The 144,179-nt window shown below is 41.6% G+C and overlaps 2 protein-coding genes and 1 long non-coding RNA gene across 16 annotated transcripts; 2 read left to right on the top strand and 1 right to left on the bottom strand.

Annotated features, from left to right (window-relative positions):
* Window positions 1-49,795: 49,795 nt before the first annotated feature.
* LOC127938213 (A-kinase anchor protein 7) lies at window positions 49,796-78,181 on the bottom strand. Of its 5 annotated transcripts, XM_052534676.1 has the most exons (9): window positions 77,573-78,076; window positions 76,548-76,685; window positions 75,993-76,138; window positions 75,437-75,573; window positions 74,471-74,631; window positions 74,081-74,193; window positions 73,710-73,857; window positions 52,043-52,078; window positions 49,796-51,038 (listed from the first exon to the last, which is right to left on the bottom strand). In XM_052534676.1, exons 1-9 carry the CDS (start codon window positions 77,805-77,807, stop codon window positions 50,866-50,868), a joined length of 1,287 nt encoding a protein of 428 aa, XP_052390636.1. In that variant the 5' UTR covers window positions 77,808-78,076; the 3' UTR covers window positions 49,796-50,865. The 5 variants fall into 5 exon arrangements, with proteins under 5 accessions (XP_052390636.1, XP_052390637.1, XP_052390638.1 ...); XM_052534677.1 differs by lacking the exon at window positions 52,043-52,078 and having other exon boundaries at window positions 77,573-78,181; XM_052534678.1 differs by lacking the exon at window positions 52,043-52,078 and having other exon boundaries at window positions 49,796-50,383; window positions 77,573-78,092.
* Window positions 78,182-78,614: 433 nt separating this feature from the next.
* LOC127938217 (uncharacterized) lies at window positions 78,615-80,316 on the top strand. The gene is made up of 3 exons (XR_008148647.1): window positions 78,615-78,784; window positions 78,926-79,025; window positions 80,095-80,316. It is a non-coding gene; the product is annotated as an uncharacterized LOC127938217 (long non-coding RNA).
* A 3,440-nt stretch (window positions 80,317-83,756) lies between these two features.
* On the top strand, window positions 83,757-143,675 carry LOC127938207 (band 4.1-like protein 2). Of its 10 annotated transcripts, XM_052534657.1 has the most exons (24): window positions 83,757-83,925; window positions 99,115-99,226; window positions 99,761-100,045; window positions 100,803-100,967; window positions 110,031-110,135; window positions 110,671-110,713; window positions 115,442-115,517; window positions 115,622-115,840; window positions 116,738-116,825; window positions 118,319-118,471; window positions 118,555-118,652; window positions 118,818-118,990; window positions 122,561-122,646; window positions 125,307-125,381; window positions 125,494-125,523; window positions 126,167-126,226; window positions 128,122-128,280; window positions 130,642-130,695; window positions 131,601-132,152; window positions 132,983-133,111; window positions 133,409-133,507; window positions 135,128-135,208; window positions 140,910-141,021; window positions 142,751-143,675. In XM_052534657.1, exons 2-23 carry the CDS (start codon window positions 99,128-99,130, stop codon window positions 141,012-141,014), a joined length of 2,934 nt encoding a protein of 977 aa, XP_052390617.1. In that variant the 5' UTR covers window positions 83,757-83,925; window positions 99,115-99,127; the 3' UTR covers window positions 141,015-141,021; window positions 142,751-143,675. The 10 variants fall into 10 exon arrangements, with proteins under 10 accessions (XP_052390617.1, XP_052390620.1, XP_052390618.1 ...); XM_052534660.1 differs by lacking the exon at window positions 126,167-126,226; XM_052534658.1 differs by lacking the exon at window positions 130,642-130,695.
* Window positions 143,676-144,179: the final 504 nt, after the last annotated feature.

The following is a 144,179-nucleotide window of genomic DNA, read 5'->3' as shown; positions in this document are numbered from 1 at the left end:
TTGTCGTCCGCCTGTACTCTGTGTGTTTGTCATCTGCCTGTACTCTGTGTGTTTGTGATCTACCTGTACTCTGTGTGTTTGTCGTCTGTCTGTACTCTGTGTGTTTGTCGTCCGCCTGTACTCTGTGTATTTGTCGTCTGTCTGTACTCTGTGTGTTTGTCGTCCGCCTGTACTCTGTGTGTTTGTCATCCGCCTGTACTCTGTGTTTGTCGTCCGCCTGTACTCTGTGTGCTTGTCGTCCGCCTGTACTCTGTTTGTTTGTCGTCCACCTGTACTCTGTGTGTTTGTTGTCTGTCTGTACTCTGTCTGTGTGTCGTCCGCCTGTACTCTGTGTGTTTGGCGTCCGCCTGTACTCTGTGTGTTTGTCATCTGTCTGTACTCTGTGTGTCGTCTGTCTGTACTCTGTGTGTTTGTCTGTCTGTACTCTGTGTGTCGTCCGCCTGTACTCTGTGTGTTTGTCGTCCGCCTGTACTCGGTGTATTTGTCGTCTGTCTGTACTCTGTGTGTCGTCTGCCTGTACTCTGTGTGTTTGTGATCTACCTGTACTCTGTGTGTTTGTCGTCTGTCTGTACTCTGTGTGTTTGTCGTCCGCCTGTACTCTGTGTATTTGTCGTCTGTCTGTACTCTGTGTGTCGTCTACCTGTACTCTGTGTGTTTGTCATCTACCTGTACTCTGTGTATTTGTCGTCTGTCTGTACTCTGTGTGTTTGTCGTCCGCCTGTACTCTGTGTTTGTCGTCCGCCTGTACTCTGTGTGTTTGTCATCTGCCTGTACTCTGTGTGTTTGTGATCTACCTGTACTCTGTGTGTTTGTCGTCTGTCTGTACTCTGTGTGTTTGTCGTCCGCCTGTACTCTGTGTATTTGTCGTCTGTCTGTACTCTGTGTGTTTGTCGTCCGCCTGTACTCTGTGTGTTTGGCGTCCGCCTGTACTCTGTGTGTTTGTCATCTGTCTGTACTCTGTGTGTCGTCTGTCTGTACTCTGTGTGTTTGTCTGTCTGTACTCTGTGTGTCGTCCGCCTGTACTCTGTGGGCCCTATCTTGCACCCAGCGCAATTGACTTTGTACACCGACGCATGTGTCATTCCTATTTTGCACCTGCGCAAAGCGCGCTTTTCCCTCCACAGAAGCACGTCGCTAAACTAGTGAATGAACTTGCGCTCCCTGGGCGGTTCAGCGCAAAAAAGGAGGCGTGTTCCGGCGCAAACAATCCCTGGTGCTATTTTGCTGTTCCATTAAACAATTGCGCCACTGACCAGAAAAAACCTAGTCTAAAGTCAGTGGCGCGTTGCGCGTTGTTCATTATGCTATTTTAAGGGCGCATGCTTGACCATAATGTATAGCGTGCACAACGCGCATACACTTTGCTCATGTAATCTACACAGATGCAACAGTTATTTTTGCAAATCATAAATTGTTACACTAAAAAAATATTAACACATGAGATGACGGAAATCATTGTGTAGGCAAAATAGGCATAAATCTAGCTTACAAATTATTCAGGCTAATTATTCTCCCATCCCCATACAACACAACTTCTCTGTCTTTCACTGCTCTTACAAGAACATCAGTCTCCTCGGCTGTGAACCGCTCCTGGCGTGCGCCTGGTAAATACGCCATAATAATAGCAATCCATAATGGAGCTTGCGCACCTGCTTTTAAAGGGAATGTTGGATGACGCTCTGATTGGTTTATTTCACGATACGCCCAAACCACACCTATGAATAATGAAACTACTTCAGACCAACCCACTTTAGATTTGCGCCGGGCGCAAGAGCCATTTATCCCGCCGGGAAAATAGCAACAGCGCCGAGACCCGCCCACAAACTTACTTGCGTTTCGCGCTTTGACACTTGCGTTTCAGATCGTTAAAATAGGGCCCTGTGTGTTTGTCGTCCGCCTGTACTCGGTGTATTTGTCGTCTGTCTGTACTCTGTGTGTCGTCTGCCTGTACTCTGTGTGTTTGTGATCTACCTGTACTCTGTGTGTTTGTCGTCTGTCTGTACTCTGTGTGTTTGTCGTCCGCCTGTACTCTGTGTGTTTGTGATCTACCTGTACTCTGTGTGTTTGTCGTCTGTCTGTACTCTGTGTGTTTGTCGTCCGCCTGTACTCTGTGTATTTGTCGTCTGTCTGTACTCTGTGTGTCGTCTACCTGTACTCTGTGTGTTTGTCATCTACCTGTACTCTGTGTATTTGTCGTCTGTCTGTACTCTGTGTGTTTGTCGTCCGCCTGTACTCTGTGTTTGTCGTCCGCCTGTACTCTGTGTGTTTGTCATCTGCCTGTACTCTGTGTGTTTGTGATCTACCTGTACTCTGTGTGTTTGTCATCTGCCTGTACTCTGTGTGTTTGTCGTCTGTCTGTACTCTGTGTGTTTGTCGTCTGTCTGTACTCTGTGTGTCGTCTACCTGTACTCTGTGTGTTTGTCATCTACCTGTACTCTGTGTATTTGTCGTCTGTCTGTACTCTGTGTGTTTGTCGTCCGCCTGTACTCTGTGTATTTATCGTCTGTCTGTACTCTGTGTGTTTGTCGTCTGTCTCTACTCTGTGTGTTTGTTGTCCGCCTGTACTCTGTGTTTGTCGTCCGCCTGTACTCTGTGTGTTTGTCATCTGCCTGTACTCTGTGTGTTTGTTGTCTGTCTGTACTCTGTGTGTTTGTGTGGACAGTGTTGAGAGTACTTCTCTGAGGTTGATCACGGCTCTGGGGAGTTCAGAGGTTAATCCGCAGTTCACACGCTTCCTCAATGACCCTAAAACAGTGCTGTCTGCCGAGTCAGAGGAGCTGAACCGAGCGCTGATCCTCACGCTGGCTCGAGCTACACACATCATGGGTATTTCACACCATTAACACATTACACATTACACAACTGATCCGAAGTTTAGCTTGCTCACATAGCACAAATTTTTACATAAAGTGCTGGCATTCATTTATTTCCATTGTGCAGGCAGCGTGCTTAAAATAGCTTCTGATAATATAACTGTTCAAAATCTATCCTAACTAATGTGCCAAATCCGCCCATCTGTGTGTGTGGTGCAGATTTCTTCACTGGCTCGGACTCTGTTCAGGGCACCTGGTGTAAGGACATCCTGCAGACCATCATGAACTTCACACCTCATAACTGGGCTTTTCACACTCTCAGCTGTTTCCTGCTCCGCTGCAGGTACTCTCTCTCTCTCTCTCTCTCTCTCTCTCTATCACACACACACACTCATAACAGTACAGTGTTTCTCACACCTATGGGTAAAAACATGAGACTTTATCTGGCTTGAGATCTTGCAGTCTCAATGTAATTTCATGAAGGACATGCAACTGCTATTAATAAACAATGAGTAGACAACAGCACTTTGACTGCAATTGTACAGTGGGTAACCTGCTAATGACAAAATTTAAGCCTATGCATTAAACCCTTTATTAGTATCAGAGCTGTCAGTAGATTATAATAATAATTCATTATAATAAAAATTCCTTACATTTATAAAGCGCTTTTCTAGGCACTCTAAGCACTTATTATATTGTGGTGATGATTATTCTAGCACAATAATTGCAATTGAATTAATGTCACACACCATGTATCCTGTCTTAGTAATTATTATAGATTGCAAAGTAAACCATCAAATTGGAACTGTAATAATAATATTAAAAATATTTCAATACTTTTTTTTTGCCAAAACTGACAGAGCACAATTAATTTTGATGCATGTAAACTCTCATTAGTTGGCAATTAATTTCACGCTGGATGGATGGATGATTTTGAATGACTTGCATGCATTAATTCAGACAGCCCTATTTAGTATATTTATTTATAGTATATTTTGGGCTTTAGAGGCACTGTGGTTAGGAAATTCAACTCTGAAACTGGCTCTATTTTCTTTATACCCAATCTCATTTCTCACGATTTTTGGATCTGTAACATGGTTCAGAAATGGAGTGCTTCTGGAATCTTCTGCTGTTTAAAAGCTTTCTGAATAGGGCACATGAGGACTTGGTTTATGTTGGGATTATGTTATCACTGCTTTATAGTTCTTACTTCTGCTGCATTCCATTGACTTTGCAGATATCATATGCTCCCAGAGACAAATGTATAAACAACACAGTAAAGGATCCTCTGTTAAACAGATGTTTGTTAGCACTGAATAGCCTCATTTATCCTCTCCAATTTGTTTGCAAAGAGTCTGTTTGCGATTGAAGACTTGAAGAGCTAATAAATGTGCTGTCACTTTGTTTCCCTATGAGTTTCCATCTGAACACTTTTTTGGTTGGAACTTGGAAGTCAGAGATACCAAGAATAAAGGAATGTGCCACATCCTTATCAATGATGCTTAACACCAAGAACGTTCCACAGCAAAACTATAACGACACAGAGGAACAATATCTTCGGAATCACTTTCAGCATGATGAGCAATAAAAACATTAACAGCCAACTTTAAAGAGCTGGAGCATTTAAAGCTGCAGAGCAAACTTATAATAACACAATGTTATGTCTGTGATGTGGACGCTTATATAGTTAGTGTTATATACATGTCTATTCAGTTCTTGGTGTGCCTTTAATCAGATTCATAACTTCACGTCTCTCTTGTTTTAATTTCCCAGGCGTTCTTCAAGCAGAGTAACGTTCCACAGGAGAGCCGTTTTAACCTTTAGAAGAACGTGGAGGAGGAGTACAGGAAGTGGAAGTTTTGGAATTTTTTTGAATATTTTGGAATTTGGAAGCAGTCTAAAATTGTACCTTTAGTGAAAGATGATAGATTAGGTCTCACTAAATCAAATTGTAGACCAATTAACATTCTACCTATATTGAGGAAAATATTTGAAAAGTTACTTTTTAATCAAATGATTAAGCCAGGACACTCCACTAACACTGCATTGGTACAAATGGTAGACCAGTGGCTAACTTTTATGGATCACAAAAAGCTTGTGGGTGCTGTTCTGCTGGATTTCACAGCAGCTTTTGATGTTACTGACCATGACATTTTACTGTCTAAGCTTAAGTGCTATGGGTTTTCACATCAGTCTGTGTCCTTGATATGCAGTTATCTCTCTGGTAGAAGTCAGCGGGTATTTTTCAACGGGAGCTTTTCTGATTGTAAGCAGTTGTCATGTGGTATTCCTCAGGGCAGCTGTTTGGGTCCATTGTTGTTTTCTGTGTTTGTCAATGATTTGTCACATGCTGTTTCAAGAGCAGATGTTGTACTGTATGCAGATGATGCTACAATGTTTTATGCATCACCTACAATAACTGATATAAGTTGTACCTTGCAGAATGAACTTAATGCCATTACAAATTGGGTGAAACTTAATAAACTAGCTCTCAATATATCTAAAACTAAATGTATAGTCTTTGGTACTAAACGTATGCTTGGCAAGCCTTGCAACTTAAATCTAATTATTTATACATCTGTGGTAGAGCAGGTGAGTCAGACTAAACTCTTGGGTGTGAAGCTGGATAGTCAGCTCTCTTGGGCTGATCAGATTGACCACATTGTGTCTAAAATGGCCAAAGGCATTGCTTTTTCCTGGAGATGTTCAGTATATTGTCCACCATTAGTTAGGAAAACAGTTGTCTAACCTTTAGTTCTGTCATCTGGGGTACTGCCCAGTAATTTGGTCCAGTGCTGCACAGGGACATCTGAAAAAATTACAAATCATGTTTGTAGTGGTTCCATCTGCAAGGTCCAATTGTATGACAAGAACAGTTTTAGTTAGATCGTCATCTGCTTGGAATAAACTGGACTTAAGAACAAGGCATATATCCAGAATATGTAATTTTAAGAAGACTTTAAAACAGATGATTATTAATAGTATTACACTAGTTAATTTGTGACTGTTATAGGTACTGACATTCTCAAATGTTGTATGTGTGTGAATGTGGATATGTGGATAAATGTATACATGTGGTTATGTTATATGTAAGTTTTTTTCTGTATGTTATATTTGTGTATTTTAACTGTACATACGTTTCAGCACTTTTATGTGCCCCAGGAAGACTAGCAACCACATTGTGGAAGCTAATGGGGATCCAAATAAATAAACTAAATAAATAAATCAACTAAACAAGATGCATGGCTTACACACTCCTCTCACACAGAAACAGAGACAGCGAGAGCGTATAGCTCTGTTGGTTGTGTTTCAATGGCCTAAAATCAGTTGTGTTAAACTGCAGTGCTTGAAAACATGTGCAAACATGAAGTTTTTATGACCACATGCACAGCAACACGATGCTGTTATTCATGTTTCTGCCTGCATCCTCGTGTAACGCATGTAAGACTGCTCTCATTCAAATGATGAAGCTATCGCCTTAAACAACGTATTTTGCGTCCCCACAAAATAAACTATAGAGTATAGTATGAAACAATAGGCTTTTAATTTTTTTTTTTATTCGTCCATCTGGTACATATCGTCATATCGCTGAGCCCTAACAAGTATCCTCATTCCAACTTAGTGAACCATCAAAATCCGTCAAAAGTGAAATAATGCTCAAGCTGTAGTTTGGCTGTCTTTCCCAAATTTCTCTGTAAAGATCGATTTGTGTTTTATATAGTGAACCCAAATGTAAATGCAATTATGAACAGCTCATTATTAAATGGGGGAGTTCCAGCACACTTAAAATATGCAGTTGTGAAAACTTTACCTAAAAAAGCACATCTTGACCTTGCTGTATTGGCCTATTTTAGACACTCAAAGTTGTATTGTCAGTTACAGCAGTTATCCGTATTGATTACTTTCGTCTGGCTTTAGACTAAAGTATAGTGCAGAATCAACTCTGTTAAAGGTTTACTGGTGTTACAAATGTCCTTTCTCTGGACCCAGGTCTGTGCCATTTTTGTATTATTGGATCAGAGTGCAACATTTGACACCATTGGTCATACAGTTGTTCTAGATCAATAACAGAACTGTGTTGGTATTCAGGGCATAGCTATACTATGGTTCGCTGCCTCCTTCAGTGGTAGGATTTTATTATTTATTTTTTTACTTCAGCCCTCCTAGACTGCGGGGTTCCTCAGGGCTCTGTTTTAGTACCTCTGCTGTTTGCACTCTGTGTGATACCCCTGAGCTCAGTTTCTCAGAAATGTATTTTCACCTGTTATTGCTATGCTGATGATACTCAGTTACTCTCCAATAAACCCTGTCAGTAATGGCACTGTTGCTAGTATGGTTTGAGTCTTTGGAGAGCATTGAAGTCTGTATAGCAAGCATATTCAAGCTAAGTGAATTTAAACTGAAGTGCTGATCCTAGGCTCTGTTTTGTTTCTTCTCAAATAAAAACATTAAGCAGTGTAGGGCCTTTATCCATTAACTTTTTTTCCCCCAATTTATTTTTTTTCAGGTTTAATTTATCGGGACTTAGTTTTAATGGTTTGATTAGTAATTATAATTAAGTTTATAATTAAATTATAAACACGTCCAATTTAAGAACAATTTATTAAAGTTAAATACATTTTAAGACACATTTTCCTAAATTCTATGTTTTCCATTAGAATTTTTAATGGATCCATTTTAATGAATTATTTCAATTGTAATATAATTAAAAGGCATATCTAATTAGTTGAAATCATAAAACAATATCAGCTTAATTGATGCAATTATTTAGAATAATAGGCCCCTAAGAAAATTTTTATTTCTTCAGAAATTATTTGTTGTGTGTTTTAATTATTCTGGTTAGTGATTTATAAAAAATGGTGCTAATCAAATAAAGGCATAAAAAATAATGAATCTTTAAAACAATCAAATGAATATTCCATAGTTGTTTCAGAGGTTTGTGTGTGTTCCCAGCAGAGTCTGCAGCACTCATCTGTCTCTCTCTGAAGGCTGGTCTTGTGTGGTCTGATGTCATCACTCACTCTCGGCTGTATAAAGGCTGCTTGTGCTGGGCTGAATGCAGCGGTCCTGTGTGATCCACTTTATTCTCCAGTCACGAGCTCTGCCTCGTCACATAGATGTGTTTAAGGGCTTTCTGACATGTCTGTCTCTTACTCAGAGGAATCAGAGGCTGAAGGATTCACATGCTGTGTGGTATTAAATCACTGAATGTTCAGACTGTCAGATTACAGTAAACACATGCTTGTCATCCCAGACTGAGTGCTTATGTAATCTGATGTTCTCTCTTCATTCTTACTCTGCATCTCTTCTACGTTCCTGTTTGTTCTGTCCCATGAAGCAGATGCTGTTCAAGGTTTCCTTTTTCATGATCATTTTTCATCATCTTCCTGACTCTACAATTAAGCTGATCACTTTTAAGAGTGTTATTTGTAAATAACATAGTAACAATATTAACAGACACATTTTTACTGCTATATACATATATTTGTTACAAAAGATTTTGTTTCCACAGAAATATTGAGCAGCACAACTGTGTTCAACATTGATAATAATCAGAAATGTTTCTTGAGCAGTAAATCATCATATTATTCTGATTTCTGAAGATCATGTGACACTGAAGACTGGAGGAATGATGCTGAAAATACAGCGGAGCATCACAGAAATACATTACACTTTAACACAGATTCACACAGAAAACAGATGATTTAGATTACAATAATCTTTCACAATTCTACAGTTTTTGCTGTATTTTCTTTTAAATAAATGCAGTCTTTGAGCAGAAGAGACTTTTGAGAAGTAGTGTGTGAGTGATGAGGCTGAATCTGAATTCAAAAGAGCAAGACAGGCCTGTTCTCCATCATCTCTGTTGCTTTTCTGTGTTGGGTTTGGACTTGGGTTGGTCAGGTTTAGTCCAGTTCATAAGGTCTTCCAGTGGTTCTGGTGTATTTTCAGTTATCATGGTCTCTGAATCTCTCTCACTCTGCTGAAGACATCTGCAGTGTGATCACTGGCTCTCTTCTGACACCTTTCTTCCTCTCAGTCTTTATCTCTGTCTGAGTCCAGCACAGTGTCTGTCACTCTGATGGGATACTGTAACATTGCCTAAACTCTTTAATACATTGATGGAAAGATGGAAGTGTTTATTAGCATATTTGATGCTTCAAGTTTTTTTTTTTTTGGCTCATAAAGTCTGCTATAGTGTGAAATATGGAGGGAAAAATAGCTCAGTTTTATTCAGAGACTCAAATTGGTGCATATGCTGATATTAAAATGATAAAAGGATCCAAACAAAGCAAACTCTGATGTCAGATGAATGATAATGCCGTCCTCTCCTCAGGGTGCTGGAGCACATCGGGGTGCAGGCGCTCGTGACCCACGCTGGACAGACTCGGCCTGTGCCTGGTGAGGCCTGACCTCTGACCTCTCGCTGGCCACAGCACCTCTCACCTCGTTCTTACTTCACCTCATAAACAGTGCCTCTCAAATAACACACAATAATCTGTGACTCGAGCCTGTTTCACAGGTCAGGAGGTTAAATCATTCCACAGTGACAGCTGGATCTGCACATGGTTATGTTTCAGCATAATCTCAATAAACACAAGCAATGATATTTTTGGTAACTCTCTAATTTGACACTTTTAAATGTTCTATAAGTAGCTCTGCAGCAAGCAGTTATTAGTCAAGTATTAGGCAACTGTCTGCTTTATTTTGATGCTCCCCCAATTGACATTATATTGACTATCAGTGACTTTCAGCTCAAGTGATCTAAATACAATGTAACCATTTTTTTTATTTTTATCTGCATCAACATAATGGCAACATCCGCCTACATCAAGTGAGATCTGAGGAGAGAATGCACTGAATATTTGGGTTCAAAATGTAATTGTTGCTGTTTCGGCACTATTTCTAGATGTCTAATCAAATGAGTGTCACTGATCATGATCTCATTGTCCAGGGAAGCTTATGGATGATCTCAGATCAGAACATCAGGCTTAGTTCATGTATCTCCAGCGCTGACCCAGCTAATGTTTTCAGCGGTAAGTTTTATTTTAGTTACCAGAATGTTCTTTTAAAAGTTAGGATAACATTCTCTAAAAACATTTTAAAAAATGTCTATTGATAACATGTTAGAACATTATCCTCTAACATTCTTATAAAGCTTCCTAACACACTAGATGAGGCTCAGAAGTCAAATGTTGGTTGAAAATGAAAACCCAACCTTTGTTTGATGTCAAACTCCAGCGTAAATAACTCCAAAAACAGTATTACCAATTTCAATTATTATAAACAAGATTGACTTTTCTTCTGTCATAAATATAAAAAAGTATATAAAATATTAAAAAGAGATTAACAGAGGTGTTGACAGTTTATTGAAAATACGTTTATTTTGACGTCACCATTATGGTGATCAGTACTTAGGCAGTATGACTCTTTTCAATGTTACTTTTTTTTAACTGCTGTAACAATATTTGTTACAGTGAAAACAGTGAGCATTAAAAAAATAAGTTAGGTGACGTGGGCAACTTATGTAAAACATTTCATCATATAAATATCTGATCAACTGGTTTTATATGGAGACAAATGTGTTGCAACACATAGGATCCTGCAGATTTATATCATATATGTTTTTGTCTATTCTTTTTAAATTACTTTGTTCATGAACCTCTTTGTAACACAGAATGCTTAGACACACAGAGAGCTCAAGAATTAGTGTATGAATCTCAACAATGGTGACATGCTTCATGCTGCAGTTCATTCTGGGTGCCATGGATGAGTTTTGTATGACGTACCAAAAATACATTGCTGCATATAGCATGTCACCATTGTTGAGAGTCATATACTGAATCTTGATGTTTGTGTGACAAAGAACAGGTTTTTTTTTTTTCAGAATTCTTGAAATTATATGATCTATATTCAGCTGGGTCTCAGGCTGTTGACCCATTGAGTCACTTTAATAAATAATACGCAACTAACACCATACATTAGATTGGGTGAAACCATGTAACCAGACCACATATGCGGTGATGTCTTATTCATCAGCAAGCAATCAGCATCATGCACATGCCCTCTTGCTGTTTTTGCCATAATAAAGATTACAGCAGCTAAAGAACAACACTGGCAAGTCAAGTGTCAAATTTCACAACTAAAGCCAACACTTACCACCATTATGGTGACTTCAAAGCAAACTATTACTTTGAAACAGACATCAACATCTAAAACTCTGCTTAAATCTTAATTAGAATGTTAGGGGATAATGTTCTAATAATGTTATTAATAAACATTTTTCAAATGTTTTTAGAGAACATTATCCTATATTTTGAGAGAACATTCTGGGAACAAAAATAAAACTACCTGCTAAAACATTGTTAGAACAATTTGTTCTTAGAACATTTTTAGAACAAAAAAATTCTAGCTGGGGATGTCTTTAAAGTACAACAGATGCACCAAATACTGAGACTCTGGGACTCCAGTGACTGATTATACAAAGCAGTCGTTAAATCATTTGCTAAAGACCTAATCAATGGAAAGTAAACTGCGTTTGTGCCACTGAGGTTTAAATCAGAGGCAATATTAAAATCTATTCTAAAATCCACTTTAATTGGATGTAATTGTTTTCAAACAGCAGTATGTTTGTATTTCCAGTGATTCATTTTGGTGTTTGACTCAGGGATTTATTGGCTTGTTAGCGCAGCATGTGAGTAAAGCTTCATGTGAAACATTATCTGTGTGTCAGAAGCTAACAGAAGGCCAGCTCGACTGCTGATCAATCAGCTTCCTGCTGTACTGTACATGCTCCATTTATCAGTCCGATCGAGCGCTCACATCAGTGACACTGACCCTTCCTGCAGTGCACAGCGACCTGCTGCGCTTTTGTGCTGCTTCCATGCACTGATGAAAACCACACCTGAGAGCTCTTCTGTCACTGAACTAACGTTTCCAAACAAATGCACTGAAGGTTGTATGTTTTCATGCAGGCGATGAGGAGCCCTGAGGGGAAAGAGGCTCAGGTCTATTACTTCATCATCCAGCTCCTCCTCCTCAAACCCAACGACTTCCGCAACCGCGTCAGTGATTTCGTGAAGGAGAACGCTCCTGAACACTGGCTGCAGAGCGAACCAAACACATGACCTACCACTAGGTAACACACACACAGCCTGCTACACGCTAACAACACGCAATTCTTCCCCAAATCAGTTCAGCTGTCAAGAAAAGTTCAGATCTCATGGAATCATTTCAGAGTAATATCATGGAGCAATCCAATTGCATACTGTAAATAATTATCTTGATTTTAATGGTAAAAGATTGTAAAATACTATGGTAAAAAAAACTGTTCAAATGTGTAATAGTCAGTTCCCTTACTTTAGTGAAAAACAGCAATAGCTCTTATCTGACATTATTAGTCACCTTTATTTATATAGCGCTTTAAAAAATACATAGCATCAAAGCAACTGAACAACATTCATTAGGAAAACAGTGTGTCAATAATGCAAAATGATAGTTAAAGGCAGTTCATCATTGAATTCAGTGATGTCATCTCTGTTCAGTTTAAATAGTGTCTGTGCATTTATTTGCAATCAAGTCAATGATATCGCTGTAGATGAAGTGACCCCAACTAAGCAAGCCAGAGGCGACAGCGGCAAGGAACCGAAACTCCATCGGTGACAGAATGGAGAAAAAAACCTTGGGAGAAACCAGGCTCAGTTGGGGTCAGTTCTCCTCTGACCAGACGAAACCAGTAGTTCAATTCCAGACTGCAGCAAAGTCAGATTGTGCAGAAGAATCATCTGTTTCCTGTGGTCTTGTCCTGGTGCTCCTCTGAGACAAGGTTGTTACGACCCTATTTAGGGACCAACATAAGAAAGCCATTCTAAAGGCAACAAACACCAGAGTGGCCAGGGCAAAAGTTTAAGTTTTAATCCACAGGTAAAATTAATATCCAAAAATAGGAAAACAGTAAAAGTGTATAACAAACGAATCCTAAATAAGGACTGGTGAGCTAACTAATCTAAACTACCACTAGCTCAAAAGTCAAGGAAACTTCCTATCTCCCGAGGAAGAAATCAAACAGCAAAAGTCTTCCGGGTCAGCTCACTTAGCCATGCTTTCTATGTACACTGTGGTAACTAAAAAGTCAGTCTCTCACCAGCCTTAAACAAAAAAGAATGCGAAACAAGACTAAACACAAAACAGAGTTCCCAGGGCAAGTCTCCATTGAAGTGCCAGCAGCTCTTAAATAGGTAGAGGCTTCAGGTGTTTGTAATGGTCTCCTTCCACATCCAATTAGCAGCATCACTCAGGAAAGGAAAGAGAGAAAGAGCAGGGGCTCGTAACAACCCCACCCTTAAAACATTAAATATAATTTAAACAAATTATTTTTAATGAATTGAATACTCCAACTATAAATGGAAAACTCAAATGTCCCAATACACAACTTAAATTTTATTTGACTAAAGTGTTGGTCGACTCAACTTTATTAAAGTCTTCGAAGTCATACTCACTTGGCAGTTGCTTGGACAGAGCTCAGATAATGGTGCAGGCAGGAAATGTCTCCCGCTAAAAAGAAGACACGCTCTCAACAAGTTGTTCAGGCCTGACCCAGCAACTCCAGACCCCAAAAAGGACTTAATCTCATTATAAAATCTTAACAGGGACTTTGAGTGTCAAAGCCCTTTTTACTTTGACTCAAAAAAATTGAGGTCTAGGTAAGAAGCTACTCACTAGATTTAAGGTTTAGAATTGTGCTTCCTAAACTTTCTGTTCACTCAAGAACATTGCCATAGTCTCAGGAAAGCATTTCTTAAATTCCTCAAGAATTACCTTCTCTCCAGGATGAGCAAGATCTGTAGGATTTCATGGTATCTTAGAATTACAGTTTTAACAGCCTCAATCTAAAATCTGGTCAGAAGGGAAAGAAAAACTTGAGCCACCGGTTAAAATGCATTGAAGCAGTAAGGTCCATACACACTTAGCTCAACAAAGTTACAACTACACGTTCAAAATGAGTAAAGTTTTTCCTATATCCTTCTATGAAGGGAAGGACCAAACAAATGTTTACAAACAGCGAAGTCCTCACTAGCTCAGTTGTTACAAGCTGTTTGACTCTTACTGCTCAGTTCAAATTTTTCAAACGCAGGAGTTCTCCCTCTCTCCCGCTCCAATTTTCCAGACTCCAGTTCTAACCTTCTCAGCTTGGTCAATTTCAATTCGTTTTTCGTTTAACCTGCAGTTCATGGAGTTAAAATTCCTTCACATTGAGACTTCAACAAAGGAGTCTTTATGCAAGTCAAACTGACTATTCAGCAAAACGTTTTTTGAAGCAGCATCACCTGAAGATTAATTTTGATCCAATATAGATCAACTTTGTCTCATGGTAGCCTTAACACTACCACGAATACGGTTTTATCAGAATCAGCAATTTGCTTAAGTTCTGCTTTCCAACAACTATTACCGTACTAATGAAGGAGACTGCAAAAAAATAAAAATAAATAAACTTCTCCAAAATCAAAATCCTCCATCATAAAACTTGTCACTACAAAAAAGGTAGTAAGAACCTACTGTAAAAATACAGATAAGCAAATACACAAACTTTACCCCATGAAACACCTACAACCCATGGCCACTCAAAAGTGGGTTCCACAAAAAGAATGGCTAAAATTGGTCAAAACCCACCTTTCAAACTACTAAATGCAACCAAAGGACATGCACAAAGTACTGTAGCCATGCATCAAATACAAAAGCATGCAACAGTACTAAAACGAAAGTAGAAATGCAATACACAAAAGCATGCTACAAACAAGCAAAAGTAGCAATGCATCAACTTACAAAGCAAGCTACACGACACAAGTAGAATTGCCTCAATCTCTTAAAGCAAACTACAAAACACAAAAGTAGCATTGCATAAATATAAATCTCACAAAGCATTCTACAAAACTATAGCAGTCCACACAAAAGCATTAAGTAACAAAAGATACTACAAAAAAGTAGCTCTTCAAACAAAAGGCGATTCATATCCTGGACAAGCCTCCAATTTATGTTACGACCCTATTTAGGGACCAACATAAGAAAGCCATTCTAAAGGCAACAAACACCACAGTGGCCAGGGCAAAAGTTTAAGTTTTAATCCACAGGTAAAATTAATATCCAAAAATAGGAAAACAGTAAAAGTGTATAACAAACGAATCCTAAATAAGGACTGGTGAGCTAACTAATCTAAACTACCACTAGCTCAAGAGTCAAGGAAACTTCCTATCTCCCGAGGAAGAAATCAAACGGCAAAAGTCTTCCGGGTCAGCTCACTTAGCCATGCTTTCTATGTACACTGTGGTAACTAAAAAGTCAGTCTCTCACCAGCCTTAAACAAAAAAGAATGCGAAACAAGACTAAACACAAAACAGAGTTCCCAGGGCAAGTCTCCATTGAAGTGCCAGCAGCTCTTAAATAGGTAGAGGCTTCAGGTGTTTGTAATGGTCTCCTTCCACATCCAATTAGCAGCATCACTCAGGAAAGGAAAGAGAGAAAGAGCAGGGGCTCGTAACAAGGTCTTTACAGGGGATCTGTATCTGGGGCTCTAGTTGTCCTGGTCTCCGCTGTCTTTCAGGGCTGTAGAGGTCCTTTCTAGGTGCTGATCCACCATCTGGTCATTTTTCTAATGATGTAGCAAGTACATCGGGTGTTATGTGAAGTGTTTACCTAATTAATGCAGCCTAAAAATCCTTTATTAGAAGCATATTAGTATGTTATTTGTAAGCCAGGTATAAAGAGATGAGTCTTTAATCTAGATTTAAACTGCAAGAGTGTGTCTGGTGCAGAACAACCACCCAATAAAGCATTACAATAATCTAACCTTGAGGTTATGAATGCATGGACTAACATTTCTGCATTTGACATTGAGAGCATAGGCCGTAATTTAGATATATTTTGGAGATGGAAAAATGCAGTTTTACAAATGCTAGAAACGTGGCTTTCTAAGGAAAGATTGCGATCAAATAGCACACCTAGGTTCCTAACTGACGACGGAGAATTGACAGAGCAACCATCAAGACAGTGTTCTAGGTTATTACATGCAGAGTTTATAGGTCCTATAATTTACACCTCTGTTTTTTCTGAATTTAGCAGTAAGAAATTACTCTTCATCCAGTTTTTATATCGACTATGCATTCCATTAGTTTTTCAAATTGGTGTGTTTCACCGGGCTGCGAGGAAATATAGAGCTGAGTATCATCAGCATAACAGTGAAAGCTAACACCATGTTTCCTGATGATATCTCCCAAGTGTAACATATAAAGCGTGAAGAGTAGCGGCCCTAGTACTGAGCCTTGAGGTACTCCATACTGCATTTGTGATCGATAGGATACCTCTTCATTCACTGCTACGAACTGATGGTGGTCATATAAGTATGATATAAACCATGCTAATGCACTTCCATTAATGCCAACAAAGTGTTCAAGTCTATGCAAAAGAACTAAGACTAATAGAGAGATACACCCACGATCAGATGATAAGAGCAGATCATTTGTAACTTTAAGGAGAGCAGTCTCAGTACTATGATACTGTCATGATTCTGCCTTCGTGTCCTGGATTTTTCTCTAGTCTTGAGGCAGGATCATGACAGGCCAGTGTTTTGCGTCCAAGCACATGGCCTTGTCTTTGGGCCATGTGCTTGTCTTGTCTCGTTTCCTTGCCCCACCCCCTTGTTATCCTTGTTCTGTCTTTATTGCTTTACCTGTGTCACCTGTTATGTTACCATTAGTCTCCCTATTTCAATCCCCTTGATGTTTGCTGTCTAGTGCGGTTCATTGTTACACTTTGACTAAACGTTGTGAGACCTGTGAATTGTTTTTCTGTAGTGTGAGCACCAGAGTGAAGAGTCTTTTGTTTTATTGTTTGTTTCTAGTCTATGTCTTGTTAAGTTATTTGTCTATTCCCTAGTCATTGTTTTCCCCATCCTGGGTTTTGTTTTCCCCTTTTGTCATTAATAAACCCTGTGTGTAGTGCATTCTGTCTGCGCCTGAGTTCATCCCCGCACCCCCACATGACAGATACGGTCTAAATCCTGACTGGAAATCCTCACATATACCATTTTTCTCTAAGAAGGAATATAATTGTGAGGATACCACCTTTTCTATTATCTTGGACAGAAAAGCGAGATAAGAGATCGGTATATAATTAACTAGTTAACTATTAGTGTAAAAACAGATTTTAGTACTGCAGTAAGTTGGTAAATTAACATATCAATAAATGTAAATTTACAATATGTGACCCTGGAGCACAAAACCAGTCGTAAGAATCAATCTCCCCATTGATATGTGGTTTGTTAGGAGGGCAATATTTGTCTGAGATACAACTATTTGAAAATCTGGAATCTGAGGGAGCAAAAAAATCTAAATATTGATAAAATCATCTTTAAAGTTGTTCAGATGACATTCTTAGCAATGCATATTACTAATCAAAAATGTACAAAATATCTTCATGGAACATGATCTTTACTTTATATCCTAATGATTTTTGGCATAAAAGACAAGTCTATAATTTTGACCCATACAATGTATTGTTGTCTTTTGCTACAAATATACCTGTGCTACTGATGACTGCTTCTGTGCTGCAGGGACACATATTGTAAATTTAAGCTCAAGCTGTTTGTTACAGTGCAACAAACAGTAATGCTCAGTCTATCAGGATGTGCTGCCAGCGCTAGTCTAAGGTTAAGGTTAGGTTATAGTTAGCTGGGTTAGTATCTGTTTCAGCATTTGTATTCATTCAGCACTGTGATTGACTGACAAGACCAATAAAATCTCTAGATTCGTCAGGGAAAAACAAGAAAATATGCATTAAACACAAAACCAAGCACACAATGACACATTAGATAGCAGCAGTGACCATAAAGCTTGTGTGTCTCAGATTTCCAATCCATCCACTGCTGATTAAACAAACTTGCACTAATCCAGTGATTATTCCTCCTCAGAAACACTCTGTGACAGGCCTCTCTGTTCTTCTGACTGTACTGGGCTTGATTTACTGAACGTAATGCCCTTCACTCTTGCCAAGCTTTCCAAACTTTGCAAATACACATTTGTTCTTCAGTGTCCTGTCAAGGGAAATAAGGAATGAAATGACCTGAGTGGACACAGCAAACACTGGCCACCCCAGACACTGTACGGCTCAGCAGTGTCTTCTCACAGATGTACATTAGTTATGGATTGGTGTTTACTACTATTCTTGACCTTTAGAGATGAAACTGAAAACCATCTCAGTTCCAGATATGCGGTTTAATATCAAGCTTGATGGCTGTCTGAAATGTCATGAGCACACAGTTATTGCCCCCCTCCCATCTTCACTTCTCTGGCATTTTAAGGAGAGATTGACCTCAGATTGCCTTGATATTTCATCTCTTGTGTTTTTATGCTGAATGGCAAACAACGTAATTCAGCACACAGATTGACCTGATCTGACCTGACCATGATGTTCAACAGCACGTGAGCTCTCTGAGTCTAGAAGAGCTCTTGATGTTTATCAGTGCACTTGGTAAAGTCCTCGACAGCTGTTCTCTCACATGCAGTACAGCTGTTATCTACTGGGAGAACTGTGCAGGTCTTAAAAGAATAGTACACCCAGAAATGAAAAATCTGTCCATATTTACTCACCCTCGTGTCATGCTGTCTCGTGTCGTCATGACCTAATGGTTGAGGGTCGGACTTGTAACCCAATGGTTCCAGGTTCGAGTCTTGTACCTGCAGGAGTTGTAGGTGTGGGGAGTGAATGTACAGCACTCTCGCCACCCTCAATACCACGAGTTTAATCAAGTGAAAGAAACTGAGATACATGATTTGATACATGATGGGTTTGTACTGAATGGACAAACAGTGCAGATCTTAAAAAGCCTCAATTTAGATGTCCTGATAAATGGATAAATGCTGTGGCTGAGTTGCAGGAGTAGTGTGTGTGTGTGTGTGTGTGTGTGTGTGTGTGTGTGTGTGAGGATGAGTCAGTGATCCATTCACCTGCTGCCTCCACACACTCTTCATCACATCACATCCACAGAGACGCTCAGATTGAGCATGAACACACTTCTGTGCTCGAGTCTGTTGTTCATCTATGTGTCAGCTATGTCAGAATGCTTTCTGTGCACAAACTGACTCCTCGGTCCTTGTTCATAATGCATTTTACTTCAGTACTATGGATGGTTTTGTAACATCATCTGAAAAGTTGTTTCAGAAGCAGAGCAGGTATTGATAAAAGATGATGTAATAACATGTTCTGTAGTTGATCACCGTAGTTGCTGTGCAGTATTAAAGTAAATAAGGTCAATTCTGATTTTCTGTTGGGTTTAAAGATAGTTCATGTAATTTACATCATTTGGGATCCCTTCTGCTCACCAAGGATGCATTTATTTAAAAGAAAATACAGCAAAAACAGTAGAAGCGCCCAAAGGTCTGAGTGGAGTGTGTGTGTGTGTGTGTGTGTGTTTGATGTGACAGCACTGTGAGGTCTGGGACCGTGGCCATTCATTCAGTGACAGCAGCTGTGATAGGACACGGTTAACAGCCTGCTCTCACAGCGTCTGACACACTCCGTCTGCAGCGATGGGAATATATATCAGCACACTCCCCGTCTGCTGAAGGGTGGTGTGTGTGTGTGTGTGTGTGTGCATACACAGCCTCTCCACTCAAGTGAATGTGACTGCTCTTGAACACTGTCATTTATCTGCACCCACAGAGACTCGTCCGAGTTCCAGTGTTGAACATTCAACAGGGAGAAAGCGTTTGAGAGTGACACACACTTCTGCTGTGAGCAGATTCATGACGCTCCAGTCCTGACATGATCTATAACAGAAGATCATTGGGTTTCAACCCGATGAGCCAAAAATGTCATGAAAATGGTTTAATGTTCTGTTTGGAAGAGCTCAGGGCAGATCAATCATGATGATGATGATCTGATCTTCATTACACACACTCATTGTGACTCAGATGTGTTCAGGGCTGTAGTAAAACTCTCACACACTGACACCACTGCAGATTCATTCTCTATTCATGCAGAAATCACTAAATCTCTACCTCCAGAAACAGCCTACAGCTAGTATTGTGTAGACTTAATTCAGTGAGTCAATGTGTGTGATTATTGATTGATCAGTGGTGTCTTCATCTTGGTGCTGCAGTGATTTAACCATGGTTTTCACGTGATGTGTGTGTGTGTGTGTGTGTGTGTGAGGTTCCTCTCGGAGGTGCTGAAGCCCATCATGAAGACAGAGTTCCAGCTGCTGTATGTGTATCACCTGGGGCCGTTTCTGCAGCGCTTCCAGCAGGAGAGGACCAGATGCATGCTGGAGGTAGAGATGCTCACACACACACACACACACACACACACACACACACACACACACACACACACACCTGCCCATTTCACAGTCAAACTCACCTTGACTTTTTAAAGCAAAGTCTCACAGGAGAAAGAGTTGACTTAGACTTAGATTAGACACAAGCCTCTGATTCTGAACATGCTGCACATATGCAGTGGATGGACTGCTCTCTCACACACACACACACACACACACACATAGCGAGGCGATTAGTTCATGCTGAGCTCCTCTGGGGCTGTTTGGAGCGGTCCAGCTAATGAAAGTGCTCTCTACACACTGAACACACTGCACTTTTACCCACAATCCCTCAAGCTTCTTATGCTCTCTCTCCTTTACTGAACTCTCCCATCTCACCCAGTTGAGCTGCCAGCACTTACACCATCCTGATCAAACACGCCAGTATCAAAAATGAACCAATACCAGTTTTCAATGGGAGCAGTAAAAGGGTTTCTGTACTGAAGACCTAAACTCATGGATATCACTCCAGTCAAGCTCACACACACGCTATAACCAGTTACCAGATGTGATTAACATCAGAGACTGTATCTAGCTGAGATAGACCACTAGTATTATAACTGTGCTCGGCCTTCACTCTGTGCTGCACGTGCATTGACTGGACCAACACCAAATATATAGTCTTTTAGCATTGCTTGACGGTAAGAAATAAGAGTGTGCAGTATTGACAAAGATGTTTTTACATTTATGACGTTGACTAGTCACCTGTCCTATAGAGGGCGTAACAGGATAACACATCTTTGAACAACTTCCACATTTACGCACCGTTTCCAAACAGTTAAAAAGACAAGTGAATGTATACTCCAAAAGGTCAAAATAATTACAGTATAATTACTCTTTCACAGAGTCACCTTAAAATAGTGTCACCTGTGATTTATTTTGAAGGAATTAAAGAAATACAGGATTTAAAAAGGGAAGAAAGAAAGAAAAAGAAATAAAGATTAAATAACTAGAAACTTTTGTAAAGAAATATATTAGAACTGTTACGACTAACTCAGAGCCATAACAAGCGATAGGAGACCATGCCACAAACAAATGGTACAAGACATAAACTTATTGTGTATCCGACACAGTTTAAACAACAAATCCAAATATGGGGTGTGTGAATGTCAATATCAGTAGTGTAAGGCAAATGCATGGATGTATGATGTGTATGAGTGCAAGTGTTGAGTGTAACAAAAGGCAAAAACTTAAACTCAAATGTGCATCAGTAAAGAATGCTGGCGTCCCGAGCGAGGCATGGACCTGAACAGGTCAGCCTAGCAGCGTTCAAACTTTGAGCCACCGGAACGGAGCAGGAAGGGAGCCCAGAATCCAGCAGTAAATCTCCTATTTAAACACCATTCTCAGGTGACAGCAATCAAGTCTGAAATAGAGGAGGAGCAAGAGAACAAGCAAAAACAGGCCAAGGGCCTTGACACCACTGGAGATGAAGAGCCCAGCGCATCAACCGTTTGTTAGGAGTCTGTAAAGTGCTAAGAAAACTTAGTGGATTATGGTCAGAGAAAACTACCACTGGACCAGAGCCCAGATACACACTAAAATGTTGCAACACCCAAATAAACGCAAGCGTTTCTTTTTCTATGACAGAGTAGTTTAACTGATGACAATTCAATTTCTTCGAAAAGAAACATACAGGTTTGTTAATCCCCCCATCATCCTTCTGCAGTAACACTGCACCAGCCCCCACCATGCTGGCATCCACCTCCAGGTGAAATTCGTGATCCCATCGAGGAGCCACTAGAACCGGAGCATTTGAGATTAGAGCTTTAACCCTCTCAAAAGACTGCTGGCATACCAGAGACCACACATACTTGGCTTTTCCTCTCAGAAGATCTGTTAAAATTGTGACCACTGTAGAGAAATTCCTACAGAAACACCTATAGTGGCCCACCATACCGAAAAATCTCATAAGCTCCTTTGTCATTGGTAATGGAAAGTCATCAATTGCACACACAATCTCCCTTGCCCTTTCTGTCAGTGGCACCTGCCAGTAACCTTTAAGTAAATCCAGCTTCGTCACGAACTTTGCCACCCCCCCACTTGATCAACACAATCCCCCATATGAGGAAGGAGTCCGGCTTAGTGACCGCATTCACTTTACGAAAATCTGTACAAAACCGAGATGTATTGTCTGACTTTGGGACCAAGAGACAGGGTGACGCCCAACTAGAGTCAGAGGGAGCTGCTATTCTAGTTCGAATCATGTACTTAATCTCAGCCTCCAAGTTTTTACGCTTCTCTGGGTGAACACAATAAAATCTTTGCCTAATTGGCTTTGCCTCCCCCACATCTAGATCATGCTTTAATAGCGTTGTACATGATGGCGTATCCCCAAATAGGCAAGGAAAACTTCTTATCAGCCTAACCAACGGTGTCTGCTGACATGACTCTAGATGACCCAAAACGCTTTCCAATTTATCGAAAGCTTTCTTATTTTTCAGCCGACCAGACATCATGTCCTCATCAGGCTCTGCTAAATCCTCCACCTCCCCTACAACTGAAGAAGAGGACTTAGCCAAACAAACAGGATGAGTTTTGGACAACTTTACCTCCCCCTGATTCACAAACGAATCACGTGAAACATAAGGCTTCAAAAGATTAACATGACAGAGCCGAGCTGTGCTCAGTATGACCATCATAACGTTTCTTCATCTTAGTTTGTGTCCAAGCCAAGTTTTTTCTAGCCACCTCATGGGACATATAGAGCCTATACCTGAACCCATTCACAAAGTCCAGTAGGTTAGTTGGTGGCTGAGCTTCCTTCCAGTTCCAGTCCTGAAAAAGAGCCAGGGGACCCGGCACTTTATGACTAAAAATCAAATCATTAGGGCTAAAACCTGTACTTTCTTGGATTACCTCTCTAGCAGCCAGAAACATCCACCGTAAAGCTTCTTCCCAATCACCCTGCATCTGAACATACAATGAACGCAACATGGACTTAAGCGTTTGGTGAAACCTCTCCAAAACACCTTGGCTTTGAGCATGATTGGCCAATGAAAAGTTATGAACTATGTTCAACTGTTTCAGCACTTGAGCAAATAATTTTGAACAAAAATTCGACCCTTGATCTGACTGAATGATCCGTGGAACCCCAAAAATAGAAATAAATTGGGCCAATACACGGACCACCGACTTAGCCGTTATACTGCGCAATGGGTAGGCTGCAGGATATCTAATGCTTTGACACACTGTCAATAAATACATGGCACCTGATTTTGATGGAGGTAAAGGCCAAGAAGATGTTCAAATGGTTGATTTATAGCTGGTATTGGACAAAGTGGCACAGGCTTCAAAACCTGGTTAGGCTCACTAGTCAACTGACAGGTGTGACATGACTTAATATATGCAGACACATCCTTTTTCAAGCAAGGTCAAAAAAAATACTGCAAAACCCAGTCATGCGTCTTCCGGACACCCATGTGTCCAGATTGATCATGAGAAAGCTGCAAAACAATATCCTGATATATTAAAGGAACAACCACTTGATAAATCGGATCACCAACAAAACCCTCAAACTGCGGCGTCCATTATTCTCATCAAGATATTATCATGCAAAAAATAACGAGAAAGATTTCTGACCTCGACAGTAGAAAAACCCCCATCCATACAAGGCTTCAAAGTGTTGTCAGCTCTCTGCTCCTGCATCAGCTCATCATGGGAAACCGACCAGGGAACAACGGGTAACAGTAGAGGAGGACTAGAGGCCACACCCTCAGAGTAATCATTATCCAAACGCTTTGAACGAGTTACTGCACAGGCACTGAACACATCAGGGAATTGTACCTCACTCTCATCAGGCGTACTACACACCTGAGGAGTCAACGTCACTTTGGCAGGTGGAGATACATCAGCCCAAACTTTATCCCCGGCTATGTCATTACCCAGGATCATAGCAACGCCATCCACAGGCAATGCTGGTTGCACACCAAAAGACACCACCCCCTGGAAGAGATCACAAAGCAGCATCATTTTGTGTTGTGGTACTTTCAAAACACTTAAACCCATTCCCACTACGGGAATGTCATAGCCCATAAAGGTGTCATTTGAAAATGGCAATGTGGCAGCTATAATAAACGAGTCAAACGCACCAGTGTCACACAAAATTTGTATGCACGCTTGCTCTTTGCTTCCCATTAATGAAACAAATCCCTCTGTAATAAAAGTCAAATAAGATTTCAACTCCAGATCGCCTTCTCCACTGATTCCAGTTAACTCATTGTCAGTGATAGATGCAGAACACACAGGATTAGTCCTAGGAAACTCTTGCTTCGGAAGAGACTTAAGAGCATAACAATTTTTCCAATGTCCTCGCTTATGACAGTAATTAAAACATTTTTCCCCTGGAACACAACTTCTCTTATCTTTGAACAGCCTATTTGCCCTTGTTTCATAAGGGCCAACACCACCTCTTGAAGTATGAATCAAGAAATAATCGTCAGCCAGTGCAGCAGCTTCCCCAACAAACATAACTCCACACTCACCAATATAAGTGGAAATGCACTCCGGTACAGAGTTTTTAAACTGCTCCAAAATAATTAACTCATGCAGGCTTTCAAAAGAGTCAACCCCGGCCGCAGAGCACCTATAGTCAAAATGCATAGCCAAATCACGCATAAACTCTAGATGTGACTTGTTCCCACGTCTCCAACCTTGAAAACCCAGTCGGTATGCTTCTGGGACAAGTTCATAAGCTTTTAGAACAGTAATTATGACCACAGAGTACGTACCACAATCAGTGCTGCTTAAAGCTGTTGTGCTTTTTCTGTTAATACACACTGTAACATTAACATACACGTGGAGTCAGACCAACCTCGAGCCTCTGCTAAACACTCAAACAAGCAAAAGAATGTCTCTGGGTCCTCCTCATTAAACCTGGGAACTAACCTCAAATCACTCAAGTCATCTTGCTTCATGCGGCTTACCTGCGCCCCCATGGGTCGGTCCGCCCAGAGTGCCTCGCCCTCCAACTTATCATCTCTAATCAGGGCCAATTTTTGTCTCTCCAAATCTAACTTCTCTCGCTCCATGTCCTGTCTCATTCGTTCCATCGCCTGCTCCTTCTCCTGCTCAGCTTTAACACGTAACAAAAGCAATTCTTTTTGCTGTTCAAATGATAAGCCAACTGGACTTACACTTTCCAACAGAGAAGATTCAACCAAATTGTCAACTTTAACTGGCATTAAAACACCAATTTCCAACAATTTCACTTTCAAATTACTTTCAACACAATCTTTTGTTTTCCGGGCCCTATATCAACCTTATAATATTCTGCAATCCTGATCAATTGTTTCTTAGTGCAAATATCTAAACCACATTCGACTGGTGATTCAATAAAATCTTCCACTACTTCATCCATGGTTAACAAATTCACAATTTATCAGTGTACAAAGTTTTTAAACTACAAACCAAGGATGGCGTTTCCCCGCTAACTACCTAGCCAAAAAAAGCTAACTTACTGAACCCTAGTCTTTGTGAGGCATAGCATCTTTAACCCGATAGTCCGGTAAAGGCGACCAGCAAGCTGGCAACCCTTCTAAAACCACAGAAATGCTCCCGAGCCGACGTAAGGAATAGGGAAATGGGAAGCTATAACCGCCGTACCCCCACATTAAAACAATAATGCAGCGAACCCCCTATTGGGAAACGCTGCAACACCTACAAGGAAAAAACGCCAGTCCAAAACTTACAAGTGCACTTTGACAAATTGTCAAATTCATAATTCATAAGCCTCTAAAACAGCCACACATGCCCAAATACTCCCGCTCGAGTACGCCAACAAACAAATAAATCCAAACTAATCAAACAGGCACGTCTCCCAGAGCGTAACCATATAAGCACATTGACATCAAGGGAATTCCTCCATAACCGGCAATCATCAAGATGCACAGAAAACGAGCTACACTCACTTTCATGTGCCCCACAAGCGCTCATAAACAAATTACTAAATCAATTCACAACGCGCACTAAACCAAATCAAATAACTGACAACAAAACGCGCAAATCCAAATGAACGAGCCCCCACTTTGTTACAACTAACTCAGAGCCATAACAAGCGATAGGAGACCATGCCACAAACAAATGGTACAAGACATAAATTTATTGTGTATCCAACACAGTTTAAACAACAAAATCCAAACATGGGGTGTGTGAATGTCAATATCAGTAGTGTAAGGCAAATGCATGGATGTATGATGTGTATGAGTGCAAGTGTTGAGTGTAACAAAAGGCAAAAACTTAAACTCAAATGTGCATTAGTGAGGAATGCTGGCGTCCCGAGTGAGGCATGGACCTGAACAGGTCAGCCGAACAGCGTTCAAACTTTGAGCCACCGGAACAGAGCAGGAAGGGAGCCCAGAATCCAGCAGTAAATCTCCTATTTAAACACCATTCTCAGGTGACAGCAATCAAGTCTGAAATAGAGGAGGAGCAAGAGAACAAGCAAAAACAGGCCAAGGGCCGTAACAGAACTATATGCAAATTATATTTATTTTGCAATATGCACACTCTAATATGCCTAAAATATCTGTTAATGTTTCTTGCCTCATCACATTTTATTACAAATTACATCAATTATGTAAATGATAAAGGCTCTTCTCAAAATAGTGAAATTTGACAAGCTGGAACAGTTTTGATCATTGCAGATCTCTCTGCTGAAACATCGCTCTCTTTACTGTTAAAACTGCACTCACGTTCAGGTTCTTCTTTGTTTTGATCGGCCATCTCGATCATTTAGACATTGATGAGCTCTGACAGACTGTCTTTTAAAACTTATGTCATCTTAAAAGCAGAAAGTGCAGCGGAGCAGCTTCAAGATAATGAAATATTCGGCCCTTTCCCCCGGCCTGCGTTCAGAGGCTGTGTGTTATTCACATGAGTGTGTGTGTGTGTGTGTGTGTGTGTGAGAGAGAGAGTCTGCAGTGGCACGAGCTCCAGTCTCTTCTGAAGCCCCTCAGGGAGGAACAGGAAAGGTCACACATATATCAGCTCAGTATCAGCAGTCACAGGAAATAAAGCTCATTCTCCGCTGTGCTTTCGTCTGATTATCTGAGCTACAACTTCCTCTGCATTACTCAGCGTTCAGCGTCCAGCAAATAATGTGTGTTCACCACTGAAGAGGACAGTCACACACTTCTCTAGTGGAGTCTAGTTTCCAGTGGAGTGCACATGCTAACAGCTAACATTACCCTCAACTAACTGATTCAGTCACAACTACAAACATAACATAAACATCAAACATAAATGATCAAATATATCCATTATTGTTTGAGTTTTTGATCTAATGATGCTGAAAATACAGCTGCATATCACATAAATAAATTACAGTTTAACAGATTCACACAGAAAACAGCTGATTTAAATATGAATAATATTTCACAATACTACTGTTTCAACTGTATTTTTGATCAAATCAATACAGCCTTTTGTACCGACCCCAAGCGATGAAAATCACATGAACTATCTTTAAAGCCAAGAGGACATCTGAATTGATTTATTTAATAATGCTCACCTCTATCTGTGATTGACTAAACAGCCGGTTATAACAAAGATTCACTTAACTCACGATTTTGATTTCACGACTCGATTTTCTTACATTTTTTTTTTTTTTTTTTTTACTAAATGAGATTAAAGACATCTTACAGTACATGAAAAGGTGTCATATTATTAGGCACATTTCTTTATGAAAGTGAAATATAACAAAACTAAATTGAAATTTAAAATCTGTGCTCTTTCCATTTAAAATAGGAGGCAACCAGTGGATTTTAATCGTGATCCAAAAAAAATGATGCAGCATACTCCTTCAAACATACCTGAACAGAAGCGCAGAGGATCTGAAAGAGACAGATTCACTGTCGGACAGCAGGTGGCGCTCATGAACAGCAGTGATACAGTGTTTCCTGGGACTGACCGCTGTAAACAAAACAGTGCTGCGCTTATGAACAATAATATGCATCATTCAGAGGCAAGATGAAAAGAAAATCCCACATAAACTTCTCTAAAGTTAGTTCCCCTCAGAGATACTCCTCCTATTGTATCGTGATATGTTTAGCATCTCGACTGATTTAAATCTCCACATATTTGAATTGATTTTTGACCAGCTCACGGTTAATTACATCCCAAATTATTATGACGATAAATTTGTCTTTCTAATCTTTTATTTTTACATATATTGACATATGAATTACATAGAAAACAGCAATTTATCTGATAGTGATATTCGACTGTTTTACAGTGTTTTTGATCAAATAAATGCAGCACTGGTGAGCAGAAGAGACCGACCCCAAACCGTTGAACTGTTCAGAACCACAGATGATGACACTTGCTTGAGTCCTGTTAAACCAGAAGTGAAGTGTGCAGGTGGAGAGGATCATCTGCGTCTCCGTCTGTGCTTCATCAGTCTCATCAGTAAGATGGAGCCGGTGGCAGCAGTGACCTCTCTCTCAGTCCTCTGTCTGTGGGTCAGTGAGCTCCTGCTGGACACAGAGCATCTCAAGACTGAGCTTGACCAGCTGAAGAAACCGGACACACGGAATGAAGATCATGTGACGTGACGTGTGTTTTATGTATGCTTTTTTGCATTGAATCATGTTACATTTTTTTTTTTTTTTTACGTATGATAAAGACTGATCATGTGTTAACCAAATGTGCAGAGTGGTTTCATTTGTCCTTTTATGTGTCTGTTAGAATCAGAGCTACAAGCATTACATTGATCAGAAGTAACCTCAGATTTCTATTTCAAATAAATGCTGTTCTTTCTGACTTTGTTCATCTGTGAATCCTGGAAAAAAAATGTATCACAATTTCCACAGAAATATTGTGCAGCACAACTGTGTTCAACATTGATAATAATCAGAAATGTTTCTTGAGCAGTAAATCATCATATTATTCTGATTTCTGAAGATCATGTGACACTGAAGACTGGAGGAATGATGCTGAAAATACAGCGGAGCATCACAGAAATACATTACACTTTAACACAGATTCACACAGATGAGCAGAAGAGACTTCTTTCAGAAATATAGTGTTTCTGTACGAGACGCCACAGATGACAGCACTTCTCTAGACTGTCAGGTAAACATAACGACTGAACATGTTGTGTTCAGAATTCAGATTACTAGTATGATATGTTTCTACATCTATGACTCCAGTATAATATCTGTGATTGTGAACAGCAGACTGCTTCTGCTGGAGAACTGGATATCGATTCTGTAGATTCTCGTTCATGAGATCTGCTCGAGTGAGAGGAATCGATGTCACACCTCACAGATATCTGAGAAAAGCTCTGGTGTCTGGTTCTGTGAAAGCTCAATCATTCCCTTCCTCCAGGACAATCACACATGATTCACTGGGTCTGTGAGGCTGTTATTATGAAGTTCATTTTCATCGTCAGTCACAACTGAACATGTGCTCCATTTCTCAGAATTGCATTCACACTGCCTGGTCAAGAAAAAACAACTCAACATTTGGATTGAAATAAGCATTTATCCTGCTGAACACTTGTAGGAGTGCAAATGACTCCTACTAATGATTTTTTCAGTTCTTAATAATTGGAACATACCATTTTCATTAAGAACAACTCTGCCATATTTTGTTTGGGAAGTCAAATTACTTGAGAACATTATTTTAAACAATATATATATATACTTTGTGAATTCAAACATACTACTCTTTTCACCTACTGTTAGCAGAGAAATGATTTGGGATGCACACTGTATATTTGAGACTCACCTGTGGTTGGTTCATGTTCCGTTTCCATGGTAACAGCGAGTTCTCTGATTGGTGGATCTCATCAGGATTATGGATTGTGTAGTTCTTTCACAATTAATTCAGCTGATTTTACACAAGATTTGTGTGTTCTATTTAAGCAAATATCACTTAGTCTTTAAGAGTCATCTCCAAAGTTTTATGAATTATAATAGGCATATTGATGATTCTTTTAAAAATTATATTACTGTTATTAATAGCTGTTTCTCTGGAGAACATGACTGTGATTTGTAGCTCAGGAACTTATCGATTGGACTGACAAATGACACGCTTAGATTTTAAAAGAGTCGATCGAATCTCTGTATGCCATCTGTGAGGTCAGAAGCTCAAACACACACACACACACACGTGCGCACACACACACACACACACACACTCACACTCTCTCTCTCTCTCTCACACACACACGCACGCACACACACACACACACACACACACACACTCTCTCTCTCTCTCACACACACACGCACACACACACACACACACGCACGCACACACACACACACACACACACACTCTCTCTCTCTCACACACACACACAGTTTTTATAAAACTTTGAAAAAAGGTACTTCATGAAAACAGAAAAAGGGCTGTGTCTTTACTTTTGCCAAAAACTTCAATACCCATAATGCACTAGGCTTGATCCCACTGTCTGGGGATACAAATATGCAATAACTTTTAATTAAAGTCAACCAGAAGATGCAAAATGTATCATTTTAGTAGTGATTTTTTATCAATTTGCATCATGTTTGTATTCAGTTTTTTCTACATACAGCTTAAAATGAGAACGAGCTTCAGCTCAAAGTCTGCAGATGATCTTTGCATCAGATCTGGATTTCTTTTATAAATCTTTTCTCAGAGAAAGTTCATCAGGCCAAACCTGTAAAAGATGACCAAGCTCAGTGCTCAGTGTTTTTCACCCACAGCCTGAGTCACAGTGATGATGTTAATGACATTTCAGAAACAGTTCAGCCAAACAAGACATTCTGTCACGACTCTTTTAGAGCTGTAGATGAGATCCAGGGTGAAGGTTTCCGGCTGGACACTGTGATGCTTGCCATGTTTGGTCTTTTGCTCCAGAGCTCTGGGTTTTTATGAAGCACATCTGCTCCACAATCCTCAGATTTATGTCTGCTTACAGAGTCTGACCTTTAGCTCTCATCTCTGTGATTTCAGAGCCTCTCTCCTGTTTCTGTTGCGTTGGACTCTCTGCCGGCTGTGTGAGCTAACAGAAGCACTTCATGCTGGATTCACTGGGGTTTCTTTCATGTCTATCAGGGTTTAAAAGAATCAGTGTTTGCGGTGAATGAGAGATTCTTGTCTGTCCGCACAACTTTGTCTGTGATTGAACTGAAGAACGCTCACCAGTCTACTCTCTTAATGCTCCATTTCCCAGTCATTCCGAGTATCCATGGCAACACGGAACATCAAGGCTTTCTGTGTGTGTGTGTGTGTGTGTGTGTGTGTGTCTAGTAGAAGGTTGTTGAGAGTTAATCTTCTCTATTCTCGTTTCCTTTAGCTCTGGCAAACACACACTCCCTCTCAGTTTTCCGGTCACTTCCGTTGACTTCTAAACCTCCTTCTCTATTCTCCTGCGTTCCCTTTAACGGGGTGTTCTGAATCTAATGTTTGCCCCAGTTTGGCTGGAATAATTTATCAAATCGAGACCCCGGGGAACAGCTGGTGTTCAGACGGGAACAAGACAAACTGTTCTGTGCACAGACAGGCCGGTGATCTTGAAATGTCCTGGTTGACCCGACATCTCATAGTTCAGCAAATAAGGTCAGTTCTGTCAGCATTTGTTACTCTAGATCTGTGGAACACAGAGAGGATGATTTGGAGAATGAGATGGTGAACTCTTTTCCATGCAGTTGCAATGAATGAGGACTGGAGGCTTCACGCTTCAGAAATCACACAAAACTCCACTACAGTACTTACAGTCAAACGCCTGCAAACACTCTGATTTTATATGTCTCTTTTAAATGTTTTACAGTCTCTACTCACCAAGACTGCATTTATTTGATCAAAAATACAGCAGTAGAATACAACAGTAATATTGTGAAATGTTATTTTAATGTAAAACAGCTGTTGTCTGTGTGAATCTGTGTTAAAGTGTAATGTATTTCTGTGATGCTCCGCTGTATTTTCAGCATCATTCCTCCAGTCTTCAGTGTCACATGATCTTCAGAAACCAGAATAATATGATGATTTACTGCTCAGGAAACATTTCTGATTATTATCAATGTTGAACACAGTTGTGCTGCACAATATTTCTGTGATGTGCCACACTACAGTTCAAGTGTTTGGGGTTTGTGTGTGTTTTAATAGAAATTAATGCTTTTATGCTCCAGAAATACATTTATTTGATTCAAAGTGAAAGTTAAAACATGCATACAAAAGACTTTTATTGAAAATAAATGCTGTTCTTTTGAACTTTCTATTCATCAAAGAATCCTGAAAAATAAAAAATAAGCAGCAAAAACATTTTTAACATTGAAATGTTTCTTGATCAGCAAAATAATGAAGGACCAAACCTGCCAAAGTTAGAAATAAATAGAAAAAAAAAAAAAATGACAAAAACAAATATAGTTCATTTGTAATAAACTTTAATCTTGAATTTAACTTTTATTACTTTTTTCCTTGATGTATTATTTTCTGTATTTTTTTTCTTTTTAACTTTTATGCACTTATTCTTTAATTTATTTCTTTATTTTTAAATGTATTTATTAATGCGTTTATTTTTTTATTTTTTTGGTGACACTTTATTTTGATAGTCCACTTCAGAGTTCCACTAACCGTATGCAACTACATGTCAACTAACTAGTGCTTGTAGACTGTTAGGTTAGGGTTTAAATCAAGTTTTATTACTTTATTAGCTAAACAAACCTAAAGTTTCCACCAAGAAAAAAATAGTTCAAGCAAGAGTACAGCCCTGACTTCAGTTACCCGGATGAGTCTGTGTTATCAGCTTTTACAGGTTGTTATCCAGGGATAACAGAGCTCCGAATGCTGCGACTGACCAATCAGAATCAAGTATTCCCCAGAGCCCTGTAATAACTCTGCACTCGTCCAAGATCTTCATCGCTACAGTAGCGGCGTGCGTACAGTCATCAGTATAACTCAGTGTGTGAACTGACCGGTAATACTTCTGCAATTAATGCTGAATTAGACCCCTGTTGATTTCTTCAGAAGACCTTTATGATCTGTGCATTACTTCTGCATTAGATGCTGTGCTCTCAGAACTGAATGATCATTTACGAATCTGTTATTTAGCTTTTACTGTTTGTGAAACAGCTCCATCAGTCTTAACACTGAAGCTCTAATTAAAGCTGCTGATGTGCCTTCTCTAATGAACTACATCTCATTATGAGTGATATCATACACTACATTACATAACTAGACTGAAACGATACCGTGTGCACAAATGAAACACACACACACAAATAATGTTATACGCTTAGAACGCCTTTCAGATTATCCAAAATGTAAAGTTATGTAACACCAAACAGGCAAATAGAAATTCACAAAGAGAAGAGGACAGATGGGTTTGTTTGGGAATGTCCTAGTGTGAGTTTTGTGAGGTCATGGTTTGAAGTGTGTTGTTTTGAGGATCTTAAATTATGCACAGTGTCCAGATGAAGTTAGTTTGTCCTTCTCGGCTTTAATAAAGATGTGCAGTTGACTAATCAGACACTTGTCCTCACTTGTCCTGTCATTGTTCTGAAACACGTGCTGCATTGAGTTATTTCGGCTGCTTGTTTTGCAGTATGCCATATGGACAGTTATATTTAGTGTTTTGAACATCACTCCTCACTGAAAGTGTTTTTGGCAGCACTTCATAACCGTGTGAGCAGATTGTTTCTGACAAACGAATGATTATAGAGAAATCTCTCCAGACCTGCTGCTGAAGACGAGGAGGCGCTGGTCCGAACACACGAGCGTCCCGCGGCTCCTTTAACACTGATCTGTGCAGTGTAATCGTGTGCTGCAGAGCTCCACTGTTTATTATGACTGCTGCCCGTTTACAGGTGAGCTGTTAACATTCACATTTGTGAATATAATGCTGAAGTGTTTAAAGAGCTGGACAGAAGCCTGCTGACACTGAGTCACACAACACTGCTGTTAACACATCACACGTGAAGAGAGAGAGAGAGAGAGAGAGAGAGAGAGACAGAGAGACAGAGAGAGAGAGAGAGAGAGAGAGAGAGAGAGAGAGACAGAGAGAGAGAGAGAGAGAGAGAGAGAGAGAGAGACAGAGAGAGAGAGAGAGAGAGAGAGAGAGAGACAGAGAGACAGAGAGAGAGAGAGAGAGAGAGAGAGAGAGAGAGAGAGAGAGACAGAGAGAGAGAGAGAGAGAGAGAGAGAGAGAGAGAGAGAGACAGAGAGAGAGAGAGAGAGAGAGAGAGAGGGAGAGAGAGAGTACAGCTGGAACAGGTTGATTTCTGTTTGGACTTCAGCTCTTATGTAAGTAACTGTAGGGGGCTAAACACAACTACTGCTTAAACAACAGTATTAGTCATAACTGCTAATGATCTAATGATCAGACGGAGACCTCGTTTGTGTATGTGTATGCTGCTCATATTAGATTTCAGAGTGTGCATATGCTGACATCCATGGTGACATTCATGAAAACAGTCTTTGGCATGAAAAAGAGCTTGATGCCACGTCAAGGTCTTCAGGCAGACATACTCTGTTCGGTGTCTGAGTACTGCCAGTATTTAGGAATTTAAAGGTAGGGTAGGTGATTTCGGAAAGGCTAGCAATAGCAAGCTAGCTTTAAAAGCATAAGATCCCACCCTCCCTGCAAATCACTCTCCAAAGCCACGCCTCCTTCGTCTTCCACGGTTTTCATTGGTTTCAAAGGAACGGTTCATTCAAAAATGACTCTCAACTTCATATCATTCCAAACCTGTGTGAAGATATTTTGAAAAAAATGCTTTTGTCCATGTTTTGTTAATGAAAGTATTCCCTTCAGTGTGATTTTCATTGCTTATTTCACAGCAGGTTCATGATGACGGTTGTTTGTCTGAAGGAAGCAGCGCAGGTTGAAATGACTAACAATATGAGATGAGTGGAGCCCCGCTGCTGTTCTCGAGAGCTCTCAGATCTCACACTCCTCTGTCACCTCCTCACGGAGTAAATAAACACGCCGCCAGCACTGATCCAATGCATTCAGAAGAGCTGCCTGTGATAATGGCCTGTTTAGGTCTCCATGGAGACGAGGATCAGCATCCGTGGGCAGGACCCGTCCGCATCTGCATCCTTCATCATGTGAATGATTTACAGCGACCACACACTAACAGCTTCTCCTGCCAGGTGTGGATCACATACTCTATTATGACCTACATCTATTTCCTGCATGTCACAAGCTGTAGCTATCGAATATTTTAGTAATCGAGTATTCTACTGAAAATTCCGTCGATTAATCGAGTAATCGGATAAAATGTGTTTTTGCTTAATTAAAGTGCAATATTAAATATGCAAGAGAAAATAAGACTCCTGGGTCTCTTAAAATGAACAACTTAGTTTCCTTTTTAGAAAAAATTAAATATATTTTTATTTTTTAAATGCTTAGAAAGCAATGCATACATCAAAAAAACACATATAATTACACTGTTAAAAATCGCTGTAAAAAACGGCCAAATTTCGACAGTAACATACTGTTTTTCAGTAAAACAGTGCATTCTGGGTAATATTCATCGTTTTCGAGAAGGTAGCCTGCTGCTATATATCGTAAGTTAACAACGTTCAAAGTCGACACTCAGCGGCTGTATTTCAAATCACACCCTACACCCTCATTCACTATTCCCTACATGAGTTTACTAATATAGTCCACCTGACAGAGAGAATGAACACTAATGAGTGAATTCAGACAATGATCAACAGCTGCTGTTAATGAGTAGAATCACTGAAGAAAAAAAAACATAACAAGACAAACACATGAAATACAACTGACTTCAGCCACAGCCTTAGATGAAATCAACTGAAGATTTAAATGATCAACAAACAGCTTTATCAACTTCACTCATTACTAACCAGACTGAATTTATTTCTGTCAGATCAGAGATCAGAGATCAAAAGATCTTATTGAGAATTACAGAGGTGTAGATGATAATCTTAGTTTCGTTTAGCATCACCATTGTGGAGATCAGTGTTTGCTTTAGTTGGGCTCCTGACCCTTGACTTTTGTACTTCAACTTTTGTTTCATTGCTATATTTGTATCTTTATGATACATCTATTACAGCAGTATTAATTTTGATGATCAAGTGATTATGACTGTTTCTGTCAGGCATGATCTACTAGACTGACTTGTTGTTATAATAGTCAAATAATAATTTGGTGTTGAAATATGTGAGTGAATAACACGTTTCTTTTGTTTGTTTCTTCAAATTTATAAGATTGAACGTTAATGTGATTATCTGGATATGGATTTTTGAGCTTTAAATATTTTGGGCAGCAGTCCTCACAACTAGAGTTGTGACGTTCGCGAACGAACCGATTCTTTTGAACGGCTCATAAACATGAACGATGGGAGCCGAGTCGCGACTGGAGAGGAGCCGTTCTTTCTATCGTTCTTTTTTCCTATGCGTGTTCATACAAATGAGCTCCTCCAGGAGACAGAACAGTTATAGGGGGAGGGGCGCACCCAGCGCAGGCCAACCCTTTATAGCGTGATGATATTAGTTATTAGTTGTGCATGCATTTACATTGCATTTTGTGTTCATTTAAAACTTATTTTAAAATCATTAAAAATGTTCTTTTGTGATACTGTACTTGTATAGAAATTTTTCACTAAAAGCTGTTTTCCACAGACATTCATTGCAGCCCACTTTGTTATTGTTCATTGACTTGAAGGGGCTGATGTCCTATTTGCAAAGTTTACAGTAGTAATAGTATGTAGTATGTAGACATTTCCATTTTATTTATTCAAATTTTATCTACTTAAAAAAAAAATTAGTTTTCTATCAAAATGTTCTTGTGTGATAACAATGTTCTTGTGTGGAAGTGTTTGTAGTAAAAGCTGTTTTGCACAGAAATTCATTGCAGCCGGCTTTGTTTTTTATGTTTATTTGTGAGTAGGTATTGTATGAACAACATAAGTCAACGTAGTTTTACACACACACACACACACACACACACACACACACACACACACTTTGTACTAAAGGTAAATCAAAATAATGATGTCACTGTCTAAGCAGAGGGATTTGTGCAACCCTATGGAATATAGTCGACACATGAGAAATGAGGTAATAATCAATATTTCAGAATAATTCAAACTCAGATATTGGTGTGTGATATCTGAGCTTTAATTATTTGACTACAAATCTCACCTCATAATACCTCCCAGTGATTATTTCCAGGATAAACTGAGATGCTCCCAAGCTGGCTTCTTAAAACTGACTAAATATTTAAAAAGAGCCAAAAGAGCCATTCTTTTGAACGGCTCTTTGAAAGGAACGGATCGCGAAGATCCGGATCCCCTCAAAGAGCCATAAATCCCATCACTACTCACAACACTGAAAGAGAGACATCAACAATCAGCATATTAATCTCAACAATGGTGACAATCAAAAGGTTTATGATGCAATGCATGCTGGGTACCAGCACAGGATAAAACTCATCCATGATTCCCAGCATGCATTGCGGCATGAATAAATTATGCCCCTGAATTGTTCACTTATTTTCTTGAATTCTTATGTGCTTATCATTTTGCATTTGTTTTAAGTTTTAGTAGCATGTGTTGTGATGTTCAGAACTGATCTGTTCATTTATTTTGTGGATTGTCACCATTGCTGTGATTCATACGCTGATTCTTGATGTTTCTGTCTAAATTTCAGCAAAGGTTTTTTTTTTTTATTATGAGTGAAATTTTCTTAACAGTCTTTTATAACTTATGGCTCAGCAGTGTTCCTTCTTATGCTGTAGTATCAATATTCAATAAGAGAAGAGACACGGGATTAGATCAGAAATAATAGTATTTGTTCTTGTCAATCTATAAACAACATCAGATTTTTTTTTCTTCTGTGTACTTTTGTTTTGCTATAACAGGTTCCAAAGGCGCATTGTTACAGCATGTAAAAAAAAAAAAAAAAACCTTAATTGTTGAAAAGTCACGTTCAAGAGCCCAACTAAAGTAAACACTGATCTCCATCATGGTAGTGAAAAAAACACCTAAACCTATTTAACTCTCCATAAGTTCTTCTGTAGACATCTGACAGAAATAAAGTCAGTCTGGTTAGTAATGTGAATCTGGTGAAGCTGTTTTAGTAGTTGTTTAATCAGATCTTGAGAGATTTGATGTATTCTTTTATTCAGTTGATTTCATCTAAGGCTGTGGCTGAAGTCATTTGTAGTTCTTGTGTTTCTCTTTGCTTCAGTGATTCTGCAGGTGTTTATCACTAATGATCAATCATCAATTAATCACAGAATTATCTCATTAACTTCACTGATTCGGTGTTACTCTAACACTCTGTAGTGTGCACACATTATAAGTGTTCATTTAAAACTGAGGATTTTCTTGTGGGGTTTAAAGGGTTAAAGATTTAAGATGAAGAAAAAACAGCATGAAACATAATTTAACAGTAATAAACTGTAATTAATTTACAGGAAACAAACTGTAGAAAAACAGTTATTTACTGGCACCCCTGCTGCCAGTAAATGACTGTTTTTGTACTGTTTCTTGCCGTAAATAAATGTTTGCCAGCAAAAAAAAGTGTTTTTCTACAGTTTGTTGCCGTTAAGTCAAGGAAAAACAGTAATATACTGTAAAATGTAAACGTCAGATTTACCAAATGAAAAAAAAAAGTTAATTTAACTAAAATATTTGTGAACATCCATAGAAAAAAAATTAGGCAAAGTCATACACTGATAATGAGAGTAAATACTGAACTTGACTGTATTAATGTGTGTTTGCACAAGAGAGATCGTTTAGTTTAATGTAGTTTTGTTGTTCACCATTGTGCTGTAGAGTAGAGCCAGTGCTTCAGTCAATGATGAGCCACAAATTCTGATTTTCTGCTGCTTTATATAAACACAGTAAATGTGGAGTCGCTGATACAGTGATGATCTCTGTGTTGAGTATTTCAGCACATACATGTGTGCTATAGCTGACAATGAGCTGCAGTGATTTGAGTAAAAGTCATGTATTTAGTTACTTTATTACTGCACATTAAGTGTAAGAAATATTCCTTCTCAGTGGACTCAAATGAAATAAGTTCATAGTACTAACATCGTAGGAATGCTAGTTTAAAAACTCGAACTGTTTGAAGCAGTGGGAGTGGAGTTAATTTCTATGGTAGAATTTACGGTAAAATACTGTTAAAAAATAAGAGCTGTAAATTAATGGTTAAGAGCTGTAAATTAACAGTACTTTACTGGCACCCCTGATGCCAGAAAATTACTGTTATTTAACGGCAAAATTTTTTACAGTGTATTATCCATTGTTTCTCTGTCTGTGGCAATAAAGTTGACAGATGAATTAAGTGCATTTAAGTGCCATTCAGTTGGGGTTTTAAACAAAGCATTTTCTGAGATGCAAGAACAAATAAAATCAATTATTTTCAAATTACTTTTAAGTATCAAAACTAAGGCATACAGTAAAATGAATAATAATACAAAAACACTGCCTTTTAGTCACGCAACTTAACTTTCAGAGCTAAAAGTTAACTAAAAGTTCTTAACATAAGCCTTTTCTCTCTTGGAATGCTCTGTATAATTTAGGAGGCAAAAACACATGGACAGGAATTTGGAACAAGAGAATCATGTTTAAAAGTTGCTGTCCACACAACTCTGTCCATACGATGCTGTGATGATTTACTGAAAAACTGTTTTCTGTTGAGATGCTGCAGCATGGACGATGTGCTGTCGTATAGGGCCCTATGAAATCAGTGTTATTTTTTCCCAATTAAAAAATTCCAATTCCATATTTTCCATTTTAATTTTTATGGATTGAATTTTTTTTTTTTTTTTTCTCTGATTAATTACAATTATAAAACCTATACATTTTCACATGAATTTATCACAAGTTTTTACAGAAATTACATGTTTGGGGACCTTTGAAGTGTTTTATTTTTTATTCACCTTAAAATATTAACAAAACATACTTACAGTAGCTGATTCAGAAGCGCCAGATTGTCAACTGAACCACGTATTTTTTTCTTTGCATGAACGTTTGGGGGCCTGCTTAAAAGAGGTGTTTAAGGGGGACATGGCAGAGACTTAACTTTTATAAAGAAGATCTCTTTGGATTTGAAACGGAAGTCTTTGTTACTTTACAGATCTTCTCCATGCACCAAGAGCTTGTAAAACTCCAAAGATAAAGGAAAAGTTTAAAATTGCATCATATGACCCCTTTAACTGGTTTACAAACTATATTTGCAGCTTCATCAAGGATTTTCTCTTAAGAAAAAATAAACACACATCAAAAATGAGCGGTGAGAAAGCATCTGATCATGGGCATATGTTTACACCAGCTCTGCAGCACTTTATACAGCAGATTATGCAGCTTTATAGTATTAATAATATAATTGCATATGTCATTACATGATTGATTATATAAATAAAGTGGTGAATCAGTTATTTTAACAGTTTTACAGGTAACGTTGTAAATAATGTTCAGTTTCTTGCACAGAACAATAAATTCGCTTCATAAGACCTCAAAATATTGTCAGGAGCCATGGGGATTAATGTTGTGCTCCTTGATATGCTTTTTTTGATTCTCAAAGATGGACAGCCACTGACTTGCATTCTATGAATCACCAATGAGTACATTTTCAGCTAAAAACAAGTCGCCAACATCTTGGCTGCATGTATCGGACCAGAGCATGTGTTGTATCTGCACTGTCAGAAGACGTCCAGCCACACATGCTGAACTGAAGTCTTTCTCTTTTGTAATCACAAGCACATGAACACAGAAGCTCCTCCTGCACTGCACACACAGCCTAATGGACCTCCTCACAGCTTTGTAGGAACAGCAGTAATTAAATGACGGACTCATTGTGCAGTCATTATGAACGAGATGGGAGAGGAACGGCCTTCCTGATGTGCAGCTTTTTTAAATTTAGCTGGTGTGTTTGGTAACAGAGTAAGTTTCCCAGCAGTCAGTCACTCAAACAAACCCAGCATCATTACTTGTCTGAGGAGAACAAGAGCTTTAAAACATTCATGCCCAATGAAGTTTCTCCTCATGAATAACCGAAAACAACTAAGCTGTGTGCATGTCTGCAGTAAAGCCTCATTCATGAAGCGCTTTAGAGATCTGGCATAAGACAGTTAAATATTAAAAACCCCAGTTGTTCCTTTGGTGTTTCAGCCACATCTTTATTGAGGTTACAATGTCTTGAAAACATGGAGAAAAGGAAGCTGAGTGTCTGAAACGTTGCTTAAGTCTATGACCCTGTTTCCACCTTCACTGTAATAAAGTATAGAACTAATTTATTTACCATAAACATGTCTGTGTTTATCATTTTGAGTGCAACTTTATTGAATGGTTTTGGCCATTACAATAAAATGTAACATTCCTTAAATGTGTGACACCCAGGGAGTGAAAACATGTATTTAACTTGTTTAATTTGTATTTCCTTTTTTTTTTTATAAAATAAACTGTACATACTGTAGACCAAAATATGGGAGGTTGATAAATAAATAAAACTGCATATATAATATTTTGTTCCCTTTCAATACATCACTCATACTGCATATGGGCAAAAGCTCCTTTTTCCTCGATGCTGAAGCCTTTTACGATAGCGCAGTACAACTGCACGGCCATTGGTTCAAACTGGAAAACCTTTTGAACCAATCCGCGCGAGCCTATAGTGTTGCAGCGCGCCAAAGCCTGCCAAAATGGGTGGGGTGTATGGCTATATAAACAGACATTTCGCCAAAGGATTTCAGATCTCTCTCCTTCAGCGATGACTTCTCTTCGCTGGATCTCCTTGCTGAAATGCCTTCACCTGCTGGAACAAGCTCTCCCGCCATTGAAAAAGCACCACAATGGACCAGCTGAGATTGCAGACTGCCGCCCTTGAGTGCCGATCTAGAGCTGCCCGCTTCCCACTTCCGGTCGCTTCTCAGCAGATCTCTTGGTGCCATCCAGCGCTTCTACAAGAGCAGTTTTCACCGCTCTAAACCAGCCTCACAAACGCTGTTCTCACGGCGACGGCATTGATACGAATGCAGCGTCACAGCTGTGGCACATGCAGAGCAGTCTGCATGATGACGACAGCCACGATGAGTGCGTCTTTTGCTTGGGGAAACCCCATGCTGAGGCGGGGTTCATGCGTTGGTGAGACTTCATGCTCTTATTGTGAGAACATGAGTCTTGCCTCTCTGCACTCATGGATCGCTTTGTTCAATGAAGTTCATGACAAGCTTACCAAGTCGTGGCCCGCTTATGCACTGCCTCTCCCGCAACTCTTACTTCAGTTGACGACTCTCAGGAGAAGGGCTATGAGCGAATGCTGCCCCTGGATGAGGCCATGGCTGCTCACCTCTGCCCCATTCGGCTGTGGGGTGGAAAAACAAGCCCTTCCTTCAAGCCCTGCAGGACAACCTCCACCATGGCTGGCAGAGCCTATTCGTCCGCAGGCCAAGCTGCTTCAGCGCTGCACACCATGGCCATTCTCCAGGTGTTCCAAGCAAAACTCCTCCATTCCCTGGACGAGTCTGGTATAGATGCACCTGCCTTTCATGACCTCTGCAGTGCCACGAATTTGGCCCTGCATGCCACGAAAGCCACGGCCCAGGCAATTAGACAATCCATGGCCAACCTGATTGTGCTAGGACATTTTCTGCCCAAACGCTCCAGCTCAGCCTCTGCCTCGAGTCGCCCCAGGACTGCGCCGACTCAGTATCAGAGCAAGCCTGCCCCTTCTACCTCCCAGGCAGCTCCCCAAAGGAGCAGGGCTGGAGGGCATGCCCTGTTAAGCGCACAACCCTCCCGAGAAGCCAGGGCCCCCGGCCAAGGATTGTGCTGGACCCGACGCCTCTAAAGTCTTCCTGATCCCTCTGGAAGAAAGAGAATGGGGCAAAGTCCAGCTGCGACTGGACCACCCCAAAAGCTCTCTCGCCTAGTTCCCCCATCACCCCGGTCAGGTCCGGGGGGTTGTGGACCAAGTGTTTGTTTTGCGACCTGGTCCCACTATTGTTGTGCCCACGCAAAATGCAGCTGTTTTGGCAAACACAAATATCTCACTTTTTTAAAAAGAGATTCAGTTTTCCTCTTCCACACTCATCAGTGTTCAGGCCCCTGAACAGCGGTCTGTCATCCGACGCTATCCAACCTCTTGTCAAGCAGTCCGAGGCCTGGCAGGCCTTCCCTGGAGTGTCAAAGTGGGCTTCTGGGATAATAAATCACGGCTACTCACTGTAGTTTCATACAAAGACCCCCGCATTTCCGTGGGGTGGTTCCCACTTTGGTAAAACCAGATGACACTCATGTCCTCCATGCTGAAATGATGACACTGCTAGGCAAGGAAGCTATAGAAATAGATCCCCCCTCAGAAAGCAAATCGGGGTCTATATCCGTTATTTCCGAACTGCAGTGAGTAGCCGTGAGACGGAAGTTCAGGATGTTAACGTTGAAACAGATCCTCACGCAGATTTGAGATCTGGAATTACCTAGAGACGGCATTGAGGACCTACATTGAGTGGTTATAGCCTTTCCAGCAATCTGACCATTTTTTGTCTGCTTTGGTGGCCACACCAAGGGGTCTCCATTCTCAAAGCAGTGACTCTCGCATTGGATAGTCGATGCTATCGCTTTCTGTTACTCCTCTATGGGCCTTGATTGCCCCACTCCACTAGAGGGATGGCTTCTTCATGGGCCTGGTCTAGCGGTGTCTCTATCAAAGACATCTGTGCGGGCAACTGGTCCTCACTGTCCACTTTTGTCAGATTTTCTAACCTGGACATTCTGACCTTGCATGCTCATGCTCAGGTCCTCTCTGTGTGATACAATTTGATGGCTCTGGTCCTCTCACTTGTCCCCTGGACCCCAAAGGTGTCCAAGATAAGTCTAGTCGTTCCCTGCCGTGGTACGGTGCGGTTGAATTTGTTCCCCATGCAGTATGAGTGTATTGAAAGGGAACCAAGGTTACATTCGTAACCGAGCACGTTAAAAAAAGAGTTTTATAATTTGCATACAGAGATTCATACACTTTATTAATAAACACAGATTGTGCTGTGTGTCTGTTTATGGCCCTCTTTCCTGTTAAAAAGTGTATTTTGTGATTCAATCACAATCAGTACAAAATACAGGCATCTACAGGGTCTTTTCATGATGGGATCACTGAATCCACATATGGAGGACATCAGAAATGCTTGACATGTGCTGGAGATGTGTCCTGGAATACAGTGGAGCTCCGCCTATTCACCTGTCAATCAAACACCAACAATCTGAAATACTCCCAGTTATTTGCAGCTGACGTCTGGAGACAGGCCTTTCCAGTAATCACGTCAAAGCAGTTACTAAATAGGCGGTGGGCTGGCCACGCTCTTCAAAAATGAGTACAGATGCCGGTTACTACCTGCACTTGTCTATAATAGTTTTGAACTTCAGCTGTTTGTGGCTGATCTAGATTATCCTGTATTGTTTGCAGTTATTTATCGCCCACCAAAGCCAAACAAAGATTTTATGCATGAGTTCTCTGAGTTTTTAGCTGATGTTGTTCCTAAATATGATAAGCTTTTGGTTTGTGGGGATTTCAATATCCATGTGTGTTGTCCCTCAAACCCACTTGCTCATGATTTTAAAACTCTTTTAAGTTCTTTTGGCTTAAATCAATGTGTGGAAGGTCCGACACATCAACTTGGCCACACGTTGGATCTCATTATTTCACACGGGCTCTCAGTTTCACTTGAAGAAATAACAGAATCTGGTATCTCAGATCACTTCCCCATTAGATTTGAGATCAGTATTCCACCACCCACTAGTAAACCTGTCTCCTCAGCCTCTAGGCGCCGCTGCATCACACCCTCTGTAGGTGTAGAGTTTGCTTCTGTGTTTATGGGCTCACAGTTTTATGCTATGAATGGTCTGGTCTCTCCTTCATCCCCAGATAATATTCTTTCTGTGTTTCTCTCCACAAGCACTGAAATTCTAGACTCTATTGCCCCTTTTCGGACTAAATCTATTAAACCTAAGGTGGATCCTTGGCTAAATGACACCACAAGGGCCCTTAGGCAACACTGTAGGCAAGCCGAACGAAAGTGGAAAAAGGACAAATTATTTTCTTCACTAGGTTTATTAAGAGACAGCCTAGCCACATACCAGAAGGCTGTGAAGGCGGCGAAGATGCACTATCTTTCTTCAGTCATAAATAGCAGTTGTCATGAACCTAGAGTTTTATTTAATACCATTAACTCTGTGTTGAATCCATGCACCTCTGATCCGACAGAGGTTTCAGTTAGTACATGTGAGAAATTTCTTGGTTATTTTACGGACAAAGTAGCAGCTGTCAGGCAAAACTGCAGTGCTAATTTTAACGTGTTTGTACCTGCTGCTCCGGTGCTTTCTGCTGTTTTTGAGGATTTTAAGCCAGTTTCACTTACACTGCTTTCTGAGGTAGTGCAGCACATGAAACCCACCAACTGTCCGTTAGACATTGTCCCAGCCAGGATAGTGAAAGAAGTTTTTAATACCGCCATTGGGTCAAGTTTACTCACTTTAATTAATTTGTGTCTTAGTCTAGGTTGTGTCCCAGCTGCATTTAAACATGCTGTGGTCAGGCCCCTACTTAAGAAACCAAATCTTGACCCTTCAGTGTTATCTAACTTTAGACCAGTTTCTCATCTGCCTTTTCTGTCAAAGGTTTTGGAAAAAGTTGTTTTTATACAGTTACAAGCCTTTATGCAGAAAAATTCTGTCCTCGAAAAATTTCAGTCTGGTTTTAGATCACGTCACAGTACCGAGTCTGCACTGCTAAGAGTACATAATGATATTGCCTTGTCTGTGGATGCCGGGAGTCCTGCTGTGTTAGTGCTTTTGGACCTCACAGCAGCGTTCGATACGGTGGACCATGCAGTCCTCCTCTCTCGTCTTGAGCATTGTGTGGGCATTCGAGGTTTGGCACTTCAATGGTTTAGCTCCTATTTAGCAGATAGGAGCTTCTCTGTTATGATTGGTGAATGCTCTTCGTCGGCTGCTCCTCTTTCTTGTGGGGTACCCCAGGGTTCAATTCTTGGCCCAATCTTGTTTTCTTTATATATGTTGCCGTTAGGGAGTATTATAGGAAAGCACAATCTATCCTTTCACTGTTATGCTGATGACTTGCAGATTTATTTGCCTTTAAAACCGAATGATAATGTCTCACTAGACTCCCTACTTAGTTGTATCGATGATATTAGGATGTGGTTGTCACAAAATTTTCTTAGTTTAAATAATGAAAAAACGGAGTGTATCATCTTCGGCAACCCAAACGGTTCAGCGGTGACTTTGGGGGCTTTGGCTCCATACCTTAAGCCTGCTGTCAGAAATTTAGGGGTTACTTTTGATTGCGACATGAAATTTGACAAGCAAATCAGCAATATTGTCAAAATGAGTTTTTTTCAGCTTCGTCTTCTAGCTAAAGTTAAGCCTTTTCTTAATAGGCATGATCTAGAAAAGGTGATTCATGCTTTTATTAGTTCGAGGTTGGATTATTGTAATGCTCTCTATGTAGGTTTAAGTCAAGGCTCTATTGCACGACTTCAACTTGTGCAAAATGCTGCCGCTCGGTTTTTAACAAATACACCTAAGCGTGTACACATTACTCCTGTCCTCTATTCCTTACACTGGCTTCCAGTACAGTTTAGAATAGATTTTAAGATTTTGTTGTTCGTTTTTAAGGCCCTAAATGGCCGAGCACCGGAGTACATAAGTGAGATTTTAACCCTGCGTGAGCACAGCCGGTCGTTACGGTCTTCAAATCAACTGGTTTTAGAAGTCCCAAGGTCAAAGTACAAGCGTTGGGGTGATCAGGCGTTTGCAGTTGCTGCCCCAAGACTTTGGAACAAGTTACCCCCTGATATCCGTACAACTGCAGATGAAACTCTTTTTAGGTCTAAACTTAAAACCCACCTGTTTAGGATGGCTTTTAATACATAGTAGTGGTGACACAATTTCCCTCTTGCTGTTTTCTTTTTTGTTATATGTATTTATTGTATGATATGATGTTTATTGTATTCTATGATGTGAAGCACTTTGGATACCTGACAGTTGTTGTAAAGCGCTATACAAATAAATGTTGATTGATTGATTGATAAATCAGCATACATCATCTGAAAAACACTACAAGAATTAGATGTTCTGTTTCCAGTCCAGACTGTTTAGTTGTGCTTTCACTGAATGAGCACTGCTACGTCTGAACTGATCACTGTATTTTGTCTGTCATTTTCTATTCTTAACTGTTTTTCATTTTAAATCATAAAAAAAAAATCATTTTAGAATTGAAATCCTTGCTTATATGACTGTGATTTTTCTTTTCTTTTATCTAAAGCATTTTGAAGTACCATTGTGTATGAAATGTGCTATATAAATAAACTTGCCTAATAAGAAATTAACCTAACCTCAATCACACACAGACTTCACATGACCTCAGGACCTGCATGCTCTGACATTTCACCTCTGATATAATGGCCTCGGTCCAGATGTGAGGTTCAGAACAGGTATTCCTCCAAAATAACTACGAACCATCACCTGAGATGGATTTTCATACGAGTTGTAAACGGCTCAGTCAGAGATTCTCCAGAACCACCTGACATCATATTTTGCTCAAAGGTGGAGTCATAAATGTTTAGTTGCATGTATCATAATCCAAATGTGAATCAGACTGAAGATAAGAATCAGAGTTTATGAAGCAGATATTCATTAGTGCATCAGTGTGTGTTTATGACAGCTGTGATTATATGTGATTAAGGGTCAAAGTCTCTCAGCAGAAGAAGCCTGGGCCACATCCAAACCATTTCCTGCTAGCTGAAGTCAACACGTGTCGAGTGCTGTTCCCAGAAAACTGACCTTTGATTCAATTAAGTGTTGAGATCATGCACCATTTATCTTTGTTCCTTCGTTCTCTGTGCAGTCCTGCTCTTTTGTGACATTAAAACGCTGGATTCATTGTTCTGACGTCATGTTTACACTTACATTGGCCTAAAAGTACAGCTGTTATTGGGATCTAGGGATCAGTTTTTACAGAAAAGCCCCCAAAATCAATTGTAATGTGTGAATTAATTAATTAACACCAATTTAATGCATCAAAAATGAAGTAAAAACTAATATTCTGAAGTGTGGTTACAATTTATAATAACTGTTTCTATGTGCATATGTTGTCAAATGCAATTTATTAGTTTGATGCAAAGCTGAGTTTTCACCAGTCATCTTAGTGTGAACATTGACTGTAATAATGTGCTGTACTGAATTAAAAGTCGAAAGAAATGTAAATATATAAATACATATTATAAGAGAATACATATTAAAAACAAAAGAATGTCAATGGTGTGATCACACACTGTGCTCACATCAGATTGTTTATGGCTGGTGCTCTGTGATACTTTGAGCCTTCAATCAGTCATGTATTAACAGTTCAGAAGAAACCATAAACATCAGGAGAATGGCTCATATACATTCTGAAGGAGTGTAACAGCAGCTAGGACAGTAAAAATGAAGGCTGTTGTATGTCAGAGCATTATGGGTTTGGACAGATCCGTCTGTGCTTCATGACACACAAGACCTTCAGGGTGATGCTGAAACTACACCGCTGTCCCAGACCCCGAAAACCAGCTGTTAAACACTTACTGTTTGCTTTTACAGGCAGTGAACAATGGTTTATTTGTGGTTTGAGTTAAAAATATTCCTCCCATGTCTGGAAATAATTTGGGGCCAAACTGCCTCCTGCTCGACATCTGTGTGTCACATGAAGGAGTGTTTTGGAGAGGTTTTAAGAAAGAAAACATCAAGAGGTGAATCATGTGAACTGTTCAAAGAAACATGAACACTGTACTACTGTTCAGAAGTTCAGGGTCACCAAGACTACATTTACTGAAATACTGTAAAATATCTGTTAAAGTGTAATTTATTTCTGTGATGCTCCGCTGTATTTCCAGCATCATTCCTCCAGTCTTCAGTGTCACATGATCTTCAGAAATCAGAATAATATGATGATTTACTGCTCAAGAAACATGAAGATTATTATCAGTGTTGAACACAGTTGTGCTGCATAATATTTCTGTGGAAACCGTGATACATTTTATTGAGTTCAAAAGAACAGCATTTATTTGAAATAGACATCTTTTGTAACAATAAAATAAAGGTACTAGTACTCCCAGATTTAAAAGTGTATCTTTATATCGAATTACTCTCAATAAATACCAGAGGTTTTAATATGACAGTTTATGATTTAGATAAAAATTATTAGATACATTATGTATATTTTATACATATTATGTGTCTCATGTCCACAAGTATTTACAATTTTTTATGTTTTAAGAATTAATTTTTTTGTCCCTTTGAATTATATGGCATCTAAATGTCATCTAAAAAATCTAAAAGTTTTCTCCATGCAAACATTGTTTTATTCACCCAGCTGAGAAAGAATTAGCAACGCGAGCTTAAGAAGCGAAATCCTCTTTCTGCCTGTGATGGCTTCACCTCAGTTAAACTTGTAGTCCTGGTGTCAGAAGTCTAGAGCTTGGATGCGTCGAGGCTGTTCTCCATCGTGCTTTGACTTCTCTCACGCTCAGCAGACGGCTGGCAATATGCTGATTTCAGAAGATCAGGGAAAAAATAGTCCACCGTGAAGTCGGAGGCGTTGCAAATGTGTCTCAGAAAGCCCTGCCAACATGACTCTGAGATACAAGACTCAAGAGAAGGAATCACGTCACTCGCTCTCATCTCCTCCTTTATTTTAAGAGTAAAAAACGATGACATCATAGCACTGTTTACATGAATGGAGCTGGCTTCAACACTTCATCAGAACGGGCAAACTCAAGAAAGATCAGGACGGGGCCATAAAAAAAACACAACACATTTTAAGGTTCTGGTGGAAATACGGAAAAGCTAAACTGAAACGGCATGTTCTTCAGCAATATCAGGAGGAGTGATTTCTCTAAGGCCACTGGGTGCTCATCTGAAGCATCACAGACAAATTCATCAAATCAGCTCATATACATTTGAATTCCTCACAAAAAAAATCATATAATAATATTCTTTTTAAGACCGGCTTCGCTTCAGTAAGAACGCTGTGGACTGATGTGTGTGTGTGTGTGTGAGTGAGTGTGTTTACTCTGAGATGGTTGTGTGTGTCCATGAGCTTCAGTGTGGACTTCCTCTGACGGCCGAGTCCAGTTCCTGTCGAATCTTAGCTCGGATGTGTTCCTGTGCTAACAGTGTCTTGATGGCCTCTACCTGCGTCCGCCTGCGCTCTCTTTCACAGTCCATTCTGCTCCGAGCAGACGCACACCCTACGACACACACACACACACACATCATCTGACAGTGAAACACGTATGCAGGGTTACACACACACACACACACACAGCATCACTCTCAGCATGTTCAGAGCTCTCTCAGAGGTTCAGGCCTGCAGGTCATAGGTCAAACTGAGCAGTTCACTGTGACTGTCAGACGTGAAGATGCCAAAGCAACACCGACAGACTGAAACAGCCTCCAGACACTACAGCAGCGTGTGTGTGTGTGTGTGTGTGTGTGTGTGTGTGTGAACCCGTGTGCTGTTCTCTGAAGGATCCGTCACTAATAAAGTCAAACACACAGAGTGATGCAGGACGGGGAAAGACAGGAAAATCAAGTTCAGTTTGAGTGCTGTGTGCGTCTTCACTCTGCTCTTCTTCAGCTCAACTCAAACGGCTCTCTGCTGCGCTCTGGCGCCCCCTGGCAGGTGGAGGTGTGTGGAGGCTCTCTGCCCGGTCGCTCGGGGCTCACACGCTCATTTGGTGCTGGGGAGTTTGCCGGTGGCCCCCGGTGGCCCCTTGTCTTTCAGCATGGAGCCGTTCTGCTGAGTCTCCTCCATGTACTGCTGGACGGCCTTCAACACGGCATCCTCCACCAGCCGCTTACTCAGACTCACTAACTCCTCATCCGCCGGGGCTTTCTTAACACCTACACACACACACACACACACACACAGACAGAGAGGCATCAGTAAAAGCTGTCTGTCACACACACACAGATCTGATCACACACACACGTGTTGCTCACACAGGGTTACAGGTGCTGATGAGGAACTTCACATTTTACCAGCTAAAGCTCTTTCTCTTTCTCAGCCTTCAGACGATCTGTTCATCATGAGATTAATCTGAACAGGAATAATGCAGGGATGCACAGATACTGACCGATTCAGCTGATGACCCATGAATACACTACTGTTCAAAACTTTGGAATAAGTACGGCTTTGAAATGTTCTTGAAAGAAGTCTCTTCTGCTCACCAAGGCTGCATTTATCTGTTCACAAAATACAGTAAATATTGTGTAATATTATTAGAATTTCACACAGCTGTTTTCTGTGTGAATCTCTGTTAAAGTGTAATGTATTTCTGTGATGTGCAGCTGTATTTTCAGCAGCTGTGCTGATTGTGGTATGTTTTATTTTTCAGGATTCAAATATGAACAAAGTTCAAAAGAACAGCTTTTATTTGAAATAGACATCTTTTGTAACATTATATTCGTTTTAACTGTCACTTTTGATCAAGTTAATGCATCCTTGATGAACAAAAGTCTTAATTTCCTTAAAAAACTATACTGATATATAACAGTCAATGTTTAGTACTTTTTTTGTAAATTTGAGAGTAAAATAATTTACTGTAATTCTGACATCTAATAATCATAAATACATAACATTTAGTATGTTACACTAGATCTAAGCATTGCTTTAATGTTTGTTGTGTCTTCTACAGTACTTCTGTCACCCGGCACAGAAGAATGACTGTGATATGAGCAGTTCAGTCGTTTTACTCTGATATACCGTGCATCCCTTGAGTAATGGATAAGATGACAGTCTTGACTACTAAACAAACAGTGTGGTGAATCTGTGTCTACTCCCTCAGTAGTAGGGTCGTGAGGGGTTGAAGCACACTACACACAGACATGAAGAGGGGAACACGTACTTGTCCGTGCAGCACGCTGCCTGCTTTGCACAAGATCTGTAAGATAAACAACACATTATCAACCTGAAGTGATTTCCTCACACTCTGAGCATCACAAACCATCAGAATCACCCAGATGGTCTGAAGCAGGACGAGACCCACTGATTCATCGCTTCACCACAGCTCATCCACGGCTTCTAGATCACCTTTTCTAGATTTCAGAACAATTATGACAGCTTTGATTCTTCGGCTGCATGAGCATAACATTAACGACATTGCTGATTATTTCCCTTGATACTGTAATTTTGATTACGAAAGGCTGATATCGCACAATAAATGTCTGATTGAGCCACACCTGCACCTTGTTGATTTGAATGGGAGTGTCACTGCAGTGCATGTTGGGTAAAACACTGTCTACAATGCATCAAATGCAACAGTCAATTTAGAAGTATAGAAATACTTCAAAGCATTGCTTTTTCTTGTTCTTCAGCACAAACACAAGAAAAACGCGATGCAACAGGAGCAGATCTGAAATGAACCGGATCATAATCTCAGTTACGTATTTAATTGTGCAGCTTCATTTGATTCTGTAATTGATTTGATTCTCGTATCAGTACACTGTGTACTGTGTGTCTTGTTTACAACAGACACAATAACTGTTAATTGAATCATTGAACAAGACACAACAACAGACTCTGCGGTGTCTCTCTGTTAGTCTCATGCTCTGGCTATATTAAATGCTCTTGTCTTTTACTTGTTTAAAATCTTTCTCAAACCACAAAACATTGAACTGTTCGAGCATCAGAAAAGCTTCCAGGCACTTGAGACGCACTTAAAATTCAGGAAAACCAACCGATGCATAACCTTACAACATCCAGCACTCAATTCTCGAGGTTTAAATCACTCCATGTTTGACTCCCTGAACATCTACAGTTCAGTCAACTTGACAAACTTCCCCAAAAACACTGCAATAAAAACTCTTTCTCAATCATTGAGGCAATAACTGGATGGACCTTAACCACAGATACAAGACTGACAGTGTTATGACACGTCAAATAATAAATATCCAGAGTGGCTATTTTTTGATGGAGTTCTCATCTTCTACTACTATTTGTCCATAATCCATAATAATGTGCTGTTCGGATGTTTTGGTTCAGACACTGGTTTGTGGGCGTCTGTGTTCCTCAGATGGCATTTCCTCAGGAAGCCTCCCTCCGGTCTCCTGATTCATGTCATCTCCTGCGAGCCTCAGGTCAGGATCTGTGATGAAGACGCTGGTCCTGGATCAGTGTTATTCACACCTCTAATAACCAGCGTGTGTATTCACCATGGTCTGTTTGTCTTCCGCTCTCTTTAGAAAGCCAAGTGCCAGCTGCTATTTCAAGAACTCATCTCCAGTGAAATGTTTCTGGTGAGCAGCCAGTGAGACTCTCAGGACTGGTCTGTTACTACAAAACCTGCCCTATTATGGCCTCTGCTTTTCACACCTCACATTTCTAATGTATAAATTTGTTTAATTCCTCTTTACACCATTATAAGCTTCTTATAATGCTCATATAAGTGAAGTATACAACCAGTCAAGCTGGAGTGAAGCTGGTTCTCCTTCAGTTTGCTCTTGTCGTCAACACACCTTTCATCTACATTTTGTCTATGGGACTAAGATACCTTAATTAACAATTATCTGCCATATTTGAGATTAATTGACAATTGTCAGTATCTGCCAATGTGTTTTCTGTTTGGCCGATAAGTGTTAGAAGTGGGACTTTTATTTTGACAGCGCTGAGCCTGTCAGACACATGAGCTCTATAACACTATAATAGGATTACAGAGTGCTGTATTAACAACTTTAACTCATAACTCATTCAACTCATTGATTTAGTTCTAATTTAGGAATGATTATGTAACGTATAAATGTAGTTATATTGTGATGCAAATCTTTAAATAAAACACTGTAATGTCAGGTGTTTACATGACACTTTTTTCAACTAAAAACTGAAAACGTTTTGTGTGTTTTTGCTGTTCGGGAGCCTGCAAACACAAACTTTTGAAAACAGGTTTCAAAGGGGCAGTCTTCGAAAATTATACCTGAATTGTAAACTACAAAAAATGTTCATTTGTGAAATTGGTGACTCGTGTTCATGCAAATGATGTGATCGGTCTATACGTGTGAGTTTCTTTACAAACCAACATCGCCAACTACTGGCCTGGCATCAATAATACAGCGCTTTTAGTCATTTTCATACATCTTTGTGAACAGGGCTCATTTTTAAAAACGTTGTCGTCTATACACAAAATGTTTCTGTTTTTAGTCTACTGTGGTTGTGCAGACATACCCTCATATAAGATGAAAGATGTCAGCTCTACCCATCATAAACCCCTCTCGGTCCACGACGACTGCTCAGCAGTGAGGGAACAAGACTTAAATCTGGAAACACTTCTTTGTGTTTCCAGATTTCTCAAATCTGAGAGTTTGGCAAACCAGCCTCAGCTCGAATGAGATCCATCAAAAATGTGAATCATACACAGAATGTCCAACATTTTGATGGTGAGCCAATGAGAGCTGTGAGTTTGGGCGCTCTTATCTGTGTGTATCTCTGGAGAACCGCACAAGATAATCAAATCTGACCTTACACACACACACACACACACACACACACGAACACTTGTGTACAGCCTGAGCTCAAGGCTGGTGTTTCTGCTCTGATGCATCGCTGTCCTTCAGTCCATCTCAACAAACACAAGACCACACACACAGCAGAAGAGAGAAGCCTTGGTTCACACACTGAGACGTGTTTAAGAGATGAGCATCAAACACTGTTCCTCTGGTGGGGAGTGTGTGTGTGTGTGTTCCTCATCTCCAGGACATCAGACAGTGTGTGTGAATGTGCAGAAGGCCATGCTGTGTGTGTGTGTGTTATTTATATGCATCCCACTGCTTTAACACAAAGCTCCGGCTCTGAGAGCATCACACACACACACACACACACACACACACACACACACACACACTGATCTCTCGCTGTGACTCCGTCAGCTTCACAACACACTGTTTCTGAGCCCATGAGCTCTTCCCATGCATACAGTGCTGCTCTCTCAGGTGTGACGCTCCTCACCATCACGTGAGCTCTAAGTAGGGCACGAGCTTTAGTGCACACCGAGTGCAGCGTCAAACTGAGGCTCATCCAAACGCTGACGGACTACGCTCCTGTGAGACGCATCCTGATGTCAAACTAACGAGCAATCATGCTGCCTTCCATGCAGATGAGAAGCTCATACTGAACACAGTCTTAAAATAAAGCCTCCACAAGAGGGTTTCACAGTTATTCCACAGAAGAACCATTTCGGGTTCCCCAAAGACCCTTTCAGTGAACAGGTTTAAATGTATGTATATTGTAGCACCTCGACTTCACTCTGTCAGACTTCATTACAGTATTTCATCTCCACTCGAAGAGCAGATTGCACTGCACACAGGAACACATACTCTATAAGAGACGACAGGGAGCCACGACGAGCAGACAACAATGAAAAAGATCTTCAAGCTTCATTTCTCTTTCTAGAGCCTGGTGTGCCTTCATTACAGACTGAAAGCCAACTTCAGAACCATCTGATCTTGATCTCAACCCTAAGACCTGAATGTGATGAGGTATCTCACTGGTATTTCAGTGTGTTTGGTGACACACACATCAGCGCAGAAGAGCTTCTGTGACACCCACATGCAGACACAGACACTCCCACGTCAGACAGACCCCAATCAGGGCATGAAATCACACTAATCATCGCAAGCCAAGCATCGTTCAGACATCTGGAGCCTCACGACGCTGTGTCCACACACTTACTGAGCTTATCCTCCGGTCGGGAGAGAGGGAAGCAGCACAGCTGTCCCATGATGCCTGCCTTTGTCCGGCTTCTCTGTCCTCAAGCACAGGAGCGGTACAATCCAGCCATGCTGCGAGCGGCACAGTGAGTGTGTGACTGCCCCTCGCTCCACTGCGATTATGCAAGCGTGTGTGTGTGTGTGTGGAGGGGGCTGGTGGGAGATTGGCCGGCTGTAGCTCCGCCTCCATCCTCATGCCAGCTTGAATAATTGCTCTGTAATAGACAGCGGCTTATTGCTGTGTGTGTGTGTGTGTGTGTGTGTGTGAGCTCAGTGAACTAACAAGCATCTGCCAGCTGCTCACACACTCATAATCCAGAGCAAGAGATGTCTGTGCAAATAAAAACAGCTGTGTGTGTGTGTGTGTGTGTGTGTTCGATCCATTAATCATGGTTTAATCGGTCATCAAATGCTCTGACAATTAAATGAGCTCATAATAGAGTTGACAGTGACTGTAAGCCATTACATTACTAATTACACTACCAGGAAAAATAACCACTAATTAGGTTTCACGATTCATTAACTATTCTGGTGTTTTCAACAAAGAGCTGGAGAGATTCATTTGGAGCAGAGGTCAGCATGACACGAGCTATAGGACACACACACACACACACACTTGGACATTGAACAGACTTTCATTGATTTTTCTATCAGGTAGATAATATTTTCTATCAGCTAACCCATCCCCACATTTGGTCCTCACAAGTATGGTTAAACAAGTACACACACACACACACACACACACGCACACACACACAGGATGGATGTAGTTACAGTGATTTCAGCAAATATGTCCTCTTCCTTCCTTTAATAATCATTGTGTCCAGGCAGGATGATGATTCTTATTGTATTACAGTAATGAGACTCTATCAAGGATCATCATTGAGCACGATCAGAATTAAATAAGAAACCAACATCTGGACACACAACACCAATGTCTAAAAACCCTGAACATCCGCTCCCATGATTCCTCGTCTCAGCAAGTGACACACTTCACCTCTATTCCACACAACTCTGCTTAAAGAGGTGGTCCATCCACAAACCATCATCCTGTCATCATTAACTCTCCCTCACGAGGATTACGAAAGAAGAGAAATGACGCAAGTCACAGGTCACCAGAACAGTTCAGTTTCCAGTATTCTTCAAATGATCCTCTTTTGTTTTTGGGACAATATTAGGGTGAGTAAATGATGACAGAATGGTCATTTTTGGGTGATCACTTTAATGCTGTTCATGCAAAATACGATTTCTACAATATAATGACAAATAAAAAAGGTCTTGTGATTCTGGAGTGAAAAACGGCATGTGAGATTCTCTTAAACCCACTGCATCTCACACACACACACAGTGGTGTCCCACCCAATGACCCCGGTCACATGACTGTCCAGTGCGTCCCTCAGCTCCTCTTAACCTCCTGAAATCAGATTTGATTAGCATTAGAGCCGGCCGTCCGAGGCCAGACACAATGTGAGACGTGTCTCTGCTGCTTACGCTGGGAAATGTCACACGCTGCTGACTCACACTATTACTAATGCCATAAATATTATGCAATGTTACATAACGAGCCCACAGTTCACTCTTTATGAAGCTGAAGTCCACACTGAAAAGTCTCTACAACAACAGCACATCATTAAACACTCAAAAAGATTCCTGTCCATGAAGTCCAGGCCGCTTTAGGTTTCAGGATTATTATAGTCACGACAGACTCTGATTTATGCTTTTGTTGACATTTTAGTCGTCCAGTTCAGCTCAGTTTTAGAATGTTTTTCTTTTAAATAAATACTTACTAATTTGTTTTTCTTTAACATTTGGAACTGAACTTATTGTTTTCAGCAGACTGGTTTATTGAGTTTCGCTGACAGTCAGATTAAGGGAACACTTCACTTGTAACCTATCCCTAACACTGAAGAGGCTGGGAATAAAACACTCAAATAGTTATCAAGTCTGTTAACTGGTTTACTGCCATGACACTAGAGGGAAGCTGAAATATACACACATGCCAGCCTGAAGAGATGTTTGAAGACAAACGGTCAGAAGAGTCTCTCTCTATCTCACACACACACACACACACACACACTCACACACACACACACTCTCAGTGAGTCTAAAGGTCTCTTGTGATGGCAGTAGTGATAATGAGAGAATCACTAGGGTGTGTTTAGGGTGGTACTGTGACTTCCAGGAGACTGGTTTGCGGTTTGTTAGGAAATGAGGTTGATGCAGACAGCAGGTGTGTGTTTGAGTCTATTGAACGCTAGCAAAATAACTCCAATCACTTCTCAGATGAGTGTGTTGATGTACATTTGAGCAAGAGATACTAGGAGAGAAATATTGTAAAAATACGCTTTTTTTGACCTCACGTTCACCACATTTTTAGAAACCGAAACTTTCCCATGGGGTTAAGTTCATTCATTAAAGATATTTGACCAAAGTAAAGAGTGAGACTGATCTTGTATTTTTATTGAGTTTCATCAGTCCCAGGTGTGGTGTTCACGGGTGTCAAGTGTGTGAGATGAGAGTCACAGAGCAACTATCATCGTGATCATGATCAAATAAGATTAAACACACATCTGTGTCACTGCAATGGATGCACAGAAGTGCGGATGAAGTGGCATTTAAAACTAAAATTAAATCCATAAAAAAAACGTACTTAACTGTTAACAGAAATAATACAATATTATATATATACCCACTAGGGGGCCGCGGACCACAGGTTGAAAACCAATGCCCTTGAGAATCATATCAACTTGTGGAAAATAGATTTCCAATGTCTTCTTTAACTTTAATTAATATGAAAACTGAAAAAAAAGTCAAATAAAAATTGATTGAGAATATTAATAAAAACTAGATGCTAAAGTTCAAGAACAAACTTTGATGTTGGCTTGATTCCTTGGCATTTCTTCCTTGGTTTTTGTTTTGTTTAAAATGGAGATCACAATAACATACATCAGACAACTACACATAATAACATGTTCCAGTCTATTAAAAAAATATATTCATTTAAATCATTAATTCAAACATTTTTAAAATTAATTCAGTCTCATTCATAAATTCCTGTTTAATTAATGAATGATTCACAGTTTTTTTTGATGAATCTCTTGAGTGTTCTTGAATAAATGATTAAATGAAAAAAATAACAGTCAATTTTTGCCACCTACTGGAGTAATCAACACAATCTTTATTTGAGAGCCTCCTTTCACTTTAGCCATTTTTTTGGTTATTCCGTAAAATTGGCAAGAATAAAAGGAAGAAATATTTATTCTTCAAGTATTTGCCCTTCCTCCCTAAAAAATATTTATTATTAAAATAAATAAATATTTATTAAAATTAACGATACCCAACCCTACTTAGACATGCTCATTTTATTTTATGTAGAAAAATTTAAAACTGTGGCAGTCTTAAATTGCAAATCAAGCACTTTATTTCAATGGCTACTTTCATTTTTATTGTTTTCTTAAATTATTTAAATGTATTGACACGACAGTCAGGACATTTTGTGATGACCTGATTATATCTGTCTTTTAATACGTCAGCAAGCAATGCATCATCAAGGCTGTGTTGTAGATGTTGATGAAAGCCTTTTACCCTTGCACAGTTAACCATATGCAGTACACCCATCCATATTAAGTTCAATAAATGTTCCTTTTTTAAACTGAGTCATGTAACATTTTGTATCATGGTGTCATTTTTATGATATAAATTGATTGAGAAAAAGCAGTATCTGCTTCAAATATCGGCTCAGGAAAATCGGCAGCCCTATCGGTCATCGGCTAAGGCTGATGGGAAAAAAAATCGGTATCTGCATCGGCACTAAAACAATCCAGATCGGTCGATCCCTACTAGTGTGTGTGGCGTTCTTGAGCTGGCCCCGCCACAAAAAAGTACAACAGTAATTGTTTTTGTAATATTTTTCTACAGACACTTGCTATGTTGTATTCTAATAAGAAGTTTATGACAACAAAATTGTCAATATCAGATACAGTCATAAACAAATTACAAGCAAAAGCACAAAAAGCAGGTTTGTAGATGTTTGTGTGCAGAAATTGAATAATAAAATACAAAATAAAATCACAGTTTTCATCAAGAATAGAATGACCCTTGAGAAGGATACAAAAGTTATTCAGTCATGAGCAATGAGTGATTTTCTCATTTTTGATGATTAATATAAGAGAGAGACAGCAGCTGGTGAAAAAACTGCTAAATTAAACTCTAGGACTTTCAAGGACTTTTCAAACACTACTTTTTTGGTTTGCAAGGATTCATTACTTTATTCAAACTGATTTTTTTCCCTCATGAATATGATTGACCTGAAGAATCCACTTAGCTCATGTGATATACAGATACTTGGTTCACTAGGAGAAAATATTTTAATACAATTTCTAAGATTTTTTTTTTTAAATGACAAAATGTTTGTCTTTTCATTAAAAAATGCAGTTGTATTTGGAAATATTTTATATAATCGAGATTTGTAATTAAAGATTATTTTGGTAATCAAGTAATCTACTGATTATTTTGACAATTATGTAATCTGGTATTTTTTAGTAATACAAATATACCTAAGTAAAAAACAGGCTTTAGGATGACTATTTATATTTAAAGAGCCAGTAAGATGAAAATTCTAAGCTTCCTATCACTGTTTATAAGTCCTGTACAACAGGTTTAAATCCATCCAAGGTTAAAAAACATTGTCATTTTGTCAAAATATCATTTTAAAATTACCTCAATTCTCAGAGATGCCCAAACGGTTCGCGCGAAGCTGTTCAAAAGATTCAGTTTCCTTAAACCCCACCTTTCGGTAGCATACTGTGTTCTGATTGGTCAACTGACATAGTCAGTTTTGATTGGTTGTTCCGCACACACCTCCATGGTAAAGTATGCGTTAGCATCTGTTTGGGGTGAATTATGTCTTATTCCTCTCATTTCGAAGCAAACAGTAAAATAAAAAACTTGAACAGTCTCGCTGCTTTTTTTTCTGTGTGTGTGTATTCAAGCCGCGCGCTTCAGTTTGAATCTGAATAGAGCGTTCAGCGCGGGGGCGTGGTCACGAAGGGAGACATGAAAAACAGACATTGCGTTGTTTTCATATGGATTACTTTATCACAGAATATCTGTTAGCAGCACTTGTTTAGTTTTAAAGTAGACATGTCAAGCTTTCTATAGATATCTCTCTCATGTCTCTTCGTTGAGTATTCACGGAGTTACACTTCATTTTAATGACGTGTTTGTACATGAAGATCAGCGCAGACAGGCTGCAGACAGCACACATACTGATAAGACTCTCGGGAGAAAACAAACACATAACTTCATAATCATACTTCGTGTTGTGATTCGGAGATGCTTGTCCATCTAAATAAAGTTGGTAATGAACCATCTTTTATGGCCAAACGCTTTGAAAATCCCGCTGTACTCACCGAGATTAGAAAAGCAGTCATCAGTGAAATGTTGTGAACACAACAAAAGGGATTTGTTGTACTGCTCTGGTATTGTGGTGAAAATGAATTTTAGGGGGCAGGTCAGAGTTCCGTTTCTCTCCAGACGGTAGGCGGAGATTATTATGCAAAGTGCTCCTAGTGACGTACATAGAGATGGGCAAAAGATTTGAAATCTATAACGACTCGTTTCAGCGATTCAGAGTCGACTCCTTACTTTAGAAGCCAATAACTTTATAAATCGTGTACTTTTTGGTTTTGCACATTGTTTACACTGATGGACAGCTACATCATACACTGTAATACAGGTAATTTTTGATTTCCCATCTGTGTGGCTCTTTAAACTAATGATGAGACAATAATAATTGGTTCAAATAAAGAATCAAAACAAATTATATGGTTTTATGGAACAACCCTGATAAAATAGGTCTACATTATGTAATATGCCTAAACAAAATATGAACATAGCCAATTTAAGTTTAATATCTATTATAAAAAACAGCCTGGCGATGCTTCACTTTACAGCGTGATTGAAGGACGTTTAAATCATGTAACTTCAATATTTGGCCACCTGCAAACTCAGAGCGAGGGTCTGAACTTTTATTTTGAAATCACGATCTACAACAAATCGCATACTTAGAAATAAGTTGATGAATTCTCCTTACAGTACGTCACGAATCTAGTGAGATAACATGCACTGTTTTCCCAGATGAATGTTAAGGAACACAGACTCACAGCACGTGCAGAGGAAGAGTTTGTGTCCTGAGCTGCTGAGATGGAGATGTGCTCCACGCTTGTAAAAGCTAACAGTGCAACACAGAACAACATAAAGCTTTATTTGCATTTCCAAATGAATCCCAAATGAACAGCACATGCAATAAAAGTGTGCACAATTGAATGCAAGCACTATCAAAGGTTTTACTGCAAACACAACTTTATACTAATATCACGAGACCGCTTTTCACCTCAAGCAGTAATAGCGTGAGATACCGTGTACAGCTGAAAGCCAAGTGAAACGGCTCTGTATTTATATCAGATGCGCTGCATCAATTTTGTGTAAAAAGATTGTTTTATTGAGGGGAAAAATAACACTCATTTCAAATAAACTGCCCTTTAAAAAGTCAAGTACTTTTCAAGTACCTAAGGGCTTTCCAGGACTTAAATTTCATCAAGCACCTTGTACGAACCCTGTTTAAATGTTCAAATCCAATATAAAGATCCCGTCAGATTAATTTCTCAACAGTTTGTTCAAACAGACATAAACGATGATATTCACCAAGCTATCATGTATTTAGAAGTAATCTTGTATGAGTGTAGTGTTCAGAGACACAACGCAGATCTCAGTGACACACTAAACAGATCACAAGCACCTAATTTAGCTCTTTAATATGTTATTATACTTGAATTGTGTCAAATCTCTTGAATGTTTTAATTTACAAGGCTTTAAAACGCATGCAAGAGCTGACAGATCAGTCATCTGTCCCGAGTGTCTTTCCCATCTGACAATCATTATTAATAAGCCTCGACCTGGTGAAGATCAGATATGCTGGTTTAGCTTGTTAGTGTGAATTAAATATATGTATTTATTTGTAAATTTATTTATTTAAATTCTATTCAATCTGTTTTTTTAAACAGACTGTATTGCTTTCAAAACATTCAAACCATAATCTTTAAAATGACTTTAAGCTTCAAAATACTTAAAACTGTCAACTCAGACAAACTTTTTCTAACGATCTGGTCTGGCTTTCTCAAGGCAACTTCATAGTTCGTCTTGAACCTTTTGATCTACTTTATACTGTATTTATTTACAGAAGTATATGTGAGTATATGTGTATGATGTGATGAGTTGTGAATAGTGCTATACAAATAAAGCGGACACCTGGCATCACTCAGGGCCACAGTATTTCATTACTACACACCACATTCAATATTATATCCATCATTAGTCCATCACCACTCCAAACCATACACAACATGTGCTTTAATCCAGAGTCACTAACCCTGAATGGAACTATTACTACATGAAAGCCAAAGGCAATCATCGTTTTAGCCATTATCATCAGAAACAGTGTCATATGGAAACAATTGATTAACATCAGTCATGAATATTGAAGCGGCTTCTCCAAACAAACACGGTCACCTCTCACCTTATCACTGCATCAGCAGACACACTGATCAGATACTGAGCACAGACGCTTACACAGAACAAACACACCGCTCATCTGAGCAGGGCACAAACCTGCCCATAAACCATCATCCACATACAGCTCTAAGCTAACACAAGACAACAAGTCAAACGAGAGATCACTGAAAACATGTGCACGCTCATGAGACAATCTCCAAATAAATGATGATAAAAGTGAGACTTGTTAGCATTACCCAAAACAACTGCCAAAACATAATGTGCATTAACTCGAATAATAGCCCTAAGGAAACTAACTATAAATGTAAATGTGTATAAAGTTTTGCAAACAAAAATTTAAGTATTGAGGAAAAGTAAATTAGCTTTTTGCAAACAAAAAAAAAACTGCAAAAGAAAAAGTACTGGGAGAAAAGTTTTGCAAAAAAAAAAAAATTGCAAAACAAATGAAACAGCTCGAAATAATGATTTTGCAATACATATTTTCCATGGTCATATCTATTAGTTTGTTTGCAACACTGCTTTCATTTTGAGTCTAGTTTGAGCTTGTGATACCGTTTTCCTTTGCGCTTCATTTTTCTGTGCGTCACGCTTTATGGCACGGTTTTGACGTGGGGGCGGAGTCAAGGGACGGGGGCGTGTACAACATGCCTCCCTGGAAGTGACATCATCAGCCCGAGACACATCAAACTGATCCAGGTCCTGTCATTATGAACAGAGACTTCTGAGTGGATAGTTTCTTTTTATTCAATAGCATTAAAACATTCATGTTTTCATTTTAGTAACTTTATTAACAAATGTGTGTATTAGCAGCATTTGCTCAAGTTAAAGAAGTTTTTAACATGAACATCTGCTGTTTATTTCTCTGGATGTGCACACTTTTATAGCATTAAAATGTGTTTTGTTTCATTTGATTAACTGCATGTGCATTAGGGATATGCCGGTATCAAATTTTCCATGTTGCGATTAATTGATAATACTTTTATCACGGTATACGGTATTATCACGGTATTGACATTTTGTTTTAAAAAAGTGGTCATAATACAGTATAACAGGTTAAATAATCGTTTTTTTCTTATAACAAAAATAACTAATCATTTAAAACAAAGCAATACATAAAAATATATAAAAGTTAAATGTTTTACACATTAAAGTGCAAAAGAACTATAAAAACCAATAGGTATCACTTTACAATAAGACCTCATTAGTTAACCTTAGTTAATGCATTAACATTCAAGGCAAGGCAAGTTTATTTATAAAGCAAATTTCATACACAATAGTAATTCAAAAAGAAAGTAAAAAAAAAAAAGTCATGAAGAAAAATAATCAGAAAAATAAAACAAGCAAATGAAAATGAAAATGATTTGATGAATTGATTTAAAATGAATTTAAGACAGTTTAAACACAAAAAATGATTTTACATAAAATACAGTGCAGTACGTAAAATATAGTGTAATCAGTTCGGACATTGCATGGTGTTCATTCAATAAATGCACAGTTAAACAATGAGTAATAGCTACATTTGATATAGATGTTATTAATCTTTGTTAAAAAATACAAGTCTTAGTTCATGATAGCTCATTAAATAACACAGTTGCAACTTTCAATTTTAACAACGTGTTATTAAATATTGGAATACCTAAGATTAATGAATGTTCAGAATAATTTTTTCATTGGCACTTTATGCTAACTAATGAAGCCATAATGTAAAGTGTGAATAAACAATAAAAGATCAAAACACTTTCAAACAATATTTAGGGCATTTGTAGTCCATATTTTAATAAAATTAATGTTTGAAGATAAATAGCCTATTAAGTCTAAATATTTCAGTAGTTGGCTCTGTAATAAACACCATAGGGAAAACACAAATCTGAATGGTTATTTAAGATGATTTAAATATGGTTTAGAAAGTAGCAGCTGCTTTATTTACTGTGTTTACAGGGTAAGGGCTGCAGTTTAGCGCCATCTGCTGTCAGAGAGTGAATGTGCTTTCATTCAGCGCGTCTCTCATGTGTTCCTCATGTGCTTCTCATGCGTGCTTGTTTACATCAGAGCCATGCGCTCTTTCAAGCAGCATACAGTGATGTTGTGCAGTTTAAGCAGCTGATGGGAATACTATTCTTAAAATGCATTCCAAATTCAGAATAATTTATAATGTATATTTATTCACTGTATTTAGAAATGCCCACGATAACAATATTGTGCATATTAATCACCGCAATATATCGCATTACCGAATACCAGCACATGTCTAATGTGCATTAACAGTGTTTGTTTAAAATCTCTTAACTTGTGGAGTACGCCAGTGCACAGAAGCATCTTTGTTCACATTTGTTCAAGGTTACTGCTAGTTTTAACGATGCTTTTGGAAAACGCAGCCCTGAAGAGGAGAGTGATGAAGAGGAGGCATCCCCGTCCCTTGACTCCGCCCCCACGCCAAAACAGTGCCACAAAGAGACACGTGCAAAAAAATGAAGCGCAAAGGGAAAACGGTATCACAAGCTCAAACTAGATTGACACGCAAAATAAAAGCAGCGTTGCAAATAAATTAATAGATATGACCATGGAAAATATCTATTGCAAAATCATTGCTTTCGCGTTTCATTTGTTTTGCAATTCTTTTTTTATTTTTTTTGTTAAAACTTAATTTTTTCTCCCAATACCTTTTCTTTTTTGCAGTTCTTTATTTTTGTTTGCAAAAAGCTAATTTATTTTCCTCAATACTTAAATTTTCGTTTGCAAAACTTTATATTTTTGCGTATATATATATATATATATATATATATATATATATATATATATATATATATATATATATATATATATATATGGCATTATATTGACTCCATAACTATAATCAAATTCATCTACCTGCATGAATTGCCATAGACATAAACTTGGGAGTAGTTCTTCCGTGGGGATGTGTGCAGTTCTGTTTATTAACCGATAGAGCAACAAAATTTACACAGTGTTGCTTTAATCTTTAAACAAAATTCACACGTTAACGTATGCAGTGAATTTTTTTCAGCTTGATGCGTTCAAACTGAGAAAAATTCACTGCATGGGTTAACGTATGAATTTTGTGAGCACTAAAAATAGATTTTAAGTAAACATTTATTTCATGTAAGCAATGGTTATGGTCTGCTGCAGTTGGATGTTTTTAAATGAATATCGACAATAATGAAACATTATTGAAAATCAGAATAAATCACATTGTGTCATGCCCTTGTGAATCAGCTTGAGTTTGCATGATCTAAGCATAACCACGACTCAATCACCATACCACAATACTGTATCAATGCTAAATATTATATACAGTAATGTGAACTGAACCCCAAACTGGAACAGAAATACACAAGAGAAGCATTATGGTGAGAGACATCTTTCCTCGACCATATCCAGGGATTCTGAGCACTGTGTGGATGTGAAGCAGACAGGGATGCTCTCAGATCAGAAAGATGCAGAAGTGAGGAGCGTGGTTCTTGGAAATGTGTGGATGAGTTGTGTAGGAGGATTAGAGAGCTGAGCTTATCCTAGATGAGCCGCGGTCAGACAACATCACCACACTGTGTGTGTGTGTGTGTGTGTGTGTGTGCGTGCTTAACACTGATAGCATTACAGGATTTTAACAATACATCTATGAAGCAATCACATCACAATAATACTGTAACCAGCTGTTAGACCAGGACAGTGTGGCAGAAAAATGTCATCTATTAAGCATGCATATAAAATACAACTCTGCAGAGAATATGGATCTCACAAAAACACCTCAGTTTCATTCAGAAGCCTAAACTAAGCCAAAATGAACAATTTGTTGCAGATGTTGATATTTATATGATGAAATTCTGATGCTTGTAATGTACAGTAAATCAATTCAATGCAATCAAAATCCATGCAATGCAATTCAATGATGATTGAGAGATGAACAAACAAATGTTCCTCAAAAACCTATTGATCAGATTCAAGACTCGCTGATTTAAAAAAATAAAAGATTTGCAAAGAATCAAGTAAAGTTGAGCTGTTTCAGTGACTACTGTTTCTTAAAAGCATCTTTCTCTCACTGATGGGCATTCACATATGATGCATTTGGCAGACGCTTTCATTAAAAGTGACTCAAGATCAGTTCATGCATTCCCCGGGAACCCAACTCATAAGCCTGGTTTGAGCTGTATTTGTATGTAATACAATGTATTATATGTAGTTGTGTATTCTGATTCAAACACAGATCTGTGGGTGGACAGGAGCGTGAATGAGAAAGAAATGTGTTGTTTTCTAGAAATATCTGAACAGGATACCTGCACAATACTTCAGCAATCCTCTGTCTGGGAATCAAGGTAAGCTACTTGTACACAACCATCACCAGCACCAGCAAACTACTCCGTGACTTCTATATGCACACGAGCTCTTCTGATTGGCTAACCTCCCTGCATGTATAATGAGGGACCACAAGTTCAAGTTAATGAACAGATGTTGGTGGACAAATGCTAATGAGCTGATGTTTGTTATGTCAGTCTCAGTTTCTGGTTATTCTGTTTGACTGAAGAGGAAGTCTGAGTTCAGTATCAAGAACACACACACACACACACACACACACACGTCTGCGGGAGTGAGCGAGCAGCAGGATGTGTGTCAGACGAGCATCAGAAACACATCTGAGAGGATCAAACAGACTGCTTGCACTGAGCCTCGTGACACACTTCTGTTTTGAAATAATGCAGCTCAGTTATTTCTGGTTATGTGTATTTTCTATGTGCTGTAATCATCTAATTAGAAGACGGGAGAAGAGATCTGATGAAGGACACTGGTGCAGAATGTTCCAAACTCAGAGTAACGTGAGGTTTTAATCCAGCGTGAGCCGATGTGATAGAGGGAGTCTGGTGAAGACGTGTGATCGTTTCAGCACGGGGTGATATCAATACCAACACTTGATTTATTATTCTACCATTCTGTCATTTTTCATTCACAATCATTCAGCTTTTTAATCATTTTTAGAAAGGAAAATTTAAAGTAATATGACATTGCTAAAAACACACATTATTTTCCTCGTACTGTACATGATTGTTTCTCCTCTATGCCCCGCCTTCTGAAACACGTCGATTTTTACAAAGCTCATCATTCTGAAAAGTGAGGTGTGCTGATTGGCCAGCTATCCAGTGTGTTGTGATTGGCTGAATACTGCAAGCGTGTGATGAAATCTTACGCCCTCACCATACTGTGATGTGTGTCCCGGCGTAACAAGACAAAACCAATAAAACTCATTACTAATGAGGCATTTGTTGATAATGACATATACTGTGTTTTTATGTGTTGTGTATCGCACATTATAATGTAGTTTATATGTGTTGTGCATTATAAACATAAAACCATCTCTGCATTTGTGATCAGAGAAACCACAAGCGCTACTCTACACTGCTCAAAACTAGCGTTTATATCATCAGTAGCTAATTTTTAAGAGAAAGGAAAAATTGTAATTGCATCATATGACCCCTTTAAAAGTGAAATATTAGGGAGAATCAATTAATAATGAACAATTTACTGCCATTGTGTAAATCATATGTAATCCATACCAAAGTAACTGTTAGAAGCATTTTAAACTGTAAGCACTTGATACTGGTAATCTGATTATATAACCCAGATTACATGAAATCAGTCTCTGCCCAGATCTGCCACGTTCTGTCCTCCAAACAGACGGATATGAACACAAAGTGCATTTGATCAAATATAATGAATGGATACAGTAGGCCATGCTTTACATTATGTGCAAAAAAGGGATAAACACACAAAACATTAAATTATTAAACATTAAAGCAAGCTAAAACCACGAAATAAAAAAAAAGAATACAACCAAAAACAAATGCAAAACGCATGTAACCGTACCGATCACAGCACTGCATTTACATGCTTCATTTGTTCCTACGGATCAGATTATTTCAGGTCCACAGACCTCCTTTCAATCCATTCAGACGAGCTCAGTCAGATCATCAGATGTGTTTACATCAGCCAGACTCAATCATTGACCCATTATAGATCGATTCTTTCAGAGGCATTCGAAAGTAGCCATTGATGCACAGACAAAAGCATATCCAATGTCTACTAAAGAGAACAACAATCTTTTGTGTCCCCGAAAGATTTCGACCTCAGTGGAAATGAATTAACCCTAAACAAAAGCTTAAGGAACAAAATCCCAATGTGTCTTTGAGAGACGGACACTGACTGACCGCCTGAAGAAACGTATTTGTGCTCGTTCTGACCTTCTTATGGTGACCCCAGAGACGTCCGAGGAGCTCCACAGAGTTACTGCAGTGACACAAACCATGCTGTGAGAGACTGACTGACCGTTTCAGATCAACACTGACCTCTAGTGTCTTCATGTCCACATCAGCACTCTTCCTGTACTGTACATCTGATCTGTGAGATCAGTGGGTGTTTTTCTGAACATCTGACAGACATGAGACATCAATATAATGAACTGGGATTCATTAAAGCAATGAGGTATGTCGTTAGGACACAAAGCGGAGTGACTAAACCCTCTTAGCCGTCATAAATTCACTGGGCTCATTACTTTTATAAAATGGTTGTTCCATATATGTAGTAAGGATTCACTAAATAAAGTGTAATGATATTAATAAACACAGTATTCTTCCACCAAACAATGTAGCTCCTCAGAAACAGTTGTGGCTGCTACAAAGTGGTTGCCGAGCGACACACGGACGTAAACAAAGGTGTGTGTTACATTGTGGAGTAATTTACCACAGCTTTGAAACTTGGCTCAGCCAATCAGAATCAAGGAGCGGAACGATCATTTACTGAGCATTAGTAGACTGCACTGCTTTAATCCAGGGAGAGCTCAAAGGACTCACATTTAATCTGATTCAGACGATGAGCAAACAACGACAGAAACACAGCAGATATATCAAGATCAAGCTAACACTTTACCATAAGCTCTCTCTGTTAGCACAGGCTTACTGTAATGCATGCGAGTAAATGACATTAGTTACTGTACTCAAGTATCTTTTCGGTTACTTAGTTTTTTTTATTATACCTTTATTTAACCAGGGGAAAAAATCCCATTGAGATAGATATCTCATTTACAAGTGAGCCCTGGCCAAGGTAACAGCACACAGTGAACATGATAGAAACAGACAAAGTAAAATAAGTACATAAAACAATAATCACAAAGTGTCACGATTCAATTAAGAACAGGTACAGACCGTTTGGAGTGTCTGGTTAAGATATGGACTTAAACCACTGATCTATAATATACAACATATACTTATGCATATATATACATAACATATATATATAGATTAGTGACTTAAACTCATTGACTGAAATAAGTACAGTTTCAGTAATCTTTGAATCTCATTCCAGGCAGTGCACTATAAATAAACGTGTTTTTTCCAAACTCTGTCTTCATTAAGGGAACATATCTATTTGAACACAGTTTATACCTTTGACTATTAACAGTTAATAGACTAATCCTATACAGAGGAAGCTGTTCAACTATGACCTCATACACAAGTATAAGCCAATGCTTGTATCTTCTTAAGTGAAGTGAGGGCCAACCTACCATTTCATACAATACACAGTGATGAGTGTAATAATCTGTACGAGATATACATCTAAAACAGAGTGATAAACAGAGTCTAATTATTGTAAAAGAGCCTTAGTGGTATTTCTGTAAAAAACATCTCCATAATCTAAAACAGGTAAGAAGGTAGCTTCCACAAACTTACTCCTGGCTGACTGTGAAAAACAGGCACTATTCCGAAAATAAGACCCCAGCTTTAACCTGAACTTAGATAACAATGGTAAAACATGTAACTTGAATGATAAGTCCTCCTCCAACACAAAGCCTAGGTGTTTGAAGGAGGAGACCAGTTCTTGTATTGTAAAGACGTGATGGAGAAGATTCACACTTATGTTTCCTAGAAAAGACCATGCATTTTATTTTCTTATCATTCAGAACTAGTTTTAGAGAGAGGAGGTTGTGCTGAACTATTACACATGCTTCCTGCAACTTTGAAATACAACTATCAATGGAGGACGCAAAACAATAAATTATAGTGTCGTCTGCATAGAAATGAATGCTTGCATCTGTTAGATTATCACCGAGATTGTTAATTTATAATGTAAATAACAGGGGACCCAAAATGGACCCTTGTGGCACACCAGATTCAATACTGAGCCTATCAGAAAGAAGCCCCTTAATTTGCACCCTTTGGCACTTATCAGTCCTATTAGTAATGAGACTATCATTTACTAAAGTTTGATCAGGGAAATCATTAGATAACGTAGAAGGCGAAAGTGATTTGATGGTTTTCCAAATCCAATAGGATTATTAAGATTTTGTGCTATTTCATTTAGATAATATTCAGATTTTGATCTACGAATAAGAGCTGTACATTTGTTTCTCAATATTCTAAATGCTACCCAATCTCTATCTATATCTGATTTCCTCGCTGTGGCCCAAGCCAAGTTTCTTTCATGAAGGAGTTCAGATCATTCGTTTGAGAACCCAGGATTATCACGGCCCTTTACTCTGAATCGTCAAAAATAAAGTGTGAATATACTGCCCTGCAGTGGTCACATCGGGTATTAGAAACAAATGATCCCAGTCAGATGCCAACAGCTCATGCAGAAACCCTTGAGTATCAAACCATTTAAAGCTCCTTTTTGTAATACTTCTAGGTTTTACTTTGGGAATTTTACAATTCCTTATAGCGACTATAGTACAATGATCACTGACATCAGGAAAAACCCCTGTATAGGTGTATTTGTGCGGTTTATTAGTTAGTATAATATCTATTAAAGTGGACTTGCTACGGTTCTTATGATTAGATCGTGTAGTTCAATCAATAAGTTGAGTAAGATTTACAGAATCAAAATATGCTCTGAATTGATCTGAATTTGATGTCCACCAATTCCAATTCAAATCACCCAATAATACAAGATCTTTAGAAAGCATCACTGATAGCTGCAGGTGGTCTACAACAGCCAGCTATACACAGATGACAATCCTTTCCATATTCCAGGTCGATAGCCAAAAACTCAAACTGTTTAGGGAGAGAAACTGATTTCAGAACAGTTGCATGAAAATTTTCCGATCAGCTCGAAAAACATTATACCCTTCTAATGCAATGTCGTGGTTTGAGATTGATTTTTTTTAGCCATGTCTCAGAGATAACTAGAATATCTGTTTGGTTGTCTTGGCCCACACTTGTACTTGGTCTAATTTTGGGAACAGGCTGCGAACATTTAAGTGTACAATGCCAAGGCCTGATCTATTTAAGAAATCCAAAGCAGTTGAAACAATTCCAGCTGGACCAGGATTTGGATTAATACAGGCCATTAAAAGCAACAACAACATCAGGTATCACTGCCTTAGATGTTTTGATGGAGGGCTACATTGTTCATTACAAGAGTCCAGGAGAGAGTTCGACAAGAAAAGAGTTTTTCTGAGTATCAAAGATTTCAGCAACTTTCACACAACTTCATTTTTGAGAAGTATGTGTACACTTCACTCCAGTACATTTGTGATGCAACTGATCTGCTTTGTGCTCTCACCTCCTGTCTGACATGGGAATGTGAAAAGTGCTCCATTGTCTATTAGGTTTGCTTCTAGTTAGTTATTCGATGTTATAAGAACTGGGTGTGGCTTCATGACTGTGTGATACGTGTCTCCACCAATCACTGCACAGACTCCACATGATGTCATCAGTGCAGGATGACAGACGGACAAACCATCTTCTAGAGAGGACAGAAGTGGTTTTTACTGAACATTGCAAGCCAGGCTCAATATTCTTGTTTGACCTTTGACCTATTAGAGTTAAAGGTTTTTATTGACGGGATTTCAGATTTTTTGAATTATAAGGTATAAAATATTATATATATATTAGTGTGAATGATATTTGAACAAACCATTTAGTAAAAACCTTCAGAATAGAGACAGGAATAAAAGTGTAAAGTGTGAAGTATGAAAATGCTGCTGAAGTGGAAAAATAAGATATGTATTGGACTTAAAATCTACCTTAAAAGTTGTGCGTTTGGATGTTTTCTGTCCACTAGTGTGTGACAAGGCTTTGGCTGTAGTGTCTGGTCTTCTCATGCGTTCAGCACTGTATCACAGTGACAGAGTTTATAAAGGACCTGCAAACCTGAGCCCGAAGAACAACCCAGAAACCCAGCAGTGATGTGAGGAGGACAGGTGCAGAAGCACTGGTTCATTACTGACGGTGTACTCACTGAAGCGGACGCTCTTCTCACAGTGATAGTATCCATCTGCACTCTTCTTCTTCAGCATGGAGCACAGGTCTACTCTACACACACACTCCTCACCAAACACACGGCCCTCCAACTCTGAGAACAGCGCCAGATCCAGCTTCCTAATGCCCTGCACACACACACACACACACACACACACACACACACACACACACACACACACACACACAGAAGAACACTCCATTATTGCTTTAATACTTCAGGTCTCATTCAGAGGAAACACTGAATAATATGAACACTGTTTAAGCGAAAAGGGTAAGAGTAAGATGTCAAACTTAAAGAGAGACTGCAGTATGATAAGATTAATCACACACACACACACACACACACACCTGTCTGCGTAGTTTAGGAGCTCGAGAGAGTTTGAGAAACGTCAGATGAGGTTTGAATGCTCTGTCATCTCCAGAAGCGATGCCCCGCTCCTCAAATGCCTTCCTGATGCTCTCTGGGTGGAGAGAAACACAGAGACAGATGCATCCTGGGATAGGCGCTGGGATCTAAACCCTGTGCTGGTGTACTGATCAGCCAGTATTAGATCCTCTCACATCAGTCTGGTCACATCTACACCTGACTTCAGTTTGATTTGGTAAATGATGAGTATGTTGTGAAAGCTGCAGACTGTTCTCTCTCTTTAACCTGTGTCTAAAGGACGTATCTGTCGGTTTGAGACTGGTCCATCTGAAGCGTGAACACAGACACAGAGCGGATGAGGAGCGCTGTACCTGCCATGAGCGTGAGAGTGCTCAGATGCTCTCCCGCCGCGATCGGAACGAAAGCCACTTCCTGTTTAAAGTGTGCGACTCCAGCGAAGGGCAGGACCAGCCTGCGGCCCCCCAGCAGAGCGTTCAGAGGAGACTCCAGCTCTGAGAGTGTAGACGCAGCACTGCACACACACACACACACACACACACACACACACACACAGTCAATAATAACTGCTGTGCTGCGAGAGGAGCACACATGCAGCTCTCACACACCTCACGTCAGTTTCTCTGAAGACAATAAAACCACAAGATGTTACTCTACGCTTGTTTTAACTGGGGTTCGAGATCTGCATGTAGAGTACTTCAAGAACAGAGATTAACCACACAAGACAGAGGAATTATTATAATAGCACTTTTATTATAAACTATTACTGAACTGAACTAACGTTGAAGTGACTCGAGCTGAAACAGTCTTTCACAGATACGGTCTATATTTGCAGCTTGGAATTGATTCCAGAGGCATTTTTATTATTACACTATCATCAATGTTTCTGTGTTGTAGTTTTTGAAGTCAAATACTTGAACCAATCACAAAGAGCGAGCAGTAGTCATGCATGTACACTAAACAGTCTATCACTTAAACCAGAGCTAATCAAGAGTGCTGTGATTGTGAAATCAGCCTCGTCAAATCAGTGTAGAAATGATTCTGGCTACAGACAAAGCAAACTTAGATGCATTTCTAAATTAGTTTGTTGCTTTTTATGGATTAGAAAACCAAGGCTTCACGTAGTTTATTCCAGTAGCATGAAAAACAGAGCGGTTATTTCTACTAGGAATAAATGAATGTGTGTGATCAGTAATACTGTGTAACACTACAAGCCAGCTGTGAGTGTGTGTGTGGCGTGCGTGTGTCTCGGTGTATGTGTGTGTGTGTGAGTGTGTGTGTTTGTGTGTGTGTGTGTGTGTGTGTGTGTGTGATCTCACAGATCCAGCTGCTCCTGTGTGCTCAGGTGAGTCACCAGTAGAGTGATGTGTAGTGTGTCCACAGGTATCAGCGCTCGAGACAGACGACTATCCTTCTCCAGCAGCAGCTTCTGCACACCCTGCACCGCCTGCTTGATCTGACACACACACACACACACACACACACACACACACACACACTACTGAATGAATCAAGTGCATTTGAACAAATCAATGATTCAATGATTCATTCTTAAAGACAGCCACTGCATTGCATTCTGAAGGGATGGATTCAAAACACTTTTTAAAACCGTAATCACGTAGCATTATTTATGCAACTTTAACAGCAGTGTCAACACTTCTTAATCTTGCTGTGCAAAGATAGATTCAGCTTATATGTGTCTTATTGGTAACAGCCTATAGTGAAAAACTGCTATGTGTTTCTGTGACTGCTGTGAACTGACCGAGACACCAGCACACTAACAATCCGCTCGATATCGTCTCGTTATCTGTTCTGAGATATCATTTGTTTTCAGCAGCCGTCCTGTGAGAGACCGTCTCCGTCTCCGGCTCGTACCTCTGGGTTCGTGATCGGCACAGAGACAAAGTAGTTTGGCCGAGCCGTCTCCTTCTTCTTCTTCTTCTCACCGTCTTCCTCAGTCTCCACTCGAGCGCCGTCTCCTCTCTTACGCTTCTTCTTCACGCTCGAGTCTGCGCTGGAGACTGAAACACAGAAAGAAAAGAACTTCCCCTCATTCACTGAAAATAACCAGAGAGAAACGCTATCTCTAGATGACCAGTCTGATGGACCCTCGTCACGTTCAGGAAGCCATCACAGCTGGGAAACAGACACCAACACAAATATCTCTTTTGTGCATCTCACAAAATCCATGATAGTATTTCTGACTTTCCAAAAGAGGGAAAACACATTTGATATGTGCTGAATGTGTGTTACTGGCTCAGCCACTGTATTAGAAACACTAGCTAGTGTTCTGTGATTTAATGTCAGTGTAATATAACACACAGTATGTTGTTAGAAATGCACATTGATTCCTCGGCTGGCCACCAAACACCCTCGCTCTCTCACCCAGAAGAGACCAGGCTAGCTACAGGAGTGTGTGGATCTACTCACAGCCCAGCTCCTTCCAGACCTCGGTGCTGGAGAAGGGAAGCTCGTCCATCAGGCTGCTGGCGCTCTCCACCTCCTTCTGCTTCTGCTTCTGGCCTGCTGCTCTCTTCGGCTCTTTCTTTGCTTTTTTGACCTTCTTGACTGCCACAAAGAAAAGAAAGACATTTAATGAGGACAGAAAAGCAACACGGCTTGTGCTTGGTGATAGATGACCTTCACAGATGTTTGCTTTATGCCTGTAGATAACAAGCAGCTGCAGGTTTTACTTCGGATATCGAACCCCAACCAAACACTGTTGTGCTGAAACAGCACACACACCTGATGATTCCCAAAGATCTCTTGAATTCATTCATTCTGCATTCACAGCACAAAACATGCTTTCCCAGAACGCAGCTGCTCGCATATTTAGTCTGGCTGGCGTTTTCTTAAAGTTGTATGATTGCACAGAAGCAGTCATCAGAAGCACAGGTGTATTTGTAGCAATAGACAATACTCTGTATGAGTCAAAATGATCCATTTTAATGACAAAATCATTAGGATATTAAGTAAAGATCATGTTCCATGAAGATATTTTGTAAATTTCCCACCCTAAATATATAAAAAATGTATTATCAATAGTAATGTGCATTGCTAAGAACTTCATTTGAACAACTTTAAAGATGATTTTCTCAATATTTTGATTTTTTTGCTCCCTCAAATTCCAGATTTTCAAATAGTTGTATCTCAGACAAATGCTGTCCTACTAACAAACCAGACATCAGTGGAGAGATGATTTATTCAGCTTCAGATGGTGAAATGTTAAAAAAGACCCTAATGACTGGTTTTGTGCACCAGGGACACATACTGTTACACTTAGCATTGATTTTCCTCCAGACCAAGACCCAATCAGCAAGTTTGTTTGTGTTCAGTGGATCTGACGTCACACCTTCACAAAAAATCACCAACACACACGTGGTTTATAGACACACCAAGAGCTCAAAAATTAAGAAAACACATTTATGTGTCAAGATATTATTTGCATGTCTCACCCTTGGTAGTGTTGATCTGTTGTGTAGTGCTCTGTTCTTGTCGTGTGGACACAGAGTTGTTGTTGATCTCCTCCATGGTGTGTTTCTGATCTATGGCATGCAGTGGACTCCCACAGCAGTATCTCTGAGCTCGGACACACAGCTTCAGCTTGACCTGAGCACACTGGAGATCTGCGGTACACCGCCGAGCCGCGCGCGCTAGAGCTCCCGCCAACAGCGCGTGGCAGCGGATCATGTCCACACTAACTACCCGGGTGTTTCTGGACAGTCCGCTGCACACTGAGATGGGAGTTAATGTTGTATGTGTTTGTTAAGTGTGTAAATAAACTCTTGGTCTTACTGTCCCGGCTCGGTTTCCCTCGTCAGGCGTTTTTCTGCATTCACTGCAGGATCAGCTTTCATGTTAAAAACAGACCGAGCACAACACGACACACATGTTACGGGCACTCAGAGGGGACACGCGGTGCTCGACGAGAAAGCGTTTAAAAAAACACCGGCAGGAAACATTCGGACATAATTCATTCGCTCTCGTGTAGTTTCAAACCTTTTTTTAATGGAACACAAAACAAAGATGCTCAGGGACTTTACTATCGCATTCTAAATACATAGACCTTAATGGAGCTGGTCCCCAGCATGTCTTTCAGTAATTCACTAATTAGGAGGTGTGTCCCACGTACTGTTGTCCATATAATGTTTATTAAAATATGAAGATCTACCAGTGACTATAAACTTGATCGAATGATGTCTCATGCACTGTTTTCCAGGTCTTCTGATGCACTGTGTAAGAAACTTTAGGTCATGATTCTCTGAAACTCTTCCCTAAACTAACTCGGACTTCTGCATATTCAAACTTCATGCATCAAGACACTGTTTATGATCCTAAAAATATAAATATTATTTAAGCAAAATGTAAGTTCAAAATGAGTTCAGTGTGTGTGTGTACATATAAATATATAAGAAATGATTCCCTTTTCAAATAAGCTTTCATATTTATGACAATATATTTCATGGAAATTAATACGCATGCATATATTGGATTTGCATATGAGGAACAACAAAAGAGAACAAGCAGAAAAGAGAAAGTTGAAGCTCTTCTGCGTATTCATTGAGTGTTGCGGTGTGTTGGATGCTGTGAAGGCCTCAGTGAGTGTGTCTCGACTCTGTGGAGTGGTTCTTCTCACTTGGACAGACGCTGGGAGAAAGGCCGAGTGTGTAAGCGAGCACACACACACACACACACACACACACTGTTCAGATGGCACAGGTGTTGTCTGCCGTGCTGTGGAGAGGCAGGTCTTGGCTGTGTTCTGCTTCTTTGTATTGTGTAACATCAGACCGCTGCTTGTGTTTCAGCCCGCCGAGTAGCAACAAACCTGTGTGAAGGAAGAACCTGATCTCCGACCCGTTCGTCCAGGTGATTATACCCACGGTTTGTTCCCTGAGAGCGTTTGAGGTGAGCCGGTCATGAGTGTTAAACGGGGTCAGGGCTTCAGTTACACACTATTCTCTCTTATCAGTGTACTGCTCACTGTTTAACAGAGCAAGAAAACCTTCTTCACTTCCAGCTACCAGTGTAATTACAAAGCTCTGGTTGCACGGCTGGCATTTTGTCAGAGCTGCGTTGAGCAAATATTTAAGGAATGGCTGGCTCGTCATCTGACTCCTGCCAAACACACTACCACACACTGTCTGGCCTTTATTCACAGATCATCAGTCTGTAGTTCTGGGGAAATAACCCGGATGATTTACTCTTCTTATCTCTTTCAAAAATTTCATCACAATTCTGTGTACTTGATTTTGTTTCTCTGAAAACAAAAGGAGAGTTTTTTTAATAATCTGCTCATCTCCATGAATGTAAATATTAATCTTTCAGGTCTTCTGAAGTCCCGCGGTAACTGTGTGTGTCTTCTCCATGCTTCTACTTCTCTATGTTGATTTGTGTGTCCTTTCTAGGAGCTTGACAGACATGACTGTTGTAAACTCTCGTGGTATGGAAAGAGCAGCCTGAACATTAAGCCAAGTTTCTTCTTTTGTGCTCCATTGAAGTCGTTATGAGTCTATATCAGTCCATACATTTTTATTATACTTTAAGTTGAAGTTGTTTTAGTACATTAAGTTAAAGTTAAGTATTGTAACATGTTGCATTTTAAGTAACAAAAATGTTTTGTAATGCTTTTCATTTTAGTTATCTAAATATAGAAATATTACCACATACTGTATGCCCTAGTATTAATAAAAATAATACAAAATATTGATAATAAATTATTCTAATTATAAATATTTAAAATATATATATTTATTACCACATCCCCTAATATTAATGAACCTCTACCCCTGCTGTTTTGTTAGTAATCGTGGTTCTTCCTGAGTCAGTGGTGTGATGGCTAAAGGTGTGTGACTAAGGCCAAGTTTAGCTTAAGGAGGCTTTGAAAGCATCAGAGTCACTGTATCCATCACAAATCCCCTTTACTTGAGCTGTGTCCACAGGCATTGGTCAGCTCTCAGCTATTAATACCCTGCAGGTGCTGTATAGCCCAGTGTGCTCCGAAGCGGTGAGCCGGACTGTGTTTAGCTGGAGATCTGTGTCCAGGTGGAGGACGGTCATCTCTTCTGAAGTCTGTCCAGTCATGCTCTGGGCTTCCAGCAGGAGCATCAGATCTCACAGGAGGAAGGAGAAGCTCTAACTGCGGAAGAAGAGCTGTTTCAGGATAATCGACTTCTTCCAGGTCATCTCTTCATCTCAGAGGTACACGCTCTGCTCATGTGCTCCTGCTGCTCTCTGGAAGGTTAGAAATCTACACAAAATATGAGTACATCAGCCCTAAATCTCTCTTCTCTCTTTCTCTCCTTAAATCACACTAAATGTGGATGGATTATGACCATATCTTCTTCTGGACATCTGATCATCATCCGGTGAGAGGCCAGTTTTGTTCTGACACACACACACACACACACACACACACACTTCTTAGCTGTCCATCGTGTTCGATGATAACGCTTGCTCCGGGGATAGGGATGGGGGGTGGGGGTTCAGCAACCTTGCCGCTGGTGCCACTTCTCATGGGCGTAAAGTCCGATCCTTGATCCGCACACTCGACCGCAGATGGAGCAGGGGAAACCAGATACCAGGGGGGTACCAGCCGCCCGTTGGTGTCTCTTGATTCGCCTCATGGATCGTTGGTCTTGGTTGGTTTGGTGTATTTGAGAGACCGCAGCAGCACAGGTGGCCTGCCAGGCTGATCGGTCAAGTGCCAGAGATTCTAGCTTCGTGAGGGGGATGTTTGCCCGCTTAAGGAGGTCCCTGGTATAGTCCTTAAAACGACGCTTTTGCCCTCCAGCGGAACGTTTCGCACCCACTAGTTGACTGTAAAGGACTTGGCGGGGCAGGCGATGTTCAGGCATGCGTATGGTGTGCCCTATCCAACGCAGATGTTTTCTGGCCACAGCAGCTTCCATACAGATTGAGTTGGTGTTGCTGAGGATGACTGTATGGGGGATTCGATCTTTCCAGGACAAGCTGAGGATTTTTTGTAAGCAGCGAATATGGAAGGCCTCTAGGTGGATGATGTGCTGGCGGTATGAGGTCCACGACTCTGCCCCATAAAGAAGAGTGGAGAGACATACCGCATTGTAAACAGCAACCTTGGTACTGACCTTCAGGTTACGATTTTCAAAAACCCTGCTGCGTAAGCGTCCAAAAGATGATGAGGCTTTATTTATCCGAGTGTGTATTTCTGTGTCAAGGGAGCTGCTTGAGGACAGAGTGGAGCCGAGGTAGGTGAAGTGGTCCACTGATTTAAGTGGAACACCATTTATGTGAAAACTGGGGGGTGTGGGAACGGGGGTGGTGAGATGGAACATGACCTCGGTTTTTTGAGTGTTAACCTGTAGGCCGAAAGATTGGTACAGACTGGATATGGTGTTAAGGGCGTACTGCATAGAGTCTGGGCTGTGGGCTAAGACTGCACAGTCATCAGCATACTGAAGCTCACAGATCTGGCGGGTCTTTGTCTTTGTGTGAGCTTGAAGCCGACGAATGTTGAAGAGGCTTCCGTCAAGTCGGTATTCCACATGGACACCGTCTTCATGTCCCAGGACACGGTGGAAAAGGCAGGTGATGGCAGAGAGGAGGATGTTAAAGAGCATCGGAGCCAGGACACAGCCTTGCTTCACCCCAACGTTTACCCCGAAAGACTCTGATTGGAGTTCTCCCATGAGGACTCTGGCTTGCATCCCGTCATGCAGCTGCTGTAGGATGCTGAGAAACTTGGGTGGTACCCCAATTTTGGATAGGTATTTCCAGAGCAACTCACGGTTGATGGTGTCAAAGGCTTTGCTGAGATCGATGAAGGCTACGTAAAGGTCTTTGTGATGCTCTCGACTCTTCTCCAGCAGCTGCCTCAAGACAAAAACCATGTCTGTTGTGGATCTGGTCTTCCGGAAGCCACACTGCGTTTCCGGAAGCACAGCTTCCGAGATGTGCTCAACCAGTCTGCTGAGCATGATCTTGGCCAGTACTTTCCCTGCGATGGAGAGGAGAGATATCCCACGGCTGTTGCCACAGACTGCTCGGTCTCCTTTCTGCTTGTATATGACAACAATGTTAGCATCCTTCCAGTCCTGTGGGAGGGTCCCATGTTCCCAGATGTTTTGAATCAGGAGGTGCAGGCGACGCGTGAGGGTGTATCCTCCATGTTTGAAAACCTCTGCAGGGATTCCATCGGGTCCAGCGCTTTTGTTGTTTTTCAGACCTGAAATAGCTTGCCGGAGTTCTGAGAAAAGTGGTGGAGTATCCAGGTGCATGGTTGGTGGCAAGTCTGGCAAATTATCCAGGATGTGTTGGTCAACAGGGTTGGTGTGGTTGAAGAGATTCTCAAAATGATTTACCCAACGGGCAAGAATCTCGTGGCGGTCCTTGAAGAGCGTGGACCCCTCAGCTGATCGGACTGGAGCAATCACCCGCTTCCTGGGGCCGTACAATGCTTTTATGGCATCGTAAAAGCCTTGAGTGTTATTGCAGTCTGCCAGGTTTTGGATTTCGTGCGCCTTTTTCACCCACCAGATGTTCTCCATAGTCCGAAGGGCTCGCTGGGTTTCTGCTCTTACAGCAGTGAAGGTGGCTTTATGGGTAGGAGATCCAGGGCAGGACAAGAGAGCTTTATGGGCTTCGTGCTTGGTTTTAAGAAGTGACTGTATCTCAGCTGAGTTGCAGTCAAACCAGTCCTGGTGATGTTTCCTTGATTGGCCAAGCGCCTCTGAAGCATCGTTATGAATAGCCTGGCGTAGAGCTGGCCAATCAGCTGATTCCTCCGGGATCATGTTGAGGTTTTCAGCAAGGAGCCGTCGGAGGTTGTCTTTGATGGTGAGGTTGTTCAACGCTGTGCAGTTTAGTTTCTTGTTTGGGGCTCGCCTCGGAACACGAGGTTGACACACAAACACACACACACACACACACACACACACACACACACACACACAGCAGTATAGAGTTTAGACACACATCAGTTTATCGTAAAACCTTCTGGTCTGTGGGCTTCTTCCTAAATGCGTAAAAACTTATGCCAAGTGCTGTTGTTATTGCTGTAAAAGTCTGTCTGTACGGTCGCAGTGGTGTTCTGCTTGTGGAATAACAAAATGTGTGTTGAAAGGTTTGAACAGGTCTAAAGTCCGTGTGAACTGAAAGTTGTAATTGACTTTACTTCAGGGCTTGATTTGTTTATTAACTTGCGTGGATTAATTGTTCACCACAAGACTAGTAATGTGCACAGAGTAAATTTAGATTTCATGTGAACTTTATATAAGATACAGTACACAAATAGATAGATAGATAGATAGATAGATAGATAGATAGATAGATAGATAGATAGATAGATAGATAGATAGATAGATAGATAGATAGATAGATACTTCAGGGCTCAGCTGAATACTGAGCTGTGGAATATTCTTGAAAACTGTGAGGTTGGTTTTCCTCTCGTGTGGCTCTGAACATATCCACTAGTGAGCGCTGTTCCTCTTCAAGTCCTCAGTCTTGGTTCCTTTTGTCCCAGTTTTGTAGTCAACATCCTTATTATAAACTACTCTCCGAGCCCTCCAATAGAAGACGAGAATCCCGGACAGACAGCGACTCCCACCAATGACGTCCCGAGCTCGATCTCCGCCAGCCAATCAGCGACGCGGAGGCGGGCTCGAGCGCTCTCTCGGAGGGGAGGATTCGCGTGTTTCACTACCTTGGCTTTTCTCCCAGAAATATCTCGGTGTGGGAATTTCAATTTTACATTTCTGAGGCTGTCGGAGGCTTTTTAACCGGAGACCACATCCTCAAAGTTTCGCCGAGCGCGTCCAGACTGAGAAAGGTACGGCGATTATGGCTGTTTTTAACCACATCAGCAGTGTTTGTGTTTATTTGCTGTAACGTTAGGTGATTCCGCACGGAGCTGACTGAGGAGAACTTATCATGTGCCGTTAGTCTGATGCCATGCCTTTCAAAACATAACGTCAATAGTGTAATATTAACATTTGATACTCGATGCTGTGTTTGGAAGGCCACTCTGAATATGATCCGTGTCTTCAATGAATCGTGTAATGATGATTTACAGTCTGTCGGTATGGTGCTGTTGGGAAATGTCGTTGACCCACCAAATCCGTTGTATGTAACGTTACCGTTACAGTGACCGTGTGCCCTGCGGATGTAATATGGACTCTCTCTCTCTCTCGGTAACCGTGTCAGATGCCATATGGCGTCTTTATGTAACGCTATATTCTCCAGTCGTGATGTTGACGCTGATGGCTGCTGTCTGTCTCAGCTGGACGGGATGCTCGTCTCATCGGCGCATGTCCAACAGACCGGGGCCGTGATAATCGTGTTAACGGTGTTTCTGCGTGCCGTTGAAATTCAGCGGCACGTGCCCTAAATGCAGTGCGTTGCCCGCGTGGATGGCGCGCGCTCACAGCCCTTTGGTCTGGTGGCGTTTTTAATGTGCGCGACGCGACGCCATCGCAAGCGTTTCTTGACGCCCGACCTTCAGTCCAGATGTGCTCATTCTACATCGCACTCCGCGGGCGACGTGACGAAATCTTCCGCGTTCTGATTTATTCGCTTTACATTAAAAAAAGCCTCGAAGTCAAGACTTATTTTTCTCTCTACACTACAAATGTATCTGCTGAAAGGCGATTAGTAATATTTAAACCCGTTTGAATTGCGTTTCCGCGCGAAATGACTGAGGTGTTTATTTAATACTGAAGACTTACTCTGTTTAAAGCCGTATATTTTAGTTGTATATTAGTAAAAACATTTAAAGATAGTGTCTGTAGAATTTTGCCAGACACTATGGACAACTTGCAATTTATGTTTTTTTTTAAGGCCAATCATAATTTTTTGCTTAAACCTATAGTTTGTTCCATCAAAAGCACAGTTCCCTGTCTTCATTTACTCGCCCTCATGTTGTCCCAAACCTGTATGAGATTATTTCTTCTGCAGAACACTAAAGAAGATATTTTGATGAATGTTTAGTTCTTGTCCACTGTGGAAGTCAATGGGTGCCGTCAGCTGTTTGGTTACACACATTCTTCAGAATATCTTCTTCTATGTTTAACAGAAGAAACTCACACCGGTTTGGAACAACAGGGAGATGATGACAGAAATGGCATTTTTGTGAGAACTTGTCATTTTAAGTCCAGTGGTTTTTGTCAGCTGAAGCCCTCTGATCTACAATATTCTGTCGATCTTAAGTGCTCTGTCCACAGTCAGTGATGCGAGCGTGCTCTCAGTGCTGTATGAACACACTGATCGAGAGCACCGCTTCAGTCGACTTGTGTTTTCCTGTGTCAACCACACTGTGCTGATTTCTAGTACTGTCTAATGTATGTATGCATATCAACATGCATGTGATGGAGGAGCAAATATTAGCATTTGTGAGTGTGTGTGTGTGTGTGCTAATATTTGACAAGCAGCAGTCACTGAAAGAGTCACTCGGTTTCATTCCCATTCAACTGTCTTAGGATTTCAGGGCTTGTTTTGACAGTAGATCATGTGAACGGCGTGACCCCTCCCCGCTGCGGCGCGAGCGCTGGAGAGATTAGCTGGTGATGAGGGTCAGGTTTTAGGTGGAGTATACATCTCTATTGGATGAGCTGTGAGTGTTTTACTTCCAATTGGATGGTTTTCCTCTGGTTGCTGAGTCCAGCAGTGTAACTTTATCCTGACCATCTGTCAGATCTACACACACACACACACACACACAGCGGAGAAGCATCAGAATAATCTTGACATGTTGTTTGTTGATCATCTTTGCGGGTGTGTTGTGAGATTAGAGATAGCATGTGCTGTGATTTAAGTGTCAAGGTAATTGTCTCTGTTTTTGTGTGTTAGATTATGTTCTGAATGTCTGAACAAAGGGAATTATCTTATGCGACCCGTGTACAGTTGCTGTATATAACAGTGCTGTATGTAATTCCAGTGCATTTCATTTGATCTGCTTCAGGTTGTTGTTGCCGCTCTTATTGCTCCGTTAAACATCTCTGAGAGAGATGCTGCCTTGTTTAGGTCTCCCACATCTCATCCTGTGACACGTACAAATGTCCAGATTCATCCACATCACTAAAGCTGTGGTATCATCATGTAAAAAATCAAGCATTTCAGGTTTGGAGAAATGTAGCACTGCATCAGTGTCTCATCAATGGATGGAAGTGTTATCATGGATTATAGACTCTGTGTTTGAGTTGGCCGTGCTCCAGCAGCGAGGCCTGGTCGTGTCAGGAGCTGGAGTGGTGGGTGTTTGTTGTCTGGTGTTGGTGTGGTCCTCAGGGTCTCTGGGGGGAGTTTCAGCAGTGAGTTGTTTTTCTGACGCTCCCCGTGGGACTGCTGTCTCTGAGTTACAGCTGGTATCATCCTTTCACTAATCATTAGCTTGATAGTGTTCACCGCGCTGCTGTGATACACACCTGTTCACACAGGCACAAACATCACAATCTAGAGCCCTGTGGTTTACCGATGAAGTTTGCTGTGTTGAGTGTCATAGAATTCAGCATAATCTCTACGCTTCATGAAATGGCAGTGTGTTCTAGTGTGATGATTAAAGCACCGCTGTGTAAATGTGAAGTCTGTGTTGTGAGTGTTTGCTCTACTGAAGATACTGAAACAGGTGACACTTGCCTGTGTCTCAATACACACTGAACAAAATTATAAAAACAACACTTGTTTTTTGCCCCCATTTTTCATGAGCTGAACTCAAAGATCGAAGACTTTTTTCTATGTCCACAAAAGGCCTATTTCTCTCAAATCTTGTTCACAAATCTGTCTAAATCTGTGTTAGTGAGCACTTCTCCTTCCACCTCACAGGTGTGGCATATCAAGATGCTGATTAGACGGTGTGATTATTACACAGGTGTGCAGTTTTATCACACAGCACAATGCCACAGATGTTGCAGGTTTAAATCCAGCGATGTTAAAATAGACAGCAGAGAACTTCTGAAAGGTACAGCTAGGGCTGCATGATTAATTGAATGTGATTGTGATGCACATCTCGTCAGTAAATCTGTGATCAGTAGTAAATCTCCAGCACGTGCTTTCAGATGGAGCAGCATTTACTACACAGAGCTGTAGAAAAATACCACATTTAATAACGTTTTTACCCTAAACTCACTTCATAACATCAGTCGAGTCCTTCTGTGATGATGTGGCTTCTTACACAGAATAAGGCATGAACAGATTTCAGAATATCAAAGCAGTGATAATGTCGATTAGCCTTGCAATATTATATAATTTATTATAATAAAAATGTAATTTAGATTAATCATGCAGCCCTGGCTACAACACATTTTATAAAGCACCATTATTGTTTAAACTCTGATAAATGTATTACTTAAGATTTATCAATTCAACTGACTAGACATCTTTTTTTTAATGGTTACAATTTATTTAAACCTCTAAAATCTGAGTAAATAATAATGGAAAAAAAAAACTAGCAAGGAGTTTAGTGTGAAAGGTTTCATAGTGGCAGAATGAAGCATGATTCTTCAGGTGTGGTTGTCCTCTTTAAATCTTCTGCCTGCTCTCTTCACTGAAGCGCTCAGCTGTTGTGGTGTGAATGGGGACAGGTCTGAGGGGGTGCTTCCTGTTGGAGCGCTGATTCTGGGGCATGCTGGGACAGCGATTGCTTAACCACCCGGAAGAGATGTGGGAATAACTGAGAGCTACTGGGTCTCAGAGATCGTGCAGCATGACTTCAGTCCACTTCAGTCTGAACACAGTGGCGCAGGGTCTCTGCTTCTGGTTATGGGCAGTTACTGGTCAATTAGATTACTGCAGCAGCGTCCAGTAAACTGTTTGTGAGAGATGAGCCATGCCCAGCTCACTCATCCACAGTGAGACCGTACCAGAGCAGATCAGCTGTTCTTTCAGACTGAATAGAAGGAGAGCAGAGGAACGACTCAGGGTTTGGCCTGTTCCCAAGCGTAGTTAAAAACAGCTTATCTGCAGGACGCCAATTTGGAGAGCCAACCTTTCACCTGAAGCCCGAGAGAAGAAGTGATTTGGATCAAATGTGCTGCTCTTCAGATCCCAGTGCTTGATATCAGCTGAAAGCACTGCTGAATCCTGTCGTGTTCACTAGTCATTCACACAAAACCTTCATTAGTTAAGTACAGTTACAGTCCCCTCGTTACCAACACACTTCAACAGTTTGCACAGGTGATTCCAACAAACCTTTTCAAACCGCATCACAACAGAGCCTGTGTGGGTAACTCCAGCTCTACCTTTAGTGTTGCTTTGGTTCTCTGTGTCTGCAGCGGGACTGTGTGTAGAAGCTCAGTCTTCAGTATGCTAACCGCTAACTCCTTCTGTGTTGTGCATTCTGTATGAGCTGGTTTCTTCTGCCCTGACTCCGCCCACAGTGAGATCTTCACAACTTCATAAATTATGAAACCTAACTATATTCGGCAGAAGTAAAAAGCTATAAACTCTTTACTTCTATTAAGACTTGTATGGCTCAAAGAGAGGAAGGGAGGAAGAGCACACACACTTCACCTTCGGACAGTTTAATTTCACTCCACCCATGTGACTGTTGCACCTGAGGACTATAGGCTTATTCTGCAGCATTCTGATGGGTCGTGTGTCATATAAACACCTGCTAAAATCTCACAAAGAGTAGTCTGGGCTTTCATGACCCTTTAATATAATGTAAATACTGTCTCTTACTGAAATGTAGTAGAATCCTATGAGAGATGCACTTTAATTAAAAAAATCCACATTGGTTTATACATGTTTTGATCTACGGCGGGTGTCATTATTTCAATGATGTCAAATTGTTGTGCTCTGTGAGCTACTGGTGCTATCTGTTGTTAACTTTACCTCAACACAACTCCAAATACTGATACGATTACACATTGTGCACCTTTCGGTTTTAATGTTCAGTCACTGTTCATCACTGTTTCCCAAGTGATAAGAGGAGAAAAGACTGACAAGATGCCTGTGGATGAATAAACCTTCCACTTTAGCCCTGATGTCTACTGAAAGAGCTTCCAGGTGCTGATGGATATAACCAAAGGTTGTGCCTCTAAAGAGCCCTGGATACTGAGTGAAGTCCACGCTGAGATCCTGCCAGGTCTGCTGTTTGTGCTCTCTCAGTAGCTGTGCGCAGAACAAACACACATCTTCCCATTCTTTCCTCCTCCTCTTATTTCTCCATTGGTGATGTCCCAGAACTACTTCATCATAGTGCGCTTCCTGCGGTCTGATCAGGGTCTCCTTCATCACAGTGAATGCTAAAGGGCTGAGGGTGATGTACGGTGTGCTGGCCGGGGCTGAACGAGAGAGACGAGTGGACTGAACTGACACACACATCAATGAGGAGGGAAGTTGTGGCCTAATGGTTAGAGGGTTGGACTCCCAATCAAAGGGTTGTGGGTTCTAGTCTCGGGCCGGCAGGAATTGTGGGTGGGGGGAGTGCATGTACAGTTCTCTCTCCACCTTCAATACCACGACTTAGGTGCCCTTGAGCAAGGCATCGAACCCCCAACTGCTCCCCGGGCGCCGCAGCATAAATGGCTGCCCACTGCTCCGGATGTGTGTTCACAGTGTGTGTGTGTGTGTGTGTTCACTGCTCTGTGTGTGTGCATTTCGAATGGGTTAAATGCAGAGCACAAATTCTGAGTATGGGTCACTATACTTGGCTGAATGTCACGTCACATTTTTTCACTGGTCATAACAGGACACTGTGCTGCGCTTCATTTACTGTTTATTTGGTTGAACAGTTCCACCTAATGATTTCTGAATAAATAATAAAGTCGAAGTCTGGAGCTTCTGTTCAGCGCTGCAGAATAAAGTCAGAGAAGAGAAAGTGTTGTGTAGTGACATGTGTCGAGGGTTAGTTGTCAGTGTTGTGTGGTGATGAGTGTTGTGAAGGAATCATAGAGTCGAGGCCTGTTCACACCAGACTAATATTCAGTGCTAAACACATACACTAACATTCAACTGAACGTCTGTGGCCCATCATACAGATGATATTAGTGGTTCACTGCTGTGTGTGTGTGTGTGTGTGTGCAAGGCTGTTATAACGTGCTTGACATCTATGATATTTCAGTTATTGGCATCAGCCAGCATGTTTTATTCTGAAAGCACTGAGAGCCAAATGAATGATTTCACTGAGAGCAGATATCCATCAAGCAGATCTCTGAATATCTTTGGCCGGTCCAGCTGTGAGCCGCCTGAAGTGTTTGTAGACTATATGAAGAACAAACATGTGCGACGCTGTGATTGTGTGCAGATTGACCGAGAGATGAATGAGAAGAGCGGAGCACATTCAGAGCAGAGGAAACAGCACCTGTGTGTGTGTGTGTGTGTGTGTGTGTGTGTGATCTACATGAACAGCTTTATATTGCTCTTCCTCTCTCTAATCACAAAAAAAGTTATGCCTCGTTTCGTTTGATCTAGTGTAATATTTTCCTGCACCGTTTGTCTCACCCAGACGCTGGGAATCAGTGCTGAAACCTGTTATTACCTGGGCCCCGGTGCTATCAGTACTGGAGAAATGAAGAAAACACACACATTTATTAAAGCTGTAGACATTATCTTCCAAATTCTCTCCTCAGAGTCGCCAGATGTTTCTATCTGCAATAATGTTCAGATGTTTACCTATGATTAATATTTGCTATTCACTTCTGTTTCATTAAGATAGAAGAGAAACCTAAACACTTATTATTAAGATCATTTTATATTTGATTGGGATTTTGGCTTCTAAGGATTATAAAAAAGAAGATAAGAGGTAAAACTATAAAAACGAGCCGTGTTTAGTCTAGCGCAGCTTCCTTCTCTTAACAGCGGTGCATATTGGTTCCTCCCTAAAACCCAAACTTAACGTCAGAATCAGCAGAATCGTAACCATCGTAACCATCGTTTAGACCATCGTAAAAGACGTCTTTACTGTTGCTGAATTGTGGGACGTGTTTGATCATCAAACGTTGAAAGCACGATGAAAGAAATGTTGTGTTATTTTTTTTTTTCAATTAGGTTTTAATAATTTTAGTAGTAGTACATACATTCTGCTGAACAAATGTTATTTGTTATATGTCTTCTGTAATGTGTCTAAATTAATCCAGACTTTTATTTTGATGGGTTGCCGTTAATCCCTTTATAAATCTGTGTGCATATCATACTCAAATACTCATGAAGTGACCGTCAGAGCAGTTCTGGAGATGTTGTTCGTGTGTTTATGTCCTCGTTTAATGAGATGACAGAACAAAACCCTCCCAATAGCTACCCAAAACTAGCACATTAGCATTTCGAGGTGGGATCCCCATTAAAAATCATGTTGGGGGGGAATAAAATAGATGTTTTTGGCTGGGTTCCCCTGGTCAAATTGATCAAATCCAGGGGCTAAATGTCACATTATCAGGGTCACTTTAACCCACGGCAATAGTGACCCACGGACAATCTACACAAAATCTATTTTAAAATCCCAGGCGATTCATTGCCGATTTTGAAAGTGATTTTGTGTAGCTTGTCTGTGAACTACGGCTCTGTGTAGTAAATGCCAACCAGTGTTGACAAGTGTTTGGTTGGTTTTTGTGTCCTCGGGTTGAAGCGACCCCAATACCAATAATGTGATATTTAGCCCTTGCCAAAAACATATATTTTAACCCCGGGATGCACTTTTTATTGGGGAACCTCCTGGAAACACGACTGGGCTAGTTTTGGACTAGTTTTGAGAAGCAGCTGGGCATTTCTTGTTGTGAAAATCTGGCAACCCTGATCTGAACACATGGAGATGTATTTGCTCATGGGACGTTTTTCCCTCGTTGACAAATGTCTGTATGTCTTAATTAGGAACGGCTGGCTGATGAACAAACCTGAGCCCTAGTAGTTGTAGATTTGATAATGTTTGCCGTGTGGAGGTTTGAGCACACTGAATCTCCCTGTGGTGTATCAGATGTGTTTCTGTCATCTCTGATCTCTGTGCTCTTCCTCATTCACATCTTCATCATGTCACGCCCTGACTGCAACAGATGAAGATGAGAAACACTTCAAACCCTGATGGAGATCAGTCTGAGACGGTGTGCATCTGGACTGATGGAGTTCCTCAGGCTCGTGTTGTTGTGTTTGAGTGTTCCAGTCCTCTGGACCCTCGTGTGTCCCGCTCGGATGGGTGGGAATAACATGATGTCATATCAGACACGAGTTACATCCAGAGAGCTGGAAGTGTTCGGTGGGTGATCTCACGCTGGAGCAGCTCGAGAAAGCATTGTGTGTGTGTGTGTGTGTGTGTGTGTGTGTGTGTGTGCGAGCGTGCGTCATTGATCAGCTCAAGATGTCCAGCTGTCATCTGCAGTCCTGAATGAAACGCCTCTCTCTAAACCTCACTGTGCAGAAGAGAAAGTGAGGAGGTTAAAATCTCCAGAACACAAGTCCTCGAACACGGAAAGCATCAGACGTTTTTCTGGTCTTTGGATCTAAGCCCAGTTTAATAATGTTTCCCCATAAAGATAAGTGTGTGCTCATGTGTTCTGCTCTGTGCTTTGAGACAACACTTCTTGTGTTTCCTCTGGGATATTAGATGGATTTTTCCTCACTGAGCTCATTGCAGTGTCATTTTCGGGTCACTCTCCTGGGAAAAAAGTCATCTTCCTGTTTTTTTTTTTTTTCTTTTTTCTCGGCCATGATGCTTATAAAAGCTGTCTACATGGTCCGCTAACGAGGATTAGGAACATAATCCAGATCAAACTACATTCAGTGCTCTTCATAGGTTAAGTTCTGTCTCCTGAAGTGAGTGTAGCTCCGCCCACGACACGCCTCCAGGAGCTCGACTGATATCAGACAGGAGCACCTCAGACTCATACTCTATAGATACTCAGCATTAACACCAGACTGTGTAAATGTGTGATGTAATGCAGTGATTCTCCTGATGGCAGCACGTGTTTGATCGTGAAGCACACTGTTTCTCTGTGTAATAATGCGCTGATGAGCTGACACCAGGACACACACACACACAGACGTACGCGTGGCCGCTCGCTCCTCAGCGCTCTTACACAGCCCCGACTGAAGAATGGCTGGTGAATCCAGGCTGCATGTTTAAAGGCATCATGAATAATTCAGTACTCGCTGGAGTGGAGTGTATTCAGGGATGTTTCCAGTTTATTTAAAACTCTTAAATGAGGGCAATTTGTTCCAGCCCAGCGGGTGCGATCGTGCAGAGTCTGTGTGTGTGTGTGTGTGTGTGTGTGTGTCCTCTCGCTGTGACCTTCTTTTATTGCTGCTGAGTTGACATGACACAAACTGCATGCGTAACCAGGAACTGCACGTCTCCATAGCAACCCTGAGCCCCGGCAACTGGAAGGGGCAGCAGGCGAGGAACAAATAAAAGGAAAGACATGAGAAACAGTTTGTGTCAGATCAGTCAAACAGTGACTTCGAGTCCAAACATGCTGTTCAGATCTGCAGCTGGTGACCAGTGAGAGGACACTGGAGATGGAGGCAACTGTTTGAGGTTAACATATCTTAATGGATTTGTTTCTTACAAACAACAAGCTTTTGGCTTCATATAATGTCCAGTTTTGCAAAGAAATAAGGTACTGCACCTTTAAGACTTCTGTATTTAAATGAGCTGTGTCATTATTCGCTAACCTCTGTGCACCTCTGTTTTTCTTAAAGTCAAAACAACGTCAACTAACCAAAGCAGGTTCCTGTAAAACATCAGCCTGTCTGCTGACATCATGAGACATCAATATTAGCCAATAATAGCACAGTCTGCTTCTATAATCCAGTCAAATCCTGACGGATGAGCCCGTCAATACTGTTAGAGTTTGTGAATGTCTTGTGTGAGCCGGTCCACACACTCCTGTGATCTCACACACACACACACACACACACACACACACACACACACACACACACACACACACACACTAGTGATCGTGGTTATGAATGACCAGAAACACACTCACTCTCACAGCACAGAATACAGTTAATGTGCTCACATTGCTCTCTCCAGTGTCCTGCAGCCCGAGTTTATTTCCTCATGACTGCTGACCCAAACCATCTGTCCCCGGTGTGTGTGTGTGTGTGTGTGTGTGTGTTTATGCACTGGAATCACATTTTGCAGTTAAAAGCAACTGTAAACCCATTACAGTAACTTGATTTAGGGCAGGCTGAATCTGTTACTCTGTGACTGTGTGTGTGTGTGTGTGTGTGTGAAATGCTCATCACTGGTTCTTTTGATAATTTAATCAAATATGCTGCAATGCACTCTCTGAGGAATTCATGGGATCTGTTAACACAACTTAAACCTGAATAAATAAATGGTTGGAATTGAAAAAGCCAAGACTTTTTTAGCATGTAGTGAGGTTGTGAGTGTTGGTTTATAGCTGTGTGTGTGTGTGTGTGTGTGTGTGTGACAGAGGAGTCTCTCAGGTGACTTTGATCACGTCTGGCTCTGTTCCCGTCACAAGACTCAGGTTTAGTGTAGGGCTGAACACTAAAACAGCACTCTACTCTACTAATAATCAGAGAACACATGTAACTCAGTGAGTGTAGCTTTATGATTCCTCATGTTTAACGTCAGATTGAGAAGAGAGCAGTTCAACATTCCTCTCTGAGATCTGTCAACCATCAGAGCTGTGTCTCTGGGTTATGTGTCACTCTTAACGCTCTGTCTGTGCATTATTACACAGATATATATATATATGTATATGTGTGTAACCATTCAAACAGATAAGGTTATAAACCTTTAAATATGAGGTCCTTTAATGCAAGAATTAGTAAAGAAGAGATGGTAATATCAATTAACAAATGTTGTGAATTCTTTCCTATTATTTTATTACAAGCTCGTGGAGTGTGTAAGTCTGATCTGAAAGGCCTGAGTGATATTTGAGAGATCCAGTGCTCATGAGCTCATCCAGCAGTGCTCTCTGATGTGTGTTTGATCACGTGTGGAGACTGGGACTCGTGTGTGCTCACACACACACACGAGATCCAGTGCTTTAGATGTCATTCAGAGAGATCCACACAATAGATGCTAAAGCAGGACACCTGCACACACACACACACACACACACACTGATAAACATTAGAAGAGGGCTGGGCAGTATGGCTTGAAATATTGCCACAACAGTTTTCCATATCTATACTGATCACAATATTGATTTATCATTACTAGAGAAGGAAATGTGTTCTGCATGTTTGTTAGTCCTTGAGAACTGGTTTGTTCAGTTTAACTCCACTGAGTAACATCCCTTTTAACTGAAGAACATATAACTCTCTTTACTTTCCCACATTCTGTTTTCCATTTGATTTATTTAATTATTGAATTCTTTAATACAAAGTTATTCAAAATTATGTATAATGAGATATTAATAAATAATTAAATACATAGCAATTGAATCAATGTTTTACATTTATATTTATTCATTTAGCAGACGCTTTTATCCAAAGTGACTTACAGATGAAGACCGTGGAAGCAATCAAAAACAACAAAAAGAGCAATGATATATAAGTGCTATAACAAGTCTCAGTTAGGCTAACACAGTACACGTAGCATGGGATTTTAACTAATATAATAAATAAAAAGAAAACAGAATAAAAAAAATAAAGGAATAGAGCAAGCAAGTTAGAGGTCTTTACACATACACACACACACATACATATACAATTGCATAATAAATGAAAAGAAAATAGAATACAAAAATATTTTAGTGAGTGTTAAAGTTAGAGGTTCAAATAAAGATGGAAGAGATGTGTTTTAAGCCGATTCTTGAAGACGGCTAAGGACTCTGCTGCTCGGATTGAATTGGGGAGGTCATTCCACTAGGAGGAACATTTCATTTAAAAGTCTGTAAAAGTGACTTTGTGCTTCTTTGGGATGGCACAATCAAGCGACGTTCACTTGCAGAACGCAAGCTTCTAGAGGCACATAAGTCTAAAGTAACGAATTTATGTAAATGGGTGCAGAGCCAGTGGTAGTTTTGTAGGCAAACATCAATGCCTTGAACTTTATGCGAGCAGCTATTGAAAGCCAGTGCAAATTGATAAACAGAGGTGTGACGTGTATTCTTTTTGGCTCATTAAAAATTAATCTTGCTGCCGCGTTCTGAATTAATTGTAAAGGTTTGATACAATTGTCTGGAAGACCTGCCAAGAGGGAATTGCAATAGTCCAGCCTGGACAGAACAAGAGCTTGAACAAGGAGTTGTGCAGCATGTTCAGAAAGAAAGGGCTTGATCTTCTTGATGTTGAATAAAGCAAATCTGCAGGATCGGACAGTTTTATCAATGTGGTCTGAGAAAGTCAGCTGATCATCAATCATAACTCCAAGGCTTCTAGCTGTTTTTGAAGGAGTTATGGTTGATGTGCCTAACTTGATGGTGAAATTGATGGTAGATTTGAGTGTCATCAGCATTGCAGTGCTATGAAAAGCCATGTTTCTGAATGACAGAACCTAATGATGCCATGTAGACAGAGAAGAGAAGTGGTCCAAGAACTGAGCCCTGAGGCACCCCAGTAGTTAGATGTTGAGACTTGGACACCTCACCTCTCCAAGATACTTTGAAGGACCTATCTGATAGGTGAGACTCAAACCATTGAAGTGTTGTTCCCGAGATCCCCTTTGCCAGTAGGGTTGATAGGAGGATCTGGTGGTTAACCGTGTCAAAAGCAGTGGACAGATCAAGCAGGATAAGTACTGAAGATTTGGATTCTGCTCTTGCCAGTCTTAGAGCTTCAACAACTGAGAGCAAGGCCGTCTCAGTTAAATGTCCACTTCTGAAGCCAGATTGGTTGCTGTCAAGGAGGTTGTTGTGTGTGAGAAAAGCAGAGTCTTGGTTGAACACAGCTCGTTCTAGTGTTTTTGCAATGAAAGGAAGAAGAGAAACTGGTCTGTAGTTCTCTAAAAGAGATGGGTTGAGGTTGGGTTTGTTAAGTAGTGGAGTTATACGTGCCTGTCTCAATGATGAGGAAAACACCAGTGTGGAGGGATGTGTTGATGATGTGAGTGAGAGCAGGTACATGTTTTAAAATGTAATCAAATGAAAACACAATTTACAACAAAACAGTGTTTTTTTTTCTTCTCAAATAAGATGCACTGGAACAGTTTAAATGATAAAATATGATATGGATGAAAGGTATCATGATTTAATGAAATCAATTCTTTAAAAATAATACTAAAAGTATACTTGTGTTGTGATGTTCATGTGTTCATACAGTGAGCCGAGCGTCTCACACGTGTGTTTGAGTAGAAGACCTCGCTCCTCCACACACGCACACGCACACACACACACACACACACACACACACACACACACACACACACACACACACTGCTGCTGCTGCGGAGTTTATTTCTGCTGTTAGATTACTGCATCCAGAGTCAGAAGAGCCAGAGTGTATCAGTATATGATCACGTTGATCTGCTGGTATTGCTAAATGACATCAGACTCATGTTTGTGTGTGTGTGTGTGTGTGTGTGTTTGAGATGGACGGGCTTCATGTGCCTCCCGATCCTGATCAGTTTTGACAGCTTGTGTTGATTGTCATCTGCAAGCTTTGCAATTTGGGGATTAGTGTGTTAGCCCACACACACACACAGACGGGATCTGATTTATGTTTCTGTCGCTGGCTGCCCATCCTCAGTAGACCTGCTCCAGACACATCTCTGGTCATTATCAGTGTGGAGAACAGTTGTGCTGCACAGTATTCTTCTGGACATTGATGCAGTTTATTTTTCTGACTCTGTGATCAATCAAAAGTTCAAAAGAACAGCTTTTGTAACATTACTGGCACTTTTGATCAGTTGAATGTGTCCTTGATTTATAATAGTATCAGTTTCTTTAAAACGAAATCCTCAAAACTCTCAGTAGAGTGTGTGTGTGTGTGTGTGTGTTGGATGATGATGTCACACACCGGCGTGTGTGTTTGCTGTGCTGGTGTCAGTGGTTTTCCCCTGGACGAGGGTCAGCTGGACGTCTCTCTGCTGTGTGATCTCAATCTCCCAGAATTCCTCCAGCTCCTCTGTTTCAGCCCTGGCTCACGAGTGTCCTGAGGTGTGTGTGCAGCACATCTTACTCTTAACCACACACCACACAGTGAACAGATCTCGTGTCCCAGGACGCTCCTGATGTGTGTGTGTGTGTGTGTGTTTGAGTGTGGCTGATGTCATCGAGCTGACAGCTGATTGGTCCTTCAGTGGATCGTGGGGCATCTCGTGAGCGCTGTGGAGAGTGTTTGTTCAGCTTCACACACACACACACAAACACACACACACACACACACACACACACACACACACACACACACTAACCCTGTGTTTGCTCATGGTGGGGTCTGATGGCTCACTTTATTCATCATGAAACGGTGCTTTGATGCTTTTATTCTTCTCTCACGGTCTCAGACTCACATGACGAGATGACAGAGATGATATTAGAGTTACAATAATGATTACTCATAAATTCAAATTAAAATGAATAGCTGCTGCAATTGTGAATGTGAAGATATAAACTTTTATATCTTTAGTTATTTATGTTTTAATAAAACTGGATTCTGGATTCTTCTTTTATGGTTAAATTATCGAACCATATTTATTTTTACGTCTTGACGTTTACAGTCGTGTGTTTATGAAATAAAGCATGTGAACAATATTATAGCATCTGTTTTTTATTATTAGTTACTGAAAGGTAAATGTCATGACATTGTTTGTGGTTTAGTTCATCAGGAAGTTTGATGTCAGAAGATGAGTTCTTTAAAGACTGGTGTGTGTGTGTGTGTGTGTGTGTGTGTGTCAGTGTGCTAGACTTGCTCATAGTGAATGTTAATGGTGAACTAATGAGATTGTAAAGTGATACCTATGGGTCTTAATAGTTCTCTTGCACTTTAATCTGTGCAAAACGTTTAACTTGAGATATTTTTCTGTATTGCTTTATTTTATTTAAATGATCAGTTATTTTTGTTATTATATTTTGAGGACTTTAACTAAATATGAATACTGTGATGATAGTGTTTACGGTGATAAAAGCGTGAGCAGTTAATCAGAACAGGAAACTGTAATCTGGTCGTATCCCTGCAGTGTGCTGGCCGTGATGACCACAGAGGTGAGCTCAGACGGTGAGGTGAAGAAGGACGAGGAGAAGACTCCTGAAGATCAGCAGCAGACACACACACCTGCTGAAGCAGCACAGGTACAGCTGACCTCACTCCTCACGCTGCTCTCTGATTGGCTGTTCACACCCGCTCAGAGCTGATCTACAGGACGCCGTCACATGACTCCGTCTGATGAGTTTTGGCTTTGGGCATTGGGTATAAACCATAGTCAGAGCTGTCAGGACATTTACTGGATTAAACTGATTAATGAAGGCAGCATTTCTAACAAGAGTTTAGAATAATAACTTTTTAACCTTGAAAGCTTGCTTGTTTTCTTAATGGATTTATTCAAACATACAGGAAATATTGAAGAACAGGTTAAATGAAAATCGAATGAATATTTAAGAAAAGAGTGTAAACACTGCTTGATTTCTGTAAGTCTGATGTTTGATCCTGTGAGAGGAAGTGATGATAGGCTCTCTGACACATGAATATATATATTAATTAATTAAGATAATAACAGGAGACAAAGTAAAGTTTTGCTGACCGCTCAACAGAAGACGGTGTAGATTGTGATTGAAGAGTTGTTCTGGGTTGATCAAGTCCAGTATTGTGTGTTTCCTCGTGAGCAGGAGAAGAGCGCGAGCGTCGAGGCCGAGAGCGGTCAGGAAGCGTGTGTGTCCAGTCCTCCTGCTGCCGGCGGACAGAAGAAGGAGAAGACCATCTCACGCTTCCTGCCTCCATGGCTTAAACGCCAGAAGTCACAGAGCCAGGACAAGCTCAGTGATCAGGAGAGTGTGGAGCTGAAGCAGGAGCAGACGGACGGAGGAGGAGAGCAGACAGAGGAGAAGAGAGAGGAGGAGGCGGAGGAGAAGAAGAGAGAGGAGGAGACGTCTGTCGGCAGCGCTGACACACAGGTGAGACCAACACGGAGGAATACGTCTGTAGATACACATTAGGGGTGGCACGGTTCAACTTTTTCACGGTTCTAGTGTCACGGTTTCGGTACAGTTCAGTATGTGCTTTGTTTATGGAAAAACTATACTTTCAAATAAAAATAATGAGGCATGGGTTTGTGCACTTTGGATGAACGCATGCACAATTCTTTTCACTGCACGCGTGAGCTCCTTTAGCCTTTAAATGTTTAAACTGACAAAGCTTAAATGAGTTTAGTTTAAACACATATTAACGTGTGCTGTTTCAGCTCCAGGTGATGACGGAATAAATGGCACCTCATATTCCAGAATACGGCGTTCACATTGAATAAGAGTGAATGATTTGTCCAGGGATTTATTTTATTTGAATTTTTCTCTCTTCACTGTTGTTGTAATGTCTGGGAATCCAGAATGCGCATGCATCAACAGAAACCCAGTTTGTTTTAGGTGTTATTCATAGCAAACCATATTACAGATGCTTTGTCAGAACCATGTGGGGTGAACCGTTTTTTTTTCAGCGAATCGTGCCACCCCTAATACACACTACCAGCGTGCAGTCGTCCAGCCATCATCCCCTCAGATAAACTGATCAGATCAGGTCACATGACAGACTCCTGATGAATAAACACTTCAGCCCAAACCCACAGCATCCGCCCAGTGACATCATGCAGCAGGGGAAAACACCAGAGCACACGTGTGTTAATCTAGTGTGTGTGTGTGTGTGTGTGTGTGTGTGCAGCCCGTCAGAGAGGAGAAGGAGGGCGAGTCGGAGCTGAAGGAGGAACAGGCAGTGATCCCGCACGAGGCCAGTGTGCTGTCAGCACTCAAACTCAACAAGAAGATGAAGATGGTGGTGTGTCACGTGACCCTGCTGGACGGCAGCCTGTTCTCCTGTGAGCTGGAGGTGAGACACGTCTGAGCACGTTCATCATGAGGGGAGGGAGGCTGAATCACATCACGGTCTGATCCTGGTTCATGTGTTTCACTGCGGTTTGTTTTCTGATCGTTCAGGATGATCTGTGTGTGATGGCTGGATTTGTGTCTGTATATAGTCTGATCAGCAGCGTAGCACACCATCATCAGCTCCACAGCCGCACGACTCCTCATACACATATAATATAATATAAAGTTAAACAATACATAATCATCAAATCTAATCTGAGTTGCAGGAGGAGTGTGTGTTGAGAAGTAGAGCTGTAATTGGGAGAAGAGTCCTTGTGCTGACCTCTGACCCCGCAGTGATCTGGTGTGTGTGTGTGTTCAGAGTTTTGAAGGTCAGATTATTGGGGGTCTGTCAACACCCCCACAGGTTCAGCCTTCACTGTCTGCTGCTTAGGGATGGGTACCGAAACCCGGTATTAAAATGGCCCCGGGGCTAAATTATGAAAGACCGTAGTATCAGTAAGATCTGACGCTATCGCTTCTGCTTTCGGTTCTGGAGGGAAAAACATTTACAAGAACGAGCGCGGTGCACACACACGCAGGGGCCGTTCACATATCACGTATTTTGCGCGCTCAGGTTCGTTATTTCAAATGTAGGCGTGCAGTATGCGCTCTCATAATGGAAACGAAGCGACGCGCACGCGGTGCGACAAACTCGTTTTTTCCAGGCGCGTCCGCACCACATCGAGTTAAAAACATCTCAACTTTTCTGAATGCTGCAAGCGCACCGCAGGTCATGTAGCTTCCTCACCTTTTCCGTAACAACGCTTAGAGCTCAGCCAAGATGAAGGAACAGCTGATAGCTGTATGTGGATTTTTTAATTAATTTGGTAGCAGAGCTACTGCAAGCAGTTTTTAGTGCTGCAAATCCAGTTATCCTTTGCTGAAATTTCCTTCAAAAATCTTCATGGAGAGAGCAGGTCATGGTTGCTTAGCAACGGCAGACTCCTCAGGAGCACAAGTGCCAAAGGCTTTGGGGGGAAAAAATCAGAAAGCGGCGCGCCTAGCGTTTTCCACACATTTTTAGATATGTGAACGGCCCCTTACAATACGAAAACTCCTGCTTAATACAAAGAGTGACGATGGCGGAGACAGCAAAACGTTCCGAAGTGTGGTTATACTTCACTAGAGTTGATGCAGATAATGCTGGTTGTCATAAGTGCAACAAAAGTTTTGCATATAAGGGCGGAAACACAAGCAATCTGTCAAAGCATCTTTCAAAAGTGCATTATGTGCAGACAGAGAAATGCAAAGTTTTCGACTGCCTAACACAACACAAAGTAACACAACACAAAGTACCGATAAGAATACCGTTAAAGTACCGGACTGTTAAGCAGTATCGGTAAGAGTAGTAATACCGTTAAAACCTTAACGATACCCATCCCTACTGCTGCTGCTGGGATCTGGACACACACACACACACACACACAGAGAACATAAAGTGTCAACACACAGATGTTGCACTGATTAGTGAACTATAGGTTAGTACTGATTTGTGTATTTGCTTGTTACAGGGTTATTTCATTTATTTACCTTTTTATTATTCATTTTGTTACAGTTTAGTGGATTGAAATAAACACAAGCAATATTTATATATATTTATTTTTGTTCAAAGTGTGCCATGATAGCATTTGTCATTTTCACTTAAACTTTGATGTCTTAAACTAACAAATACACTTTGTATTTGCACTGAATGTACTGCAGATATTAGCCGTGATCTAACAGTATCCTGATGATGCTGGTGAGAGCCTCAGTGAAGGTGCATCAGCGCTGTGTTCTGATGCAGTGTTGGATGGGATGCCTCAGCTGTTGTCCTGCTGTGTTTGCTCAGAGATGAGCTCCTCTGTCTCCGGGTCACACGTGTGCTCTGTGGGGCTCTCAGGACACATGGAGGTTAGGAGCGCCACCTCTTCATCATGGCTCTGGTCTCTGACTCTCTGGAGAGCGAGTAGATGATGGACAGGCACTCTCAGCCAATCAGAGCGCAGTGACCTATATAACAGCAGGGTTTACTGCTGTGAGCGCAGAGATCCTTTTGATGGATGCTTGATTCACAATCTCTCTGTGGTTTGTCCTGTTCTCCACTGATCCTGAGTAAACCCTGCTCTAACATCCCAGCAGTGCTCCTCTACTCTACAGGGAATTGATTCATTCCTCCTTTTGTTCTCATTCATGTTTCTCTCATTGTGCTCTTCTAGGCTTTGTCTCTCATTTATTCACTCTCTCTGATCCTTTAGTTTCTTTTCTTTCTCATAGATCTGGTCTATTCTGCTCATTCATGTCTCTGTGATCATGTGATCTTCCAGCTCATAATAATCCACTTCTGCTGCTCCCCAAGACTTGTGCTGTAACTGTACAAGTGTCCAGCTTCAGCTCGACTCAGATCTCTCCTGATTGTGATCAAGTAAAGGTCAGAATAAGGTCACTTATATCTCCAGATGAACTCTCACTGGACTGAAGCAGCTCAGCTTTACTTGATTCTCCATCAATCATGTTTTAGAGTCTCAAATCTGATCCTCAGGATCTTTTTTCTTCAGCTCTCAGTAGAGATCGACCGATATGGGTTTTTCTATAGCCGATGCCGATGCCGATGTTTAGAGGTCAGGGTCAGCCGATGGCCGATATGTGCTGCCGATTTTTAGGGCCGATATCTTGGAGTTTTCCCCTTGATTTGCATGCTAAAATGTCACACTAATAATAAGTGGATGCACAACACATTTTTTCTAAACCTATCATAATTTATTGAGCACTGACTTGAACCATCTCTTCATTCATCTTAATTTAGTGCACTAAAATTAATAAACTGACCAAGTATTAAATATATAAAACAGGTTATATATATATATATATATATATATATATATATATATATATATATATATATATATATATATATATATGTATATGTCAATCATTTACATAAAAGTTTTAGAGCATTTACATTTATCAAGTAGAATTTTTCAAGTTTGTTGGAACATAAATGTAAACTTAAATATACATTTAAATAAATACAATTTTAGAAATAAAAATCAATTAAACTGAAAAATATAAAAAAATAAATAACAGTAGTGCTGCAAAGACACTAGCAACCAGCAACATTTGTGTTTGGTATAAATGACACAGAACACCTAAAGTGCATTCTAATTTCAAACTTACATCGCAGTCTGTTCATTATTAAAATAAAGTAGAGTCAACCAAACATTTAAAAAGTTACACTGGTCAGTTTAAATACACCCTATACCGGTCTTCTCTGCTGTTATGCAAAGGACGTTTTTGCTCATGTGAAGAGGATGATTTTTCCGTCTAGTTTACATAAAAAAAAATATTATAGTTTAACATTCAGATACATTGCGAATATGGAAACATTTGGATATGTGCAGAACGAGACGTGAGCAATAACCTCCAAATACATCTAGCCAAACCCGCGCTCGCTCGTCCTCGTATGGACTTAGTGCACATGGCATAATATCTTCTTTTTAACATAATAATAAGGACTTCTCATCTCCCTGTCTGCTGTGATGAAGTGAGCAGTTATCATCACAGAGCTCTCCGTCCCCCTGGACGTCCACCCGTCTGTCGTGAGCGCAAAAGGGGATGCTCGGGATAGTTCATCCACAACTTTTTTCTTCTCCTGTTCATAAAGATCTGGCACAATCTTTTCACTCTAACCTCTTTCTTTCATCATTATATCTGACAGGGAAGCCAAAATGTGCGATGCGTTTAAGCTCCTCCGCTCGGCATTATCACTGAACAGTGTGGACTGAACATGCGCAACTTTTTTTTTTTTTTTTTTTTTTTCATAAATCAATCCGCGGGTCACGCGTATGCCGAACTGAAGATATTGATCTGAACGGATCACGGATCAATGATGATCCGTTGCACCACTACTATATGTCATTTGAAAACATTGCAGTTGCGTCTCAAAATACAACAACGAGCACCACGAAACCATTTAAAGAGGCGCATTCAGCGGTCTCCTTGACAGAAAACATTCAGCAAAGTAAAATGATCTCAAACGTATGGCGCGCTCTCTCCATTTTATCAAACAATCATAATCACATTTATTCATTTTACAGTCCTGCTACTAGCATTTTATTAATTCTAAAACCCCTTTAATTCAGGTGAGAAAGCTTTTTTTCCAAGTGGCTTTTGCACATAATAATAATACCGCTGCAGACGCATTTTGCAGCATTAAGGTTATTACTTGATCGTTAATTAAACGACGATCGATCATGGAAATTATCAAATATTGACATCCCTAAATGCAAATGAGTTGGATGGAAAACTGGTTATTGTCTGCATCAAACCATGCTTCCGAACACATGTGATTCACCGTTCTGGGCAGCTCCAGGACGGCTGTCTCTCCGAGCGCGGTGCTGTCTGTGAGCGGCGGAGTAACGGAGCCCTCAATCACGCTGAAGTGTTTGTGAGAGCTGACAACTTCTCCACCCCATTTACAGAGTGAAATTCTCTGACTACCTTTATCTCGCAGGTCTGTTGTTGAATCTTCCAAAAGCTTCACATGCAGTGGCTGCAGCAGCACTTTCCACCGCGCCAATAACGCGGGGCTGCCCGCCGACGTGCCTGACTTTAAATCGGCGCTACTAAACACGGATATCGGCCGATGCCGATATATAAAAAAATGACAAATATCGGCCCGATATATCGGCCGAGCGATATATCGGTCGACCTCTAGCTCTCAGTCCTCACTTTATATAACTCTCCAGTTTAATATCACACTCCTGCACTTTATTTCCGTGTTCATCCATGTGTCTTCTTCATCCCAGTTGTCACGGTTTAATGGCTCACAGCACTTTACTGAGGATCATCTCTCCTCGTGTGTGTGATGTTTGTGCTTCACCTGTGGTCATGCTGTGTGTGTGATACACTAGTGTTCGTTTACTCTCACCGCTCACCTGATGCAGGAACAGACACTATCTGTCCATGAGCTGAGCGTGTGTGTGTGTGTGTGTGTGTGTGTGTGTGTGTGTGTGTGTGTGTGTGCGTGTGTGCGTGTGTGTGTGTGTGTGTGTGTGTGTGTTGAAGCAGAGTTTAGGGAGCGTAGCGTCTGATCACTCATCAGTAAATCTGCTGCGAGTGAACACTGGGATTAGTTTGTGTATCTATAACAGCAGCTTATGGTGTTTAGTGTGTCATGTCCTAACCAGACAGATTAAAACACCCTCTCTGGTTTGGTGTGTGTGTGTGTGTGTGTGTAGTTGATCTGAGGCTTACACTGACTCCTGGCACGGACGCAGCGTCAGATGTTGTTGTCAGCCGTGAGTCTGAGCACAGGGAGTTTAGTGAGAGAAAGTGTGCAGCTACAAGTGATCTCAGCCGCTCCATGGAGAAGAAAAATGGGGTGGATGCTCTCTTATAATCATGTTTACAGTACTGTGAGATAAAGTACCATTCATAAATCAACACTTCTTCTTTACTGAAAACACACATCACAATAATTATAACTCCCATAACACGATCATTTAAACATTCTGTCCAAGTCTTAAAGGTACAGCAGCACTAATGATTTAAATGTCACGATCATGTCCATCTACTGTTTATTAAATGAACAAAAATGCTTCCGGTTCGAGGGGCTTTGACTCAGAAAGACTGAAACCAAACCAATAATTTCAAATAATAACATTGCACTAAAAATGATCCGTATCTGTCCGTTTGACTGAACATTTCCTCTCATGATCTAATTGTATCCATCAGAAAAATAATGTGACAAATGAATCTCTCATTTTCTCTCTCTTCACTCTTCACATGACACTTTAAAACTTAATTTCTTCTTCTTTTCACTTCTGATCCCAGTGTTACCCGAGAATTAAGTTTGTTATTTGTCAAAAGGACAGAAAGTGTTTTGGCATATCGATCAATGTTCTTTATAAAGATGGGACATTTTTATTCACACAACATGGAAACTTGTAACATAATATAGTCTAATACATCACTAAAGTAAAATTCAGTGTTGCTGCAGAAAGACTTGTTTGAGCTTTGGGGTTGATAATGTGTGCAAAGCATCATGGGGCATGGGACGAAGGTGGATGGATAGCTACATTTCTAGGGTGGGAAACCTCGACTGATTAAAAGCCATGCTTGAGCACTTGGAGCAGACGGATGAATGCAGCGCTGTTCTCGGTCTTCAGATGTTCCTCAGTGACTAATGCTGGAAGCTCCTGGTGTCTGGAGACCAGCCTCTCATTCCTCAAGAGTCACACTGTCCACATCAGTGACTGTCTGCTGGTGTCCGGCGGCTCCAATAGACCCATTATAACCCCGCGTCTGTGTGTGGCGCTTCAGAGCGTCTCTGAGACTCCACGCAGTCACCAATCAGACTCACGCTGGCACTTACAGGAATACTTCAAATACCAGCCCAGAAGGACACTTCTGTCCTCATTTACTCAACATCACATTCTTCCAACCCTGATCATCTTTATCCATGGAATTTCAAAAACAAAAAGTCCCATTGTTTTTGTCATTTAGTTTTTGGTCCGTACAGTCAAAGTCTGTGATGGTCCACTGTTGTTTTGGACCCCATTTACTGACGTGTTTGGAATGACACAATGATCTGTGTGATATAAATTTATATATGTATATATTAGGGCTGGAAAAGTTAACACATTATCACGTTAACACATTAATTAATTAATGCCGTCAATTATATTATTGCGCATTAATGCAGTTTTGTTTATTATTAAGTCCATTGCTCATACAGACAAACATGTGTCACAGGAGGGGTGGGATGTTGATCTGTACTGGTTTGGGATGGGTGTCATTATGCGTCTCATCTAATGAGAACATTTGGGGTGGTCCTAACCATGTCTACACCGGACGCGAGTGGCACGACAAAATACTGTAGAACCCGTAATAATCAGTGATGCTGTCTACACTGGATGCGGCGCGGGTGTAGACAGACTTTAGCTGGTGCAGCGGGACAGCTGTCGCCTCTGGTGTAGACTCGGTTCAACCCTCTATTAACACTGCTCGCGTCTGCAGCGTGCCATGGCTCCACACAGTGCCATCTCACACCAGGAGCAGTTCAGGAGCCACAGGAATCCTGCCAGACCACGTGATCTGCCTGTGCGACGCTGTTTGTCTTGATTATTTGTTCTAACAGGACTAAGTTGGCTAAATGTTTGTTTTGTCTGTCTATTTCTGTTTACAGGTGCAGCTCAAAAAATTAGAATATCATGGAAAAGTTCTTAATTTTTTGTAATTTGATTAAAAAAAAGCTAACTTTCTGATATTCTAGATTCACTGCACAGAAATTTCAGTTTTTTTGTATACATTCTGATGGCTATGACTTACAGCTTAGGAAATTTAAAAATTCAGTATCTCAAAGAAATCGAATATTTTCTCAAAGATCAATCAATTTTTTTTTTATAAAACTGAAATGTTGCAGATGTTCAGAGCAGGTTTAATATGCACTGGTTAGTTCTGTATGAATGTCTGAAGGAGATGAGTGTGAGACACTGCTGAGGTGTTACTGAAGCACAGATGCTCTGATAGCGCTCTTCAGCTGCTCTCTATTGTGTGTCAGATGTTTCTTCTCTTCCTCTTCACTAGACCCCATCCATCCTCTGTGAGCTTCAGGTCAGGTGAGTTAGCTGGCCAATCAAGCACAGTAATATCATGTTCATCAAACCTCCTGGATGTGGTTATGGTCTGTGGAGAGGAGCTAAAGTCCTGCTGGAGGAGGAAATCAGCATCTCCATAAAGATAGAAGCATAAAGTGCTCCAGAATCTCCTCCTAGATGGTCTTTGTACTTGATAAAACACAATGGAGCAACACCAGCAGACGTCACAGATCCCAAATCATCTCTGACTTCAGAAACGACACACTTTGGATTCTGTGGCTCTCCAGTCTTCCTCCAGATCTTGATTTCCAAATGAAATGCTAAATGTACTTTCATCTATAAAGAGGACTGTGGAGCACTGAGCAACAGTCCAGTTCTTCTTCTCTTCCTCCAGGTGAGATGCTTCTGATGTTTTCTCTGCTTCAGGAGTGTGTTGCTTCTATGAATGTGACGGCTGTAGCTCTTTTCCTGAAGACGTCTGAGTGTGTGACTCTTGATTTCTGACTCCAGCTTCAGTCCACTCCTTGTGAAGCTCTCTCAAGTTCTTCAATCAGCTTTTCCTCACAATCTTCCCAAGGCTGTGGTCATCCCCGTTGCTTCTGCACCTTTTCCTACCACACTTTTTCCTTCCAGTCAACTTTCTATGAATATATTTAGATACAGCACTCTGTGAACAGCAGCTCATTCAGCGATGATCTTCTGTGTCTTACTCTCCTTGTGGAGGATGTTGATGATCGTCTTCTGGACAGCTGTCAGGTCACTAGTCTTTCACATAACTGTGGATACATGTTCTGAACTAGCCCAGGAGGTAGCTGTATTTATACTCACAATTAATCTATTTATTAAACTAATCAAGCTCAAAATGGAATATTCATTTTTCTGAGATACTGATTTTTTTATTTTCCCAAGCTGTGAGTCACAAGCATCAGAATTAAAACAAAAAACTTGAAATATTTCAGTTTGTGTGGAATGAATCAAGAATATAAGAAAGTTTGCTTTCTGTAGTTAAATTACAAAAAAAAAAAAAAAGACCACTTCCATGATATTCAAATTTTTTTGTATACTTGTATTGCTCTGTTCTACTTTGTTGTGCTGTAGATTACAAATTTAATGCAATTCAAAAGTCCAGTTATGAACAGCGGTGATAAAGGATTTGTAGCTGTGTATAATACATCCTCAATGATCCTGTATCTATTTTTCACGCACCATTTCTGTGCTCTTGGCAAGGGTATAGTGATGTGAATACAGTCAGGGTCTGCACAGAGCGTTTGTCTCTAAACTGACAGGATTCTTGTACTGTTGTTGTTTTGTATCTACTGTGCGTCTTGGACAGGCATCTGTCAAAGATAGGATAACAATGTCCAAATACTCCACGGTGAACTCAGCTGTTAGTGTACGTCTGTACTGTAAAGTGTTCACATCTCTCTTCTTCATTGTCTCTCCAGAAACGGGCGAAAGGCCAGTACCTGTTTTTTCAAGTCTGCGAGCACCTGAATCTGCTGGAGAAGGATTACTTTGGCCTGAGCTTTAAAGACAACGCTGAGCAGAAGGTGAGACACGGACAGACACAGACATTCTCCATCATGGGTTCAGTTCATGTTCAGGGCACGAGATGAACTACATCAGCCAGATACATTAACTCCAGAAACAAGAAAACAGAACTGTATGCCTCATGCACTTCTGATGTTGTGTGAGTTTTCATGGTCAAGTTGTCTATCCTGTGTGATCACATCATCACTAGCTCTGAAACAGACCAACACTGATACTGATGTCAGACCCAGGACTCACATGATGAAGCGTCATGCATCAGTGCAGCTGATTGAGCCAGTAATCAAGACCACATGACCAAATCTGTTCATTTACTCTCTCTAATAACCTTATACAGTAAATCTACTTCTACAATAAACTCCATGATTCTTTCTGCTTCGGTGGGAAATCATGCTTTACATTCGTTAACCAAGATGTTTAAAGGCATTACCACACAAAGTGCACATGCAGTTGAAATGTAATCTAATGCAACCACCCAAATCAAGAAAAGTATGAGAGACTCATATGATGGTGTGTGTGTGTGTTTGTGTGTTGCAGTGCTGGCTGGACCCGAGCAAGGAGATCAAGCGTCAGATCCGCAGTATGTGCTGTCTCTTTCTCCTCATGTGATGGTCTGGGTGGGTTTGTGTCGTCCTCACACACATCTGCAGTCTGAGAGTCTGTAATTATCAGAGCGCAGGAGTGACGCACACAGGGTGGAGTGAGAGCACACGAACACAATCAAAACCATCTAAACCCTGATGATCAGTTTATGATTCTGATGATTGATAATCCGCCCTTCAGCATCACTGACGAGCAGAAGAGAGAACACACCTCTCAGACTACATATCTTCAGCATGATCACTGCTTTGCTCTAGTAACAGTTTCATATTGAATCTGAAGCACTGTGACTGTCATGCTGTGGCTTCACCGAGGCCAACGGCTCTGGCCCAAGCAGTGATAAAAACGAAACGCTATTGGCCATTTACACAAAGGGGGCGGGGCATCAGCACATAGAATAACACATGTTTCAAAGCAGAGGAGCTTTCAAGCCTTTAACAAGCATTTTTGGTTTCAAACCAAAAGGAGTAATTTATTGATCCTGTATGGATCAAGGATGCAGATGTTCATTCATGTTCATCATCTGAAAGAGCAACATCTGTAAAAACTGTAACAACCTCATTTTTACATGGTGAAATGTCTTTATTATTATTACTGCTATTAGTAGTAGTTATTAATTAGATCATTATTCTAGCTGTTTGACTCAAAATAAATCATTGGTTTTTCACAAACATCACCTTGATATCACAAATGCATTAATATGGTTTAGTATAAATGCAGAAACGTGATAACTTGATCACTAAAGCGCTGATTCCTTCTGCTTTTGGCACATAACTATTATATTGACTATTTATCAAACTCTTCTAATCGTTTAATCAAGGAAAATTATATTGTGATAATTGTTTTTTTTGCCCAGCCTTGTTTGGAGAGATTACACACCATGTGAAAGTTATTCTGATGTTTGCTTGATAGAAGTCAGTAAAGGTTTGACAGCTGAAGCTGAACCTTGACCTGATCCAGTCTAAACTAGCAGTAGTTTGATAGAGTTAACGGCTGCTTTTATATCCAGTGAATGAGTGAGTGTGTGCTGAACACTTCCTGTTCACTCTGAAGTGTGCCATTGTTTGTCAGGTGCAGTGGATGTGAAACACACACACACACACACACACACACACACACAGGTGAATCAGACTCTTCTCTGTTGTCATGACTCAGTCTGCGTCTGGAGGAGAGCTGAAAATAGAAAAACAGGACAGAGTGAGAGAGAGAGAGCGAGAGGAAGGACACATCTATAAAAACAGCAGCCGTGTCCTCGTTTTCAGACACTTACTGAAAGAATGAGGTTGACTTGGCTGCGTCCTGACCTCTGACCTCTCTCCAGTGAGTGAACCCGTTGATTAAATTCACCTCATTTCCTTCCTCCGACCCAGCACTTCTTCAGCCGTCTGGCTTCTGGACGATTGGTGATTTGTTAGTGCTGTGATTGAGCTCCAGAGCAATCATTACTGCTTGACCAGAGAACCAACATCTGACATATGAGCAGGGTGTTATAGGAGAACCAGCTAAAAATCAACACTTGACATTAATCATAATCATTTCAACAAATGATTTATTTTAAAATGAAATAAAAAAAACTAACTTAAACGTATTTCCTTTCAACTAGTTGCCAACACATTTTTTTCATATAGTTAGAGTTAAAATAACTAAAATATAAAGTGTAAAATATAAGACTGAAATATAAGCTATACAGATATTTGAAAATTAAACTAAATGATGGTTTAAAATTAAAATAGAAAATATAAGATTCTAATTTAAAATATTAATGTATAATAATAGTATAAATACTAAAAGCTCAAAAAACTCTTTTTTTAGATGCAAGGTCCAGAGCACATGAAAAGCATATTGCAGTCAAAATAAACAAATTTTTCCAAGTGCAGTTTACATTTGCTAAACAGTCTCATTTAAAATAAGTATTTTGCCCCAATGTGTTCAAAACGTTTGTAATGTGAGGTGTGTCATTAATGAAGAAGACACTTGTTCATTTCTTCCTCGTCTTTCTCATCTGTCTCTATAGTGTTTCCTCATTTCTCAGATTAATTTTTCAGTCATGTTTAGATATCAGCATGGACTGGTCATGTGACTTAATCTCACCATCTTCAAAAACTCTGACCCACACAACATCAACTGTCTTCAGTCTTCAGAGTGTTATTGGCTGCTGAAACCTCACCATCTCGAAACCAAACTCTCAAACCAATGAGATGAGCTGTTTTTCAGAAGATAAAGTCCTGATCTTGAACACGTCTCATCTGACTGGATGTCGATCACAAATCTAGATCATGTCTGATGGAGTCTCAAATTTTCTCACTGTCCTGTTTTTATACTGAATGATGAACAGCACGAGCTGGTGTTGAGTGAGTGACAGAACAGACATCAGACACCACCCATCCACCCTGGACCTGCACAGCTCATCTGATTAGCTGGGCCGGTGTGTGTGTCGTGATTGGTTAGCTGGGCCGGTGTGTGTGTCGTGATTGGTTAGCTGGGCTGGCGTGTGTGTCGTGATTGGTTAGCTGGGCCGGTGTGTGTCGTGATTGGTTAGCTGGGCCGGTGTGTGTGTCGTGATTGGTTGGCTGGGCCGGTGTGTGTGTCGTGATTGGTTGGCTGGGCCGGTGTGTGTGTCGTGATTGGTTGGCTGGGCCGGTGTGTGTGTCGTGATTGGTTGGCTGGGCCGGTGTGTGTGTCGTGATTGGTTAGCTGGGCCGGTGTGTGTGTCGTGATTGGTTGGCTGGGCCGGTGTGTGTGTCGTGATTGGTTGGCTGGGCCGGTGTGTGTGTCGTGATTGGTTGGCTGGGCCGGTGTGTGTGTCGTGATTGGTTGGCTGGGCCGGTGTGTGTGTCGTGATTGGTTGGCTGGGCCGGTGTGTGTGTCGTGATTGGTTGGCTGGGCCGGTGTGTGTGTCGTGATTGGTTGGCTGGGCCGGTGTGTGTGTCGTGATTGGTTGGCTGGGCCGGTGTGTGTGTCGTGATTGGTTGGCTGGGCCGGTGTGTGTGTCGTGATTGGTTAGCTGGGCCGGTGTGTGTGTCGTGATTGGTTAGCTGGGCCGGTGTGTGTGTCGTGATTGGTTAGCTGGGCCGATGTGTGTGTCGTGATTGGTTAGCTGGGCCGGTGTGTGTGTCGTGATTGGTTAGCTGGGCCGGTGTGTGTCGTGATTGGTTAGCTGGGCCGGTGTGTGTGTCGTGAATTGGTTAGCTGGGGCCGGTGTGTGTGTCGTGATTGGTTAGCTGGGCCGGTGTGTGTGTCGTGATTGGTTAGCTGGGCCGGTGTGTGTGTCGTGATTGGTTAGCTGGGCCGGTGTGTGTGTCGTGATTGGTTAGCTGGGCCGGTGTGTGTGTCGTGATTGGTTAGCTGGGCCGGTGTGTGTGTCGTGATTGGTTAGCTGGGGCCGGTGTATGTGTCGTGATTGGTTAGCTGGGGCCGGTGTGTGTGTCGTGATTGGTTAGCTGGGCCGGTGTGTGTGTCGTGATTGGTTAGCTGGGCCGGTGTGTGTGTCGTGATTGGTTAGCTGGGCCGGTGTGTGTCGTGATTGGTTAGCTGGGCCGGTGTGTGTGTCGTGATTGGTTAGCTGGGCCGGTGTGTGTGTCGTGATTGGTTAGCTGGGCCGGTGTGTGTGTCGTGATTGGTTAGCTGGGCCGGTGTGTGTGTCGTGATTGGTTAGCTGGGGCCGGTGTATGTGTCGTGATTGGTTAGCTGGGCCGGTGTGTGTGTCGTGATTGGTTAGCTGGGCCGGTGTGTGTGTCGTGATTGGTTAGCTGGGCCGGTGTGTGTGTCGTGATTGGTTAGCTGGGCCGGTGTGTGTCGTGATTGGTTAGCTGGGCCGGTGTGTGTGTCGTGATTGGTTAGCTGGGCCGGTGTGTGTGTCGTGATTGGTTAGCTGGGCCGGTGTGTGTGTCGTGATTGGTTAGCTGGGCCGGTGTGTGTGTCGTGATTGGTTAGCTGGGGCCGGTGTGTGTCGTGATTGGTTAGCTGGGGCCGGTGTGTGTGTCGTGATTGGTTAGCTGGGCCGGTGTGTGTGTCGTGATTGGTTAGCTGGGCCGGTGTGTGTGTCGTGATTGGTTAGCTGGGCCGGTGTGTGTGTGTCGTGAATTGGTTAGCTGGGGCCGGTGTGTGTGTCGTGATTGGTTAGCTGGGGCCGGTGTGTGTGTCGTGATTGGTTAGCTGGGGCCGGTGTGTGTGTCGTGATTGGTTAGCTGGGCCGGTGTGTGTGTCGTGATTGGTTAGCTGGGCCGGTGTGTGTGTCGTGATTGGCAACACTCGATGCATGCTCTGGAAATGTCATGCCCCTTACCATAGCTGACTGAAGCGGGTTTCAGTGTAAATATTGTGTCAAAATCAAACCAATTTGAGCGTGATTTAAACCCGGATGATTGTAACAACTCTAAGCTCGTCTGTCTTGGGAAAGCTAGTGTGTCTCTGACATAGTGATAACACTCATCTCTACCTGGTCTCGTCCCATTCATCCATCTTTGTGACATCACAAATCTCTGAAAATGTGTTGTAGTCCAAATGAGTCGTTCGTTGTAGTTTTTGAAAAGTGATTTCTGTTAAATAAAATATCTCCTTTTGAACTGGACTTTGAGCTCTGTAACTTTGCAGATATTTTTTAAGCTCAAACAGCAACATTACAGACTAGAGTTGAAAAAGTGAGAAAGCATAATAGCACACCTTTAATCAGCTCTGGTTCTCTTTCTCTGTGTGTGTTTCACATCAGACTCGCAGTGGCAGTTCACGTTCAGTGTGAAGTTTTACCCTCTGGACCCGTCCCAGCTGACTGAGGACATAACAAGGTACAGAAGCTGGTCTCCACCGGCCGCATGGTTTCTTCTTCATCTGTTGGTCGCACTGAAAGACTGCAGGTGTGTGTCTCACAGTTTGTCTCCTGTCTCTGCAGGTATCTGCTGTGTCTCCAGCTGAGGCAGGACATCTCCTCGGGCCGGCTGCCCTGCTCCTTCGTCACACACGCTCTGTTGGGCTCCTACACCCTTCAGGCGGAGCTGGGGGACCACGACCCCGACGAGCATCGGCTGGACTACATCTCAGACTTCCAGTTCGCCCCCAACCAGACCAAGGAGCTGGAGGAGAAGGTGGTGGAGCTGCACAAGTCCCACAGGTCTGACTACAGACATCCCTAACATGTCTGTTATTCAGTTTGATCAAATTTAACATCATGAAGTATTGCGTAAGTCTTCGTAGTCACTATAAGAGGTTTCAAACTGAGGAACAGGAATCACAGTAGAGCTTAAGGTTCAAATGGGATGTGATTTCATTCATTAAATGTGAGTCCAAACGTGACACTGTTTCTACAGACCTGCAGTTTCTGAGCCATCAGTGAATAATGCACAGATGTGTCAAGTGTCTACTGTTGATGAATCATGACAGCGTTTACTTGATCATGTCATGTGTTGTGGATGGTTGTTTGATCCCCTCATCTGTTTCAATAACATATTATTATACAGATTATACAGATATTTCCCACTCTATTTGGGGCTTATTATTAAAAGTCTCTCATTATGCATCTTCTTTTTGGATCTTATTACTTGGGCTATGCAATAAGCTGTATCCTGTCATAGGAAGGAAATACCAAGAACATTATTTAACCCATTTGATACGTAGATTTCACTAGTATCTGCAAAATAATCTGTTTATTGCCTTTCTTTAAACATAAAGTATTATTTCAGACAAATCCAATATCACTCAAGTATTTTGTATGTAATGATATATTAGTACACCGATTTCAATACATATTTAACCCTATAGTTACCCTGTTTAATTAAGCTGTATTTGAATTCGTGTCCTGTTGGGAAGATTAATTTGTGCAGGTCTTTCATTTGAGAAACTTTGCAGTCTGTGGATTTTAAATGTAAGGTAATAACTGAAACAGATTGATTGTGACGTCACTAGTGGAGTCAGGTCTGTCTCAGCAGCAGGAATATCTGTGTGAATCAGTCGTCCAGACACAAGAGAGGTCTGCTCCGTGCTCATGACCCCAGTCTCCTATCTCCTCCAGGGGAATGACTCCAGCCCAATCAGACGCCCAGTTTCTGGAGAATGCCAAGAAGCTGTCCATGTACGGTGTAGACCTGCATCACGCCAAGGTAAAACATCTCCAGATCTCAGCATCTGTACTCATCAGTCCACAGCAGACCACTCCTCATCAAGCACACATTACATCCCTGACCACTGTTATCATTACATCTGTGATCTGCTGACCTCTAGACCGGACGCGAGCAGCGAGACTCAAACACTCACTGTGTGTGTTAGTGTGTGTACGGCAGCGAGAGCACGCTGGAGTCTGGGAAAAATATTCTGTTGCCATTTTTAAAGCTTCACAGGAAGACCAGCTCTCCAGCTCTATCCCTGTGGGACTGATAGCAGTCTGTAGCCCAAACTGTGTGTGTGTGTGTGTGTGTGTGTGTGTGTTTCTGAAGACTGAAGGTGCAGCTTGTGATGTTCAGTTCACTTCAGCTCAGCTCAGGCTAGAGAATCTCATGACCTTAAGGACTGACACATGGTGCTGTATTAGTCAGGTTATCATCCTCAACTAAAACTAAAACACTGGAGAAAAGTGCATTACTGGAAGTAAACTAAATAAGATAAAAACATAAATGTGTGTGTACACATATACATATGAATTTCAATTAGTTTAACTTGATGTACTAACATTTTAATAAAAATAATACAACTACTTTGACATATTTGAAAAAACAAAAGCTAATAAAAGAAAAAGTTAACCACAATTAAAATGAAAACGGAAAAATAAAAATAAAATGCTAAATATTAATAAAAATTCATGCAAGCATTGTGACCTTGAAGGTCTGATTGATGGTGTGTTAGCCAGTTATTGTATATTATTATATATTATATACAACTAAAACCATGAAAAACACCTTTCATTGGTTATGAAAATTAAACTGAAAAAATAAAACTATTGACATAATATTCTAAATATGAATATAAAACTATAGTAGTGCATCAGAGGTAGTGACATGAGACTGGTGTGGTCTAGTTCAGTGAGTGTGTATCAGACGTGCAGGGAATGTTGTCCATGGCTAATCAGCTCTAATGCTAGCTCTGTGTTCCTGTGTAGTGTTCACACTGAGGCTCTAGCTCACATTTACAGCACACACTTGTGATCCAGAACATGTTACAATGAGAAAACAGACCCCGTCGTCTTTACACACAAATCATTTCTTACATGTTGATGTGGTTTTGACCTGTGAATCTCTATAGAGGCTGAGGCTCGTCCGCTGTCCTGCGGGGGTCAGAGGTCACTGGAGACCTGTGGCTTTCAGCACTTCCTGAAGCGCTGATGTGTGAGAGATCAGATGTGTTAGTGTTAAAAGCCTCTCGTGCTCTCAGAGCTCTACAGCTAACACAGACGGATCAATAATCAGTGCTCCACGGCCCAGAAGCCCCGTTTAGGAGGTTACATAAACAGATTCAGAGAAGTGCTGCAGGGCAGGAGTGTGTGATTGTGATTATATAGAGACTCTGGAAGTGTGACATCAGGTGGCAGCTTGGGGAATATCTCAAAGATCTGAGACTCATTCAGCTTTTACTGATGTTTCCATGTCCTCTCTTTTCCCAGGACTCTGATGGAGTGGATATCATGCTGGGAGTGTGTGCAAACGGTCTGTTAATCTATAAGGATCGTCTGCGGATAAACCGCTTTGCTTGGCCCAAAATCCTCAAGATCTCTTACAAACGCAGTAACTTCTACATCAAGATCCGTCCGGGGGAGGTAAAGGAGTGTGAGGCTGACGGTCGTCTCTGTGTCTGTAGTGCTGATGTTGATGTGTGTGTGTGTGTGTGTGTGTGTGTCAGGCCGAGCAGTTCGAGAGCACCGTGGGCTTCAAGCTGCCCAACCACCGGGCCGCCAAAAGAGTTTGGAAAGTGTGCGTCGAGCACCACACCTTCTTCAGGTAAACTGGCGATAAATCTTCTTTTATTAGAATTAAATCATTTTCTCCAACTGTTGGTCGCATTTTCTGCCAGTTTGTGGATAGATGTCAGTAATAGATGACATCAGTGTGTGTGTGTGTGTGTGTGTGTGCTCTGAGCGCTGCTGTCTCTCTCTGTGTACACAGGCTGGTTTCTCCTGAGCAGTCCACCAAGACCAAGTTCCTGACGCTGGGCTCTAAGTTCCGCTACAGCGGGAGAACACAGGCTCAGACGCGTCAGGCCAGCTCCCTCATCGACCGGCCCGCGCCGTACTTCCAGCGCACCTCCAGCAAACGCCTCTCACGCAGTCTTGATGGAGGTACAGCACTTCACCCTCACAGGAACACTAAACGAAAGCAGCTAGTCTGGTCCACGGTCAGAGCTGGAGTCAGACACACAACCGTTTCAATAACACTTCACATCTTAAAGTCTCGTTTCGCTTCACACGTGTGTTCTTTTAATGGGATGTGCAATATATCTTTCATTTTTATACCTTTCCACATTTTGATCAATATCAATTTTGCAATTATTAAAAGGTTAAAAAATAAGTTGGGGGGGGGGGGGGGTTGTCCCCTGTGGAAAAAAGTGCATACGAATTGTTTATAGCAAAATCAGAAAAATCTGTCACTGCTTTATATTTATATAGGCCACCACTGTACTTTACCCAGCTGTCAGTGCTTTACAGACACACAGCCAGAAAAGAGCACTGCCTTTAAAATCACTTGTGTGTCATAATCAATGAGTCTCTCGTTTACTTTGGGTTAGATTGTTAGCGGAGACATGCTAACGAGAGCCTCCAGTGTTTGAGTGTATCGAGCAGATGACGGACTAAAACACATCTGATGTCTGGAACCGGCTTCACAGAGGACAAACACACACTGCAGTTTAAAATCAAGCGCTGTCTGAGTTATGGGACGAGAAGGGGATTTAGATTGAAGTGTAAGCTGAACTTTTAATATTCAGCAGAATTATCACAATAATGTCCCTAATATTTGATGTCCAGCCAGCTCTATTGGAGACAGACTGCAGGCCGTGGTTCAGCGGTGTCTGCTCTCACACAAACACACACAGGAAGTCTTTATCTGCTTCACAAGCGTTTAGAGAGGAGCTGAGGCGCAGCGCTGTTCTCTTCAGCTCAGAGGAGCAGAACACAAGCGTGACTCAGCCTGTTTATCACTCCACAACGCTTCCAGGTTATGAACTCTCTATCTGCAGCAGATCTCCCAGCGGTGTGTGTGTGTGTGTGTGTGAGTAAGAGCTGAATCCGCTGCAGCAGTCCCTGTGAAGAAGACATTAATGAACTCTTGTGTTAAAGTGCAGTGCGGTTCCTGTGGGGTGAAGCACAGTCCCTCCATCAGTTGAGCTTCTCTCAGCGATGAGGCGTCATCACATCAGATCAGAGACACCACAAACCAAACACACAGCATTGTACAGGTCACATGTGAAAGTTGTGAAATGTGAACAATAAATGAAAAACAGGCACATCATTACCAGTAAACTTGAGCCGTGTGTTTCTACTGGGAAGACTGAGGAAGAGTGTGTCCCAGTGTCAGTGTGACAGACAGACTCCTGCTGGACCACAGACGTCATACAAGACTCCACCTTTCTCCTGATTTCAGATCCAGAGCATGCCTTGAGCAGGAGGTTTGTTCAGCAGTGAGTGTTTCTCTGTGATGATGGGAGAGCAATGCTGATGCTGGAGAATCAAACTGAGTCACAGTCCCTTTAATGACCCTGTTTCTGGTTAGTAAGTGTCTGTCAGCGTTCTCCTGGTTTAGAGGACAGTGTTGATGCTTCTCTCAGTACTGCTGCGAGCATCAATAATCCATTATAACACTCAAGAGACCGCATCCTCATGAGTTGGGATGTAAACCCGCATCGATTGATGTGCAGCCGCTGATGAAAGCTTCGGAGAATCTGATTCCCAGCTCCTCTCCATTAGAATGACCCTGTTTTTCCTCCTGCTGGGAATCCGTTCAGGGCCGTGTAGTTTTGACGAGGGTGAGATCGCCCCCTGGTGGACGTGTGGGGATCTGCCGGTGCCCCAGATCTGCAGCGTCTCAGAGCGGTCACAGAGAGACCTGATGAGACGGACGTCCCAGCAGCGCAGGCTTCATTAGCCTACTTTCCCACAGATCAGAGCAGGTCATGCGGATGCGTGTTCATCTTCTTCATCCTCAGGGTCCTGATGAAGAGCACTGCTGCAGCTGAATCTCATGCGCTGTAGTGCACCATCAGAAGTGTGTAGTGCTCCTCTGGCCTTCTAGAACACAGTCCCATAGGAGTGATTACATAAAACATATCCAGAGAGTGTGTGAGTGTGTGTGTGTGTGTGTGTGTCTGTGTGTGTGTGTCTTTGGATGTGAATGTCATTGGACCTCAAGGGCTTTCGAGTCCCAGCTGAGGTTTTGGCCATGTTTGGAATTAACTGAACACAGTGCAGTATATTGTATACTATTTTACTATTTTTTTTTTTTTTAGAATATGAAAGCAACATTAAATGCCTGAGCACATTTCTTGTATGTTTAATTCAGTAAACGGGGACCAGTTATGTTTATTTTATATGTAGTCACATTTGTGTGCCTTAAATCATGGAAATCTGATCAAGAAAGAGGAATATCTGGAATTCTCTGACTGGGAATGAAGTTCTCGTTCTACACTACATATTTTGGCAGATGTAGTTGTCTGCAGAAGAAAGTTTCTCACGGGGCTGCGAGCTCATTTCTGTGTTTATATATAGTGACTTTATTGCCATCCAGTTCCCGTGTGTTTCTCCCAGTTTCGGACTAAATGAGCTGTGTTTGACAGACGCTAAGGTCACGTGGTCTTTTAACTGCCGTCTGAATCCACATCTCTGAGTTTACAAGCAGAGATCCATCCAGAAGTCTCTTTGGAAGCCATTTGTGACCACTGCCCAGTCCTGTAGAGTAACTCGCTCTCCTGTAATCTTACGCATGGACGCTTTCATTGCTCAAATACTGGACACGGTTCAGAAGAATACTACAGTGTGAGGACACAAGCGTGATCTTTCAAGAAGAAAAGAAATGAGAACAAAATCACAAACTTTTGAAATGGGTCATTATTGTAGAGTGCTATAATTATATCATTAATTATTAGACATTTATGTAAATTAGAGCTTGCACAAATTATTATTTTACTTGTCAAATGAGTAGTTGGATCAAACGTCTAACTTCATCTAAATAAGAGTTGGCATTAAATAATTTCTGCTAATTTCCACATTTTTGAAATCACACATCATTTTAATAGATAAAATGCAAGACATTTATACCATAGTGCTTCATTTAAATAATCAAATAATAAACAGGCTATTATTGTCATTTGAATAACTACAGTATGAATGTATTAATTGTCCGAGCAGTAACAAAGCGTTGTGTTTACAGCTGACAGTCACGTGACTGATCATGTGAGAGTATTTACATCCATCCTGTTCCTGCTCAGGTGTTTATGAACCGATGTTTAATAAACTCATGATTTTCAAACACAATGTTCAGCCGTACAGTGAGGTCACGGTTTCTACTGTAGACTCTTTTCTAATTTCATTCAGAATTCTTCAGTAACAGCTTGAGGGAAAAATAAACATAAACGTGAGAAGATTTTATTTACTTGCATTTGATTAGTCAAGTAGTGAAATATTGCACATCTTCAGAATCCCACACCTGTTCAAATGTTTACATGGAAAACATCTGTGTTCTAACATATGGACTACTAGCTAACAGTGTGTTTCTCTCTCTCTGTGTGTGTGTTTCTGTGTGTGTTTCTGTGTGTGTGTGTGTTTCTGTGTGTGTGTGTGTGTGTCTGTCTCTGTATGTGTGTGTGTGTGTATGTGTGTCTGTCTCTGTATGTGTGTCTCTGTGTGTGTGTGTGTCAGCTCCTGTGGTGAGTGTGTGTGATTACAGTCAGGCTGCAGGTGCTGGAGAGAACGGTCCGCCTCTGGAGCTCAACTCTGACTCTAAGGTGAGAAAGACTCTTCATCATCTTCATCACAATCCTCAGCTCCACAGGAAGTGCTCTGGAACAATAACTAGATATAACCCCTGCTCAGATGTTAAACGGACAGACGCCTTCCCGTTTGTACCGCAATGAGTTTTTTTTATTGTTTGTTTCATTTTCCCCACTTTCTTTGTATTTATTCTGGTTTGTTTTGTAAAAATGAAAACTCAAGCTAACCCTTGAGTCATGCTCTTCATCTCCTGTAATAGACTGGGATCATCCTCAGTTTGGAGGCTCACACTGAGAACAATGCTCAGAGAAGCCCAGTCTGAGTCGTCTGCCACCCAGACGTGACATTTCCCTGTGCGTCAAAGGCTTGTATTCATGGCGTCTGAGAGCATTCCTGCTGTAACCCACAGCTCTCACATGAACAGAGTCTCTCACAGACGATGGAGGATGTTAGTGCTCCGAACACTCCTCCTGTCTGTGGAGCTGCCCTCAAACACACACAGCCAACTGTGTGACAATAACAGTGTTGTCTAGCCCAGTACTGTGCTTCTGTGGCGACTGACTTTATGATGTAGGTCCAGCCCAGTGAAGAGCGCTGATTGAGTTACTCTCGTTTAGGACGCTGGGATGCCTCTGTGTTTCTCTCAGGGCCTTTTCACACTCGATCTGAACCAGAGTTCACTTCCTCCGCTGTGACTGTGGTTTACCTGTGTAGCCAGGTCATGACTTCTTGTTGGGTTTTACTACCAATCTAAAAAGAAGAATAAAACTAAGAAAGTCACATCATTACTTCTGCGCTTAGCTGGATCACATTAGGCCAGATTACTGCAGACTGAACTGAGTCCACATGAACCAGACTCAAGACTGAGTGTTTCTTAACCAAAAGAATTTAATCCTGACAGCTACAGACCTCAGAAATAGACCAACATGTCCTAACGCCACTGGTTTTACTGCCAAGACTTGACACAGATCAGCACTTGTGGACCTGCAAAAGATAAAAAGACACAAAATGCGAGCTGCTCACTAAAGGCTGTTTTATAGTTATTCCACATTTATGATCGTACAGCTGTCAATCAAACTCCCTGCAAAGGGTCAGTTATGAGACAAGTTCATTGTCATAATTTAACAATAGTGGCAGTGAGTTAAACTTAATATTACTGAATGCTAATATTTTTAGACTAAAGAAATGTTTGTTTAGTTTGACAGATTAGTCTGGATTCTTTTAAACCAACGTTTAGCCTCACTCCAGACACACTTTCACTGCTCTCACGGCCAGCACAGGAAGCTCATCCAGACATCGAGTGTGAAAACACCCTCCTCTTTTCTCCTGAGCTTCTGCTCCAACACTCTGCAGCTTGTGTTGTCTGATGCTTGCCCACCCGCACACACACACACACACACACACACACACACACTAGCACAGCCCTAAATATCAGAGTCTTTCCTCATGTGTCATCCCTCACACCCCGTCCTAGACTCGGCTCACTGACTAATGTTGTGTTTCTCTCTCCCTTTCTCTTTTCCCGTGCACTCCTCCATCTCTTTCTGCCATGCACATTCGTCTTTCTGTTGCACCCATGCAGTCTCTCTTCATGTTCCCCTTCTCCCCGTCCTCCTCCACCCTCTCCTCCCTCCCGCCGACCCTCGACACCATCTCTGAGCTGGACGTGTTGTCGGACATCTCTGAGGACGAGCCTGACCTGCTCCTGGAGCCTGACTCGGAGCCGTCCCAGGACGCTAGCAGCTGCTCAGCTGTCTGTGGTGAGGGTGTGTCTTCACCCGAGGGTGTCCCAGGGTCTGGAGAGCCACCGGCCCCCTCAGCGCCCCGCTCCGCCCTGCCCCGGCTGGGTCTGGCCATGCTCCGCTTCTGTAAGGGTCTGCGTGTGCCCTGGCTGCTGGACGAGGACGGCTGCATCAGTCTGCCCTGTCTGCCGGAGGACTGCGCCGCTCTGCTGCTCCCCGCAGGACTGCACCGTCACCTGCCCCTCTCCTCCCCTTCCCTCCTGCCCTCTTTCCTGCTCATCTTCGCCGTCTTCCTCTCCGCCTGCCAGTCGGTGGCGCTGTCTCTGCTGCTGGCGCTGCCTCTGGCGCTGTCCCTGTGCTACCTGGAGCCGAAAGCACTCGCACGCTTCAGGTCAGCAGAGGTCACGGCTGAGATGACCTCTCCAGAGGAAATGCAGTGTGACCCTGCTGCCTAAAATGACCCCTGACCTCCCCGTTCCTGTGTCCATGTCTGCCTGCCTCCTAAACGCTACTGTGTGCATTCTGTTGCTGTTAGCCTTTCCCTCAGCCTTTAGCTCTTCTCTTCCAGTGGCAGATTTTCAGATTAGTCGCTGCGCTCTGATTCTAGCCGTTTAAGTCCGTAACATTCCAGTGGGACCCTCTTCATAGTCCACATCCTGTCTGAAAAACACTCTTCCCCCGTCTATTAGACCTGAACCCGAGCTTTAGTCTTACACTAAACAGCAGAGGTACAGGTATTATAGATTGGCCTCAGAGTTGGTTCTAATCCTTCAGGTGTTTTATAAGTGAAGAGTCAGAGAAGCATGCTCTCACTCAGACCAGCCTGTCCCAGAGCTCAGGGCTCACTCCAAATCACTTTGATTGGGGATTCAGGCCTTCCCATCATCCATTTCACCTTTTCAGACTGTGTTGTCCATTATTCCACCAATCAGAGTCCACAGGTGGAGGTCGTGCAGGAGCCAGACGCGGACGCAGCCACGTCCATCAGCTCTGAAACGGCCTTTGAGGTCTGCTAACCTTCCCAGCATGCATCTGTAATCACATTCATATAATGAGCACACAGTCCAGAGGTGTTGTTCTGAACTAATCTTCATCTTTTATCTCCGGTGGCATGAGCAGACGGATGGTGCTGGCGCTCCTGAGAGAAAGGTCTTTCACTTTTGTTTGAGATGCAAACTGTAATCGACTGTCTCGTTTAATGTCATGTTTTTGTCCAGTTGAAAGTTGACGGGGTTCTTGCATCATGGATGTTTGATGATGTGCAGTCTTTACTTTCTTTGCTGTGGTGACTTTGGTTTTTATTTGCTTTTGTGCTGGTTATCCTGTGCTTTTTCTGTTATTTCAACTACAAATGAGGCACAAATCAAGTGAGCTCTCGCGAGTAATCAACTGGCTCCAGATTTGGCGATTGATTGGCTGAACTGGTGATCAAATGCTGATTCGGTTGGTTACTTCCAAGAACCCTGATCCAGATCCAGAATCAGTGTCATATATGAACAGAACTGGAGAAGTCTGAGAGCACATTAAGATGAGATTCGAGATTAAAGCTTACAACAATGAACTCAATTTGATATGCTGATAATATAATTAGCAATGAAAATAGTTTTAAAGGATAAGAATGCACACTAGAAGCATTTCCACCGCTGCTCTCAGACTTCTGGAGCCCTCTGTACATGTGCTGTAATCATTCTCTCCTCATCAGTGCTGTTCTTCAGTTTTGACTCCAGTTCATTACCTCATTATCTGTCTTTTATCATTTTTGTTCAAATGTGTTCTCATTTTTGATCCACAGAGCAAGTTGAGAGTGCAGGGGGAAAATATATATGTCAGACATAGCAATTTAATGTTGGAGGTTCGTATGTAATCAAAGAAAAATCAAGAAAGAAAGCAAAAGCATAATGGATGGTGGACATGTGTCCCCTCTCTGGCTACTGTCCTGGGCTGCCTCTCACTCTTCCTCTCTCAGGCTTTGTGTGTGTGTGTGTGTGCGTGTGCGTGTGCGTGTGCGTGTGCGTGTGCGTGTGCGTGTGCGTGTGTGCGTGTGCGTGTGCGTGTGTGCGTGTGCGTGTGCATGTGTGTGTGTGTGTGTGTGTGTGTGCGTGTGTGTGTGTGTGTGTGTGTGCATGTTAGAGTGGCTGAACTGAATGGACCTGATGCGTGGTGTTTTTAACACTTGTGGGAATGGTTCTCATAACATCACTAATAGTACTTCCCTAACAAGTCAGGTGACTTTCTGCTTTGGTTGTGGTGATTGTTTACATTTTATTTTGTGACTAAATGAATGAACTCATCCCGGGGTGACCCTGTCAGTGCCAAAGACACCCGGCTCATGACCCGGAGACGGACACATCATAACAAGCTGATTGGAGCATTCGATTAGTGGTTAGCAGGGAAAACATGGCCTGAATGTGAGTGATGAGAGCTAAAGTGTGTCATCACTGTCGCCAAACACTAGTAGAATAGGCATTTTGCAGCCAATATAGTGTTTTTTTTTTCTTCTTTTTTGACAGGCAGGGCCGATATAAAGCAGATTATAATAAAAATAAGATTTAATTAGAAGTCGACCAATATTGGATTTTGTACTATTATTATTAGTATCAGTATTATTAATATTAATAGTAAATGTTGGAATTTCCACACTCTAATAGGACCCTATGATATCTGGTGTCTCCACAGCAGTGGTGTGTCTTTGGCTCTGAGACCGCTCCAGTCCTCCGTGTGTAAACCAGTCCTGCCTCACTGCTCCCCACAGACACTGACCTCTGACCTCTGACCCCTCTCCTGACACTCGTCACCCCACCGGTTCACCAGAATCAAACCATTACCAGGGAAGACTGGTTGATCTTCAGGATGAATCTTGTGAATGCGCTGGTTTGAGCAGACGTTATTTCATTGGATATAACTGAAAATGAGTCTGTGAGGGACAGACGTATGTCAGAGCAATAGACTACTGTTTAAAAGCCCTGAGATCATTTTAGCACCTATACAATCTTTTGCTTAAAATACATCTTTCCACAAAAGTTCTTTGATGTTTTATCAGCTGGAATACGAACACCTGGATGCTGACTACATCTTGTATTAATGTTTCTGAAAGATCTTGTCAAACGTGCACAAACTGACAGTCACCACTTATAAGCTACTACTAAATATTGTAGAAACGTAATTTTCTGTAAAGTTGCTTTGTAATGATTTGTATTGTAAAAAGTCCTATACAAATACACTTGAATTGAATTGAATGTACAACATATACAAATCCTGTTATACCTACTTTGCTAAGAGTTAGTTTGGAGTTAGTTTCATTGGTTCAGAAGCTTGCACTGGCGAACCGAAGCAAACTTCAGATGAACTAGCCAGATTTAGTTCTGAATGTCAGTTCTCACGTGTATCAGGGCCTTTACAGTCTGCATTTCTGTCCCTCACAACCTCATTTTCTTTACAGTCAAATTACCACTAAACCGTAATGCTGGATGTCCTAAGTTATTGAGAGATGTTCCAGAAGCTCTTCCGAATCTAGCGAGCTTCCTAGCAGCATCATGACCGCACACAGTGTAAATATCAGAGATCCGCTGGGTCTTCACTCAGGGCTCAGGGCTCCAGGTCTGAACATCATCATCTGCTGGGCTGTGTCTGGAGAGCAGTGAGGCTCGACTCTGATGTGCTTCTGCTCTCTCTGTGACTAATGTGCTGGTTGTTGCTTGTCCCTGTGTCCTCCCCTGCCTGCCTCTCTCTGGTGCTGTGGCCCATCAGGACTTGGATAAGACCCAGGAGGATGTGTTGAAGCATCAGGCTAGCATTAGTGAGCTAAAGCGCAGTTTTATGGAGGCTACGCCCGAGCCCAGACCCAGTCAGTGGGACAAGCGTCTGACGGGCAGTCCTGCCACCACCCTGCGCATGCAGACTCAAGGGGTACGTGTGCTTCTGCTCGGGATTCGGACGCCTCCTCAGACGCTCTGCATGTCCTGCACTTCCTGTCCTTCTCACTCTCCTCTACTGAAGCTGGTTTACTGCGCTCTGTTTTTCAGTGGGACAGTTGGGAATAAATTGCATAATTGTGTGCTTATATCTTGATGAATTAGGGGTGTAATGATTCACTCATGTCTATCAATCTTAAAACTTGGATATTTGAATAGTGAACCATTTGTTTCTGCCTTTAAAAATGGAATATGGAATAGTTTCAAGATGTCCTCAGCTCTAAAATATTTTCACTATTAGCCTGTGGTGCTACACATTTGAATGTGTTTTCCCATTGAATTACCGAATACATATTAGAAGCTTTAACATCATATGAATGCACTTACGAAAGCCCAGAATCCAATCATTATTTGGAATGATTCAGTTGAATCTCAATGTGAATCTGATCGAATTGGTCTGAATTAGCAAACATTTTTCCTGAATGGAGTTAAACTCCTATGAACCGTGAGTGGTCGCCCGACCTGCTGTAGGGTTTTCCAAATACACCGAGACTAGAGTAAAACAAAAGCTTAATCTGATTTTATTCCTGTTTTTATGTTTTGAAACCCCATCTTGCCAAGCGTTTGTGCTGTCCTCGCTGAAGTATGACTAGAGAGCTGCTCAGACGGGTGTCACTGAGAAACACTGACTTCACCGAGTCCAAGTAGATTTAAGAAGACTACCCATAATCCCAACTGTCTCACACACACACACACACACTCACACACACACGCCTCCTGTCCTCTACACCAGCCAATGGCGGGGCAGTTCTCAATCTGATTGGCAGAATGCTTCTCTCATTGTTTGCTCATCTCAGTTGCTGTCTCTTTCAGCTGTGCACATGCTCTGTTTATCTGTATGCATTTTAAAGATGCTCTTCAGTGTAAATGATCAGCTTCTGCCAAAGACTATAGTGCACATGTTTGTCGTGTGTGTGTGTGTAAGTGAGGTTTGCATTTTATTTCACATTCTCGATGCTGTCACTGTTTACAAACACTGTTGTTCACAAGCATGCTCTCTGCTCTGTTGATGTTGAAATGCTGCTGTTCCCTACAGTGTGTGTGTGTGTGTGTGTGTGTGTGTCTTTGTGTTTCTCTCGCTGTCTCTTGTTTCTTCTGTTTCTGTGTCTGTTGTTGTCCTCGTCTTGCCCTTGGCTGTGCTTTCATTACTCTCTCTCTCTCTCTGAGTAAGGCATGTTTCTCAGGGCTGGCTGACTCCTGCAGTACCACATCCGCTCCAGCAGAGGCCAGTAAAGTCTCAGCTCAGCCCGAGGTGCCTTTACTGCTTCTGTCTTCTGCTCTGGCTCTCTGTCTCCATGCAACCGCTTTATATTCTCTGCCCACACACGTCTGCACCGCTTTAAAACAGTCCAAGCTCACATCTGGCAGCCGGTATTGATCCAGCCCTCGCTGATGTGTGACGAAGCACAATGACATACAGAAATAATGTACTACTGTTCAAACATTTGGGGTCAGTAAGGGTCGTTTTTTTTTTTTCTTTGGAAAAAGTCTTTAAAGATCTCCAAAGCTGCAATTTATTAAAATAAAAAATACAGCAAAAACTTTGAAATATTATTCTAATGTAAATCAGCTGTTTTCTGTGTGAATCTGTGTTAAAGTGTACTGTATTTCTGTGATGCTCCGCTGTATTTTCAGCATCATTCCTCCAGTCTTCAGTGTCACATGATCTTCAGAAATCAGAATAATATGATGATTTACTGCTCAGGAAACATTTCTGATTATTAGCAATGTTGAACACAGTTGTGCTGCACAATATTTCTGTAGAAACTGATGCATTTCAGGATTCACAGATGAATAGTTTTTTTTAAGCATTTGTTTTTTGTCTTTACTATCACATCTGGATCAATTTTAAGCATTATCACTTAACATATATATATATATATATATATATATATATATATATATATATATTTATTATTATTATTATTATTATTTAAAAAAGACCTTTTGAACAGTAGTGTGTAGATATAAATAATGTAAAGAGTAATTATTTCTTCTACATCTGACTGGTTCTCTGGCCCAGTGTGAGTGAGATGTGAGAGTTGCTCAGACGTCCATCAGTGAGAGTGTTAGTGAATCACACACACATGATGAGATCTGATTACCAGGCTGCTCAGAAGCTCTCACTAACAACAGTCATTTCCATCTCTGCTGCCGTCGAGTGTGTGAGACTTCTTGTGTTGTGTGTGTGTGTGTTTACGTGATCAGTGCTGTCCTGTCCTCAGACCCTTCACACCTGCCGTCTCGTGTGTGTGTGTGTGTGTGTTTGAGTGACTGTGTCTATGATTACCTTCAGGTTCCACAGGAAACCCCTCCCCGTCCCGGGACGGACAGCAGAGACGCCAGCAAGGTGGTCATCGTCCTCCCTCGGCCGACACCTAACATCACCTGAGCAAACACACACCTAACACTGCACACACACATCTCATCCTTTTCCATTGCAGACCTCACGACTCCAGCCCTCTTCTCTCACCTTCACCAGATTGATCATCCGTGTGTTTGTCCATGCATTCCTCCATCTCTCTCTTTCTGGTTGTGTTGCTTGTTGATTATGTGTGTGTGTGTGTGTGTGGTGTTTCTGGACCTTAGTCGGAGGAGATGCCATGTTTGATTCAGTACCAGTGAGAGCAGAGCTGTGAGCGATAGACGTACAGTGTTCAGTCAGACACCAATATAGAAACCTCTTTACAAGACTCATTTAATTGAGAGATGAATGTGGATGTAATGCAGTAATAAGAATTGTTTTCAGTTTTCAGCAATAGACCCTTCAGCAGACTTGATGGTTCATACTTAAACATGTACATCACTGTACTTTGTTTTATTACAATGACTTTCAATGACAGAAATCTAGTTAAAACTAGTGTAAATACTGCTGCAGAGGGGGTGCAAATATGACTAATATCACTTTTGAGCAAAGTAATCAATCTCTCAGATTTTTCAGCTTTTGGAAAGTCATACAAATCCTAGGTTTTTACTTTTGCTATTGAATATATAAAAAATATATTTGTTGTAGTTTGTGTTCACGACTTCTGAGAGCCGCGGCTATGTTTCCTCTCGCTTTAGGCCTCACATGCATCACATATTTCAGTGAAACTGCACTCACAGAGCAGACTGAACATCTCCTTGTCAGAGACACTGACTTCGACTAAGGTCTGCAGGAAGTTTGTTTCCTTCGGTTTTTGTTCTGTGGTCATGGTTTATGTTTTTGCTTTTCTCTCCATCCCTCGTGTGTGTTTGTGTGCTTGTCTGGTGTAGAGCACAGAGGTCAAACCTGAAGTCAATGGCCAGCCAGAGGTCATAGAGGTCGTGGAAGAGACCGTTGTCATCGAGGAAGTCGTCAAACCCAGAAGCCCCGCCCCTGAGGCCTCTGTTCCCGTGGAGACGGAGTGCGCTGCGGAGGTCAAGGAGGAGAGGAGTTTATCATCGGACAGTGATAGTGAAGAGGAGGCGGAGTACCACGCTCAGCCGCCCAGCACGAGCATCTCCACCCAACAGATCAAAGAAGAGCCTGATGAGGAGCAGGAGGCGGAGCATACTCAACAAGCCCCGCCCTCTGAGATAGAGTCACAGCCAATCACAGAATCAGCTGAACCCGCCCTTTCTGCAGAGGAAGAGAAACCAGCAGAGCTGCCTGAAGAGGAAGAGCATACAGACGAGCCGCTGGCCACACCAGACGAAGCTCCCAATGGACACGCCCACCACGCTGAAGCCCCGCCCACTGAGGAGGAGGAGGAGCCTCACATTGTGAACGGCAGCGCCTCTCGTGTGGAAGCAGAGCACCTGCCGCAGGTTATTTGTTGTTCGGAGGTAATTGACATCCCGAGCTGAGACGGCCATACTTCCCCTCATCTCTTCTCCTCTTCCATTTCCTCTCCTTCCTCCTTCCTGGATGAAGATCCTGCTTTATCTGCGCAAAGCTGAAACATCTCTCTAGCAACAGTTTTTTAAGCAATTGCAGTATAAAAGAAAGCTTTGTTCGCCTCAATGTTTGTCGTTCCATCCTCGTCTTTAAGTTGATTTTATATTCCATCCTACTCGACTACACACACACACACACACACACACACACACACACACATATAAACACAATGCATGCAGGGCCTGTATCTTGTGCACTGGGTGTTGTGTATCGTTGCACGAGGCTTTGTTGTGCATGTTTTATGTCGCATAATTGATATCCAGATGATATGAGAAGTGTGTTTACATTGATTCTTCTCTCTGCTAGTAAAGATAAAGCAGCAGAAACTTCAGTAATGCCACTGAAATGATTTGAATGCACAGATAAATATCACACATCTGAAGTATTGGTAGAAATGAAAGCGTAATATATTGACATCTGATATCGTATCAGCACATCGCTGCGTGTTTCTGTGCTTTTGCATGAGTGTGTCGTCCTGTAAACACTGCCTAAGATCACGAAACCAGAGCTGCACTGATGTATGGTCACATGGACATTTAGAAACTTTTTGGTTCTTGTCTGTAGGCTGCGTGTGTTATACCAAAGACGTGTAGTCTATAGTGGTGTTTCTTTGAGCTGTGTAGCTGTGGTGTGTGTGTGTGTGTGTGTGTGTGTGTGACGTCAGACCGCACACCTCCTGTACCTGTGCTTCACACTGACGGTCTCTGTCTCTCTGTAGCCTCCTGTTGTAAAGACTGAGATGGTTACCATCTCAGACACGTTTGCTGCTCAGAAGACGGAGATATCCACTAAGGAGGTCCCCATCGTGCACACGGAAACCAAGACCATCACGTACGAGGCCGCGCAGGTGAGAGGGTCATGTGATCCTGTGACGTTTCTTACCTGAAACATTTGCTCAGGTCAGGGGTCACTGCACTGGATCTGTAATCATATATATATGGTTCAGTTTAGATGCAGAAGCCTCTAAAATATACATCTAAAATGAGCATTTCTGTCAGGCTTCCTGGATTGGTATCCTGTCAAGCTGCTCATAATTTTGACACCTTCACCAGGATTGACTAAAGCTGTTGGCATCAGTGCAGAATCACGCAGCTGTGTTTCCGTCAGAGAGTGAGAGTGTTTGTGTTTGTTCTGTGATTGACAGCTGGATGGTCATGGAGAAGGGGAGCCAGGCGTGCTCATGACTGCACAAACCATCACCTCTGAATCACTCTGCACCACCACCACCACACACATCACCAAGGTAACACACACACACACACACACACACACATCACCAAGGTAACACACACACACACACATCACCAAGGTAACACACACACACACACATCACCAAGGTAACACACACACACACACACATCACCAAGGTAACACACACACACACACACACATCACCAAGGTAACTCACACACACACACACACACACACACACACTAGGGCTGCAAACGTATATTCTAAATTCGAATATGTATTCGAATAGTTTAAAAAAAAACGAATTTCGAAGGTGAAAATTAATATTCGAATTTTAAAAAAAATGTGGGAAGAAAACGCGGTGGTAGTAGAGGCGTGGTTGTCTGCTTTGCGAATGGGTGTGCTAGCGCGCCTGAGGGTTCAGGGACAGGTCACAGGAGTCGCACTGTCTGGCACAGCATCACTGCTGAAAGTTGACGCGTCTTCATGGAAAGATGGCAGCAAGTGCAGAGCCCAAATCGACCCCAGCAGAGAAAGTGGGGTAAAATTATTGACCCGCGAGATAAAGTTGTATGCAAGCTATTTAAGATACAGTTAGCATACCATTCGACCACTAGCAACATGAGGTCACATCTCAAAAATGTGCACCCAAATGAGCATGGCATAATGTGTGGAACTCCAGCTAAACAGTCACGTCTTGACGCTTAACGTTACTTTGCATCGCCCGCCACAAGCTCTTTGTCTGCAACACGACAAGACGGATAAATTAATATCGTTGATTTGTAAGGACATGAGACCGATCGGTATCGCGGATGGGGCACGCTTCGGGGAGTTCTGTCAAGCAATGGATCCGAGGTTTGATTATTTATCGTTTCATGTCAAGGAAAAGTTCCATGTTTACCACAGCACAGCTCGCTCGGAGCATTCAATGTCAGTTCTATATACTGTAAAAATTCAATTAATATTAATAATATTTGTTTCAATCACTGAATGAAGCCTATATGCTATATTTGGGACAACAGTCGCGACCTTTAAATTGCTTGCACAAAACTCTTGATCAGCACTGAAAATGTGTTTGTTCATTTAAACCGTTATGTGCAGAGAACGTGAGGGTGAGAGAGCGTGAGGTCTGCAGTCTTGGACATTAGTTGAATTCCTTGTTTTTGTGTAGGTAATACATTGTCATATATGTTTAAACTTAAATAGACTACCTTGTATTAACTTGTCCTGTAATTGATGTAATGCGCGTCATTGACAACATTCAAACAGATGTTTGAATAGTTCGAATATTTGTGTTTTTTTAGAGGGAATATTCAAACGTCATTTCTGAGCAATTTTGACAGCCTTAACACACACACACACACACATCACCAAGGTAACACACACAACACACGTTGTGGTATTTGTGCTGATAAGAGAGGTTATGAGATGATGATGATCGTGTTCAGGATGTGTGATGTCAGGTAAGTGAAGGGTTATAGATGCAGAGCTCTGCCAGTCCTCTTCAATTGTTTTCTCTGTTTTAATGCCAGAAGTGAGTGTAATCTGGGACCATTGTTTAAAGACATCAAATCAAAATCAGCAATCGCTGGTAAATTGTGAATAACGTGTTGTCCTGTATCTGTTCAGTGCAGTGTGTACATCATGTCTGTGTCTCTTTAATGATTGACAGACACTAAAGGGCGGGCTGTCAGAAACTCGCATTGAGAAGCGCATCGTCATCACGGGAGACTCTGACATCGATCACGATCAGGTGAGATGCAAAGACTGTCGTCTGTATTGATGCACACTCTGATTTGAGCCTCAGTCTGTAATTGTCCATCTCAGACGTCTTGTGGACGTTGTAGCAGGTTTCTTTGGTCTGACCGCTGAGAGACACATTTCCAATGGTGTGTCTTTAAGGATGTGTCGCGTGTCTCATTATTTATGGCTCCCTGCAACATGATCTTCTCAGGGTTTGTTGTGAAGAGCAAACAGTCAACCCAGACACTTCTGACTTTATTGAATCCTTTTAAATATTTGTCCATATACTTGCTTTGGTTCTCTTTCATCATCTCGTGTTCGAGATCCACCTATGGGAAGGGCATAGAAAGAAGCATCCAATTGCACCAAGTCTGGCTAGACAGACAGAGGCGCGCAGCCAATGCCAGGTAAAGCCCCGCCCCCTTACCTAGGGATATAATAATGGCAGCACCTCTGCTATTCTCCAGTTGACATTCGCTTCTCGCAATCTCTGCATTGACACAGTTTGGTTGGATTACGCTGCTCACCTTCGTGTCTTAAGGAGGACATATCGATTGATCAGCCTCCGCCGGACGGTTTTTCTGACTCAGATGGGGGACACGGTGACGATGACGCGTTACCGGGGGACTCCCCGGGCTCCTCCTCACTTGTTTGGGCTGACCAGCCCAATCCTGCATTCCCCAAAGAGGACATCTTCGCGGTCAACCTCATGTTCGCTGACGAACCGGCTGGTTCCCCAGGCTAGCAGCCACGCAGCCCTGCCTCAATCCTTCCTCCTGTAAGTGTGTGAGCGAGCGGCCGCTCTCCTCAACATTGAGTGGCCGGCTCCACAGAGTGCCACCTACCAGGAGAGGGATATTTACGACGGAAAAGTGTTGGGACCTCCTCCCGGTCCGAGGACACAACTCTTCCCCGTCCTTCCAGCGTGCGCTAAGCATATGAGGCACACTTGGAGCGACACGCTCGACTTCAAACACGGCCTTTCGGGCCTTGAAGTAAAGGATATGGCAGCTCATGGTATGGGTGACCCAACCCCCCCACCCGCTATCGAGCCTTCCATCGCCAGGCACCTTAACCCCGCTCGGGGCGGGCTGCTCGCTCCCCCTAAGCTGGTCGTGCCCAACAAGATGGACTGTTTTTCTGCCTCAGTTAACCAGGCTGCATACAAGTCCTCGGCCTTGGCTGTCAGGGCCCTGAACGTCTCGTCTCTCCTCTCCGCTTACCAGATGGAGATTTGGGACGAATTAACCCCGCCATCCCATTGATGCAACAATGGTGTGACGACAAAAAGCAGGAGGACGAGGCCTTCAAGTTATGTCATCCTAGGAAGGCGGCCCCACGCCAGGCACCCCCTGCACGTTTGCCTAACACTCCTGCCATGGGACGACACTTTCACCAGGGCAAGGAAAGGCCCCGCAACAAACCCCCACCACGGCAGAATAACTCACCGCCTGCTAAGCACTAGGGAAAATCGACTCCCGCCGTGGCTGGAAGACCATGTAACCCTATCAACTCGAAACGTAAGCGGCCTGCCTGATGTTCGGTTGATGGGGACATCGAGTCCGCGTTCACGGGCCACACGCCCTTTGGACTCTCTTCCTGTCCCAGGACTGACTCATGGCTCGCTCGCCCATGCAATAAAACAGAACGACTGGGAGAGGTTCACATCGGTCGACCTGAAAAATGCTTTCTTCCAAATAAGAATTTATCCGCCACACAGGAAGTTTCTTCATTTCGCCTACCAAGGCACATGTTACGAATTCACAGTTCTGCCGTTTTGGCTCAGTCTAAGCCCCTGGTGTTTATGTCTGTGTGCAGAGGCGGGTTTAGTACCCATGAGAATGTCAGGTCTGAGGATTCTGACATACATAGATGAATGGCTCATCATAGCCGAATCGAAAGCGAAAGTGTTGCAGGACACCTGCCGTGTGCTCACACAAATCATATCTCTCGGGTTCAAAGTGTATGTGAGCAAGAGCAATTTTACACCCAGTCAGAGTGTCATTTTCCTGGGTTTGGAGTTGAACTAAGTCTCCATGCGAGCGCGTCTCTCCCAAGAGCGCGTTCTCTCTCTAATGAACTGTCTGTCGCAGTTCAAAGAGGGGGCGAAAGTACAATATCGCACATGCCTCAGGCTGCAGGGTCTTATGGCTTCATCTATCCAGGATGTACCACTGGGACTCCTGAGAATGAGAGCGTTTATGAAATGGGTTTTGTTACTACATTTCATCCCGACGCACGACCTTTGCCGCTCTATAATAGTGACGCGCGTCTGCTCGGCAGCCTTGCTCCACTGGTAGAGCGCAGACTTTTATGCACAGGGAACCCCTCTGGGGACGGTTATGATCTGGAATGTTGTGATGACAGATGCGTCCTTAACAGGCCGGGGCGCCACCCAGGAGGGCAGAACGGTGAACGGTCTGTGGCCGAGCAGGCTACGTTCAGCACACATAAATTATTTAGAGCTTATGGCCGTATTGAAAGCTCTGAATCATTTTCTGCCTCGCTTGCAGGGACATCATGTGCTCATCATGTGCTCGCTGCGACAAAACCACGACAGTGGCTTATATCAAACGTCAGGGTGGCGTGTGCTCGTCGAAACTTCACGATCTAGCTTACAAGCTTTTAGTGTGAAGCAGATGGGTTTTCCTGTCGTTACGCTCAACTCATGTTCTAGGCCTTCTAAACTAGGGGTGCTCTGATCACGATCGGCCGATCGTTAATGCGCATCTCGTCAGTAAAGCCGGTTCTCTAATCAGCGGTTAATTCCATCAGGTGCGTGATTTCACATAGAGCAGCTGTTACTACACAGAGCCGTTGTTAACGGAGAAGATGCACCAATAAACACTGAAAATGAAGTGGATTTGCGCATCTTCTCTATTAGCAATGGCTCTGTGTAGTAACAGCTGCTCTGTGTGAAATCACGCACCTGATGAAATTAACTGCTTTACTGACGAGATCCGCATTAACGATCGGCCGATCGTGATCGGAGCACCCCTATTCTAAACAGAGGCGCGGATCTTCTATCAAGGGGAAACCCAATCTACGTAGATTGTCGCCTTCACCCACACATAGTGGATATGTTATGGATGAGATTCGGACAGGCAACCATAGATCTATTCGCCTCGCGAGAAAACTACCATTGTCCTATGTTCCTCTCGCTAAAGGACATGGGCGCGCCCCTCGGGGTAGATGCACTGGCCCAACCATGGCCCAGAGTGCTGCTGTATGCCTTTCCTCCCCTGTGCCTAATAATTTCTACACTGGCCAGGGCGAGAGAGCAGAGCCTGTCTCTCATTCTGATAGCACCCAGGTGGCCCAAAGCACCATGGCTGGCGGAGATAATCCCTCTGTTATATGCCAAGCCGTGATAACCAACCCCCCCCCCGCACGGACCTATTGTCCCAAGCCAACGGGGAGATTTATCACCCACACCTGGACAGGGTGGCTCTTTGGGCTTGGCCCGTGAGAGGACGAACCTAAGCGCACTGGGGCTTTCGCCGTGTGTGATTGCTACTATACAGGATGCCGGGGCCGTTTCTACGCGATCCTTGTATGGCAGTAAGTGGCAAGTGTTTGAAGGGTGGTGTGATGGGCGTGATCTCACATCTTATCAGTGCTCAGTTCCTGATATCTTGTTTCCTCCAAAACCTCTTGGAAAAAGGCAGGTCTTTTTCCACAATTAAGGTCTACTTGGCTGTGATTTCAGCCTGTCATGTGGGCTTTGAGGGCTCAACAGTCGGGCAGCATCCTCTAATGCGCAGATTTATGAAGGGTTCCCGGCGCCGCTTGCCAGTCATCAGCAGAACTGTTCCTGAGTGGGATCTCTCCATGGTGTTGGAGGCTCTGCACCTTTTTCTTCCCAGGAGGATGAGAGGTTAAATGCTCTGTGTCCCGTCTGTGCTTTACGGACATGTATGAACAGGACCAGTGTTTTCCGGAAGAGCGACCAGCTCTTTATTTCATGGGCACCCCCTCATGGAGGGAATCGTATTTCTAAGCAACGCCTCTCACATTGGCTTGTGAATGCTATAGCTTTGGCTTATGAATCAAAGGGAATGCAGGCACCAGGGGACATCAGAGCTCATTCCACTAGGGCCATGGCCACCTCTTGGGCTTTGTTTAGGGGAGTGTCGCTAAAGTACATCTGCTCCGCTTCCAGTTGGGCTTCTCCTGGATGTCACCAGTATCTCGGTAGCACATTCGGTTTTAGGGGTGGGGTCTTCTTAGCCCTTCCCTGCAACCCAGTTGGAAGTGATGAAGAAGGAGTGAATGGGCCGGCTGGCCATGCACGTCCCTGTCATTAAGCATGTGTTTACATTCCTTTTCTGGATGCATTTATATGCACATTGGTTATCATGTGTGTGAAGCTAACATTTTTCATGTGCTGCATATGCACAGCTGTCACAATTGTGCATCAGTATTGCAGGTCATGAGTATGGGACGTGTCAGGCACCGCCTCTCTGGGGTGACCGTCCTTCTCTGGCTTTCAGAACCTCACTGTGAGTGTATTGGGCAATCGGGGAGCTGTCCATGTCTCTACCATAGGTGGATCTCGAACATGATATGATGAAAGAGAACAATAGGTTACTGTCGTAACCCCGGTTCTCTGAAACATCGAGTGGGGAGATCCACCAGCTTGCCCCGCTTGCCACACGAGAAGCAAATATACTTACTGGAGAATAGCAGAGCTGCAGCCATTATTATACCCCTAGGTAAGGGGGCGGGGCCTTTCCGCTTCTGTCTGTCTAGCCAGACTTGGTGCAGTTGGATGCTTCTGCAGAGGTCAGGTACGGATGCCCTTCCCATAGGTGGATCTCTCCACTCGATGTTTCAGAGAACCGGGGTTACGACAAACTTATGATTATTTTTCATGTTAGTTTTGAAGGTTATGTTCCAAGTTACTGAGCAGTACAGTCACATTAATTTCTCAATTTAACACATATAGCCCTGCAAGGCAAAAGAAAAAAGAATGACAAACCATTTAGGGAAATATAGGGGTGAGCGATTCCTCTTTATTTTATTGTTAATTATAAATGTGAGCAAAAATTTCCAATTATAAAGAAAAGGGCAAACATAAGATAAATAAACAGTGCTTAACATTTTTCTGGTACAGTAAGTCTATTTAACAGCAGCATTCAAGTGAGAAATTTATAATGAATAATTAAATGTAAAAAAAACAAACATTAAATCTACATTGATTTTGAATAATGCTCCTAAAGTTGTGAGAATACTAGAGCAGTCATTGTGTTGTTAGACTGCACATTAATGATCCAGACATCAGCAGGGTTATACTGCTCCAGTATATTCACACATATGAAATTGTTATTTTTTTGGGGTTCACTTAAAACAGAGAAAACTGTGTTTATGTGAACTTAGTGTTTATTCAGTCTCTCACTGGGTTTATACTGTACAGTGTTGAATCAAAAGTCCTAAAGTTGAGTAAGTGTGAGTGTGCGGCTGTGGTTGTAGTGTGGAGGAGCTCATGATCCTCCGATCCACAGACTAACTGTGTCGTGTGACACACACATGCACACACTTTCTGTCTGATATTTGCCGTCCTCATAGACTGAGACGTTCACGCAGGTCCCAGCATCAGTCGTTCACGTGCTTGTGTGTTTCCCATCATCTGTGTGTGTTCTTGTGTTGGGTTGTTCATTTTTTTCTTTAAATCTTGTGTGTTTGTGTTGGTTTACTGTGGGCGGGCTCAGGCGTTGGCCCAGGCTATAAAGGAGGCCAAAGAGCAGCACCCTGACATGTCTGTCACTCGTGTGGTGGTCCACAAAGAGACGGAGCTCGCCGAGGACGAGGACTGATGGACAGGTAAAGCTCTTGATGACCGGCTCCTCCTCCTCCAGCCAGAAACTGATTCTTCTTCTTCTAGTTTTCATCTCTCCTTTTGTGTGTGTCTCTTTCTGTTCTGTGTCCTGGGTCTGCTCCGTGTGCTTCTCATGTTAAAGCAGTGCACATCCACTCATCTGCTTCTGTCTCTTATTTTAGAGGATGCTCACACACCTTTGAATGACATGTATGATCTCTCCATTAACAATCTAGTAGTAGTGTTATATGATAATATTGAGTCCCTAACTTCCATCATCCTGGTAATATAAAACTCTCAGTACTGTAGTGATTGTTTTTGCTAATCACTGCTACCTATTAAAATATAATTATTTATTATAAATATAGCTGCAAGTGGTAATTAAGGAGGCATGCAAGTGTGGCTAGGAACATTAGACCAACTGCAAAAATCAAGACATTTATTGATGAATCAAGGTTTACACTCAATTATGGCAAAAGTCATTAATCCAGTCAATTGTTATATGAACTAATTGCAATAGGTTATCAAAGTGATGTGAGGTCAGTGTGAAGGGAAATTGACAGGTTTTTGTCAAAATGTCGATGCTTTGCAGAGATACAGCCTCAGAATCATTTTTTCAGCATGTCATCAGAATTTTAGAACTGTAGTGTGCTGAAACTGTTCAGTTTGATCTCCATACACTAAAGCATTGAGCAGAAGTAGCCTCGAGTTCATTTCAGCGTGTTCTCTAACTAAACTTGAATTCCATACATTTTTGGTCTGAAAATGATCTGATGTGTTGTTTATATCAGAGTAACAGTCTAGGAGGAGTTCAAGTTTTTTTGGTTTAAAAGTTATTAGCATGTGTGTGAGTAAAGATTTGGACAGGGTTTGAGGTAGAGACTCGATATTTGCTGTGGATAATGTTCAGACTTTCCTCCGTCTGTGTGCCAGTTTTAATGAGTTGGTTTTCATAGCACAATGAAAGTATCCCAGACTGAGTGCCGTGTAGGGGGCGTGATTGATGTGTCCGTCAGCAGTGCTGGTTCCAGGACCTCATAGTGAACAGGTGCAGTGCTTTAGTGCTCGTATGAGCCCCGTCACGTCTCCAGCGTGACCTTCGCTGAAAAAATACAATTATGGAAATTATTAGTTAGAAGTGTTTATTAATTAAATGCCAGCTCTGGGGTAAAGTGTGTCAGATACTTTGGGGTAAGATGTGCCAATGAAATATTAATATTTCAGTAATGATCTGAATATTTAATCCTGGCTGCTGTATGACAATGTAAATAATCCCCCTCAGCGGTCCATATTCTGGAGTGTAGAGACGCCCAGCACTTCTGTTTGTCAAACTGAGCAAAACCGACAATACTTGATAATACTGCATCTAAAATGTAGCACAACATTGACTGCGTGAAGAATTGGTATTGATTTTACACTATAATTCAATAAATATGAAGTGAATCATCCTGCATCACATTCATCAGAAACAGCTTTTTTAATAATTAATCGTGCTAAATTAGCAGATTAGATGACCAGACCTTGATAGTTCAACTTTATTAAATGTAATCCGTACTCCTCATCTTGATACGTGTGACCGTGTTTATCCTGTAGAGCACATCTCTCTGTAGCTCAGGAGATGCTAGTCTCAGCGGTGTTCTCTTAGCTTTAGTACGGCTGGCACATCTTACCCCGCTCCCCTCCTGACGCTGTGCAGATGTGGATAGTAACGGTTTACTGTGGCTTCTTTCACAGAGCTGAAGTCCAGCACGTTCCTCCAGAGGTCAGAGGTCATCCCTTCGTCCGGCTCTGATCCTGTACAGAAACACATCTTCATCTTCTGTCTTTCACAACCACTTAGCTAACATTTGTAGCTTTTTATTTTTTTAGTCTTCCTTTTATCTCTCTCCCTCAAAAGATGGTCTTTACCATTTCTGAAGACCAGATCGATGTTATTTTTATTGTTAATTAGTAATGCACATTCCTAGTTCATGAGGAGTAATGAATCACCTTGTGATAATAAGAATAGGAGGAGCCTGTGAGCGCATGAAGGTGACGATGGGGGCGGGGCTAAAGATGGGTGGGGCTTCCTGATGTCACAGCACTGGACAGTGGCACTGTCTGATTCTCATTGGTGGATGGCAGAGCCAATCATTCCTCAATGCAGTCAAACACACACACACACACGTTCCCCCGAGGAGAGGACGAGCAGCTTCACCTCTCTCAGAAACAAGACCAAATGCCAAACACCCCATTCAACATGAACCCTAGGCAGCTCTTTGGGAACCTTCTCATTTCCAGCCATTTTCTGGCACCAAGATTCAGAGATATATTTGAAGAAACCTGTATTTTCTTCTGTTTTAAAGCTGATGATTTTGGAGGAGGTCGCTCCGTGTGCCCTTTTAAATATTTTCACTCTGTTTCAGATACTTGTGATTAAATGAACAAAAGAGATTGAGCTGCCTGCGCTGATGATTTTAAAGGTGGAGCGAGGCCTGTGCGCTCTCTCTCTCTCTCTCTCTCTCTCTCTCTCCTCCATCAGCCCTGTGTATAGCAGTTAATGGTAGAATTGACTCTGTTCTGTTTTTTAAGCAGCTTTGGATGATCCGTCATGTTTTTATGCCCCACCCGACCCTTTGTGTAACACTCTTACAATTAAAGTTGCTTTATTCTCTAATAATCCTGAGTCTGATGGATCTTCAGTGTGTGTGTGTGTGTGTGTGTGTGTGTGTGTGTGTGTGTGTGTGTGTGTGTGTGTGTGTGTGTGTGTGTGTGTGTGTGTGTGTGTGTGTGTGTGTGTGTGTGTGTGTGTGTGTGTGTGTGTGTGTGTGTGTGTGTGTGTGTGTGTGTGTGTGAGTGAGTGAGTGAGTGAGTGTGTGTGTGTGTGTGTGTGTGTGTGTGTGTGTGTGTTTTGGGGGTTTTGATGGGATTATTTGTGGTTGCACTCGGGGTCAAGGTGCGTTCAGTAGTTGTCTAGTTAGCGTTAGCATCACTGTTGTAGCAGTAATGTCAGGTGCTGCAGTACCATCAGAAACACTATTTCTTAATGTGTAAAACTAAACCTATAAAAAAGCACCAAACTGCTGAATGCATCTTAAATTCATGCCAACCCTTAAGAATAAGTTTATTCCAGAGTGCTCTTGGTATACTACTTTTAAAACTAAAAATAGGACAGTATCTTTGT

This window comes from Carassius gibelio, chromosome A20 (assembly GCF_023724105.1).
Source record: "Carassius gibelio isolate Cgi1373 ecotype wild population from Czech Republic chromosome A20, carGib1.2-hapl.c, whole genome shotgun sequence".
In the NCBI taxonomy this organism is placed as follows: domain Eukaryota; kingdom Metazoa; phylum Chordata; class Actinopteri; order Cypriniformes; family Cyprinidae; genus Carassius; species Carassius gibelio.
The sequence above is the reverse complement of the archived record's forward strand: the minus strand, read 5'-3'. Positions and strand labels throughout refer to the sequence as shown.

What these genes read in the sequence shown, in the direction of transcription:
- LOC127938213 (XM_052534676.1), bottom strand. Translation starts at nt 77,807, where the DNA reads ATGATCCGCTGCCACGCGCTGTTGGCGGGAGCTCTAGCGCGCGCGGCT. An exon ending in ACACAGGAGCAGCTGGATCT is followed by an intron (nt 74,632 to 75,436) that starts GTGAGATCACAC and finishes GTGTGTGTGCAG; the next exon opens with TGCTGCGTCTACACTCTCAG. An exon ending in TGAGAAGAGCGTCCGCTTCA is followed by an intron (nt 52,079 to 73,709) that starts GTGAGTACACCG and finishes TTTATCTTACAG; the next exon opens with ATCTTGTGCAAAGCAGGCAG.
- LOC127938207 (XM_052534657.1), top strand. Translation starts at nt 99,128, where the DNA reads ATGACCACAGAGGTGAGCTCAGACGGTGAGGTGAAGAAGGACGAGGAG. An exon ending in TGTTCTCCTGTGAGCTGGAG is followed by an intron (nt 100,968 to 110,030) that starts GTGAGACACGTC and finishes TTGTCTCTCCAG; the next exon opens with AAACGGGCGAAAGGCCAGTA. An exon ending in CTCACGCAGTCTTGATGGAG is followed by an intron (nt 118,991 to 122,560) that starts GTACAGCACTTC and finishes TGTGTGTGTCAG; the next exon opens with CTCCTGTGGTGAGTGTGTGT.